Source organism: Drosophila ananassae, chromosome 2R (assembly GCF_017639315.1).
Source record: "Drosophila ananassae strain 14024-0371.13 chromosome 2R, ASM1763931v2, whole genome shotgun sequence".
NCBI lineage: Eukaryota > Metazoa > Arthropoda > Insecta > Diptera > Drosophilidae > Drosophila > Drosophila ananassae.
Window position 1 is genome coordinate 7,990,496 of NC_057928.1, and position 118,487 is coordinate 8,108,982.

General features: G+C 39.4%; 2 protein-coding genes and 2 long non-coding RNA genes across 4 annotated transcripts; all 4 read right to left on the reverse strand.

Annotated features, from left to right (window-relative positions):
• Window positions 1-24,626: 24,626 nt before the first annotated feature.
• Window positions 24,627-26,150, reverse strand: LOC116655831. Its single transcript, XR_004310906.2, has 3 exons — window positions 25,932-26,150; window positions 25,302-25,809; window positions 24,627-25,088 (listed from the first exon to the last, which is right to left on the reverse strand). It is a non-coding gene; the product is annotated as an uncharacterized LOC116655831 (long non-coding RNA).
• Window positions 26,151-26,228: 78 nt separating this feature from the next.
• LOC26515448 lies at window positions 26,229-60,769 on the reverse strand. Its single transcript, XR_006507003.1, has 9 exons — window positions 58,576-60,769; window positions 58,496-58,531; window positions 47,882-48,383; window positions 47,389-47,767; window positions 47,181-47,314; window positions 39,292-39,956; window positions 39,177-39,221; window positions 26,419-26,588; window positions 26,229-26,364 (listed from the first exon to the last, which is right to left on the reverse strand). It is a non-coding gene; the product is annotated as an uncharacterized LOC26515448 (long non-coding RNA).
• Window positions 60,770-70,805: 10,036 nt separating this feature from the next.
• Window positions 70,806-71,821, reverse strand: LOC6493688 (cell death protein rpr). Its single transcript, XM_001958205.4, has one exon. The coding sequence runs from the start codon at window positions 71,524-71,526 to the stop codon at window positions 71,329-71,331; it is 198 nt and encodes a 65-aa protein (XP_001958241.1). The 5' UTR covers window positions 71,527-71,821; the 3' UTR covers window positions 70,806-71,328.
• A 36,883-nt stretch (window positions 71,822-108,704) lies between these two features.
• On the reverse strand, window positions 108,705-109,820 carry LOC6493687. The gene has a single exon (XM_001958204.4). The coding sequence runs from the start codon at window positions 109,366-109,368 to the stop codon at window positions 109,021-109,023; it is 348 nt and encodes a 115-aa protein (XP_001958240.1). The 5' UTR covers window positions 109,369-109,820; the 3' UTR covers window positions 108,705-109,020.
• Window positions 109,821-118,487: the final 8,667 nt, after the last annotated feature.

Sequence of the window (118,487 nt, forward strand, 5' to 3'; positions counted from 1 at the left end):
AGTGGCCAGCCTAGCAGGGCCCAGGGATCTGGGCTGGACAAATATTTTGGCCAGCTGCGTGTGCCGACAAATTTGTTTGCGGAGGTAAATGCAACTAAAACCAGCGGCCGGGCTGGCAGTGCGTTAAGGCAAATTTGTAGAGCGCAAATTGTTTGGCCAGGACAAAGATTTAACTCCATTGAATGGGGTGTTTTGGTGGGAAAGGCGAGGGAGGGACCAAACAACACACAAGGACAGGCATACATTGTTTCAAATGCCGCCTGACAATTTCTAATTTATTGCAATTATGTGACGCACGTCACACTCAACTGACCAGGCCAAAATACAACTGACCGGCGGCCGACACGTGACCAGTGTCCTTTCGGGTTTCTGTGATTGGAAAACACTAAAACAGATAGCCAGACCAGGGGTCAGGGGCCGGGGGGAGGCCAAAGGCAATGCCTCCTTGACCATTCCATCGAGATTTATTTTGCGCTGATAACACGCTTAAGTAAATGCTGTCCATGGCACTCTGCCTCCATTACCATTCAGTGATTCATTCAGGTACACTGTAACTAAGGGGTTGTTGAAATTATTCATATAATTCTCAAACTTCAATCTTATAATCTATAATTTGAATATCTAAATTAAAAGCAAACTATCAATTATTCTGGCAATAATATTTCTATCTCCTCTTATTTTCCCTCCTATTTTTTGTCAGTGCACTCTCTTCGTACAATTTAAATGGCGATTAAATCTGCTGGCATTGATGGATGTGTCCAAGAGCTCGGCCAGTGTCCTGTGTCCTGTGGTCAGTCTGTTCAGGATGCGGCGCCATGTTAACACTTTTGTACAATTGCCAATTTTTCGCCAGCAATGCTTGATGAGCTGCCTCGGTTCCTCCTTTTCCTCCACCTCCACCGCCCTCTGTTTGGGTTGTGGGAGTGAGTCGGTGGTTTTTGTGGTGCTGTTGTGAGTGGGTGCTTCGGTGGTTGGATGGGCGGGAGACTGGGCCTGCCCGGCATGCGACTACACTTCAATATTCATTTGAACGCATAATTGATATTGACGAACAATGTTGCTGCCGTGTTGTTGCCTCTACAACAATGTTGATGGTAACAGAAGAGCCTCGGGTTTTCGAAAGCTAAGCACTGCGGGAAAAGGGATTGTTTAATATTCTTTTATTCAATACCTTTAATATTAGTATACATTTGATTAGAGTTTTGATTGATTCTTAATTATAGGGCACAGATTTAAGCATAGATTGCTTGATAGTATAGACTCCCATATACTCTACATTCCCTAAGTAATTTCTTTACTTATTTCTCCAAGTGCACATTACTTTGTTTTAATGCAGCCTGCGCCTACTCGGAACAGTTAATTTTTATAAATTTTCCTGTCGGGATGCAGTACGCTGTGTGGTATGCAACATGTTTGCCATTACCATTTTGGAGCCCTCACTCCTTCAACATCCTGTGTTCCTATCCCATATCCCATATGCTATATGTATAAATTCGCATCCGATAACTCGGGCTTAATTTTTGGGGGCTGTCGAGTCGAGGCGTGTTAAGTTCTTTCTCTTCGTTTTGCATCTGTCAGTGGCATGTCACGTTCGAGGAAAATGCATTCAATTGGAGTGGGTCCGAGGGCCCATTGTTGTTGTGTCGACATGGAAGCTGCAGGAGTGTAAATTTAATTTAGTTAATTGAAACAATTTGTTGCATGCGACAAGCAGCAACATCACCAGGAGGGCAGCAGAGACACACAACTCCAGGAGCAGATTTTCCTGCTTTCCACTGATTTTCCTTTACATTTTTTCTGTGTGTGGTGTGAGGTGTTGTTTTTTGGAGAGTGAGCTGAATTCCATATGAAATACAATATATACTCGCCCCGAAACATGTCAATTTGGGTGGCAGTCGGTTGTCGGTTTGCGTCTGGCAGCCTCCGCAGCGGGGAATCTCTTTTCAATTTGATTGAAATTGCACTCAATACACTTTGTATATTGATATATTAATTTGCTCTCCTTGTTTTTTTGTTCGCTTTTTTTATCCGCTTTTGTGTTTTTAAAAAAATACCTTGGTTAATTTGAGTACAAATTGAGACAAAGGCTGCGGAACAGTCAATGAATTTAATTAACACGAGTTTGGGGGACGCGACTCCATTGAAAGCTCTTTAAAACTGAAAACCGCCCACGAGACATAATCGGAAAATTACAGAAATGCAATCAGTACAGGTTCAGGTACAGGTGGTGGTCATTTGCATAATGTAAAGGCCATTAATTGTAAAATCGCATAAATCTATGAATATTGCCTTAGGTTATATTTATGAGTTACATTTATTTGATTCTTTTAAAGCGAATTGCATTTAATATTTAAGTAATTGAACAGTGTTATAGGCATTCTTATGTTAAGATTGTAAATGTTTTCAAAGACTAATATTAGGCACAGGGCAATGACCATTTCAGGAATGCAATTGAACAAAAAACGCATCTGAGCGTTAAAATGCAAATCACAATAAATACCATTTGCTCAAGTCCCCCGATTCCATTCTGAACTTGGACAAACACTTGATGAATTTGCGTAAAATATCTCGTATTTACCTTGCACTTGATGCCAGAGAAAACTATAAGATACATTCACTGACAGGACATGCCCCCTGCCCTCGTCCTGCGAATGGCTTCGTGCGTGGCTAAATAAACATGGAAATTGTGAAAATAGACTCGAGTGCGGCCAGGACTTGCTCGTTGCACATTTTGCGTCACAGGACGTTGAAGGGGAGGGCCTGTCACTTTGAATGACAGCCCAAGTCAAGTTTTGTGTTGTGTTGCGGGCATTGTTCTATGTTGGGCCCCCAGAATGTCGTTATGGAAAATGCATAAAACCAGAGACAATGTTTGCTTGAGGTTACTTGCCGGTGTCCTAGGTGCTAAAATTTTATAGCACCGTAGAAGGACGAGTTAGGGACACCCTGTATCGTTTAATTTAAATGCAAACTTTCGGGGCGGTGACTGCGAAATTGTCTTTGGCCTTAGCACCCACACCCACTCCCACCATTCCTCCTTGCAATTTGCTGCCCCTTCCATTAATGCACCAACTTGGTTGCAATTTCGAGACACATTACGCATGCATGGCTGCCTAAATAATGTTGATTTAACATTATCACGCGCCGTGCACCTCATATGCTCTTACACTGGAAACAACAGTTTAAGAGTCTCTTTTTTATGGCAAAAAAATTTTTTTTGGAAGCAATTACTTACAAGATAGTTAGATCTAAAATATGTCTCAATTTTAATAATAATTTCTTTATAAATATTTATTACTGTGTATGTACGTGTGTCCCATTATGGCGTCACTTAGGCGTAAGGTCAACATTGTTGTAATCTCCATCTGGAGCTGGGGATATCTCTTTGCCTTTCGGGTTTCAGGAGATTGGGAAAACAATCGATGATTGCTTTGCTGAAAAGCTGTGATGGGTCAGCTAATTGGAAGGAAATCGGAAAATTTTTCATGGAATAAGTTTTAAGATAACTAAGATTTTTCTATAACATTAGATTGCACTCCCGACTTAATTGAATCTTTTTTGAATAAGATCTACTCCCATTGATTTTCCCCTCGAGTATTCTATGGAAAACCTAATCAATTGCCACGCCCCCGCTTTTCATCAAACATCCACACACCTTAGCAATTTCAGAGTGTTTCAACTCGGACAATGGATCTGCAAATCCGGAGTTATTCGCCAGAGTGACAACAACAAATCGGAAGACACGCCGACAAACGCCAGGACACGTGACCGCAGAGGGTGAGGAGAATCCCCAATCCTGGCAGCAAAAGAAATGTCACTTCCGCTGGCTTAACACATTTAAGCCCGATGGCCACTGTACAGTGTACACCCCCTGAATTTCTCCCCGCCACTTTCTAATTTATGTTCTGTCAATTCTTTTGTCATTTTTGGCGACAAAAGGAACCGAAAGGGGGCGGAACAGGATCTGCGGAGGCGGTGGCGGTGGAGGATTGGTGTTGTGGTCCTCGAAGGCGTCGGCTGGTCGGCCGCACTTAATGAGTCTTAAGAAAAATTATTCGCAATTAATAATTACGTTCATATTGTTTCTCGGCCTATCGGCCATTGGTAACTCCACTAAATTAGAGGGTGGCCATGGGAGTTATTTCCGCGGGGGTGGCTACTTGTTATTGCAGTTTATTTGATGTTTGTCACTTAATCACTCTGAGAGATACTTATTTGTTGTCATTGAGAGCCAAACAAGACGACTCAAGGGATCGGGGGTAAAATGATTTGGAATGCAAAGGAAATCGCCGGTATTAATCAAAGAAGAGCCATGGAAAAAGTGGAGAGCAGGTTCTTCCATTAAATTATATTTTATAATCAAAAAGCTTGTAAAAGAAGTAACTTTATTATCGAAAATTATCGGCCAGCTACCAAAAAGTCATAAAAATATTAAAACCGCATAAATTCAACTCATATGTTTCGGCATCCTGTTAGTTTATTTCCAGTTTATTTCCACCCATTAAAGTTTATTATTTTATTAAAAAGTAATGCACAGTAATTCATTTCAAAAGATCAAAGAGAGTAAATCTTAATAAACACATTGGACAAACTATTTCCGCTCGTAAAAACAATTTTTATAATCCAATCATTCATTAACGTTAAATTCGTTACCCAAAATGAAAAGTATAAAGCAAAGTTTTATAGTTAATTCTGAAACAGTTGGTCCGGCTTATAGCTTTTAAATCGACTAATTAGAGAAACACCTTGGACTGCTGGTTTTTTTTTTGTTTAATCCACCCACCGTTCCTAGCATAAATCGTAAAAATCGCACCAAGGAGCCAACTATTAAAGAATCGTAAAAATTTTACAACTCACAAGTCGGAATATTTTTTTTTAACAAAATGAAAAGAGTCCGAAAATTGAAATGTAGAAAATGCAAATAGAGTTACGCCTATTTGAGCGCCTAAACACTTAATTATGGGACGGGGGTGCACCCTCTTCCCTTTTCTGACACCTGACTGACCATAAAATGTAGTCGTAAGGCGTTAAAAGGCAGTGGAAATTAGCATACTAACAGGCCAAGACGAGGGTGTCAAGGAAATTAAAAAACAGAAAATGTTCGTTATCACAGATCGGCGGAATAAATTTTCCTCTTTTTGGTTCTTCGGTAGGCGTTGAGCCGCAAAACTATTTTTGACCATACAGGAACATAAATAAATAAAACGGAGACATTAATGTCGGAAACTTTGACTAATTGCCCGACTCGGGGTTGCACTTCCCCCTCGTAAAACAAGAACCACAAAAAATGCACAAACCAGGAAAGGATGAGCTCTGACCGCGATAATATCAAAAAACCAGGGGGACCAGGTAACAAGTGCCGTTCCTTTGATAAATTGTGTGCTAATGGAATGTCATGTCAGCGTTGGTTTTGGCCAACTCCTAACCGAGGAAAATATACAACCGGCCGGCCACGAACAGAAACCCAGTAATGTCGATAACAAAGCCACAAATTGGCGGCGTCAGGTGTCCAAAAAACAAGGTGAATTATTTGTACCCACATGTGCCGGCCACAGAACCCTGAAAAAGGATTCATTTGTGTCACGATGATGTATTTGTTCGGCCCCGAACTAATGCACACTTCCGCCCTGGGCAATCCTTGCTTTTTAGATGATCCTTATCTAGTTTTTTTTTCAGGAAATATTAGCAGGAAATATGGCAAAGTTCAGTTTTTTCGTTGACCAGTATTAATTGCCCAACATTAGCGCCTATTGTTAGAACGAATAGGTTTTGTTTTGTGTCCTAAAAGGATGTGATAATGGAGTCTAGTTTTGATCGTTTGTTTACTGATAACTTGATGCGTTTTTGCTGGGAACTATTTTGTAATATTTTTGTGGAAAGCTTATTGTACCTATTTTTTTCACTCACTTTTGAGCTTTTTAATCATTCTTATCTTAGCTGCTAAGTTTGGGCTTTGTAAACACCCATTCATCCTATCATTACTTTACTCTTAAGTTTAGAAACCCTCATTTCAGATCATGTAGTCCAAAGACATAATCGCACTATTTATTGCCATGATACAACATTATTTTCCAAGCAAGATACCAAATTTGATGATTAGCATCCCTCATTGCACCATCTGTTACATTTAAATATACCTATGGGTCTACCAAACTAACCCCTCAAAAAATGAAGTTCGATGAAGTTCTCTCGTGTTGGCACGTTGATAAATATTAACCAAAAAATGTGAAAGCAAAAAAAGATAGTCAACGGGGGGTTAAACACAGAAACTACCCCCTCAGACGGGCATTATTTTTTAGACGAAATTAACTAAAAAGAAAAAAATGCCAAGTCAGAAAGCAAAATGCTGCACGTGCAATTTGTGCCCGCAGTAAGCGCATTAGACCGATCCCTGCGCCGAGGTCCTTGGGGTTGCTTATTGTTTGCATATGTGTAACAATTAAACATTTGCCTTAGCCAGACATTTTTTATGATCCCCTGACCCTCCTGCTCACACCCCTCCCCGCGTGTATATCATTAACACCGCCAAGCTAACCAGACCAACAAGTGCAAAATCTGCGAGTGTTATCGGCTTAATTATTATTACGAGTCCCAGGACGATGCCGACGGGTGTTTTCGATGGCCCGTCTGCACTTGACTTGGCTCGGATTCCTTTCGCTTGTTTTTTTTCTTCTCGGGCGGGTTCCTGGTTGCCCATAAACTTGGATTTGAATATGTTTGAGTTTTAAATACTCTCCATGCTGATATTTTTCGGGTGCGCCTTTTAATCCGCTTAGCCGCACATGTTAATAAATTTATTGGCCGGGTCGGGTCTCTTGACTCTCTGGCGACTGGAGTCGTTTATGCTGTCAAATGAAATAAATATGCATATATCCTGATCAAATTATACCAGGGGAAGTTTATTAAGATGTGCTTTAACATTCCGTAGTTTAGTAGGGTGACTAATTTTTCGCTCATATTAAATCATTGAAGCTTCACCCTGGCTTGCAATTAACCAAAATTGTGGTATGACAGCAGCAACGCCCAGAGAGCAATTGAAAAAGTTTTCCAACCGTCGCCTAATTGCGCCCAAAGGAGTTGGCCAAACTCTGCACACGAAATGCAGTAATAAAACACGCTAATTACACACTCGCCCAGAGAGTAGTTTTTTATTTGGAAAAACTAATCTAAAACTGACCCCGCCACTTGACTCTGATCAAACCGCAGCTGTAAATTAAACGCTGACAGTTGGGCGAGAGCTGCTCACCTCACAGGTGTTTCCCGGTGTCCTTTCGAGTCCTGGCAGCTGCTTTCATTAGGCGTTATTGACAGGCCCGACTAACGGAACTATTAGCCGAGGCGTTGACATTTGTTACCCGACTCAAAAGTCCCCCGGGCACTCGAGGCTAATCAAAGAGGTCATTAGATTTGACGCCGTTATGGCTTTGGAGTTTCGGGAGGGAGGAGGGCCATAAAGTCCTTAAATTCCCGTTGACTTGTGTGACAGGTGTCCTGTGAATTGCGTTTTTCAATAGGCCATTGCGTTTATCAATAGGCCAATTCGGGTTACGGTTAATTGGATTCGATAACCTTATTTGGGGTTGAACTGAGGCGCACCAAATTGAATGGTAGCTTTAAGACAAATATTGAAAATTATTTATCACTTTTTTATTCCTCGTATTTTGAAGTTTATGAATTAAAGTGAGGAAGACAAACCTATCGAATAAAACACAAACAGAAATTAAAGACAGGGCATTGCCTAGGGTGTGGGAAAAGTTTGTGAGAGACAGGAGGGCAGACTTGGATCAAATGCAGGTCCTGGCCGGCCGCTGGGCGTTACCGAAGCTGAGCTACAAATATGCAAATAGACACAATTTTTAATTAGCAACGAAGCGCAAATTTACCCAAAACGGACCGGAAACAAATGCAAAACTGAGAGAGTGGAAAAGCGATGTCAGCAACAAAAGAGTTTCGCGACAACCATGGAGAATGGGATAAAAATATGGGTATATATAACTCACATATTAAAAACAAATTCATTAAAATGCGCAATGGAAAAAAATACAGAAACTGAAACATGAAACAAAGAGCGAAGAAAAAAACAGAAGGACCACGTTACTGATTATTAAAAATCTAAAATAAATAAAAGATGAGAGCTTTTTGCCTTTGGCGAATGACACAGAACAGGACACGGTTCACAGCAGCTGTTTGCATATTGTAAGCTCCACCAGCGATGAGAGTCCCGAGATCCCTCACCCGAAGGGATCAAGATTTATTGCGTATACGCCGCGTTGTGCAACTCAAAAGGTAGCTCATGGAAAAAATATGCACAAAAAGAACGAAATTCATACAACATTTCTGTGCATAATCATTTGAACTACGCGCCGCCGTCTGCTGAAGGAAATTTGCTGCCGGCATGTTACCCATCAAAGGAAAAAAATATACAACTAGAGTTCGGAGGACCAATAGAGGACGTTGTAGATACTCTTATAGGAAAACAATCAGTACTTCCATAATACAAAATAAAAAAAAATTTCTTATATTCGAATTTTAATATTAAAATAGTATTGTACATTTTAGAAAACTGTTAATAGATCCTGTCGTTTAAATGTCCTTTTCATTTAAAGCCTTGCTTATAAAGTAATGCCTTATACAGTTTATAGAACCTCACGAAAGAGTATCACAAAATATACAGAGTATCCACAACACAAAATAAACCAGCCAGACAAAGAGAAGTTTCAGTTTGGTCGAGACCCAGGCCGTGACTCCTGCTCCTTTGAATTTGCTGTTTATTCGCGCATAATTCACTCATTAATCATAACGTTTTGCGCCAAAGCGTCAGACTTCTGACGTATGCCTCAGTCCCCGCTCCACATCCATTTCTATTCGGGGTCCCAATCCCCAGAAGCAGACCCATTCGATGCAATGTCGCTTTGTTGTTTGCTATTTGCTCTCTGGTCCCCAAAAAGGTGAATGGAACCTGGTAATTGGTAGTGGGCCATAATTGGTGGGAGGGCTTAAGCCAAGCTGCTTGTAGTCGGCGGGTAATTAGAAAGCAAAAATGGAATCGGGAAAACAAAAAACTCTGCCACGCAACATGCGAATATGTAAAATGTTTTTCCTTTGTTTAGCTCAAGGAAGTCCAACACACGATGGCTGACGTAAATTAGGTTTAATGGACTTGGATAATAAAAGGTTTAGGGAATTGTTTATATGTGATTTTCAGCAGAAATTCAACTTTAATAGGCTGTGAAATAAGAAGGATCAAATTATAAATAAATGAGTAATATAAAATATCCTTATTAAACCTATCCTATTATTCCACTATTCAATAGATCCTCTTTGCAAAAACCAAACTCAATTGAGCCGACTGGAACGCATATTTTGTCACAAATCCCTTCGAGAGCACAAAAAAAAATGAAAAAGGAAAAGCGGAAATGATTTTGCATATCATTGGCGTTGTGAGTTGATAAATTTCAAAGGACACGCCCTGTTTTTCGCCAACCAACCCTCGGGGCAAGCATGATTTTAATAATTTTAATGGTTTGGCAATTTACAATTTTTGATAAATTCCTTTTTTTCTGGTTCTGCTGTCTTTACCAGCGGCAGCAGCTTAAGCATCTAAAGAGTTAATTTGATTGCAAAATGTTTGCATTTTTGCGAATGGAGAAAGGGTCGCCGACGGCTGCGGGTAATCAATCATTTTATCAATGCGTTTGCGAAAATGACATCAATTCCTCATCCTGCCCAGACTGGCTTCCTGTCGCGTAATCAGCAAATTGTTGGCCCACGATCGTGACTCTGCCAAAAGCAAATTTGCATATTTTTGTTATTTTTCTCGCCGCGAACAGTTGGCGCTAATGAAAAGTCAGCCAAAATATTCAAATACGTAGTGAGGAAGGCCGAACTTTTGCGAAAAAGAAAAATTGCCAATACAAAACGAATGGTGCTGTGTTCCCTCTGTTGATAACATTTGTTGACGAAAAAGTTTCTTGTAAAAATTGTCAAACGCAAGGACTGTACCAAGTGCAGTCCTTAAAGTATATTTAACCTTTTAAAGCCTCTTTCTAATTAATCCCAGCTTACCAACAATGTTGCCGAAAGTCTTTAAAAAAATAATGATGTCAAAACTGAATTCTAAATAAATTTTAATTCTTCCATAAACGAAGAAACAACCCATTGTTGGAAACTTACAAAGTATGACAAATGAATTTTAATTACCCCACTAAAATCAATTTGAAACTGCTTGCAAGATGAAACTTTTTGTGGATTAGTCTTTTCGAGAATATCCTATAAAAAAGTATGAACTGGGGTTGACCATTCAGAACAATTGTCCGCAATCTTGAATTTCAAGGGGTTTATCTTTTGACAGTTTTTTCCCCTCATTGGAGGGGTCATAATTTTTTGGATCGCTTTTGGCTGATTTGATTTTTCATTGCCCGTTTCGGTCTTTTTATGGGGCATACTTGTGTCTCTAATAAAAGTTCGTAGCTCACTTCTTCGCTTCGACATTGTAGCTGCCTAATAAATTTGCTTTGATTGATTTTAATGGTTAAGCGCTTCATTGGGTTCTGGAGGATGTCTTTGCAATGCCCCTCCCCCATTAATTCCACCCACCCTATCACCTTTGACATTCATTTCGATTGTTAGCGAAATTAATTTCGAGCGTTAGGCGAAAAGGTCTTAAAAATTTTGTGTTCCGGATTATATTCTCGGTTGATATAAAAGCATTTCTTATGATTGTTTGCCTTGCAGTTAAATGGCTCAAATTTCTGGTGGGGTTTCTGAAAACCAAAGGGAATTGGAAGAGCATGGAGAGTAGAGGTACTGAAATGGGAAACTTTTCCAAATGAATTGAAAAGATGTCGTCGAGTTTTTGGCATTTTTAATAGCCATGGCTATGGTTTTGCAATGGACCAAAGTACAGTGGGTTAAGATGAAAATAATCAAGATTATTTTAAGCTTTCCACTTTATACATTAGAGCATAGGAATAAGAGTTATAAATTTTATAAATGAAAACAACAAATCCATCCCACTGTTTAGACATTAGAAGGGGATCATTGTAGAACAAGTTTCATCGCAGTTGTCATGTTCAATTTCCTTCGTGGAATTTGACTTGTCATCGGAGTCGCCTCGGACTTATCCAACCACCACCCAAAAAGTATAGAACTAAGAGCTTTTTTTATAACTTACGGAGAATAAAATTCATAAATACCCATTCATAAAATTCAATTTTGTTGCATGTCGCTCAGTCAGTCATAAAAGTGCTGCTGGGCGGCTTCTTTTGTTACTTTCCGAATGGAAATAAGAAATCTGTGCATTACTTTGCTGGTCACGAAGCAAACTTGGGCAGGTTTTTCATATGGCCTGGGGTAGGGAAGAAATCTGGGAGTGGGTATGGAAGTCGGCTTATGATTTAACTACAGTCGTTGTAAAAGTTATGGCCGGAGACATGAATTGATCTTTATTCAGATTCAATGCGTAATGAAATGCCCACAATGCAGCAAAATGTATTGCTGCAATTATTTTTAATGGATTTCAAGAGGCTACAATGTGGTTTTAACAAAAAGTGTTCTAGGCTTGTCATATCTGTAATGAATTCATCTTTTTGTAAATAATCTTTAAGCCTATGATATATTTTTGTCACAGACATCACTCTTTAAAATCTCAGAAAAATTACATCAGGTTCTTAATCGGAAACCACCACCATCTTATTTGGTGAAATTGACATTTTTCCAAAAAGGTGTTTGAATGCATTACCGTTCAGTTTACAATCGGTAACTTCTCGGCCCGCCATAAAAGTGGCTGTCTAAATGCCATAAGATAAGGCATTTTCCTTGGCCACATGAGCATTGGCCAGGCGACGATTATTCCACTCTTTTCGGCTTAGTCGAATTTGGCCCGCTCCCCGGCACTTCTCGTAAAAGTGCAGACAATTAAACGCAAGTTAATGGCGTCCATTCGAAGCTGTCTCGGTTCTGGCTTTCGGATCTGGTCCTGACGGGATTTCATCAGCAGTGCGCCCTGGCGGTCCAAAAGTCAGTTTAACGAGGCCATTACGTGTAAATGCTGCTGATGAGGTGACGTTGAATGCCTCGAATGGAGCAATTAAAACGCTCCTGGTTTCGTCCTGCCGTGCTTCAATCTAATCAGCACAGAACATCAATGCCAAAACGCCTTAAATAATGCTGCAGAAATCGAATTTATGACACTCGCCCCCAGACGGTCGCCAAATCCTCCAGAACCCCCGAAACGGATGAACTTCCAAGCCGAAAGTCCAAAACCGAAACCGAAAACAATAAAAGTTACATTTAGCCCACAGCAAATAAAATTAAACAAAATCCTGGCTGCAGGATTACCAAACACACAAACGGCTATACAGGGAGAAAAACTTTTCAATCATTTTTAAAGTTAAAGCCCTTTCAAATAAATACTAGAATAATATTGTTCTTAAGAAGGAGAGTGTCTATGATAGAAATAGTTTGCTCCTAGTTCCTCCTATTACTTAATTTTAAACTTTCTCTAAGTGTACACACCTCGTCACCGTGTCCTGGACCAACTTATAGAGGGGTGGAGTGGTTCTTGGTGGGGGAATACGAGTATTTTAGAACTCGGACTCCTGTAACCGTATCGCAACCGCTGTAGGTTTTAATGTCTATTTTGTGTGCCATTTAAGGGCAGCACACACGCGACCATCGCATCCAGATCTCTCTCTGGGGGGATCCAGGCGGAGATCCTGCAACTGGGAGACTCAGACTAAATGACGTCGTCTTTTAATTTTTATCTCAAACATTGCAAACGGTTTTTATTGTTGCTTTTAACTGCGTTGGCGTCTGTTTTTCGCCCGTGCGTCTGCAACTTTTGCAATTTGGACAACGCTCCTGCACGGCATCTGTTAGATAGCTCATTTGGAGTGGAAATGTCTACTCAGATACTTTTATTTAGCTGCCGGTTTTCTTTAATTTGAATTCTCATATATCAAAGGTAATTATTTTGGGCAATAGCATGAATAAGTGACATCTGTGAGTAATTTCAGCAATAGATTCGATTGATTTTCGAGAAAAGAATTCTTTGTGTCAATAAAAAAATGACTGTAGTAGTTTTGAGTGTTAAGGAACTTTGTGTATCTCCTCATCTAATAAATATGATTTATTTCCAGTCTCTTATATCTATCCATAAACTAATAGTTCAGTTATTAATCAATTTAATTGTAATCCTCTTAACCCACCAATATTGGATAACCTTTAAGACAATTACTATGTGCGTGAATTCCCTGACAAATTCCCATATATCCACTGGGCAAAATACTGTTACTTTATCCCATTATGCAGACGGCTGAAATCGACCCCTGTGCAAATTTTCAATGCCTTAATCACAGGGACACAAAAATGGAGTCCCCCACGAGGAGGACAGCAAAGGACAACCAACTGAGACACTGAAGAAGTCGCCGACGGAGACCACAAACAGTGAATGAAAATGCCAAAGACGGGCTAATAAATCAATGGCCAACTGTCAGCATTGTGTGAGTGTAATAATAATCCCAGCCAAACTGGTCAATAATAAACCGAAACAGGACCAAAGGAAAAGACTGCGGACTGGCAGGAGAGGAGCAACAAATGTCGCAGAACTGGAAACCCCAATGTGAACTGAAATAAACCGAGTTGAGCTCTGGTCAAGCGTGAGGACAGGACATTTGAATTGGTGATGACGCTCACGGAAGATTTATCTCCACAGTCCTGTCCCGTCTGCAATGAAATAAAACGTATTAAGTCATAAAAATATCCAAAGCAAAAGCGGATTACCAAAGTGTGAATGAAAGCAAAGACATTCGGGCAAAAGTGGCAGTTCGGAGGAGGAGGTGCAGGCCAAATGAACCGCGGGACATCAAATCTAATTATGCCATATAAAGGATACATATAAGGATATTTTACACTCGAATCAATTCAAGGAAAATTCATTCCCAGCTGCAGGAGTATTTAAATTCTTCAGAAAACCGCTTCATACAGAGGAGCATCTATTTACAATCCCTTAGTTTATGTTTATTTTTGTTAAATAATAAAATAGTTTTATTAAAATAACTTTCGAGTGTAAAAATGTGCACGTCCGGCAGCTGAACAAACGGCATTTGCGGGAATATATTTATACAGCTTTTGTCTTAATAAAAATTTTATCATTTCACCAGAGAAAAGTGGAAAACGAACCGAAATCTTGAGCGCATAAATCTTCGGGGGACCAGAGAGAATCCGGGGCCAAAGCAATTATATGCAATTTATGCAAGAGCCAGGGGGTCTGATGGTCCAAGGAAACTTTGGCTGGGAATTTGTTCAATTGAATGTCTTAAAACAAGGCATCCTTCGTTGCCTTTTTATCAAGTCCGAGAATACGGTAAGAATTTATCAGCTCAGCCAACATAAAGTTTTCGTTTCCTTTCCTCCTTCCCAAGCCAAAGAAATTTTTGTGGCATGCCACAAATTTATATAAATATATGTATGTACAAAAGATAAGTTTTCTTTTATTGCACTGGCTGGTGGCTTGTGGAGAAAAAAGGAATTGAAAGGAAAGTTTTATTGTCCCGAGTGGGAAGCAGAAATGCTTAAGAAGAAAATTAGAAAAGTGCAGCAGCAAAAGACGCCTTCTTGGTCATTCAATTGTGGATGTCCTGTATCTAATTTAAGATCCGTCTGCATCCTCCTTTCCGGGGAAAACTTTTCTAACCAAATTAAAATAAGAAACCCGTCTATTTTGTATGCAGCTGTTGCTCGATGGCGAAGACGGAGACAAATCAATCGAAGCTTGTGGTTTGAGGAGGATGCGTCAAGATTTTAAAGCAGTTAGTGAAGGGGTTTAAGTTGATTGAGTTTCTAGCAGACAGAAAATAAGGATTGGAGCATTTTCATCAACACTGGTTTGAGGTAATCCTGAGCTATTATCCACATTATAGTATCCAATTACTTATCCAGGTATCCCTTACTCCCCCACCCATCTACACAACCAACTGTCGGTTCAATTAAAACACTCTGCCAACGCTAATTAAATATTGGCACAAAAAGGACAGCCCGAGTAAAAGCTACAAAAACTAAATCAATATTCGCTGGACTAAGCCAAGTGTCAGTGGGAGTCCTTGAGGTCCTCACACATACTGAGTACGCTCTTTTTGCCTTGACTTTGACACCCACCCAGAGCCAGAGAGCATTATCGAGTTGTCCTTGGTGGCTGCACGCAAAATGCCAAGGACAAGGCAGGATTACACGTCAATTGAACTGAAACGGGGAGCAGTCCCAAGGACACTCCAAGTGGGTGTTTGCATGGACAGCTTTGATTCGGATTTAAAAAAATATATAAGGGAGTTAGATGGTACATTTACAAGGGGGGTCGAGCGCATCTTTCTTTCTCCCAACTACTTAAAATTTTTTATGCAAATTTCAAGCACAATTATTGCTGACGCTGCCAGGACTCGGGCCATAATTGCAGCCATAAATTTGAGCCTCGGTCTGAGCCGCGGCAACTTGAACTGGTCTGCGGTCGTGTCATTAGAACTGAAGTTGCCGCCTATTCGAGATTTCCTTATTACTTATGCTCTAACAAAGGATACATTACTTTGTTTGTTAAATAGGGAATATCTACAATGCGAAATGGCCTTGAAATGGAAAAATGCGGGATAAAATCATGAAATATCATACCATAAGCAACCACCCAAAAAAAGATAGAGAATCTCCGAGTTCTACTTGTTGAAAATGGTCCCTTTTCTTCCCTGTTACGGCCCAAACACTGTCCCACACCAGGCCTTTAATGTTTTTAATTTTTCCGTATCATTGCATTATTTTTTATTCAGATACTTCTCTGGCATCATCGCCGCCGCACTTGACACGAAGCAAAGGTGCAGGAAGCAGGACTCCGAGTGAGGGGAGCGCCCTTCAATTTCCATTACATTTGCAGCTGTGTTAGCTATCGATGTCCTTTTGTGTGCGGCTGTCATCTACTTCTGGTTCTGCCTGGGCTCCTTTGGTTTTTGCCCGGTGCTTCCATCTCCCAGATCCCTTCTGCCCGGCAAAGATTTGAAATTTATGCAAAGTACTCGATGTCGTCGCCGCCGCACTCAGCGCAAATAATGAGCAAGCCCGCATTTCCTGCCACGTTTTTTTCCTTTGCTCCTTCTCGATTATTTGTATCTGTATCTGCAACTGTAGCTGTATCTGTATCTCTACATCTGACGGGGTTGTAGTCGCTGTTGTTGTCTACTTGATGTATCTCCTTGCACTTTGGTAAATGGCAAACAGTCTGATTTGGGGTGGAGTCAGAAATGGATTTTTGTTAAAACTTTTCAGAATGGAATTGGGGAAAGGTGAGGCTATATTTTGATTTTTGTTTAAATTAATTTAATTTTTGAAGGCATAACTTGTATAAGATTTGTGGTATTCAACCCTTTTAATTTACCAACAAATCTTGGCCTTCTTAAAGACGCCATTTAACCTCCGAGGCCAGCCAACAAAGTTCAAAAGGAGACAAAAACATTTAGTCCCAGCCGACATCCATCTGGCGCAAGTGTTATGTCTTAAGGACGCCGCCAAATCGCGTACAATTTGTTACAATATAAATGACTTATGTCCGCGACGGCTAACGAACAGCATCTGCTGCCAAGGCAACAAACTGGGCCCCGGATCCGGAATCCGGATCTCCACCCAGTGTTATCCTGTCTACCCTTCCGATTATTTCATCCATAAGCATAATAAATTTTTACGCTCGAGTGCCAGAAACTCACACCCGATTGTGGACCGAAGTAAACTATAAATTTATAATGCGCGAAAGTAATTTTATGACTTTGTGGTTTTAGCTTTGGTTTTGGCAAACGCCACATATCCCCGTCTCCCTGGTGGGAGTGTGAAGATACAACTTTTAGATGAAAACAGTAGGGTTTAAAAGATAGTGTACTTCTTATAGATTCTACAGTATATAAATTCAAAGGCTTTTAAAAGAAAATAAAGCGTATTACCAAACTTTTTTTTATAATAAAATTATTTATTTTATTGTTTCCATAGTTTAAAAATAGTGGGATATATACTTTTGCAACTCACTGTTGTAGTAAATCAAAGTGCAAGTTGTTTTCGGGGGCCATGTTATCGCAGTCGAGGCAAAAATAATAAGCGCCCGCCGTCGCCATATTTATATGATTAACTGTTTCTCACACACACACACACACTTAGTGTCATGCCCAGACTCCTGCACACACACTATAGCACAATTATAGATACACAATGATTACAAACGATAAATTGCCGCTTTGACACTTGTAATGGCCTGTTTTCACTGCTGTTGCCGCGCTGCTACATTTTAACCACAATGTTGCCATTGCTGCTGGCCAGGAAATAATCTTTAAACTTCCATCCATGCAAGCCTCGAACACTGGACAATTGCCTTTGGCTTCGGCATACAAAATTGTTTTATTGTCGGCACAGTTCCAGCTCGAAAATAGAATTCACTTTTTTTTATTGCAAATTTATTCAAATCATTCGTAATCTCATCCCTGCCCTCGCCCCCGCCCCCGCCCCATCCCCGTCTTTAGGCCATAAAAGTGTGTGTGTTCCTGTTGTTATTACAGTTATTATGATTGCGATGGCTTCTGGTCGGCAAGCACCGTCTAAGTGGTCCACTGTGTGTACTAGAGGGTCAGGGGGCAGAGGTCACGGGGCGGGCAACGATTATTGTGCGGGCGGATCGCCGCTCCTATTCATCTTCGTTTTTTGTTAATGGTTTTATGACCAGGAAGTTGTGACAAAGAGAAACACATTTCGAACAAATCTTGTTGGTATGTAATTTTTACAAGGACCTCTGAGATACATTGAAGCTGACAGAACAATTTTTACATCATTAGACTTTAAGCTTAATATTTTTAGCTAGATCATTTAGTTGCACCACTCCTTTTCAGCCATTTAACCCACTACAACCGAAACCCACTAACATCAAGGACTAAATAACAGGTCTCCACCTTATATCATTCCTATCTAAACACGCAAGGTACTTCAAAAACAAAACTCCATTTGAAAGCAGCAACAATAAACAGCCAAAGATTTTTATATTTATTGCCAAGGACTCCATTTTTCCACCGAGTGCAGTGCATTAACCCCTTTGTGCCCCCGATCCCCACCACGCCACAAGCTGCACCGGGAAATGACTCATCAAGTGAAAGAGACGGCAGATGGGTGAAATAGTCGACTGAAAAGAGAGGGCGCAGGAGGGAGTGCAGCAAAATGTACAACTTGGCATTTTATTATTATGATTATTTGTAGTATTTGCTGTGTTCCGGCTGCTGTTTCTTCTTGAAAGGCAAACTGAAAGTGCATAAAAAATAAGAGGAAGCTAGAGGGAATTTTTTAAGGGCATGGACGTAGGGATAAGTGCAGCTAAGGCACGGGAAGGACTTCTTTACCTCAAATTAAATTAGATACAATTTTTTCTAATTCTACCATGTTTTAAAAAATCACTTTAAGAAGGAAACCCTTTAAGAAGGTGAATTTTTTTTCGCTAAAGTTTTTCCTCTAATGCTGAAATCGTATGCAAGGACCTTTGCCTGGACTTTTGTGCTGCTCCCTGGATGTCCAACCCTGTAACCTGCCTGTAACCCCTCGGTGCCATCCCACCGTCCTTAACCCCTCTGCGCTAGCGTTCTCTGTTTACCAACTGCCGCGAGCAGAAAATGCACTTTGTGATTAGTTGGAGGGTGCCCTGGCTGTGGGTCCGTGGCCCGTTCTGGGAAAGATTTCCATTGTTTGCATTTAGCATCTTGGCTTATGCATCGGGAGTATCGGGAAGGGGCTGCCATGGCTGTAGCTTATAAGCAAATCGAGCTGCCGGGCACTTCATCATGTTTGAAAAGTTCAATAGTCATCATCAAGAACATCAACGTGCCGATCCTCATTGTCCCTGGCTCAGCTCGATTTTTTCTTCGCCATTTTGGCCCAACCCCTAACTGCAGCAATCTCCGCTCCTTAATGTTTAATAAATGTGTAATGCATAGAAAACTTTTTTTCCTCAGCTTTGTAACTGCAGGCGGAGATGTTGTTCGTGCCCTTTTTTTTTTTGCTCCTTCACCCTGAAAGTTTTCGTCGTGACTCATACTTTTTTTCCAGATCATTGGAATGCAAACAGTGGTAGAAATTTTATAGAACTTCATAGAACTTACCAGGAACAATAGACTAAACTTCTTTTTAAAGTAAAAACTTTGCCTTAAAGTTTATGACTTAGACAACCTCTCATAATTATCTTAAGAACTAGCTTTATTTTTTCTTTAAATCCTTCAAATTCTCAACAATCCTAAACCACTGTTCCTGGCAACCCGCTGCTGCTGCTTATTCCCTCAAAATCACTCACTTTTCTTGTTTATTGTACTTGAATCCCTGCAGCAACTTGAAGGAATATTTGCATGGCCCGCTTCCCCTCATCGATGGCGATAAGTGTATTGGCATTTTGAGGAACCCGTGTTCTGGCTCAAGTACACACGAACAACAAACCGAATATGAAAATATATATATGTATATATGTACCTATAAGTATGCAACGGGGAACACCTGCAAACTTTTGAATGAACAGCGAACACACACCGAAAAAAACCAACACTTGAGGGCTTTACACGTTTTAGGGTGGCTACCCTCAACATTCTCAAGTGTGTTTAACGAAATTTCAAGTGCGACGCAGTAGCAGACGACCGAAAAAAGTGTACATAGGATATTGTAGAAGGACTCATCGTACATGTGAAGTGTGTCCCACAACTTTCCCATGACACACATGCAATTTGAAATTGTTTCCTTTTGTCAAAGAATTTTGTGTCACATTTAATTGAAATCGCTACCCCTCGATATCGAATCTCACCTGTTGGCAATGCATCAGGGAAAATCTGGCCTCCCTTTGTTGCTTTGTTATTGTAAATCATTAAAACTGCAGAGGAATTTCCACTATAGCCCATCGATTTGGGTCTGTGTGGGAACTTTTCAGCGCTTTTCAATTTTTGGGTTATGTAAACTTGTCGCAACGGTAGAGGATGAAGTGAGTTTCCCCCCTAAGTACTGTGAGAAAACTGAAACTAAATTGCGTCGCACTGCTTCTGAAGTGACTCATTTGTATACGGTCGATGGATGGATGGATGGCTGGATGGATGGCATGGCTTATTGATGACTTAACCTCGTTTCAATCGCTCGGAAAACACCTGGCCAACCTGCTCGATTCGGTCTCGATATTTAGGTGTGAAAATGGAGGAAGTGCACTGGAAGGCAGGGAGATGATCGATCGGTGGATCGTCGGAAAATATTTATCTTTTGGATAATGTAAATATTGTTGACTCATTCACAGTCAGTGTACAAGATCTAATTGATAAATAATGCCATATGACAGATCAATAATAGTTTTCGTGGCCTCTGTTTAGTTTACCTTGTTAATCCCTTGAAAAGGTTGCATTTTTGAAACGATTATGGAAAATGGGATTATCTGGAGCCAATTTACTCGTTTTGATTTACCGGAAATGGGAATACATATTAAATAATTTCTAAAAGCTAATTTAATATTGTTTTTTTTAGAAAATATTAAACAAGACTGAGAAAAAGCATCCCCAACCGCAATCATAAATTTATGAAATTTATCAGGACTGTAGACCCTTCACAACTTGATTCTCATTAATTTCAAAAACAGAGGCGCGAACTTGGGTGCGAGGGACACGCGACGGTTATTAATTATTTAAAACTCAAAATGTTATCAACCAGATAGGCAAAACGAGAAAATTATATGAAAATTTCACGCGATTAATTAGAAAAATATGCAAATTTCGGCAAGACACGACCCGGACACGGGGGACACGTGTAATTGTTGATAGCCAACGTTGGTTGACAATATGTCAACTGACAGCAACAAAGTCTCACACTGAGGGTGCTACCAGCACCCGGTACAGTCGGCTCACGTGTTGCACGGACCGAGAAAACGGGGACAGCCAGCCAGGACCTTCGGCCCAGATAAGCCAAACACGAGAAACCACTTGGGAAAGTGGCGTAAAATAGTTTCGCCAGCGATAAGTTCATTTGATGGTAATTTTGTGCCATCGGTGGTGGTTCGGTGGGTGTGAGTCCTTAGTCCTTAGACCTTAGACCTAAAACAGAACCCACACCCGGAAAAAAGGGATTCACACGCCTTCCCACAAAAAGGAAACAGACAAAAAGCCAAACCAAAACAACAACAAACAGAGGCAGTCAGAGATGAAGTTTAAATATTTCGGAAAAGGGGATTGTCGGGTGTGCGTGTTGAAACAATTAAACAAATTTTAGGCCCTCAAAAAATGGACAGTGGTTCGAGTTTGGTTTTTGGGTTGAATGTGGAAACAGAAAATGTGTAATACAAAAAATTTTGTGACTTGAATCACAAAAGCCATAAAAAAAAGTATTATAGTTTAATGAATATAAAATTATTAGAAAATATTCTCCACATTTAATAAAAAAATATAATGGAGATATAAATAATAAATTTTCTTAATATATTTACTAATTTTCTAGCCCTTTGCACCACTGTGACTCTCGTCATGTAAATTGAACGCACCCTTGCCTAATGGACTCGAGTACCTGGAAGGGACTTCCGCAAGGACTGGATCAGTAGGCACAGGCGGATACTCGGCTACAAGGATACAGATATAGAGACGCCGCAGCGAAGTCGCAACGACCCGCATATGTCACCGTCAATCGGCGTGACCAGGCGCAGGATGAATTGGTGGAAGGACCCTCGCGACAACGAAATTTCCAGGGAGGACGCATGCAGCGTTAATTACTCACTTCATTCGCATTCACTTCTTTTTTCCAGCCGACGTTCTCACGCCCCGCTGTATTTGTATCTGTAGCTGGTTGTGCGCCGCCCGTGTGGTATCTGTATCTGCATCTAAATCTACAGATGTATCTGCATCTCGATCCGTGATTGCTCTCATGTTTTGCCGCTTCAATGGTTAGTTTGCTGGTTGAATTTGGGCTGCCGTGTGAGTGCACTTGTAGAAAAAAATAGTTCTTTTAAAGGTTCAGTTTACAAATAAAGATAAAATACGTATTACCAATACTTTCATTAATAATTTTTTGAATTAAATTTTTTAAATTATACGAAAATTTTAACGTTCTTTGATTTTTCTCAGTGTAACCAATCGAAGAGTCCTTTTCAGTGGAAATTTGTCACACTCCTCTGCGAATTGCGAGTTTAATTGCGCGTGGCGACTCAATCTCGGTTGTCAGTGGTACTTGGAACCCCCTTCTGATTTGGTCGGACCTTGATGAAATGTCACACTGTGCTAATGCAAGTTAAACTGCATTTACTGCCTGCTAATTTTTGTGTGAAAGTCTCTGCTCACTGTCGATGTAATTCTTTTCGTACAGCATGCCGAATTGTATTTCGAGGTCATGAGAATATTTCAAGTGGTTACTTAGGGGGTCAATCTCTATTTGCCCTCCTAAATGAAGCAGCGTGGTGAAAGTTTCTGTCCCAAATGGGATATTTGTCACTTCTGATTCGGTTTGGATAATAACTTTGATGGTCTATGCCATCAATAGCTGTTTTCAAAAAGGGTAAAGTCTGGGATAAAAATTCTTAAAGCAAAGAATATATGTGTTCTTCAGCGAAGGTATAATAAATTCTTGAACCTCACACATTTGCACTTAAATGGGAATCCCTTGCCACGTGTTCCATTTAACGTCCGAGTCGAAGCCTCAAAACATCAATAACGACTGGCCAAGAACTTCAGAAATTACTTATAATTGCCATAAATAACATTCGGGAAACACTTGTTCCTCATCCATTCGAGGGATATCTATTCCAATCCCCGCAATGATCCACCCACCCGCATAGAATGAAATTGAAATGAACACGCAACGGCATAGGCATTGAATGAAAATATCCATCCGCATATGAGTATACAAATGTTACGATTGTCCGGCAATTACCAAATTATTGTTATGTATAACTGTTCAGCCAGCCAAGTATCTGAGGGCCATTATAAATGTATCTTTTATGGGCCACATGCGTGTACAGTTGCACCCTCGCAGGTTATGGCTTTCAGGTGTGTCCCAAAGTCCGAAAACCCACCCCTCGACCGTCCATAATTCACGGATGAGGCAACTGTACTATGTCAGCCATATATCTAATCAACACTCGCTGCGGGAGGAACACTGCCTTTTGATTTCTGGACTTGCATCAAAGTCATTAGCCACCCCCTCTGAACTTTTTTTGAGGGTCAACGGGGGCTGTTTGTTGTCGCCTTTAATTGTCGCCCCGCTCCTTGACGCAAAAACAATTTTTGGGTAGTTTTTTCATTTTTCTATTATGTAGATTTTGTTCCTGTTTTTTTGGCCGTAAATTACCGCTGATTGTTTTCACCAACAATTGTAATGAAGTAAATTATGAGCAGTCCTTGATCCTGCTCCCCTTAATTGTTAATTAGCGTTAATTTGATATAGAAAATGGTTAAGTGAGGTGGCGTAATTTACTTTCATTTGTTAGTATTTCATTGTGTTAGTTTAAAGGACATTAAAGTTGACAATTTTAAAGTTATAAACCAAACTCAAAAAGAACAATCCGTAAATTATTCTCCCATTGCCAAAATTAAACCACAAACGCCTTTAATTTTCCTAAAACTTTCATGCTTAACCAACAATATTAAAATTTATAGTCATTAAATTTTACTGAAGTATAAAATAAGTTTTAATGACGTTATTCTAGTCCAACCAGTTGCCACACAATTGAGATCAAGTATCGATAAATCCATTAATATTCCCAACACAACCTCACCCCGCCTATAAAGTGTCACAATTTAATGAGAAGAAATTAACTGATATTAGCAGGGTTTTAATTAAACACAAGTTTGCAATGACAAGAGAACATTTTGCATAAGTACCCACATGTTGCCACATGGGATACACCCCCAACGCGGCTAGACCAGCCCGAATTAACCCACTCCCCCATAAACTATGATATTTTAGCACAGTTTTAACATTTCCGGAGGGGCTGCCTGCCGTCCGCTGCGAATACCATTAAAATCTCTCGCAAACTTGCAATTATTTTTAAGCAGATGTTACCCAATATAAATACGAGAAATTTCAACAGTGCGTTACGGAATTATAAAATAAATTAAGTACAATAAGCTTCTAGTTTTTGGGGAATTCCTGCATTTTTCCCTTTGGAATGGAGACCATTACTGCTATGACGCACACTGTAATGGCAAACTCTATCCTAGGCAAGGAAAAAATAAAGTTTAATGCAGAAAAATGGAAACCAGAATGCAAATAGAAGACACGCAATGACATGACATGATAATATTCCCCTTTTGTGGGCGACTAGGACGTGAAGGTGAGCACCCAGGCAGGGAGTGGAAACTAAGGATAGGGGAGTCCATAGAAGGGGTACTGGGTACTGGTACTCCTTTTGTTTTTAACACTTACCCTAGTAGGGCACAAGAGGGTTGCTACGCACATTTTAGCAGCTGTTGAGGTTTTGCTGTGCAATTGGAAATGCAAAAAAAAAGGAGGCAGAATGAGGAGGAAAAAGGCGAGTCCTTACATCTTGTACTGCAAAAAATTTTAGCAAAGATTATAAATAGAGTTTCAGCCCATAAAAAATAGGGTTTGATGGGGATATAAATTTATGCTGAACTCTAAACAGATTCTTCAACTAAAACCTATAATTTTATAGAAATAGTACAATAAATTATTTCCCGTGCACTTGGTTAACTCTAACCTGCATTCTCACAGGACTTGCAGTTGACAGCAGGACTCTTGCAAAGTCAGTCAGAGCCTGTGCTTTTGTCTTGTATTTTTCCCAGTTCATTGACCGTATTATGCGTTACTGCGAAAAGTGCGTACACCACCCGGATGCCCCTTCACCTATTGGAAACCCCTCATTTGAGGTTCAGGATGCTTTTACTTTATTTGCATTCGGTGAAAGTTGATTTCCTTGATGCCGTCTTGCGATGCGTTAGCATGCTTTTTGAAGTTACCAGTTATCCTTTTACTTCAACTGCTGACGATGCCGAGACTCCTAGCCCTTTTGTTTTTAATCGGTAAAGTGCAGGGATTCCACTCGAAAGGTAAGCATCTTTGGTATTTGCCTGTGAAGATTTTGCGGTTCAACTTTGTGGTTATTTAAGAATTTTCCATTATGTGGGATGGGTATTGGAAAGAGTATTTGAATTATTATTTAAATATAATCCGTTAAGAGTAAAAAGCCTCCTTCTAGTCTCTCGACAGTTTCCGCCCTTTTAAATCCATTGACATTTCTCGGGCAGTATCTTGTTTTTGTTTCATCATCTGCATTTACTTACCACTTGATATGCATTCTTAATTATAAAAGTCGTGTACACTTTCTCTCCGCCTCCCCGAATTTCCACCAGACCCGTTCCTTTTTTTCAGTCCGTTTGATGTATATCTCCTTGGCACTTGAGGGTGGACAGAGAAACATTTCTAAATTAATTTGCATAAATTGAGGAAGCCTTAGACTTGCCAGATTTTTATTGTCCGGGGGTTTAGGTTAACTCCTCTGTCAATTGCGTTGTCAGAGACTTGCAGTCCTAAATAGAGGTAGAGGGTCCCGTTGAGCGAAGACACTTTTGTATTAATTGAAGCGTAAAAAGAAAGAAAATTTAACCAGCCCGAGATGGGGTTAGAACACTTTTTTGTTCTCTCCTGTTGTCCTGCACCTCTCCTTTTAATCCTCGTGCCTTCTGCTCCAGGGAGTCAATAACCTTTTAATGAGATTTACAACTGTCAGGTTCGGTGAGGAGTTCCCTCTGCTTCACAGGGTCTCTGCATCGGTGTGAGCGAGATGTGTCCCTGTAAGATTATTGAGGCATTATATTGTTGAATGTACGTACATAGCTATCTGGGAAAGGCCTTTCCCCTCAGCTTTTGTTTACCGAGCCGCTTAAAGAAATTCACGTTTAGTTGAGCCTTACATAAATTTGCATATCATTTCCACAGGCTTGATCTTGTTGATGATGAGGACCGATTGGATTAGTGTCGAAGGCATCTTTACCCACATCCATCCATCATCTCTGTCTCGAAGCAATCCAAACATTTAGCAGGTAGAGCTCAGGGGAAAGATCGATTGGTAACGATATTAAGAACAGGATTCCGAAGTACATTCTTTCTTTTTAAAATTGTATTTTAAAACACCACTATGTGATAGTTTTTTTATCAATAACTGTCATTAGAATAATTGTCACCTGAAGTTAGTTCTTGCCATAGACATGCCTTACCTAATGACGCATGACTGTGCTGCCGCATAATTCTGTCACTTGCATCCGGATATTACCAATATCACGAATGTCATTGACTTTTTCGACGTCAATCACCGTAATCATGGGGGTCCGTCTTCCTGTTCAATGGCTGTAATTGTCACTTTTGATTATGCCAAGATGACTTTATAATTACCACACATACCTAGTTGCACGTGTGGCAGTTTAAGTGGCGGTTGCAACCACACGTAGGCGGCCGATAAATTTGCAAACCCTTGGCCAAAAGCGAAAATTACTGTAATTTCGAACGGCAGCCAGATCCCCGGACGTGTATTCTCAATTTTCCAACGGAAATGGCTGACAGTATGGAGTTTCCTTGGGCGTAGAAATTTTCGAAAGGCTTTAATAAGGTGGGAAATTATTTTGCTGCCTATCTGCAGGATAACATTTACTTTGAAATACAGATACTCTTTCTTAAGCTGAAGATCATTTGATAATTCCAGTATGACGCTGTAGGAGGATCTCAATAACCTATACCTCACTAAGCTGATAATGAAACTATAAAAACTCATTCAACATTAGGGGTCATAAAATACTTGACCCTTCATAGATCAAAAAGCCATTTAGTGCTGGCTATAACACCCAATAAATGAAAAGGGAAAAAGAAACTATCCCCCCTTTCGATTGACACTTGTGATAATCCGATCCTATCGAACGACTAACCATTGATGAGGCGTTTTTAAAAACTCGTTACAAAGGGTTGTCAAAGGAAAATATCATTTTACAATTGTTTGACCAACACTAAGCCTCTGGAGGGGAAAAACCAATAAAAAATCATAATTAAAAGTCCAATATGTTTGACGGTATCCAGCTGTGAAAGGACACACACGCAACCCCGTCCAACCACCAAACTGACAAAACAATTTCAATTTCGGTTTCAAACAAAAAAAATCGAATTTTCCTTTTTTTTTTACAATTTGAAAAATGATACGAAAATGTCATTATGTTATCGATGAAGCGAGGGAGAGGGACCTGGCAGCACTGACATTTATTTACCGTGTTCAACAATTGTTGCCCAGGACGCGGCGCAATTTGGCTGAAAGGATGTGCCACGTTAATTGTGCCATTTTGTGGACAGTCACAGCAGGAGGAATGAAATCCCGGGCCCAAACCCGAACTCAGGGCCAAAAAACGGGCCACAGTAGCCGCCCATCGATCATATTTCATGTCCTTTGCGAGGACTTGCTTTGATTGCCAGCAGGAAGACCCACCATTCCATAAATTCTATTATTTTTTATCTGTGAATTTCTGCGTGGGTTGAGTGCAAGGGGTTAGCTTAGATTTTCGGGTTTTCCGGGGTAGAGGCACTCCACATATTGAGGGTGTTCCCGTATTGCCTGCTATCCCGATGATTATGATGTATGACTGTCTGGACTTGGCCACATTTTCCTCTTTAGTTTCGCCCCACAAAAATATATATAACATTTTTTTCTGACTTTTCGCCAAAAGGCAGAACTCTTGTCTCACATGTCCTTTTTTCGGCAGAATTTTTCTCCATGTCATTAGATACCATCAATCAAATGAAATATTTTTGTGTGTGCGATTTGACACCACATCATCAATTTCTATTGTTCAATAATTTTATGAATATTCATAGTTTTTAGCCGTATCCTGTCCGAACATTTTTTCTATTGTATTTGTTTATACGTGATATGTTATTTATGATTTTTTTTCGGAGCTGAGTCATGATTTTTTAGCCATTTTTTTAAGATGGATGGCGGGATGGTGGAAGGGGTTAAAGAAGTACAGTTGATATTTTCTAATACAAGTTTTTGAAACTTCCCTACTTCAAGCTGGGGAATTTAACCCTGTGCGAAGTCCAGGTTCCAGAGGAAAATTCCAAATTTTCAGAGCCCTAATGAAGCACCTGATTATACACCCAACCTAGACGGAATGCAGACCTAAATGGGACTAAGCCCCGGGGCTGGCAGCACTTCCCACCATAAATGTCAGTCGCAAAATATGAACTGGCAAGTGTGGAGCTCCCTATACGCATCATAAACTGCGGCAATAACAACAAACGATGGAATATATCAACTAATCCGCCTGACCACGGACGCAAACTGCACTTTGCTAACAAAACACAGGCCAACAATAACAAGGACACACCCAAAAATGCAATGAAAATATTTTGACAGAGACAGACGGACGGACGGACGGGAAACAGGATCAGGGTGACAACAGACTAAGGCCGAAAGAAGAGCTGAGCTGCCTTTGATGTCCGGGGGTTTTGGGCCCTCGATTTTCCGAGCCAATTAGCAGCACGCCTTGAGAAAGGCACAGGTGGTGGTCCTTTCCACTTTTCATCCAATCCACTAACCAAATTAGAGGCAATTAAAGTGAGAATTCACGATTGTTTCGATATGATAAGAGACCGACACATGCGTGACTGTGGAGAATTATTTGCATAATTTGACAGTTCATCTTTTGATTGGCCTGCGGCGGCAACCTGAAAACCAAACCACAAACAGCAGTCTGGAAAAGTATTCGTTTATTTGAAAACATAAAAATTAATGCAAAAATGTTGTACGCACTGCCGAGCGACAATAAAACTACATAAATTCAATTAAATGTGACAAACGAATGAAACTGAACGAAAAAAATGCACACACAAATGGGAAGGAAACCAAAATTTTAATATGGTAAAAAAAAACCAAACGAAAATAAATAAAAAGAAATGGTAACGGTTGCAGGTTGAATCACTAAAAATGTAATAAAATGCTGGTTGGTAAATAATTAAGTAGAACTCCCATTTTTGGTAGGAGTTTGACAAGGAAACACGGCGAGACGATGACAGGTCTGCATGTGTCAAATTAACACAAAAAACCCATGAGGAAGGGACAGGTTTTCCCAACTCTGTTTTTCAACATTTAATAAAATTAAATGTCTCATATAGCTTGAAAAATAAAATAATTTAATGTGTTTCCTCTTAAAGCTTGCAGTCAAATTACTCACCAAAATTTATCCCAAGCTTCCTTTGTAGTTTTTGTCATCCCACGGATGCCACGATACATTTTACAACTCCTCCAACACGCCCACAGGGAATCGCTCAACAGCTCAGACCATGGAAACGTTTACTTTGTAAAGGGCAAAAACGAGTCATAAATAGTTAATTACACAACATTTCATAAATCACACAAAGTGACAAAGCAGCAGTCAGCAGCCGAGACTCGTTGACTCCTCGCTGATGGAAAAGGACTCCCCACTTAACCCGGGCCATCCCATTCCTCTGACAAACTAAAATTCCAAAAGGCAAATCAAATTAAGCGGCAAATAACTTGCATGAGCACATACGACCCAAGTGAGTACACTAAAGGAAAACGTTATATTTTTACAATTTTATTATTATGTTAGTTTTGAAAGAAGATTTTTGTTTCAATGTTTTCATTCTTTCAAAAGCTGTTGCTATGTTTATTTTGTGTTTAGGAATAAGTTATTTTTAAGGGAACTAATTTTTTTCCAAGTGTAGCTTGACAGACAGACAACCATCGAACTATCAACTTGACTCGCTCATGAATAGTTGAAGATGACTGAGGGCTCACAGTTGATACCCAAAACAGAGCTGATCTTTGGTTCATTCGCATTCCGCCTGCGGTTGCACTTAATTTAATTGGTAAATTTTAAAACCACGTCACTTAAGTGAACACCAAAACAACAAGAAGGACAACAGAGCTGCTTGTAAATGGATTAATGTTTACTTTTAATTCTATACAAAAGTTACAGGAAATTGCAAATTTTTCTACCCAAAAAAACCCCCAAAAGAAAAATGAAAGGGAACGGCAGACAACAAGTCAACAGATTGGACTCGACAACCTCTTTTTCGCCTCGGGTTAATTGACTGTACGGAGAAAAAGGATACCAGCAGAGAGGGTTGGGATGTGCGAGTAAGATATAAAAGGATATGAATCCTTTTTAGGCCACAGTTAGGTATGCTTATCCAGGACTTGGTTAATGAATGAGAAAAAACAGGTTATGGATGGTCAACTCTTGGTACTTCGTAGTAATTCACGAATGCCTAGTTTACATTCCATATGTTTGTTAAAAAGGCTCTTAAAATTGTATTCAAACCATACTTTTAAACTTTCTGGTTTGAAGTTTCAATTGTCTCATCAAGCCCTTCGTCCTTTTAAATTCAATGAGTCAAACGTCCAGTTAGCAAATAGTAGGCAATGGAAGTCAAACAAATGTGTTTCTTCATATGGGGGATATGGATATGAAATCCTTTAGATTATCAGGAGGATGAGCAATATCCTCTGCTAAAAGAAATGAAGGACTGGGAGACTCCAGATAAATACATAATATTAATTAAGTGTTCTGGGGGAGATTGTCAGCCTCAGAAAAGTGTTGTAATCATCGGCTAACAACGCAGCCATTGATTTTATCAGCCTCAAGTGTGGATTCCACTCAACTCGATTCAATTCAATGAAGTGCTGAGCTCCGTGCCGAAACTTAAGGATCTCGACCGAAAAACAAAAGCTATCCAGCCCCCGACCCAAACCCATCTTATAAATAAACGTTTAAATCCTCATGAATGCTTACAGTTGGCTTTATGTCGACTTGGCCGGTGGAGGTGGAGGATGAAAGTTTTGCGCTTTTGTTTCTGGCCAAATTTCTTTTTCGCTTACGCTCCTTCACGGAGCTGGGTCGTAAGTTTTTAGTGTTATTGCCCCCATGGACAACTAGCGAGGCGGATTCAGATACTGAATCGGATCCAAGTGCGTTGTAATAGTTGTTGCCACTTCATCTGCTTTATCCCTCTGTTTCAGTTTCGGGTTCAGTTCGAGTTTTCCTCATCTTCAGCCGGGTTATTCCTTTTGTTTTGCGTAATTATCATTTGAACGCATTTGGCTTAAGTGTCCTTTTTGACATGTTTATAAGATGATGGCCTGGCCTCCCTGTATATGTTTATTTTCGATTGGCATCTTGCGGGAAGTACTACCACTTGATGATGACTCTATGCTGATGACGATGATGTGTTCTGATGACTCTTTGTATATTTTGGCAATACGTTTATGACCAAAGCACTTTTGGCAGATCTCCGATACGATTGAATGAAGCAGGAAAAGTTAATGAGTTGGGTAAAATAAGTGCAGGAATGAACCATATTCTAGGATTTTCAAGAAGCTTTAATCTCCAATTTTCCTAGAAATGCATCCTCTGACATAAATTTAAAATCCTGCAGCTCGAATTTGTTAAATAATTTGCTAAATCCCTTACTGCAATTTGCTTAAACTTTCCTTGAAAATGTCTGCAAAAATGCAAGAAAAATTCATTTTTTCCAAGCCATTTCTTCTGCAACAAACGTGCAAACTTCTTAGAGTCGCAAAAGGGAGACAAAACAAAAGAATTTCATTTCCACTGACCACTCGCAAAGTCCAGTTCGTCATTCGGCGAGTTAATCTCCTGGACAGTGAAAATGGTCAGGGATCTGGGCATAAAATATCCTTGTTTATGATCTGGTTTAGACGATTTTATTGAACAACTTCCCTGCATATAAATCTGCAGATTAGCGGCTGGCAAACAAAGAGACGAAAAGGACTCCTTCTTTTGTTTGGGGTGAGAAGTGCCATATAATTTTTAGCATAATTATTACGTTTGTTTTCTTTACGATGTGAGCCAGACATGGGAACTGGCCAGGGAATATGGAAGCTTTTTCCCATCAAAATATATACTATCCTGGCGCATTAGCGATAACATAAACCACAAATAGTGCGTAGACAGTGTCATCGTAACATTCCATCAATATAACAATCATATAAAAAAACCTCTTGACGAGGTAAAGTACCGGTGACGAACCTGCATGCGAAACCCAAAATATCTGATATCAATTTTAGTGACGATAATATGCTATATAGGTGTACAAAATTGCATATAAAAAATATTCTTGTTCGGCACGTGACTGATTTGTTTTTTGTTTTTCTTGCACGTGCCGAACAAGAATATTTTTTATATGCAATTTTGTACACCTATATAGCATATTATCGTCACTAAAATTGATATCAGATATTTTGGGTTTCGCATGCAGGTTCGTCACCGGTACTTTACCTCGTCAAGAGGTTTTTTTATATGATATCAGTTGTTTTTTTGTATATATTGATCTTCAATTATTTAAAACAGAACGCATAATATATAGAATATATATATATGGAAGTAACCTCTGGACAGGCGATTCACACAGTTAGCAATACTTTAATTGTAAGGATAAACATCAAAACTCTTTTTTTTTTAACTCTATAGATTTTGAAATTCAAGAAGGTGGAAAATTTAAAAACCTTTCCAAAGACGTAAAGAATTTTTCGATAGCTTCAGTGGCTCTGAAGTTATACGTATTTTTAATTTACAAAGGTTTTGGAATTTGGTTAGTTTAAAAATTTTAATTAAAAATTTGCCCAAAAATGTATTTAAGATCCAACATTTTTTCGTAGTTGTGGGAAACCAATTTTTTTTAACAAATTAACAGATGAGAGGCCTATCCTTATGAGAGTTCCACTATATAATAAATTATAAAAAAAAAACAAAAAAGGAAAGCTAACTTCAAGCGGAGCCGAAGTTGAAATACCCTTGCAGTTAAGCAGAAGCTTATATTATTATTATATATATCGGATCCTATATAGTTGTCCGATCCTTATGAGAATTTCACCATCAACAAAATTTCTAATAAAAATATTGGAAACACCCCAAGCATCTTTAAAAATAGAAAGGTTGTGCCATTTCCGATCGTTCAGTTATATGGCAGGTATAGGATATAGTTGGCCGATTCTTATGAACATAGGATTAGATTGCCCAAAACGGAAACCATAAAAAGTCCCATCATTCTAGCTTCAAAAACAACAAAGTTAAGCCAATTATCCTAATAAAATTTTGCAAATCGGATAAGATTGCCCAAAATGCAATCTGTACTAAGTTCCTTCCTTCTAACTTATAACAAAAAAAAAATTTATGGCATATCCGATCAATCATATAATAAACATGTATTATATCTAAAAAAAATGCGCAAAGATAAAAAATTAAAAAAAAATGGAAATTACGTTTTTCCAGTTTTTCTAGTTAAACCAATTGTTGAATGTAACAATTTATTTTGGGTGTGCGATATAAAATAATAAATATTAGAAAAGTATTGGCGGAGTTGGTTTGCCTGGTTTTTTTTTAGCTTTTAATCCATGATTTGGCCCAAAACGGTGGTGGCTGCATTTATTTATATGCATTAGGGGCAGTAGGGGCAGTAGGGGCATATGCAAGCGTTCTACTCATAAAATTTTGCATTCTTCTCATTAAGACATGAGACACTGAAACATACAGCAGAATTACATCAAAATTTCCCATCAAGCAAAAAAGTTCGAGATTAGCCGAGTGGAGAGTTTCTAATACGGGAGGGCCTGAGTTCTAATCCTAGTTGAGTCAATGTTTACGTTTTACTTTTTAAGCCCTTTTTTATTTGGATTTTATTTTTGAAATATTTGAAAATATCTTATGTACAAACTTTCATAAGGATGGGCCGACTATATCCTATAGCTATCATAGAACGATCCGAATTGGCATAACTTTGGTGTTTTTTAAGTTAGAAAGATGGGACTTGGCACAGATTCCATTTTGGGCAAAATAATCTTATTGGCCAAATTTCATAGGGATCGGCCAACTATATCCAATAGCCGCCATATAACTGAACGATCGGAAATGGCACAACTGCAAGGATATATCAACTTCGGCTTCGCCCGAAGTTAGCTTTCTTTTCTTGTTTTTCTTTGGGACCTCAAGATTGGACCTCAAGTTATTCAAGAAATTAGATTTTTACAGCTTTTTCAAAAAGTTGTAGAACAATAATTGCTCATATCATATGAGTCATATGACATTAACAAAAATCTCCAATTTTATTCAGTATTGCAAAGAAAAAAATATAGACAAACAAACCCACTGGCTTAATTTTAAAAAAACTGTAAAAATCGAATTTCTTGAATAACTTCTGAAAGAAATGTCGGACCGGGTCGGTTGAAGTACCAATCTTCTGAGTCTTCTCATTAAGACATGAGACACTGAAACACAAAGTAGAATTACATCAAAAGTTGCCATTAAGCAACAAAGTTCGAGGATAGCTGAGTGGAGAGCGTCGTGGTTCCTAACACGGAGGGCCTGGGTTCGAGTCCGACTTGAGTCAATGTTTACGTTTTACTTTTTTAAGCCCTTTTTTATTTGGATTTTATTTTTAAATAAATTATCTAAAATCTGAAAAGATATACTCCATATTTTTTAGGGTATAGACCAAATATATGCAGACTCCAAAAAGCAAAGTTGCCAATCAAATACACACACATGTATAAGTAAATGCAAGCTTCACAGGAGGCTGCACAAAATGGGTAGCTGCACTTACAGGACTATATCTTGAGTTAACGGATTTTGCCAGATATGAGCGATATGTCAAAAGTTGCGTCATCTCAAAAGCTATCTACACGTGCAAAAAAAAAAAGGGTCAGTCGACTAAATTTTGAAAAATAATTTTTTTTCTTAAAAAAAAAGTTTATTTTCAGTGTATTTTTTTTTGTGTACTATATAGACGTTTGGTCCCAAAGAAAGTGAAATAGATATTTAAAAACCCCTTTCAACGGTGTAAAGCTCTTTTTAATATCTTTCTTAATTATAAAGTTATGCATTTTTTCATTAACAAAGTTTTTTTAATTTTTTGACGTAAGCTTAAGGTATTTCAAAAAGTTGTAGAACAATAGTTGCTCATATGATAGTAACAAACATTTTCCAATTTTTTTCAGGATTTTTAAGATAAAAATAGTGCAAACAGACAAACCGACAAACAGACAACTGGCTTCATTTTGAAGAAGAAGAAAAAATCGAATTTTTCGAATAACTTCTGAAAGAAATGTCGGATCGGGTCGATTGAGGTACCAATCGACGCGTATTTAGCTCTAGAATGCGAATATATAAAAATATTCTATCTGCGGGCTAAAATGTGTCCACCAGCCTCATTTTAGTGATAAAAATTTTTTTTACTTTCACCCTAATTTCTCCCAAACCAAATAACTTTTGGAATATGTTTTGACAAAAATTATCTAATTGAAACAATACCTTTCGATTGGTATATCATTCATTTAGATCGGTTGCCTACAGAAAATTTTTAATTCTTCGGCTATATATAGAGTTTCCTCGCGCACGCCTAGGCCTGCAGGTCGTCACCTCGTGGACTTCCGTCCACAGTGATTATTGTTATGATTATTATGTTGTGTTAGTATTATTATTTTTTCATACAGGCAGTGGGGTAAATGTCTATGAAATCATCTTTTTATGGGGTCACAGGCATCCCAGAGTCCCCCAACAGGCCGTTTGCCATTATGGTTATGGCAATTTGTCTGTAGACATAACGTCTACTTGGGATCCTGGCACTCTTGGGGTTTGGGTGTAAAATACTCGGTAACAGTTGCCCAACACGCATCGATGAGTTATTTACCCAAGGACCCCCGAGTTACGCCACCCCCCTCATCCCACGCCTCTGCAAACAGCATTCCATGTAAAAGCTTAGCGTCAGTTGCTTAGCTGGCCCATAAAACATGATATACGGTGCAAGTTAGTTGGCCAAAAAGGATTAGCCCCTGCCGCAAGTGATAAATGGCCATTGCAATGTTATTTGCTTAGGTTGCGTTCAAGCTGCCCCGGTCATAAAATCAACCAAAAACATTTGCTTTTAATTAAATACTGTGTCTACACGGACGGCAGGGAAAACGTCTCAAGCGTGATGAATGTAATCATTGTAATCATCATAAATAAGCGTTTGTTTCTTGCTTTCGTTTATGATTGTGTAATACAATGTAATATATGAGTGGGGATTATTATTTATAATATTTTATCCTGTAGTAAATTATTAAAAAAAAATAAAATTCTTTATATGAATAGTTTCTTAAAAATATCCCAAAATTAAACTCCTGTCCCTCTTGTTTTCCAGATATTTTCCTTTCGATCTGCTTATAAAGTTAACAGACAATTTCATTCCTGAAACGGGATATCCGCAAACCATAGAAAATCCTTCGTACAGCCTCCTGAGAAAAACAAGGGATAACCATATCGAATCATTTTACAAAAATAACATTTTCGCCTTCCAAGACACGCATATTCCAGTAGATCTCCGAAATCTTCCCAAATTGACTTTGTTGCGAATTTTATAGGCCCAGGAGAAAACCTTTGGAAGGACAAAGGAAAACGCACAAAGCAAACTGTAGGCACATTGTCAAAATACGCAACACACTATACAAAAGATACAAAATGTATCTGAAGGATGAGGGTTGCACACATGCGTGTATTGGCAGAACCACCTTGAAAGTCGGCTGCCTGATTAGTGTAAATAATTGACCGTCCTTGGGTCCGCCTAATAAAAAGAGTCAACAGCATTCCTTTGTTCCCCTAAACTGCCAATAAAAACTAAAACAAAATTATTTCCATAATGGCCAAAAAAGAGCCAGAGGCAGGCACTCAAATTGTCACAGAGCGCGTCAAATTAACAACAAAGTTGCCATGAGCGATCATAAAACGAAACAAAAAGCCTCCGAAGATCCTCCGAAGAATGAGAATAGAATCCTTTTTGCGCAGCTGTCAAAATTGACATTATCGCATGACAAATGTAACAAGTTGTTGCCCATCGCCAGGTATTTGTACTTCTTTTCCCTTTTTTTGGGCAAACAAAGAAAAGGGCTTACGGAGAGCTAATAAAGAGCCTTTACTTGGATATTTTTATTACCACATCCGAAAAGGACGACGAAGGCAACTCTTTTGCAGGAGTTCGTCAATTGTCACTTTCGCGCGCATAAATTAGGGTTAAAGGATGCCAAATTTGGTTGACTTTTTAGGGGCGGGCATGAGAAAAAATTTTATTGATACGCTGTGACGCAGCAATAATGTCCTCTTGGGGGGAAATAAAAAAAAATGTAAGTTTCAACAAAAGGCAAGGATATATAATAACTGGCCAGTTTTGGCTTTAAACTGGAAGAAATTATATAAAATTCTTGTCGATCAAAAAACTCAAACATTGCATTACTTTCATTACACCCTGACCAATAAATAATAGTTACTTGCCTCAAAAAACCGAACCAAATATATAGATTAACCTTATCGGAATATCGATCAATCTTTATTAAAGGCTAGCCCATTAACTTGTAGCTGATAGAACAGCAAAAATCTATCAACGGATGAGAAAAAATGATGCATAAATAATCCCATGGATGATTTTTTTACTGACTGCCTGCTCTCATAGATTGATTTTCCACGCGGCTGTTTTTCGTCACTTATCACTCAAAATTATGGCAGCAATAAAACATTTTTCCGGCTGGCCATCCGCCGCTCGTCGTCCTCGTTTCCCTCGTTTTCGTCCTTTTTTCCCATCCTGTCATTTTCGGCACACTTTGCCATTTTTTCTTGTCACTTTTCCCCTCAATTCCTTTGTGTTTGTTTTTTGCGCCCTGAGTCTGTTTTTTGTGTTTATCAAATTTGATTTGCAGCAATTTCTTTGCCATTTTCCATGTGTGCGCCGCCCTCATTGTTGGCAATTCCCTCGGAAAACTTAACCTCCCCCCAACTCGTCCTCATCTGCTTAGTTTTGTCATGTAGACTCGGTTAATGTTTAACAATTTATTTAAATGTCAGCAAGTTTTCCGTCTATTGTTTACTGTTCGAGGTCCTTTTGTGGCCAGACTGGAGCAGATGGTGTGTAACTTATCGATAACGTGATGTGTTTTTCTATACAGTGGCTAAGATGTTAAATATTCAACAAACATATTTTATTAATCAAACAAAAAATTTAAGAAATAATAAGGTGAATCAAAAAAATTATCACAAGGATAAGGCGAAGGTAACGGCTCATCTTGGCGACTTCTTTGCAGAAAAGTTGATGAAAAATATAACAAATATTTTGTTCCCAGGTTAAAATGCAGATCGATGGAGATTCGATCTACGAATCGTTTAATGTATTCCGTTCCATACAGCTTTCTATATTTTGGCAAGGGGTCCTCCAGAAAAGTTGATGAAAAATCTAAAAAATATTTTGTTCCCAGGTTAAAATGCAGATCGATGGAGAATCGATCTACGAATCGAATTTAAGGTATTCCGCTCCACACAGCTTTCTATATTTTGGCAGTTTATCCAGAAAAGTTGATGAAAAATCTAAAAAATATTTTGTTCCCAGGTTAAAATGCAGATCGATGGAGAATCGATCTACGAATCGAATTTAAGGTATTCCGCTCCACACAGCTTTCTATATTTTGGCAGTTTATCCAGAAAAGTTTATGAAAAATCTAAAAAATATTTTGTTCCCAGGTTTTGATGCAAATCAATGGAGAATCGATCTACAATTCGTTTAAAGTATTACGCTCAAGAATCGGAAAGATATGTGCAAAGTTACACAATTTTTTTTTGAAAATACCCTCGTAAGTTACAAATTATTTATAACAACACTTTCAATTTGGACTGCAATTTAGCCACAAATATTCAAATTGCAGTGTCGCAGGACATGCAATTTCAATTGAAATTATGACCAATTGAATTTACCTGACCAAAATTGCTGGGCAAGCATATTAGCTATGCAATTTGCCAAAATAGATTAAAGAAATTTCACGTAATTGAAAAGAGGGTCTGAGGCAAAGGCGAACTACTATAAGCACTATAGTGCTAATCGGAGCTTATGTCAAATATTTTTGCCATTACCATTAGTCTTGATATTAAGAAATGCCAACAAGTCACGCTATTCGTTATACATTATCTAAGCTTAAGAAAGACATATTGTATGGAAAATTAAATATGTCGAATATGAGAATATCCTATCGTGCCTATAGTTTTGCGTGGTTAAATTGATAAAGTAATTAACATTTTAAATAATATCTAGCTATATCGATTTTTTTGTAAGCATATTTAACTTACTTGATCTTTAAATTTGTGGAAAAAACCAAGCTACCCGTTAGTAATCTAAAAGAAAGAACGATAGAAGAAAAAACACTTTAAGCAGACGATAAACAAGCACAATTAATAAACTTACCAGCACTGACCTCTCGCCTTTGAGTCAGAAGCCAGAAGTCAGAGGGCGAATTTCCAGCACTCGCAGCTATCCAGCACAGGATACAGTTAAAGGACACACATGGCCAGGACGCGTTTGAGAAATCGCACCAAAGGCAGCTAAACAATGGTCGAGCAGCTGCTAAATTTATGGCCAAGCACTTTGGCCAAAAAGCGAGTGCAGCGCATGACTAACGTACACTTATGAGATTAAGTCCTGGCGGAGTCCTGCAGTCCTGAGACGGTATCCATGGAGTTTAAGGCCACAAAAGAGTGCCGCGACATTTGTTCGGTGGCGGCGTTTGTTTCAATTAGCGGCGACTTTGGCTCTTCACAGCTATTTGCACAAAATATTCATCGAACAGGACGCGGAGCAAAATGGGAGCAGATTTCCCTAAGCCGTCAAAGTTGCCACCCAGACGCAGACAGCTCATTGAACCACAAAATAAAGCATATCATAATAATCACATCGTAATATGCAGTCGTGGCACTAATGCGTATTACCTAAGCCCACCCACTCGGAGCCGGTTTTGGTGGGAAGGGGATGAGGTCCTTGGTAAGACGTCCTGCCGCCTGTTCAGTTGAATTTTCCCAGCGGGTGGGCCGCATTTTTTCATTGTTGTTGGCGCTCTTTTCCCTTTGAAGCGTCTAGCAAAAAATGAGAAAAATATTGTACCAAAGTTTGATCAGGAAGTATCATTAAAGGGTACATGAACTAGATCTTTGAATTTGCTTCCGTCAATACCAAAAATAATCTATAGAGCATTTGGCCATCAGTGTGTGACTTGTTTGTCGCGCTTAAATCCGTCTAAGTATTTCCCGCAAAATAAAGGACTCGGAGTCCTTTGCCTGCCGCAACACAAGATGAACAGAGAATTTCCGTTTCAGCTGAGCTAAGCGGAAAAATGTTTCTACTTTTACTTACTTACTTACAGACCCAAGCAAATTTCTATTATTATTTAACAGAAAGGCAGAAAAAACTGCCAGCCAAAAAGCTTTGATGTGTGTGGGAGAAAAGGACCCGATACTGTGTGGGTGGAGTTGGAAAGGGAGACAGCTGTCCAGGAATATTCCTGGGAGTCTATCTACATCTCATTCCGTATTCCCTGCCATGCCTAAGCCAATTTAATTCGCAGCCTTAGCGGCGCCAAGGATCGTAAATTAATGAAATCACACACAGAGCCAACTTGAATCCTTTCTGTTATATAGAAGAACATATTTCTCTAGAGCTGACCAGGGCAAAATGCTTATAAATTGCGCTTATCGTCGATTTGTTGTTGCTGTTTTGGGGACAGTGGGGGGAAATATGACCGAAATGCATGCAACAATAGCAAGGAAACCCAAAACTACAAAACGACAAAACGCCGTACAATTTGTTGTTCGTAATTTGTCCTGCGCGTTATTCCTTTGCTATCCTTTCTCCGTAGGCAGCCACAGTCCAATTTATGCACTTTGCCCATTGTGTCTGCATTGGCGACATCGTCGTCCGGGGTAATAAACTTTTGCCGCGACAAATTTAACAAATTATAGAAAAGATTACGTGTCCCGGTTAGCCGTGGTTATTGCCGGTGTTTTGCCCAACGAGGAAAGAGGAATTTAAGGCAATTAAAGCCAATTAAGGTTGGTTAGAGCGGATTTATAAATTAAGGCTTAAAAAACTCTATATACAAGCCTTGAACGTTATGACTTTCCAGTTGATTTGCTATCATTTACCGCAGATTTATCAACTTTCGTCAATGACCATATTAAATTTAGCTCAGCTATAACAGTTTGAAGTGGCCAATTGCTTTGGTCATTAGTCCGATTTTCTTTTAAAGCCGTAACTCTTACCCCGTTTGCATCCATCTTTTCGCTTCACTCTTTCGGCTCATTTGCGGTAATTAAAATTTCATTTGGCTTTCTGCGTCTGTTCAAATTTAATTGACATTAGCGCAAGCATTTGGACAAATGCCCCATGGAAGCCGGGAAACACCGGGAACAGCAGAAGCTCCTGCAATCCGTCAAGCCATAAAAACAAAGGCAAAGCCAAGTCAGAGTGGGTGGGAGTGTGGGTGGATCAGAAATGTCGCCACAGCAGGGCATAAATAAACCTGCGCCCATATTTTATGACCAACTCCCCCACGGCTTGCCGTAAAAAACTATAAAAACTAAACGTAAATAATTCTATCGCGCGGTTGCAAGAAAGACAAACTGGATTTTCCTGCACTTTTCCTGCACTCTGCGAGCACTGTCCTCCGTTGTCTTTGCGCATTTTTTCCCCATTAATATTATTATTTTTGTTCCTTTTATATTTTTTGTTCGGTTCGCTGGAACTTTGTCTTTTGCATGTGTTGGCATTTTTGGTGCAGGCGGCGCGGCGGCGAAAAATTTCGCGTGACAAACGAGAATTTTATGGCTTCCGTTGACCTGAGCCATATCCTGCGGTTCACTTGCAGAGTGTCCTTCTCCATCCTTTGTCTGCTGTCTTCCTCTTTCTGCTTCCGAACTTGGCTAACAGTTGTCATTGCCATTAAAGCCATAATATGAGACGATGTGATTGCACTCGTTTCGGTTTCGAGCTGATGGAAATGTGGCAGAGGTCCTGTTTCGGGCCCTGCTCCTATTCGCTCCTTGCTCCATAAAATGAAGTGTAAATATTTAATGTGCGCTTTCGTGCATGGCGTGCAGAGTTTCCTGGCTTCCTTTTTATTATTTTCTTATTTTTTTCTGGCTTTGAATAATAGTGGGATGGCAGTTGGGTATCGGTAGTTGGGAGCTCGGGACAATAGCCAAATAGGTATCCATTTTAATGTGTGCCATTCAACCTTTGATTGAACTGTCCTAATAATAGAATAGAAGAATATAAATTTCAGTCTAAATTCTTCAAAAATTTCTAGTTTCAAATTAAAGGTAGCCCTCGCTTTCATTTCATTTTTATGTGCATTGTAACTAAACCAATATCACAATTTTGGCATATTTCTAAACAATAACGTTATATTCTCCTTTTGCCACATTAGGAAAACAGAGCTATAAAAAAGGAAGGATACTTGGAATATGAATTTTAATACTTGTTGGACCATAAACCAAACTATTCTGCCAACGAATAAAATAATATTTACGGTGAAATCCATTAAATAGAATGGAATAGAAAAATATCATTTTACTTGCTGTTTTTTCTATGATTTTTTATGAAAAAGAATACAACAATTTTTATGCAATAGGTGGTCTGGTGGAGGGCCTCCCCACCAAAGCAGAGCCTGCCAAATGTTTACTCAACTTTGTTGAAAAACAATTTCGGCAAATGGCCGTAGAGGGGGATGTAGCCAGCGAAAATACGGGCAAAAGTAAGTCAGCCTCGGCAAATGTCATGTGTCAGTGTCAAAAGAATTGCTCGGAGATGGAGGGGGAAATGTCAACACGGGTTCATCAGTCAAATGAGTTGTCTCTGGCGGGGTCCTGCGATCTCTGCGACAATCTGTCGCATGTGAGCCTGGTGCCGAGTTAAGTGAGACTTTTTGGCGGCAACCCTCTTCCTTAACTTGTGGCTGTGACCTATATTTTAGGTACACTATGAGAAAATAATACATTTTCTTCAAAAACAAAAGGCTGAAGGCGAAGGAAGTACTGGGTATAATATGGAAAGAAATCCTTTTTGCATTCCTAAAGGCTCTCAGTGTATTGAAACACATGTGGGTCCTGTTCTGCTTTGCTCCTTAATGTTTATTAATGCGTCTCACCCTTGGTTTCAATGATGGAAAACTTTGGCTACATGAAAACACTTTCCACTTGAAGGTGGCAAAAGACAACAAACACTTGGCCTCGTGATAAAGTCTCATCACCCCATAAATTGAATCGTTTAATTAGCCTGATGGCATAGAAAGTGGATTCTTTAGTTTGCATCCAACAATTGGTGGCTTTCGAGGCTTGAAGCTAATCGAAAAACCCTCAAAGTAGATTTAAGTTGGCAACTTTTCATAAAGTCAGATTGATGAAGTCTAACCGAGCTGAATTTTTTGCCCAACCCCTTCAGTGTTTTCCATTTGTCACACCTCAATGAACGGGTTCGGCGATTAATCGAAGAAGAACAATTTTTCCATTTTGCTGGTTTTCTAGTCCCGGGGATTCGTTTTAATTACAAACCAAATGCGCTGGCTGGCAAATGAGCGGAGCACTTGAAATCCTGCGCTTGATGGGCACGATGAAGTTGCAAAATATTTGATCAAGTGTTTCGTATTTTTTTCGCCTCTTATTTCCCTGTTACTCCTGCAAGTGAAAGCTGTGAACAAAAGATGGGAGGGGAGTCTGAGGACAAGTAACTTCTTTTGCGCGAATTCATTCAGTCGAGGCTTAATGAACGGTCTTGGCAGGGGCTCCGCCTTTGGTTCGCTACTTGCTGTTGATACAACTCATTAGACGCAAACGAATGCGTACTCAAGTGGGTTTGCCTGTACAGTCAGCCCTAGCGAGAGCCCGGCTCTCCCTCCTGGAGTCTCTCAAGCCTGGCAGTTAAAAGGACGTCACTAACTACGAAGGAAGGGCCCGATGTTGCTGTTCAATTCAAGAGTTTGAAGTCGAGAATTAAATTTTAAGATCTTTCTGATTAAAGTACGATAAAAAATCTTTCTAATAAATCATCCAAAGCCAAGGTGGGCTTCCCGTCATTTGGAATATTTAGCGGAAAAATATTTTTTAATTGAAATACGCATTATGGCCTAAGTAAACAAAAGGGGCAACTCCCACACTGCCCCGGACAAGTTCATTACTAATCCGCTGCCAAAGATAAACTCAAATATTGTCTGCGAAAAAAAAACAAATTTTTAATCAAAACAAGAAGTGAAAAAAAGCAGAAAAAAGCATTCAGACAAATGCGGCACTTTGGCAGCTTAGCAGGGCATTTGGCTAAAAGGAAAATAAACAAAAGAAAAAACGAGCAGCGAAATTATTAAGCCAAAATTAAAGAGAATGCAAGAACAGCCACGCCGAAAAAGGAAAGGATAACAAAAACGCGTCAAAGGATCAAAGGTACGAGAAAAAAGTGAGAAGTGAAAAAAAAGGTAAAGGGGTTTTCGAGGAACACCTCAACCTAAACAAACATGGCCAAAAGTGAGCTGCGGCCAAGACAACTTTTTCTGTTTGCCGGGGAATAGAAGTGCCAAAGCAAATTTAAGCGGAAAATTCTAATAAGCTCGGAACGGTCAAAAGGATGGAGTGGGATAAGCCAGTTGCCAAGGACTTGTGGGTGGCTGGGGGGTGGTAATTCAACCCTTATTTGGTGACTGACAGTAGACCGCGAAAATTTAATTCACGCGTAAAAAATAATTTTTTCAATCATCTGCCGATGAGCCACCAAATATTTCAGCAATTTAAGCCGCTTTCGTCGAACGGGGGTTCGTGTAAAATTCTTAATTAATAATCTGTAGCATAGCTGGCAACAGAGTAATCCCAACCCTCACCGCGATATCTAGTCAATTGAAAATTTTGCGTTTTGGCAATGAGCCGTTCGAAATCGCCTTTAAAGCCGTTGTAATTAAGCAGCCTTAACGGCAAGGCTCTGGGAGTTTGGGGTCTTTGGGGTCGCTACTTTATGACATGATTATGAATTGCTCTCCGGCCGCAATATCCACGAAGGGTTAACAAAAGCCGCAACGCAGGCCTGGCCCGGCCAAAGTCAAGAGTCAATAGTTCCCGGACAGGGGTTGGGCTCCCCACAAAGTTTGATGCGCGAAATTAAATTTGGAATTTTGCTTGAATTTAATATTAATTAGTTGAGCGTTTGTGTTTTGGTTATGCAAATTTCGAGTTCACTTCCAGAAAGCCATATTAATTAGCCTAAAACTTTGAAACTGGTTTTTGGAGATGGCTTGGAGATTGTTTGACATTCAGAATCCATAATTTATAATAGGCTTTCGGAAAGAGTTTCAGGCATACATATGCTGTGCTTGAATGCTTTTAAAAATAAAACTGCAATAAAAATCAAAACTTTTATTCGAAAAGTCAATATGCATTTATAATTTAAAATTTCAGCTCAGCACTTGTTACAATTTTTAAAGCTAATTTATCGAGAGAGAGGGGTTACGTATACAGATATTGATAATCCGATTATGGATGGCATTTTCCCGACAGGCTTTTAGAGCAGAATTTTTCCGCATTTTCCACATGAGCGCCGCTTCAATCCGGAACTAGTTGTACAGCCCCCGGCCCCGAGGGTGGTAATGATTCACAAATACCCGAAGACAAAGGACAGAAGTTAAGCTTGTTAATAGCCGGAGGTTAGAAGGGAGAAAAGAGCGAGTGGCTAATGTGACATAATTGAAAATCAAAACTAAAGCACTTAACTCCGAGTCTACACAGCGAAATGCACAAAAAGTGGGACATATGTGAGATACAATGGATGGGTTGGTTCGGTTAGGTTAGGTTTGTCATGAAATGATTCCGATTTCGGGGATGGACGAGCCCAAAATGACAATTTAACTGTCAACCAGTTTGCTGCAGTTTCCTGTTCCGCTGACAAGTGCAATCGGCCATAAGGTGGTTGAGCAAATAGAGTGTGATTCTGACGAGTTTCAATTAGGCAAATGTCACGGCGAAATTTCATTCTCCAGCTTTGATTGATTGGAGGTGTGTGCGGGTACCCTCGATTTGGCCATTCAACCAACTGTCAGAGTTCCTCGGGTTACCCAACCATTTCCAATGCTAATTGCTTATGATCTTTGCCCACATTTAGGTGTTGTATAACCAATTGAGGTGTCTCCCTCCCTTCAAGCCATACCCTCGAAAATCTACAATGACAATTGGCACAATAAATAGTCTCAACTTTCAAATTTCTTCCGAACCCTGCCGCTTTCTCCCTCCTATCACCTTCCCATTAAATAGTGATATAAACACCCCAATTGTTGTCCTTTTTTTCGTCCTTGTTCCTTTTCTTGTTTTGAGTAATGCGAATTGACTTAATTAGCATTGGGATCAAATATCAACAGGGGTTACAGGACGGTTTTTGGGGCGGTAACTGAGGTAGGAACAGTTCAATTCGATTTGGGTTGGGCTTGTGGGCAAGTCCTTTTAAAATTTAAAGAACATTTTGATGTAAAATCCTTGTACCTAGTAACCTTTAAGACCCAACCTGCTTACTGAGTTTATTCCATTTCATTTAACCTTTCAAGCCGCCTGGGGCTGCAAGAAATGCCAGAAACATCCCGAAAATGGAGGTGGAAAAATCCTCAAAACTGAAAACTCCCACATATGCCCATTTATCATGTCAAACCTGACATTTGTAATTGTAAACTGATACGCCTCGAAGGCAAAATGCAGAATCGGGGATGGGGCAGTTGTCATATCTATTTCTATAGCTTTCACCAAAAACCTGCAACATATGCGAACATTTTGAAAGGAAAACTCCATCGTCTGTACACATATGAGATAATCCCCCAGAAGAAAAGTACAATTCTTTAAATATAATTTCAAGCTATTTTAAAATTCAATTAAAAGCCATTAAATCATTTTGGCAACTTTCTTTTATGGATGGCCGCGTGCATGGCGAAAAGTGCAAAAACCACTTAAATGCCATAAGTGTCGCTATAAATAAAAAATCTTTCCTAACTTTAAAATATTTCCATAAGCAACCCCCATATGGAAAATGGGAAAGTGGCAGGAACACGCGACTGATGATGATGGGAAAGTGCCGGAGGCGGTTTCGCCAATCTTGTACTTAGAAATTATGCAGAAATCAAAGAAAGCGGACCCGCATTGGGCCAATTTTACATGAGAGTGGGTTGAAGAGAGCTTGATTGTGGGTGGGGTTGTGTGGAAAATATGATTTATGATTGCCTAAATTGGCGGCAGAATAATCCATATTGTCTGTTAATTTTAAACTACCATGTTCCACCGCTTACTGACCAATGACCAATGGACTGTGGCGCCTTTTGTGGTCTGACTTTTTGATGGTCCAATGAGATGCTCGACTGCTCCAATGATGCCTTCGGCTCCTTCTCCGTCTTTTCAGCCATATAATCCTGCATTTTTCCATGCGCCTGTCAACATTTTAATTAAAAAAGGTTACGGACCCATGACTACGGGTTGTCCAGTTCAGACAAACGTTCCTCACCCGAAAGGCATATGGAAAACTCGCGATTTCTTTTAATGTCCGGGGGGACAGTGGTCAGACTTGCTGGGGATGGGGCTGTGACCATTGCGAAAGGGTGCCAAAATAATAAACTCGTTTCGCAGTTACAAACAATTTCCTTTTTCAATTTTGCTCGCTCCTGTTGTTGGTCATAGCCTTGTTTTTTGCAGCTATTTTCTGTTTTGTGTTTCGTAGGTCATTACGCCGGAGTGTACAGATGTGTGTGGGTGTGTAACATTACGGATAGTCAAATAAGTCCGTTCCTGGTCTCCGGTTCCACTTTGCCGTGGTCCAGTCCATTGTTTGCCATCATTTTAATTTTATTTATTGTGCGACTGCCGGCCAACCCCAAGCAGGTGCACTTAGAAATATATAAAATATTAAAACACTTTTATTAAACATTAATTATGTTAAATACTCACATTTAAAAAATTGTATAGAACAATATGATGAGGCTTAATACCTTAAGTTTTACCTTTGTTTTTCTGGAGCTTTTTTCTAAGTGCACATATGGGAACCCCATCAAGGCTCATGCAAATTAGATGAATTGCTTTGCAGTCCAGGTTTCGCCGACTTCCTCTTCTATAATGACTTGGCCACTCTGCTCGCTGCCTCCTTCCACCCTCTGCTGGCCACCCCCACATTTCAGCTAGCCATGTCAATGGTTTTGCGGACATTTATTGTTTGAAAGCTATTACCCCTGCCCCAGGAATGTAAAGCGAAGACTCGACACCGTTTTTGATTGTTTTCTGTTTGACTGCGGGGATGAAGGACGTTTTCGGAGGACGTAGACCGATCTGGCCATCCAGGATTGCCGTAATATTTAATTGCTTTGTCATTATATTTGCAAGTTATGGCTACTTGTACATTGGGCTTGAGGACTGACAGATGAGTGCAGTGGAAATGCACTTGAGACTAGAGTACAGTTGCTTCTCAAAGAAGTAGTTAGGATTTGGGGGAGTTAAGAGGAGTTGCCTCTAGAAATTGAAGTTAGAGGGAAGAAAATAAAGCTTTTAATGTTACAGGAACTAAACACTAAACCAGCTGTAAGATTAATTAATATATTTAAAGCCTTGGCCTTAAGGGAAAATGGGTTTTGTGGCCCCATCACCATTTTCAATTCAAGCCCCTCTAACCATGGTTTCCCCAGACCATCGAACCCTAACCTGCTTCACTTCAGTTTGACATTTTCATTCATTTGTCTACGCAATGCCACGTGAAAAGGCCAGTGGGAAAAAAATGTAAGCAAAACCCCGAAACACATACATTTCCAAATGTCCATCGGAGCGTTTCGCCATTTATTCATTCGCCATTGTTCGATGGCCGAGTGCAGACAGCTGCCTGCTGTGAAACTGGCCAAAACTTCTACGGCTGTCAATATGGCCAACACGAGGTAAAAGAAGGCGGGCATGGGAGGGCGGGGCGCAAAAAAAATAGCCAGAAAATAGCTGGAGCTTGGCTGGCATTTTTTCACGCCACAAAATGAAACTGCGCGCTGGCATTTTAATCAACATTAAGCAGAAATGCTTTTTGCAAACATTTCTTCCCTTTTCGGTCTGTCCATCAGACTGACAGAAAGTCCTGGGCATTGTCATTAATTTTACGTATGTGTTTTGGTCATTTATAACGCCGAGACTTGCAAATTAAAAAGTAGAAACAACAGTCAACCAGGACGAGAAGGGGAATCAACGTGAAAACCAGTGGCAAAGTTTCGAAAAAATTTCAATTATAAACAACGGCGAAATGTCAAACCAAAAGCGCTGAAGAAGATCCAGGAATTAGCATCCCTCGGGGACCGAAAAACCTCAACACTTCAAAGACGCTTCGCTGCTGTCCTGGGAATTATCCCAAGCAATTTTACTTGGGTGCTAATAATTACACCCCCGAACTGGCGACGAAAAAAAATGCCGAACTGCAGCCAAGTTTATGATTATGAAACGGCTTTGACAAGATTTTCCAAAATGGTTTTACGACTTGACCCGGCCAAGTTCCTTGGCTCCTGTAAAATATTTCATTAATTTTAATTGGAAATTGCTCTGAGACGTCCAGCGGTGGTCGAGTAGATAATTACAGGGAGGACTTATCCCGCCAGACGGCCGCTCTTCCAGTTTCCTATTCAAAAATTCACAACAAGCGGAAACAATGCAGCGAAAATTGGTAAGGGAGTGCGGGGCGCCAAGCGTCTTTGGGGAAAGCAGTTTCCCAGCTTAATTTGAAACAAATGTCGTAAAAATGTTAAAGCATAATTTGATGCTTGACTGATGCCAGGGATTTGGAGATAAAATTCTCAAATATTTCAGGAAAAAATTATAAGGGAGACTAAAAAAAATTATAATTTGAAAAACCAAAAATGGTCACTGGTCGGACTAAAATGATGTTCGCGAAAACCAAATTCTGTACCAACAAGTTCCATTAGATTCTATTTGCTGCCAATGTGCCCCTCGGAAAAACCAACTCTCGTAAAACAATTCAATCAAATGGCAGCTACAAGTTCCTAAAACTAATTAAAATGCCATCAACGCGGCTCGTATGTGACAGAGGGTGTTGTTTGAGGGACTAAGGGAGATTTTAAACTGAGTCGCCGCGGGCCCCACAACCGCAGAGATTTCCGTTCCGGAATGGTTTTGGGTTTCGGGAGGCTGAGCCAGTTGGAACTGCCATTTACGCGTAATTTGGCGGTCCTAAAAGGCTACCAAAAAAACCAGTACACAGAAAACAGAGCTTTGACTTTGGATTATTTTAAGATATAATAATAATATGTTATTCACTCCACTGACATAATCTTTTCAAAATTTAAGATCTAAGAATATTACATAGGATATAATCTATAGTATTTTGTCCTTTCCTATTTTTTCCGTGTAGAAAAATCGAGTTTGGGGACCTTCATGAGCCTGTAAGCCTGGGCAAGTTTGTCAACGCGGTTTTCGCCAAAAGTGCCAAACAACCGCGTGATTTATGCGCTTTTAAAGCACTTAGCTGCGAACAGGTCTATGAAGTCCTAACCCCAAGTCCGATTTCCTCACGGACACGGTCAGGATCTGCAATAAATTTTTCGCGAATAAATCTTTCAACTACATAAATCTCACGCGCCAAATTTGAGCTTCTGTTCGAGGTCCTGGTTTTTTATTTTTTTCGCACAAATCAAAGCGTAAATTGCTTTGATTTGAAAGCTTTTTATGCGAAGGCCTCCAGGGCTGACTGTACCCGCCAGCCAAATGTGTACCACCAATTAAAAATAATTCCACATAAGGCATATGCTCGCATTTTTTCACTAGAAAGCCCCTGGAGGAGTTATGGCCAAATATCGTAAAATTTTATCATAGGAAAGATTAAAATAAAGCTGAAAATTGCGCAAATATCTTTGGCCATAACTTAAAGCCGTCGAGGGCTCCACATGTGTGATATTCGCGGGCTGCCAAACCCACAATTAACGCTGGGCGGTGGGTGATAAGTCGGGGTTAGAGGCGTGGCATCCGGCAGCCGACTGAAGGCCAAGTCAAATAAACATAAGTTTTTATGAGTTTGGTAATTTTAGAAAAGCGGGTGGTGGTTGAGGCTTTTGAGTTGCTTGGTAGAGATGGGATTTTATGGAAAATTTTAATATTTTAAGCAAAATAGATTAATAATAAAGATAGTTCAATAAATATAGCAAACTAAAATTGGTTCTTTTGGAAATTTATATTGTAGGAAAGAAACTCCTTTTAACACTCACTAACTTTTCAGAAAAGAAAGCTTTATTATGCCATAAATGAATGTATATATTTTCTTAATTTTGAAATAAATATTTAGATATTTAATTTCATTAATTCTTAATTAGAATTCCATCTCTAGATTCTCTGGTATCATATGCAAAATGCAGCACATGTGTAAAGTAAATCTTCCGCCGCCTAAACCATAATCATAAACATTTATAGCCGACGCGCGCTCGTCCTGGCACAAATGACAACCCCCCTCAGGACATCTCCACCCTTGCCACCCCGTCCTCCTGTCTCGTCACTTTGACGAGTGCAATCCTTTCGCCCACCCCAGACATCTACTCTGCCTTTTTATTTCATCCTTTTTTTTTTTGGTAATATGACGCACATGCAAAGCCGCAGGATTAGGCACAACTGTGATCCTGCGCTCCTGTACGCGTTTTGTTGGATTCAATTTGATTATGACTTGACAAATAATTGTCATTTTGATGTGACGCGGCGACTTAAAATGCTAAGTAATTGTAAATATTGAAAATTTACAGAATGAAATGGAATGGATGAGTTTAACCCTTTAAAGTACGATATCAGGGGAACGATAGGATTTTCTTGCCCAAGGCTAAGCTGATGAGATTGTGGGGATATAGAAGTGAAAGGAATTTTGCAATATCATGATTGTGGGATGGGATATTATGAATTCCCAACCGAAGATAACTGCATCTGCTTGTATAAAAGTTACAATTGAAAGATATTCCATAATTATATCCTTAAAGAAGTCTAAAGAAGCTATACCTTCAAAAAATCAAGAGAAAAGTCACTTCTATGAATGCCTTCCCCACAAAATTCAATTTATGATCTCAAAACTTGTTTAGAAACCCGCTGATTTATTACCAAATACTGAAAACTATGTCAAAAAGCATTTCCTGCTGCGCAGCATGAACTAATTTAAATTCCTTATGGCGGGGACTCAACAAAAAACTGTCGACTCTGCTTTCTTTACCGAAAAGCGAATAGCGAACAAATGAGATTTGGGGTAAGCAATGTTAACAAGGCGTTTTACACAATGTGTCCTGTATGTGCCACCCACTGCTACCCCGCCCCTGGAAAATCATTTCGGTAAAGGACACGGCAGTCGCCTCTTGGCTTCCCGGCGCTGACAGCTTGCAAACCATAAATCAACAAGTTAAGTCAAACGTGTGTTGCAGACTCTAAAAGCCTGGCGAAAAAATGTTTTTAAAAAATTTCATCCGCCCCAACCCCATCCCCATGCACACATGCAGGAGCGACAGAACTGAACAGGACAAAGTGGAATTGATTTCAATGTTTAATAAAAAATTCATGAAAATTTGTCAGCTCAAGCTTTTGTATATTTCGGTTGAAGTTTCCAGGGGGTTCTCCGGTTTTCGGGGTCCGAGATGGGGGGTTTCGTTTCGCTATTAATCACAGTTTGTTGCACTCGCTGCGCCATCAAGTGATTCATGTGTGGAGAGGAGCATCATCAGGACCCAAGCGCATCCTGTCATGCCTCAGTCTATTATTTATGTTGCGTTTTAGACCACTGACAACTGTAAAAAGGCCGGAAGGAGGTGGGGTTGGCAGGATAAATTGTATGGAGGTGGAAACTTGCCACAATCTGCCTTAATTTTTGCTTAAAGGTATAGAGTAATGAGGTTCATTCTATACTTTTTCCGCAATTTATTTTATAGAAAAGTCTGCCAACCCTTCTCTGCCAAATTGAATTATCCATGGTTGCTAAATATATTAAAAATACGTTTCGGATTATATGTTCGCCTGTCGAATAAGTCAAACACAATAATGCAATTGATTTTGGTGATAAAAATCGAATGTTTTCGCAGGAAAAAGGGATAAATAAATAAAATAAAGGGTTCATGTGTCGGGACCAGCCCAGAAAAAGAGGGTGAAGGTGTCATTCCCAACCCCCATTTTTTGTGCTCGGGTTTTTCCAAGCCGGGGGGTAACCCGAAAAAAATGTTTGCACACATGCGGTTGTTTCATATTTCATATAGGAAAATTTAGGGGAAAAACAACTAACTGGAAAGGCAAAAAATCAAAGCATAGAGTTGTCAAGGCGTAGCGAACTCCTAACCCTAGCCCTGGCCTACCCTTTTAACCCCCGCACTTTTTTGTTGCGTGCTTTGTGGCGCTTTTTTCTTGACATTTCTTCCTCTTATTTATGAAAATTGAGTTATAATTGGTAGTGCATTAAGTCGTCCTGGCTGCTCCTTCAGCAACTTCCTGGTGCTGCCGTTGACGCATTTCTGCCTCAATAAATGCGCAAATTGAATTTATAGGCTGGTGAGTGCTTTCCAGCCTTAAAAGTGCCACTAAATCAAAATCATGTGTGGAGGAAGTGCATGCGGCAGCAAGGGTTAAGGCATGTGAGTGTGCTGAGTATGTTTTGCATACGGTTTCCGTACTATGACTTTTTTTGTTATACTCCTGCCATTTTGCGTATCCTTCCGTTTTAGTTTGTGCTTTTTTGCATTCCCTTTGCCGTTTCGCTAGGATGATTTTAACAGAGGAAGCGTGCGTTTCAGGTTCGCATATGGCGGTGTTTGAGGGGAAAGGATATCCTCTGTTCATGTGTAGAAATATTTTGACAGTTTCGCGGTTCGTTAGCGTTTTTTTATTAGGAATATTTCGGATGGGTGGGGCAGAACTTTTCAAAAGCAAAGACTAACGAATGAAATAACACAAATAGTTCAATATTTTTTGAATAAAATATGAAGAAATATTCAATTTTAACTCTCAGTTGCTTGTAACAATATTTTTTAAATTCGGAATGTTTTTTTTTTGTCTTTGAGATAATCCCAGTTTTTCAGAATTTCAAACTTCAAACACCACATTTTTTTGCTTCTGTCGACGCCACTAATTTTCCTGTTTAACCGGCTATTATCTAAGCTTAGCCCTTAAATGGCTCATCCCAGCTGTGAAAAAACTTTTCCTTTGACTGCCCACCCGACACTTTTACTCTTTTCCTCCCGAATTTTCTCCCCAAGCCCGCCACTTTCTTTTGTCCAGCCCTCAAGTACTTCTCCACTGTTGCTGACCACATGCTCAAATTCATGGGCACAAAAGGCCAACCCATTCAACCCCCCAGCTACCACCCACTTCCTTTGCCCAGCAGCACGCCTCTAAACCCTTTTTTTGGCTGTGGCCACTTTTATATTGTCCCGTTAGTGGTCATTCCTTGTTTTTTCGCTTTGGCGTTGACCCTTTTGGGAAGAAACCCTTTCTGGGCACATAATTTATATGATTTTTGCATTATTTTGGCATAATGTTCACATTAATGACACTCGAAATTATGTTGTTAATCGAAAGGGGGTTGGGAATCGGGGCCTGGAATATATTGGCAGACACATCGAGCACGACATTACTTTGGGTGCATTTGTTTTCAGCATCAAATTTATTGCCCCTTATTTTTCCTATTTTTGGTGGCTTTTTTATGTTGTTTTTGCGTTGCATTTTTATGGGACTTTTTTTTGGCAACATTAATTTTACCTCGAACATTGACAGACGTTTGACATTTTTATGGGTTCCACCGTCCCATTGGACGGGAGCGGGTTAAGCATTAGTAAAATTACTTGTAACCGGTGCACGATGTGTGTGGAATTAACGTCGCATGAAATTAAATGATATATGGGCAATCGGGGAGGTTTATCGCATTGGAATAAGGTTGAAATAAAAAAATATACATAGATGGCAGCAACCTATTTAGAATTATTATTCGCCCCAAGTCTTATCAATTAAATTTTGGAAGAAGGAATTCACTTAAATTGTGTCTCCACAAATCAAATGAAATCCCCAACCCACAGAATCGAAAAAAAGGTCCTTTCGCTTTTATAACTTTATTTACCCAAACGATAAGCGAAATAAATCTCCAAATGTCGGAGCTAGTCACACAAACATGTGTACATCTGTGACAGCTTGTCAGCCAACTGGAAATTGGCAGAAAGGAATATTCAAACAATAACAAACTGTACCTCAATTTAGGACATGAAAGTGGGCGGGGTGGCCGTCGAGGAGCAACAGTAAAAACTCGGCAAGATTTACCAAATATTGCACAATGATGGATCATAAATAACTTATGCTTGCCATGAAAAAAATCACTTACACAGGGAGAAACTAGGGTATTTAATCTTACATCCTTACAGAATTTATTTTTTGGTTTCAGCTATTTCTTTCTGTACGAAAATCTGGCCGGAGAGGAGGAGATATTTCGTCGCCGTAAGTGACGTAACACATAAGCCGGAGTCCCCACACCATCCAACACTTGGTCCTGGTCCCATTTCAGCCCTCCTGAACTGCCCCTGCCGTTAAGGACAAAAGGATGACCCTTGATGCCGTAAAAAAGCGAACTGGACAGCAAAGAGCGGACAATGGTCACTTGATGATGCGGGCGCGTTGTCCACTGTCCGTTTTATTTGCTGCCTTTTTACGGCAAATGAACGGAAGCGACTCGTAAAACTAGCGAATTGTGAATTATGTGTGCTGACATCTAGACCAAAATACACAGCGGCGACACAGTCGATAGTTGGCAATAAAAAAGCGACCGAGGAGGCGAAACGTGTGCCGATGGTCAGCTCAAATAGGAACTCGGTTCTGGGGACACCATGGGGGTCGCCTGTCATCGTCTATTGAACCCGTGTTCCAACCAATAAAAGAGGCATTAAAACACTGAAATACGGGGTGGGAAATGGGTTGGGCAGGGGAGGCTAAGGAGGCACTTCAGGGATCCCCTAAGTAGTTCGAAAACATTGTCGTAAATAAATTTTATTGTAAATTGTGTAATAAAATATCCTGCCCAAAAAGGTGTGGAGCTACTAAAAAAATAAGGTCAGAGCTTAAGCATGTAATAAGTGATTTTTGAAAAGGTTCCAAAAACTCTTGTTTTAAGTAAAAATTTTCCATTAAAGACAGAATAACCACAAAACCAGGAAAACTGAACTCGAGAAAGAAAATTTCCCAAAATTGTGCTTTTAAAAAGTTAGAGCCCGAAGGAAAAATTCAGTTAGGGAAACTACAGGAAGCAGACTCAAGGATAACCGACCAAAGGCATTCAATATGCACACGCCATAATCACATTAAACCGTAAACGATATGCAAATGGAATGAACTGACAAGGAAGCAGGCGAACTTCTTTTTCACAGGCTCAGGATCAAGGCAGGAGTTAATCAAAAATGCACACACACGACAAGAAAAAAACTGGGGAAAATAAGGGACAAGGTAAAAGCTAAAGAAAACTACAAGGAAAACTTTTAAAACCTGCGGCAGGAAGTGGCTTGTTGCTGAAGTTCTTTCTTTATTTTCCCTTTTTCAGGTAATCACGTCGTCACTTACAGTAGCAATTAAGCCAAAGGGACTAAGTGAACGCGGAAATTTTAATTCAATAACAGCCAAACGAGGCATTTCCTGGAAGTTTTCGCCGCTCTCCGCCCGTTTGTGGTCTGTTTTACTTAAAGTCAATTAAAATTGAAGTGGAAGCGAGTAAAGTCTCGTCCTTATCTGTCGAAACTTTGAGCTGGTTGGCGGCTCATGTGGAATCGCCACTTTCCTCCTTCGGTCAAAACTAATGCAATCAATGGCCATGTGAGTGTGTCTAGGGTGTCAAAAGTTTGGCTTTCCATTCACCCAGACTTTCAAGCTCTTGGCCATTTGGAGGCAGTGTAACTGAAAACTTGTCAAAGGGGCTTTCCAAGTGTCGGCTTAAGACATTAATGGTAAGGTGCAGGCCTTACGAGGGCAGATTAAAAGGTCTTCCTATAAAGAATTATATTTTCAAAAAATGTTAAGTATTGGATATAAAAAGTGGAAGCTCATTTATAATTATATGAAAATAATAAACCTATGAAATATTATTTCATGTCAACCTTGCAATCACCTCTCTCACTTGTAATCTATTTGAATTTCAAACCCGAAATAAACATTGCACTTCCATTTGCAATTTGCATTTGCCAAAGTTTGCCTCTTCTGGTTGCCATTTCAATTAAATTATCAAAACAAGAAACCATCCATAAAAGAACAATGGCGAAAGCCAAAGCCCAAACACCTAGCTCCGTTCCGCATCCAGTTTCGGGATCCAGAATCCTGGCACCCCGAAAAGCCACGCCAAGCCAAACACCTAAGTCATTTCATTGTCATTGGACCGGCATTGTTTCTCGAAGACTTAAGACTCGGCAACTTCATTATTCTTGTGGCCAGAATCCTCCAGCCCGATCCACAAAAATGACTTTTCAATGCGCCGGGAGTAATGAAACTGAACCAAACCCAAATCCTCCCAGACAATTTCATATGCAAATGACTAAAATGAATTTAATCAACAATTGTTTGTCTATCCACCTGACTTTCTCGCCGCACACTTGCCGATGCGATGCATTATTCTAATGAGATTCTGCTGGCGGCAGTTTTTTATGGGCCACAGATTGGGGAAGAGAGCCCTGGGTTGAAAGTAAACTGGACCCTTGGAAAACCTCAACGTTGTTGCAATCGCTGCAATTATTTTGATAACAACTTTTCGTATTAAATGGCGAGACATGAGACAGATAAAATAGGAAGAACGATTGTCCTTAACGGGATTATTACGCATACGACATGTCTAACAAGGAAAATGTTTTGGTTATAAAATAAAGTCTAAAACAAGAGATACTCTGTATAAAATAAAGGCAGTTAGGAGTATTTTGCTATTTTTGTGATACTCTGTATAAAATAAAGGCAGTTAGGAATATTTTGCTATACGGATTCAATACGAAACAAATCATAGCTATTTTGAGATTAACTATGTGTTTAAGGTTTAGCATTTTGCCATACTCATCTAAGACTCTGAAATACCCTGAGATACCCTCTAGGTTACATTCTAACCGGTCATTTGGCATATAACTTGAGTGTGTTGCATTTTTGACCGCAGTAAACGTAATTGTCTGTCCGTCGGTGGGCAGTCAATAAAAGCCAACGATTCTCGGGTCCCTTACAAGTGGCTAAATGTACTTCATCTACTTGAAAAGCCAGTGGCTTCTACTGTGTTTTTTTGGGGTTCAAATATAGTGTCTTCTCCTTGCATCTCTCATCGCCGTAGAACATTTTCCCAGCCACATGTTGCAGCAACAATGTAGCTTGCTGAAACCCCAACAAAGCTTTTTGTTTGATTTGCATATTTATAAAAAAAATGGCAATGGAGAAGGGGAGTTTGGATTTCATTTGGGAGTGGGAGTAGAAGAGCTGCTCATTTTGCTGTTCCTGCAAATGACCGGCAATTATATTGTTCTCGTTACTGCTTTTATACTCTGCCAAGAGAAATGTCAACTTTCCCATAAACCTAGTTCCAACTAGAGGAAATTTTATAGAATTTTACATAAGTATATATTTAATGAATAACTCACTAAATCAATCTTAGATCCATCTTTATAACATTTTACCTGCAAAATAAAATATTTAGTTTTTGAACAACGCTTATACTCACAAATAACAGAAAGAGTATTCAATTACTGACTGTGGAATTCTAAATTCAAATTGTGAGTGTGTGCTTGCCGCTGATAACAGTTGGATCCCCAGCCCACTTCCAGAGCCACTCCACTCCTCGGCTCAGTTCATTTCAGGTCCTGTCTCATGTCCATGTGCAATGTGTCGTGTCCAGCTTGTTATGCCCCTGACAGCTATCGTCATCCACATCGCATTCTTATTGACTCCCAGTGCCACTTTAGCTGCAGTTTCCAACCAGAATCGCCACCCACCCATTTGGAACACCTCTTTATATCTGGGGACTTTCAAAACGGAATGTGTTCCGGAGGGTGGAGTGCAACATTGTTCGGTGCTGGCTTTTTATTTCGAGTATTCGGCCATTTGTGTTGTGTTCGGTGCGGTTGGGCATGCAAAATTAAATTAAAACGCATTAACAGAGAGAGCAGTCGATGGGTACTTTGTAAGCTTAGGGAAATGTACTAGTTTCGAAGGAGGAGAGATATCCATTTAGATTTTTTCAAAGGATGAGTCAAGGAAGTTCATGGGAAACTTCAAATAAGATTCTATACCAGTTCTTTCAGCTTTAAAAAATGATTTCAATTCCTAAAGTGACATCATCAACAAAGCGACAAATTGATTTTCCACTACAAAAAAATGGACCACGAATCACACAAAAAATTCGGATAAAAATTTGAATAAAAAGAGCCCCGTGGCGGAATAAATGCAGTGAAGCCGAATCCGGCTACTAAATTACAAGGACAAACAAGAATTACACACTTCAGTCCACAAAAGGCAGCTGATACCGCCTGCAGTGGTCACCCAACTCCCAAATGGCAGGACCTCCAGAAAAGGAAACTAATATAAATAAAATTTCAATTACTCAACAATTAATTTTGTCTTGTGTGCAATCGGCGAAGCGTTAAAAGGCCACGCAGACAACAAGGCGGGTGGCAAGGAGCTGGATTAAAGAAAGGACATCCCGGCTTACTTCCTTGGGAACTACTCAGGCGTAAGTTGGAGCATTTGGAAAACATTTGAAAAAGTTTCCAAAGCACTGGGAAAATTTAATCCTAAAATAAGTAAAATATACAATTAAACATGACTTTTTTAGCTTATTTTTTGTGTAGTGTACTCCTTTGGAGAAGTGGCAGACTCAGACTTTTAATGGAGGTTAAAGAAAAGAATGGTAACCGTAGTTGGTTTTCAAGTTTTTAGTTGACTTAAGTCCTTTCGGCTTTTAATTGTTGGGGCACACAATTAGATGGAAACGTATTTGTTTCTTGCTGATTATGAAGCGTTAAGCAAAACTGTCAACGTGCCACCCGAAGAACGCAATTTATTGAGAAAGTTTCGTGAGCACCTCCTCTCCTTCTCCAAAAGGTCTCCCCATTTTTGCAAGGAGCTTATCTCATGGAGCTTCGTCACTCAAGTGAAACGAGCTGCCAAGAAGTTGATCTAAAGAGGAAGATAGTGTCTGGCTTATAAGGACGAGAGGACAACCCCAACTTCGAGATGTCACGCACAAAGGAGTCTGCCTGCAAATTAGCAGAAAAATCTGTTATCCTTTCGTTTGGCTTGCGCTTGCGGGCGTGTTAATGATTTTTTCTCTCCGTCGTCTCCAGGAGAAGTTTCCTTCCTCAAGGCAAAAGTTTTTCGTGTTCGTTTCTGTTGCCGGTTATATCCTTACAAATGAAGTGACAGAGCATATTTAAAATTAAACAATTTAATCCACCGAGACGGAGCCCAGGCTTCTCCGTCTTCACGTGAAGTGAAATGTTGACACTGCCGCCGGAGTTTTGTCTCCAGGAATACATGTGCTAATTAGCAAACACACAGTCGCAGAGCGCCCGCCAGGATTCCTTATCCTCGTCCTGCCGCCTGCGTGTTGCTAAACAAATAAGTTTGTCCTGTCTCCGTCTTATCGTCTCGGGCCCATTGTCATTTTCCGAGTGGTTGATTGGCACGTAATTTAGCCGAGATCTCTCTGCGGCTTGTTTGTTGTCCTTCCTTGGGCAATTGAGCTTACTGGGGAGCTGGAGTGTGGCACTATCTTGGGTCTATAATTGGGAAATTCCAAATAGGATTATTCTTTTTCAAATGAGAACTTTGGATTTGGTTAAATTAAATATGTTTTCGGCTAATTTAAACTTGTCAAGAATAGGAGTTTCTTACCAATGACACAAAAAAGTTATAAAAAAAAACACGTTTTTATTTTAATCGTCAATTTTAAAAAATTTAAGCTTATCGATAAGCACAAAGTTACCATCTCAAGATACGGTATATACAGTAGCTTGTATAAATTAGTATGGTGCATTTGTGGTATTTGATTTCACCGTCAAAATAACCTAAAAATATTTATAAAGAAGTTAGTTGTTTATTTTGAACATTTTTGAAAGAGTTAGTTATATAGGATGATTTAAATCTTTCAGTAAATACTTGAACTAAAATATATATGAAATGCAAAAACTGATTGCCCTCATAAAACTGTTTACTAAACGCTGCCTTAAATTCTTGCCTTTTCAATAAAACAAAAAAACAAACATATGCAGGCAAATAGAAAATATGTAATCGAATCTGGTTCAAATCGTTTCATTTCCGGTTCGTTTCGAATCAAAGATAAATCGTATATGTTTAGTTCAGTGGTGGGCAAAACGCACACATTTATAACATTTGATTGTGTGCGTAAGCAGCGAAAAACAAAGAGAGCAACCCATTCACTGAGCGAAAAACTTTGTGTACTAATTCGTTCATCGGTAATTTTGTAAATATTGCACAAAATAAGGTACTTTTTGTATTTTTCAGACTTGTATAATGAATTTACACAATTATAATAATAAAATATGAAAATATAATACAAAAATAAAAGAAAAAATACGAACTATAATAAAATTAATAAAGATAATAAAAAAAAATAATAATAGGAATATAAAAGAAAATATAAAACGAATAATAAAAAATTAAAATAAAAAAAAAAAAAATAATAAAAATTATTTTATTATTTCATCAATATTAATTTTACCAGAAAACTCTTTTATACGCAAAAGGTCCCCGATATGGAGCATTGCGCTTCCCCATCCATATTTTCTATAAAGAAAAATTTTTCTTCCCAAATTTCAAGAAACATTTTTCTCAGTGATTTTTTTGTCGCAATGGTCGTGCTCCAGTGAGGTCCGATCATCGAATAAATTCATTTTCATTGGTAGAACAGAATATTTTTGGCGCTCAAATGAAATGAAATGAGAGAAAAATGCCAACTTTGGCCCTCTCACGAAAGCTAATGAGAGTGCTTCGGAGAGGAGCGAGCTCGCTCATACTGTGCGTGTGCCGGCAGCGCTGCAGCAGAATTTTTGGCCCTATGCTCGCGAGTTATGGGAAATGAGAGTTTGCCCACCACTGGTTTAGTTTAATGAGGGTCCGAACGTCAAAGCTCTATAATTTCGATAACTAAATCGTTTTCCTATTACCATCACGAGGACGACATTTTCTTTTTCGTTGGAACTTTTCCCAGAACGAACGTCTGTAAATTCGTAAAGCTTTTCTACATACATTTTTGGAAATTTAATTCACACAAATTCAAGATTAAACAAAAGAAAAAGCATTGATCACATCGCTTTTCCGCTGGACTGAACGTGGCAAAAAATCATAAGATAAGTATTGTCGAAAATTAGTAAAGCTAACCGTATTGTTTTTGATATTCTGACACCACTTTGATGCCAGCGGTTCTGGTTAATTCTAATAAACACATGTCAACGAACAGAACATTTCCAAAAATTTAGCCGAGTATCTGTCAAATAGCACAAAAGACGAATTTTAATTATATTGGCATTACAATAATCATGTCTAATGGGCTGCTGATAAATTCCTTTTTGATAATTGCAAGCCCACCCGCCGCAAATAAATCTATAAAATATTTCAAAAATAATCAAGCAAAAAGCAATGAAAAGCCGCAGCCATGTTGATTACAAACCTTCGACACGAGGCGAGCACAAAACCCCAATGGCAGCCCCAATATCAATGACCAGAACAAATAACCGCAATGTAACACATTTTCCCCGCACATTTTGTTCCCGTTGGTGGGGGCCATCGCCAGCCCGGCCAGTTTTCCGCTTTGGCAGCAATTGTTTGCCAAAAACATTTAAACCTTTATTTGAAAATTACACATAAACATATTGCAACATATTGGACTGATGTGGCCAGGCCATATTTTCGGGGGTAAGGCTTGGGAGGCTTCGGTTCCCTACTGAGAACCGCAACTGGCCAGTGAAAAGTTATGACCTACCTCAAAGTATCCATGGGTATAGCTACTTTACTATGAAATTTGATACTATATATTACGTTTTTACTGATCTTTAAGTATAATTTTATATTTAGGTTATAATTTAAAACCTTTTTAAACTAATTTATTTAACTTTAATTTATTAATTTTAAGTTTAATCAACCCATTCATACTTACACTTCACTAATTATGAAATAGAAAAGGTATTAAACAAGTTCAATTTCAACCCAGAAAAGCTCATTCAGTTCCTGTCGATTTTATTTTTGCTGGAATTGCGGAGCACATATTTGCCGATGCATTTTGGAAACATCATTAAGTCGAAAATTGTTGTGTGGAGTGCAACGGCCTATGAAGAGATGGCCTTTCTTCTTTCTGCCCCCCATCGCGGATTGTACGATGAATGGACGATGCCAATGAATTTTCATGAATGCAGTCAAGTCTATAAAAATTAATGCATTGCAGTTGGTTGCAGTCGCTGTTTGTCCGCACTTCAGGCGGCGCCTGCATTTTAAATATGAGTTAAAAAGCCTGGAAAATGCTTTCCACATCCCGTCAACACAAAAAAAGGGCCAGGACGAATGAGAAAGAGTTCGACCTTATCAAATGGTCATTTCTGTTTGCATTTAATTAAAAATCAACCCAAAAGTAAAGCACAGAGCCACGTGTCCTGGTCGGCAGGCGCGATAAATCACGCTAAAACAGAACACAAAGTGCCCGAGTAATTTATCATTGTCATCAGGATGTTGCAGGACCCAAAGGGGTGACAGAATCTGTAGCTGGACAGAAATCGAAAGGATTAACACTTTAAATTGCCTAGTTAAACAAAAAAGGATAATGTACAGGATGTTTAATTGGGAATTTCTCACCAAATGTTTGCCTTATAGCCCAAAGACTTTCCCCACGTTTTCCATTTAATTGCCGAAATCCAAACTGGACACAGACGGAGCACAAAGCTTTGTATTTACATAGCTCCGTGGGAATGGTATGTTCTTGGGAACACTGAGCAAAATTGTACTAGTATCTTCATAGAATCTTTAAAGTAATTAAGAAATTATTTAAAGAACCTTATTGTGGATTGTTTCAACATAATCAGGAGTTTTTATAGCTTTAGGTTTTAAAATGATATCTGTATTATTACCAGTATTTGTAATAAGGCTTGTGGTTGGGGCAAAGTTCACTAAATTGCATTTCGTCACGCAATTAGTGGTTCATTTACTGCCTGACTGAGCCTCCTTGCAAGATCCTTCGGTGCTGTTTGCTCAAAGCTCCTCCGCCCTTCTATTTGCTTTGAGTTCGTACGTGTGTACGGGAATGTGTGATGTTGGCCAAAACTTAATTTCATCTTATTACGATGCAGAAATTTTGCAATTTCCGCAAAGGTCCATTCCTAAGCCTGGTCAATTGCGTCTTGGTCCTGGCGTTGTCTTGCAACGGAAATGGAAAATGTTTGTGGCCATGACTTTGGTTTATTAGTTTATCGGCCAGTCCATCCATTTGGTTACATCAATTACGTTTGTTGGACCACAAAATTCAGCTGGAATTGGGGAAAAAGTTTAAAATGTCAGTCGGGAAGGATTAAAATGAAAGAAGACGATTTTTCTATGTTGACGTGTGTGTTCTGGAAAGAAGATTTAGGAAATAAATTTTGTGATTCTTTAAAAACTGCCAATGAATTTATTTGACAATTTAATGCCTTAGAAATTTGTCCTTCCGTTTTTTATAGGCAGTTTTTGCCATTTTATGTGCCATAAATTATTTTCTTTAAAATCTTTATTTTAAATTCTTTAAAAATTTTCTTTAAAAGACCTTCTGCCAACAAATTCCCCTTAATTTCTTAGCTTCTGACCAGTAAGGAAATATTTTACGACTAACATGCAATTTTCCATTGAGTAATGCCTAATTTTGTTTTTTTTTTTTTATATTTTATTGCAAAAATGTTGATGCGGCCATTGAGGAAGACCATCCTAAGCAGCCTCTCCCTCTTCCCAACTACTTCTTTGGTCCTTTAAATTTTTTATGACCACAAACCAGAGTCAAAACAGAGCAAAACAACGGGGACGGAAACATTAAAAAAGCTAATTTAATTAAAAGAAAATGCAATGAAAAATGCCATTGGGACAGGACTGGTGAAAAAGGACTGCATTGTCCTGTGCGTGCTGCCTGGCAATTTAGCCGATTTTTTACGACACAACCGAACTGAACCGAGTTGAACTGCAGGAAAAAGTGCAACGGAGACGATGACGAGAAGCAGAATTCTCCTTGGCGCGATTTTATGCACATTTATCATAATTTCACACGCAGCCAGGATCCTGAGGACGAGAATGGGATGGGTTCGGCTTTGGTTTCGGTTGCACACATAAAAAATAATCGCTGGGCTGACGGGGGGTTTTTAGGGCAGCTCTGAAGGGGCGTGGAAATTGCATTTTGCCTTTTACGAGCAATGACATTTATGACAGTTTCCTAAGAATGTTGCCGAGGAAAATGAAACGAAGAAATGGGAAAACAGTAACAATGATAACCCATTAGAACTATTCGTAAACACACCTTTTCCTCGACACTCCAACCCCTTTCCCTCCTTTAGTCGAGGTGTGCAGTAAACTCCTGCTGAGACGTATGCAGATCCTTTATCCTTTCCTCCACACGTCAACATCACAAAGTTTCAGTCGCGTTATTAATATTAATACTGCAAAAAAAGGTAACAATTTAATAGGGAAACTATTTGCACATATCCTTCTTTTCTTTGCATGGGACCGGTCGATTATATCCTATACTGGTTATGGTACGATGGTTATATCTTCGGCATTAATTATCAGATTCTTAAGCGGAATACCTTAAACGATTCGTTGATCGATTCCCCATCAATCTGGAAACAAAATATTTTTTAAATTTTTTGTAAAATTTTCTGGGGGATCCCCTTTTAAAATTGACAATAAGGCCACCATCGATGGCTTTATTGCCAATAGTCATCTGAATCGTGAGCGGAATACCTTAAAATAATTGTAGATTGATTCTCCATCATTCAGCATCGAAATATAGGAACACAATATTATATTTGAAAATGTTGGAAAAAAATCATTGCCCAAAGGTTGGCTGGATGTCCTTGCAAAAATGTAAACAGCCACATAACTGCAAGGGTATATCAACTTTGGCTCTGCCTGTAGTCGGTTTTCCTTTCTTTATTTTGGGATAGGTACTATCTGAGAAACGATTTCCGGGATTTGGAGTGTTTGCTGTTGTTCCTGTTCCTGTTGTTGCTGTAGCCTGTGGCAGCTGTTTTTCCTGGATTTCCTTTTTTCTGGGCTCATAATTCTACTTGTGACAAATCAACGCCCTCTTGTAGTTGACTTCCTGCTGCTTATGTGTAGTTCTTTGCCGCTGCTCTTGGAGAGTCCTTGACGCTCTGTAGTCCTTGCTATTACTGTTATCAAAAGTAATTTCGCTTTTTTATTTCCTTCGACTATTGCCTGCGATTTCCGCTCGTCAATAATTTCGTCTCATTTCATTCTTTGTCATAAAAATGGTCAACGTTCCCCAGAAACAGAAATGTGGCAAGTTGTTGTTGCTGAAGCATTTGATGCATGCAATATGCAGAAAGTTTCCTATTTCAATAAAAAGCAAGGAACGACGTCGAATTGTGGATATAAATCTATAAAAATCTCAGCATTTAATATCGTAAAAAAATGCCATCCCTTAGGTTTTTCTAGGATTGGGAAAATAAAGTTTCTTCATCTTCCTTGGTTTGGTTTTAGTTGCTTTATTCCGGCGGCAACATCTGGCGGCATTGCAACATTGTCACAGGTCTTCAAGTTCACCAAACAGGAAAGAGATCTTAAAGAAAATCTAGCATCCTTTTTACAATCTAGAAAGTTTAAACAATGTGTTTAATTAGCGCCAACATAAAACACAATACTGGCTACCTTGAATATCTCCCGATTTAAAGATAGTTTTCGTAACAAAGAGGACTCTCAAGAAAATGAAGGTGAAATGAGGAAAATGCCACATCCTTTTGGGGTTGGTGGTTCAGGGGATACCGGAGACAGGCAAATAAAGGTGACAATCAAACCGCAGATTTTATTAGCTGACATATTTATGAATATTATTAACATTTCGTTTGGCAAACATTAATGCGAACAAAAAGCGGCGGTCGTGAATGCGAACAGGAAAATGCGCAAAAATGGAAATGCTTTTGCAATGGCCAGGATCCTGTATTCCGGATCCCGATCCTGAATGCGAATTTCCAAGGGTGCGCGCCTCTGTGGCTCATTAATTTTTATACGCGGTGCGTGTGTGTTGCATTGCAATAAAAACATATTTTATTAGTCGACGAAAAAGGCTGCCCCAGAGACAGGACAGAGCAGAGCCTGCTGGATTCTCGGAGCCACCACCGGCCGACCAACTCTGACGACTGCCTGTCAGCATAAATTCATTATTTATGATGCAATCAATGAAGCTGCCGAGCGTATGTCAAACCCATCAAACTCATCAGTTCGCAAAGGAATCATCATCTCAGCCATTTGCGGAGCTGATCTGCGTCTGCCACAGAACGGAAGTTTGTTTATTTTATAGTTTCTGACGCCCGTCGTTAGCCTTTTGAAGGCGCGAAAATTTTTCCACACTTCCCATGTCCTGGGATAAGGGTATTTTGATTCTATTTAGGACTTTGTCGCAGAAATCTTAGGCCATACTTACGTGCGTAAGTTGTGGCGAAAATTTGGAGCAATATCTCACTTTAGAAGCAATGTTTAAAAATACCTTCAGTAAGGATGTTTTTAAATATTTCATATATATACTTTACCATTTTGAAAATATCCTGTATTTTCTTTCATTTCAAAAAGGGTACTCTTATATTCGTATATCCAAATCCATGAACAATTTGCGACACGACGGGTTGTCCTTTTTGACAGTTATGTGTCTCCGATTCTTTTGGCAAATTTGAATGCATTTATGCATCCATTTCGGGGGGATGGGTGGGATTTGTTTGGATAGAGGGTGGGCCCGGCATTACCATAACTCATTCTGACTTTCGGATAATTTGCCTTTTGAGAACTATTAGCTCGTAATCTCGGGTTCAAGCTGCACACAGAAAAACTAATTAAAATGTTCGCTTAGCTTGATGAATAGTCTGGGACTTCCTATATACGAATGGATATCCTGATAGGGAATCCACCCCGTAATTAATGGCAATCGGTCGATTCAAGTGTGTTCCATCATCATCAACATCATCTTGCGTGATTTGCTCCACCGCCGTGAAGGGAAAGTTTCCTTGAACGCACATCCTGACGGTGAAAAGCGGTCACGCATCGCCTTCTTGTCATAATTTTCTTATTTCGTTTTTCGGATAAATTTCCTATTAAATATTCATGCGAATCTGGAGGACGTCAGTTCGGGTCTTCCTCTTAATGACATTTCAATAATTAATGTATTTTCCTTGCTTTTTTTGCCTCCCGTTTCGTTTCCTGGCTCGTGTGCGTGTCCTTTCGTCTGGACTTTTTGACTCTGACTAGATATCATCAATCAAAGTATATTTTTAAATGTTTCGGTTTTTTCTGGAGCTGCTCCTGTCGCGGCTTATAAATGATGTTTTTGTTAAGGACTTTTCCCTATTTTGATTACGTTTTTGGTGGAGTTTCTTTTTTGTTACTTTTGATACTTTTTCCAGAGGTTACATTTTGATAATTTCGGGCATCTAATCCAATTTCCTCTTATAAAATTTTCCTCCATTTGCACAACTGTCATAATAGCCAAGGTGGAGTTTTCCAATTGATTGCACGACGTCCACACGCACACGCCTTTGGCTAATCCTTGGTCCTTCGTAATTCCATAATCAGAACATTTCTACTTTGCTGCACATTCAGTCTCTGGCTTAATGAAATTTGGCCGCCATTAGTTGTTGACTGATTCGATTTGGTTGCGTTTTTTTCCTCAGATCGACCTGCCAAAAAAAAAGGCAAACCCAAAGAACCCCGAACAAGAACCCCAAAAATAAAATATTTTGGGATTCTAGAGGCAGAAACACTTTCAAAAGTAAGGCATGTTGGCAAATGTGAAGAGTTGGCTTCAAAGAAAATTTTTTCATAATAAAACTGCCAACAAATAAAATAAAATAAAACATTTTTCGCGGTATGTATGTGGATACCTTTATTTAAAAATTAATCTCATGGAATCAATTTTAAAGAACCCTCGAAAAGGGCAAATCAAATTCTACTCAATCCAGAATTTCATTTCTTTTGTCTGCAGATTGCCTTTCGATCCTTCTTTGTCTTCATTTAATTCTGAAGGAGCATCCGGAGATCGTCCCCACTTTATTGTTTTTATTTGTACCTTTCTGCCTGAAGCCAGTGCCAGTCTAGGCATTTTAAAATAATTCGCTTAAAAAGAACAGACAAAAAATTTTGCCAAAATGTCCGACAATTATGTGGAAGGTTAGCCAACAAACCCAGCAGATAAAGATCAGCCAAGGTTAGGGTCCAAACAAAAAAAAAAAGGGATACCTCTGCTGACCGAAAATAGTTCTTGGAAATTTATGGATAAAGTTTTGTTTTGATTTGAGTTCACTTAACTCTTAACCCTCCCGACGCTCTCCAATATTAGAAACACTTTCCGAACTAATTAACAACTGGGAGTGAAGGAGTTCTGGAAGAATTTCCTGCCAGGGATTAAATGTTTTCTGTCTGTGCTTTTTATTACAACTGCTTTCGCTTACAAATCGCTCGACATTTGGCGCAGCTTCAACATAATCATAAACTTGTGTTAATTATTTTTCATATGCCAATTCCGCTCCTCCTGGCCAAAACTTTTATCTGTTTAGCGTTAATTAGTTTTGTTTGCCAAAGTGAAATTTCTGATTTCTTTTTGCGCGGGCAATGCAAACTTTTATGAACTTTTTTTGGGCAATCAAAATGAATTGAACTGCAGGATGTACAGGGATATGGCAGCTGCATAAGTGCAAAAGTTTAATTAAAACGCTTGCTTGCCTTCGCGAGCTCAGGCATATCCTTCGAGCTGATGACGAGAACCCCAAGGACTGCACATTGATTTTTTGTCGTGCAATTCTCCGCTGCAAAAATTAACTTAAAAATGCAAATTGTTTTGTTAGCACCTAATTTTTTTACATTATCGGGGGGAATGTTCAAAATGCTGTAGGGAGGAAGTCCTTCCTTGGTGTTTTTCAAAGTTTCTGCATCGAAGAATCTTGGAGAACATTTTTGTAACTTGTATTTTCTTTTTTTTTTTTTTGCATAATTGAATTTTCTTTGTGTTTGACTGGAGCCGCTTGTTGAACAATGTTGTTAAAGTGGCTGAAAAGTTTTTCAAGAGTGTAAAAGTTCGGCCAAAAGCGTTCTTTCTCTTCAAGTTCAAAAATTTCTAGAAATTGAATAAATTTGATTGGGAAATGTCTCCGTTCGTTTTTTGTATGACAGTTCTTTTCAATTAGCATAACCGGTTTGTGAGGATTTTCTATATCTGTTTTAGTACATTTTTTTGTACAATAATCCAAGCAGCATAAAAAACTATTATGTCGGATATTATTTATTAAAAAATTCGTAGTAGAATCTATTTAACAGATAATCAAAACCATCCGACGGCAAACGATTTTGGTAACAAAAAGCCGTCGGGGCTTTCATTTTATGAATCCTGCAATAATTGGAATGCTTTTAGAAATATATTATGAATTAAAAATTATTCATTTTTTTGACTATACAAAAGACAAAAACGGAATGTCTTTTGTCCACTTCCGTCGGCAACAGGAAGAGATGTGTCGAAACCATTGATCTGTCAATTGACATTTGAGTATCTAGAAAGTTCTTTGCCGCCGGTGAAAGAAGATTTTTCAAAATATTTTGAATGGGATTACTCGACTTCTCAGCTTTTTACGTCATCTTCTTCCGCTTACGCATTTGCCCAGTGGACAATCTGAAAAATTACCCGCCATCAATAAATGAAAAATCAGAATATATTTTTTATTTTCGTATTGCTTTATTGACTTTTTGTTTGACAAAAAATTGATGCAATTTTTAGCCAACTTCGATTATTTTTTTCTTTCCTGGGTTTTGCTCTTAAGAAAAACATAGAAAAAATCGCTTACAAAAGAACTTACAAACTAGTACAGTAGTAATTCATTTAAATATGATTAAGTGTAAATTATTTCTAAAGAAACTATTTTTTTGTTGTCTTAAAAAATTTCCGTACAAAATTGTGGGGATTTTTCAAAAGTATTTTCTGAGATTTTTGAATGATTTTTTTTTGTAAAATTTTCTTTCAATTTTTTTTAGAAACAAAACCATTATCACAATCGCTTTGATGAGTAAACTAAAAATTTTGGGGGGATCCTTGACTGATGTGGAGTGAACATTAGAAGGCTATTTTGTTGTGGGTTGGCTGCGTTGATGTTGTGGTGTCGTTTGTACTCTGGATTCTGGACTGGTCTATAGGCGGCTAGTAGTAGTTGTCCTCTTTAGTTGCTGTTTACTCAACTGCTCACTGCGACGGCTTGCGGTATTTGCCGCACTTCCTTCCGGTTTTCGGAAGGCACTGGCTGTACTGGCGCAAGGTTTCCAGGACGACGGTGGCCAAGAACCGCCACTGGGACTCCCGCAGGCGGAGGAGCTGCTGCTCCCGCTGGTCGGCCTCCCGCAGCAACGACGCCTGGTCGGGAATGTAGAATGCCACTGCCATTGTTTTGGACTTGGGGGATCCCTTTGTCTTTAGTTTCCTTTTTGGAATCGGAATTGCACAATTGCCGACGATATGGTGACTCAATAACTTTCTCCTCGGCTCGGAGGCACAATGAATATTTATTTAGTTAGTTCTTTGTTGTTGTCTTGTCGCACACACAATATACACGTTTCTTTCGTATTTTCGAGTTCGTTCACTTTGTTGTTCTGCTGGCTTTCTCCTGCTATCTCGACGTCTGCTGGCTTCTGAGTTGTATCTGTATCTGAGAGATTGAGTACGTCCGCCAGCTATTTATACCCGGAGTGCTCCGCTGCCTCGATTCGCTCTCAGTCCGGTGGTTGGTGGTTCTCGTTTCTCTCAGTATCGGGCCTCTGGTGCTCTTCTCCGCTCCCCAAGATTTTTTGTTTTGGTATTTTTGTTGACATCGGCTCATTCGCAGCTCCCAAAAAACCTAAAAAAAATTCTTGCTGTGGGCGTGGGTGGAGGCGGGGCCACCTTGCGCCTGTTGCCAAGTGTGTGTTTTTTTATACTACGGGGAATTGTTGTTGTCAGGTTGTTGGCTGGGTTGCTGCTGCTGCCTTTGTTGTAACTGTATGTGGTGAGAAGTACAGTTAGCATATTAATTGTATTTAATCGTCAGGGCATGACAAACGGTTTCAGCCCAAGTGTTGGACAGAGAAGGCAGAGAAGGTGGGCTCACGAAGGAGAGCGGGAGATTGTAACCTTTTAGGTTAATCCTTCAGGTTAAATAAGATATATCTATTAAAATTATTGGGTAAATTAGTTGGGAGGGTATATTAACTATTTCTACACCTTAATTTTCTTCGAAACTGAAGAAACAGTTTCATTTGACAAGCTCAGATCCCTCTATATTATACCATAATTAATTATTTATTTTATATTATTTTTTAAAAACTTAATAAGTGCAATGAAAGTACCCCTAGAAAGTGTATTAAAAGAGAGCGTTTTGTGCGTGGGCGGCAACAACACTTGAAATATGGGCAAGTGGGCAAAGCTGAGTTCCCATTTCTTTTCTGTTACTGCCTCCCGCCTTGACGAGCCCACCTGTATATAGCTCTTTATCCACAGATCGCGTTCTACAAATGTTTACACAATCATCTGAAACTTCCGACTAAGAATTATGACAATACCTCATAAATTAACGGTATATATTCCACAAGGAGCAGAGTATATTGACAACAATGGGCTCCCATCTCATATTATTGTATTCTTCGGGTGCAATTTTTATTCCCATTAGAGCGGAACAAGTCGGATATGATATGATGGGGTATGAATTATTTCGCTGGAAATCGTTTTTATATAATGTACAAAAATTTCACTCAGGATTAAGTATTATTAATTACTCTTCTGTTGGTAATGATATCCCAACAATGACTTACTGTTTCATATTTTTATTCATTTTGAATCTTTTTTTAATTTCCCAAAAGGGACTTTTAATGCGTATACTTAATATGCCTACGTATACTTAATCTCACTGCGTATACTTAATGTAAAGCTTTTAATTTCTATTATAGATTTTATTTCTATTGTATACCTTTTAGTTTTTCTAGACTCCACCCACAAAGCCGTATTACTGTACCCACGCACACAGAGACACACAATCTTGCGGCGTGCGTCTCAAGTGTTTCTACTGTGGCAGAGCAACCTGCCACTTCGGGGGTTGGTCTGCGTCGTCTTATACAAATTCCACTTCTCCGGCTACTCTAGGTCTAGGTCTATTGTTGCACGAACTACTCTACTTTGCTCCGTCTGGCCTCCAGCTCTTTCACTCATCGGGCCTCCCTGTCGCTCAGCAGCGTAGCACTTCCCTTTTTAGTTATTTTTTCCGTCTGTCTTTTCTTTCCGGGTTCGCGCCAACATAAATCCCTGAAGGCTGGGCGTGGCTTATGCTTCCTAACAGCGTTACATGCTCCGGCGGGCCAACAGAGGAAGCCAAAAAGTGTGCTTCCCTCTCTGTCTGGGCTTGTTGGGGAGCCAATGTGCTTCGAGTTGAGCATTTTTTTTTTGGGTCTGCTTTATTTTTGTGGGGCGGAGCTCAGGTTGAGACCTTTTTTTCTGGCATTGCCAAAAAGGGTGGAGTTTCAACCGTCTTCGCTAATTCTATCCCTCACATAATGTCCTTAATACGCCTTTTTTCAAATGCCAATTAGTTCGATGATTAACCTCTTGAATACAATTTTCTTTTCCATCCGAATGTTTTTCTTTTTCGAAGATAACCATCTAAATCTCTAATTGCCCAATGAGGCGAAGGCCTTAAACTCTAAGATAGGATCTAGGTTTTCCATTTAGCTGATGTTTTCTTAAAGGATTACACGATTTTCGGGCCTTTCTTGCCATGCGGGTAATTATGGCAATTTTTATTTAAATTAGTCGTGATTTTGAAGAACAAGTCATCCGACTTTGGGGTTGACTTGTTGAGAACCCATATATCATTTGCATAGCTAATTGTATGACTTCCCAGATATCATAAAGTTTCAATTTGGGTGGTGTCTTGCGGCTTATTGAATTTGTCAAATAGGATTTTATTTCATTCGATTGAGTTTTTAATCTGCATGTCAAATGACCCACATGATACGGCGGGATTCATTCCAGAAAAGTGTGTCAATCGAGTTTCTGATCAACCCGGAAGTTTTTCCCAATTGGGATTCCAGAAATTCACTTTACGTTTCCCAAATGAAAGCAAATTTTTTAGCGATAATTTCATCATGTTTTTTTTTGTGAAGCCCGTCTTCTGATGTGTCAGTGCCTTTGTTTGGGCCTTGGGACTGCCTCAAAACGTTATATCTTACACAGCCCAATCAAATCGCAAATGCGTGGATGCCCGTACCATTTACATATAAATGTTAATGAGTAATCTCAACAATGAGACGACTTGCGCAACTCACTGGGAACTTTTGTTGATCTCATTTTAAAGAAAGGATTAATTCTTTACATATATTTGTTAAGGTACAATTAGTGTTACAGTTCTATGCTCTATTTCATAATTATTAATGATATTTCTCCATACTATTGGATGCTATGCCGCTTTCTCCTTATTTATAGAACTATGATCAATTCCAATCTCTTGGTATAAAAATCGTAACTAATTGTAAACATCATGTGATACAAAATTGTATCAAATTATGAATTAGTTACCCTATTTTTATTATTTTGTATACTAAAGTATAGTACTACTTGTTCCCTTGATTCTTTATTGGGCTATAACTTCATTAATTTGTCATGAAACCCCATCGCTCATTCATTTGACTCCCTCTCGGTTTCATTTTATTAATCAGGTTGATTCGTTTTTGTCTCTTTGCAGCTTCAATATATTCCCAGAATTGCGCAATGTTCTCCAGCCTTCCCCGAAATAAATGTCATCTCATTTAAGTACCCCCACTCACTTAACTTCCAATCCCCAATCTCGAAAACTCTCAATTTCTCACACTTTTGTATTTGGGTATCTTTTTTCTGCCTCGGATTCGTTTCGTTAATTTGTGTTAATTTTTTATGATCCCAACTGGTGGTCCGGGAGCGTCGCGTCCGCTTTTCGATCTTGTCAGAAATGAATATTTTGTTTTATTTGATTTCCCATTTAGAAAGCCCAGACTGGGAAAGAAACAAAGACAATTGCCAAGTGATCCGTAGCACTCGGGGTCATTAACTCACTCTCCTACCTTTTATTTTGTTTTTCCCATTTTGTAACGCCTGTCATTGAGGGCTGCTTAGGCAGACGATCCGAAACCGAACCGATCCGAGGCGATGGTCTGGGTCGGAAGCTTAAAGCGCACCGCCAGGCGCAGCGATGATTCCCAGACCCCAGGCCACAGGCCCCAGACCCGATTCCCCGGATGAGTCATACGCTCGCAGCCCTCGGTAGCTGGGGAAGGAGATTCGGGAAGGGGTTCCTCTGCGCACGCTCCCATTCCACAGCCCAAAACGAGACCCATTTAATGTTGTTTAACGAGTGTTTGTTGCTGTGTGTTCTCTGCCCGTTCGAATACTCATTTCAGGTATCAGATAATGGGTATATCATATTCATAATTTCATTTTTAAGATATCGATAGTATAATTGACTTTTACTTATTAATAAAATATTTATTTCGACGCAATATAAGTTAGTATAAACTAGACGCAGAGTATAACGAAAAACTTGATTTATCTCGGGGTGAGTTCTCTTTTGAAGATTCTTCTGAACAGATTCTTCATTTTTGAAACTGAAATGAAGAGGTATTTAAGGGTCGTATCGTATCTCTCCGTATCACAAATCTCACTTGCTTTTCGCTGGTGAATTCCGAATGGTTGGGGCTTCGCTTCGCGGCTTGGTTGGGGGGCTTTGATGATCGTCTCGCCGTCTGGCGGCATGGGTAGAACATGTGCATAACTGTGTTCGGGATTCGGACAACTGGGTCCTCGGACCTCTTATTTTTCCTACTTTCGTACACCCGGAGCAAAAAAGCGATACAAGAAGTGGAGATGGGAAATACACCCGATATGGCGATAAGATTGCCTTTGGACGTGCGATCCACTTGGAGGAGACCCTTCTTCTGGCTCGTCGCTGTTGGCCTTTGTTTAATTTATTTGATTGTTCTTTTTGTTTGCCTACCGAAGATTTTTCTGTCGGTCCCTCTTGTACAAACATGTCAGTAGATTCTCTTTTTATTTGAGTAATTTTCGCCCCCTTTTTCCATAGATTTTATGGTTAGATAAGGTTTTTCAGATTTCTTTCGAATGCCAGAATCGACATGTCCGGAACCCAGGTCTAGGGTTTCTCTATGTGTGTTCTATTTGCCTTATGTCATTATTTGTCTTTAGTCTTAGATGGACTAATATTTTCCCCATGGGCAGTAGTCAAGTGTTCGAGTGTGGAGTGGGCCTCGAGGTCTGTCCCTCTGTTTTTCAGTTTTTACATCGCCTATGAGTCATGCTGCGAGTTTTCATTTGGGTCGTGTGTGTAAATGTGTGGAAATTAGAGTTGGGTAATAAAAACGGTGGTTAGGCACCTACTTGATTGTCTGGCGGAGGTGCAGAAATTGAGAAGTGTCCGGGACAACTGATGGATGTGCCTGGCACTCCAGTGAGATTACTCACTGCTGGCACGATTATGAGGAAAAATTCTCGGCATAATTAATAAGCAAAAAGTCTGACAATAATTAACCACAGCACGCTATTTAGATCCTCACGCTTAAGTGCATTTGCATGAAGCTAGTGCTAGTGCGTTTTAATGTAAAAAAGGCATCGAATAAGCCACCTCCTTCCTCGATCAAATTTATTAACCAGACGTGAGGTCAAGCATTCTTAATAAGCGCGACCATCATCAATAACCCGAGCAATTAAATTTAATTTCGTTTGGCTGAGCAACAAATTATGATATTGATTTAAATAAAAGTAGAAAAGCACACACGAGCAAAGAAAATTACGATAATTGCTTCCGTGGGCCCGTTGAAATTGTTGAATTACAATAAATTATATAATTTAATTTATATTTATGGTTTGGAGCGGCCATCCCTCTCCATCGCACATGGCAATAAAACATTTTCGAGTAGTATCGTTAACCATTTCCTGCATGGATTATTCGGGGATATGTCAGACAGTCCGGCGTCCCCCCAGCTATCCTCCCATGCAGCAGGTCCTCCTCCTTTCGATCCTATTCAAATTTCTTCTTTTATCTATTTTATGGCCAAGTGTGTGATGAAATAGTCAAAAATTCTGGCAGCACGGGGGTATCCAGTTTTTATATACTTTGATTTTGACGCTTTCCTCCTTTAGTTTTACGACTATCTTTTACGACCTGCCACCGAAGATGTCCGTAGACAGACTGAGGCCATTGATAACAACGGTTCGCATACGTGACATTTGCAAATTTTTTAATGCGCCATTTGCATTGGCACAGAAGCTCAAAGCATAAAACTCGACTGGAAAATGCTGGAGATAAGCTTGGGAGGGCGTGGCAAACCATATAAAAGACAATTTCAGGCGCCATGTGTTGCATATTTCATGGCGCTTTGACGCAATGCATTAATGGCAAGAAAAAAAAGCTAACTAAACCATGGCCATAACCAGCTGAGTGAATCAAGATGGAATACGTTTTAAATGCTTAAGTGGCCATAAAAGAATTATTTTCTGCATAGCCGAGTAAGCGATATGCATATGACATAGAATCAATACTTTCGAAGGATAGTACTTCCCTTACACTAAAAATAAGTAATTTTATGTTAATATATGTGCGTTGGAGAACAATAAAATTAATTTTAATTATGATGAACAATTTGGTGATTGCTTAAAGTCCTTATTTGCATAGAAAGGGGCGCGACATCGCCTATTTCGGCCTATAGAGTGCTTGCGGTAATTAAGACCCCGCCCAGGCGATAAAAGTCCACGCCGTCCAGACCAACAAAGCGCCAAGAGTCGAGCCTTTTCCTACGACGGAGGTCCCTTGAGATGCGCCTGGACAATAACTCATACGGGCATTTTAACTGCCCGCCAGGGCTAATGACCAGATATTCTGGCGTATCCGCACAAATTGCGCGCAATTAGTGTGCAATTTTTGAGCGCTAGGTGGCGCACATCTGTGCCAGCTACTTTGCCTTCAACCTCCGGCCCCCCAGACCCAACCTCCTACTGCCTACACCACACATTCCACTCCACTCACATGATTAGTACCGAGTGTGTGTGTTTTTGGCGTTGTAATTGCTTTTTGTAATTTATGCCCGCTATGCTGATGTCGATGCCATCGCCGGAGTTCTGTGCTTTTCGGCGGGCTTTCTGCCAATGGACTCGCGAGAGTTGTCAGCTTTGGTCACCATGTGCAGGGTATGAGATTTTTGCAGCATACCCAGTGGTTCAAGAGTTATTGGGACTTTATTGAAAAGTTTATTTTAAGATAGTATTTATTTAAGAATAATTATGTAATTTATTAGATCTATCAGAGATGCATACTCGTCAGAGGTTCTACTTTTTAAGTTGATGTTTTAAAGGGTATAATATAGTCCAAACACCTTAAGTGAAACCCTTGATTTTTTGTGCCATTTCCACCCACATCCCAACGCCCCTGCCTGTGCCGCAATCGGCGCTGATGATGCACTTTGGTCCATCATTATGACAGCTGCTTGACGACCGAAAAGGGTCGACTTCGCCATCGTTGGTCCTTTTCCCGGTATTGTTTAGGTTGTTTTGGTGGGGATGGGTTCAAGGTTCGTTCACTGATTGGGTACATTTTTCTTACTTGGCTGCGGCTAATTTTTTCGCGTTATGAATGCGCTTTGTGACATTTGACATGTGCAAGTACCGCCTGTGCTGTACCCATTTTCTTGAGCAGTATGAGAGGAGCAATGGGGTTGGATGCCATGGTAATTAGTCTAAACCACGGATTTTTTTATCAACCTATGACTCAACAATTAATTCAGATGGGATCAGGAGATGTATGTTTTCTAGATCTCATTCCATTTTTAGAAATGTTTCTTTTTAGGAAGAATGTTTAAGAATGTTCTCTATCTAAAGCCTGTTTCAGGTAGGCATCCTTTCAGATGACATTTCTCGCAGGATGCTTCAATAACCGGAAACATGTGCAAAGAATTCTAGTCCTTCGTCCTCATCCTGACTCAAAATTTTCGAAATTGCCTGGGTCATGTTGCCGGGCAGGTTCATTCATGCAAAAATTGTTCAAAGTGAAATTCGTTCCCGACTGCATTTGTCAGATTGTCCTTTGCCTGTTCCTATGAGTTGTTCCTTTTTGAAACACACTTTCAAAGAGGTCCATGCGTTTTCATGAGACTTCATTTTATTATTTACATTTTAAACATGAAATTCAATATTGATTACTGATTAACTAATATTTTTTCAAAGCCTGGAAATTATTTAAGAATATTCTTCGTAAATAGATTAGCACTTATAGAGTATTAAAAAGGCGAATTAATTTGAAACCTATACCATTTGGAACCATGTTGCAAATGCGCTTTTCCGCTTCTGACTTCAATTTGTCCAGACCCGAAGCTTTTTTGATATTTCACTTTTCAAAATATATGTTCAGTATAAATACACCATTTGTGACCGCTGTAGAGCGGTGTAGGTTTTTTTTGTAATCGCATTAAGTGCGCTTATTTAACGAAAATCTGCCCGAGTTGAGCGAGGTGGAATCCTCGAGCCTTGATCCTGGCCAAACGCTAATGATGACTAATTTGTTTGTTTTGCCAGAGAACTGCCACCGCCTCCTCATCCTCCTGCCGTCGTCTGTTCAAGTACAGTGGGGCACATGTGTGTGGTTCTGGCCACAAGTGTTTGCCAGGGACTTCATCCTGGTGCTCATGCACATCCTCCCCCCGGTTTTTTCCTTTTTGGGTTGTTATTTTTGCAACATTTAACGCTTATTTGGGTCTGGCTTGCTAAGCTTTCATGGGCCCGGCTTTTCACTCTGTTTGTTTTCCTTTCCATTTTTTGTTTTTGTTATTTATTTTCAGATGCTGAGCGCGTTTTAGAAAAGCCCTTTCAATTGGATTCCCTCATGTTTGTTGTTTTTAGATGCAGCGCCCAATTAATTTGCAATTAGCATTTTGTTTGCCTGCCTTAATTTATTGGAGTGTAATTCGGAATTTTGAGGCGATGGGGAATTCGGAAACTTATGAAACTACGTTGTGAGCTGATATACATTTGTATATGGACAGAAAAAGTGTCCAATCCGATTATCCATTTTACTCACCATGGAAAATACAACCCTCGTCCAAATTTTATTAATAGGACATCCCAAAAGAAGGCGAATCAAAAAACTAACAAACGGAAAACTAACTTGGCGGCGTCGACCTGCAGTTACTCTTACATCAGGTTACAAGACTTACATACAGAAAAGTTGATGGTAAATCTAAAAAATATGTTGTTCCTATATTTTGATGCAGATTGATGGAGAATCGATCTACGAATCGTTTAAGGCATTCCGCTCAAGAATCTGATGACAATTGGAAAAGATATAGCCATACAGTGGCTCCATACAGTTTTCTAGATTTTGGCAGGGGGTCGTCCAAAAAAGTTGATGATAAATCTAAAAAATATTTTGTTCCTAGATTTTGATGCAGATTGATGAAGAATCGATCCATATTTCGTTTAAGGTATTCCGCTCAGGGATTTGATAAGTATTGTCAAAGATATAGCCTTCGCTAGGTGCCATATAGTGGCTCCATACAGTTTTCTAGATTTTGGCAGGGTTCCCAGATTTTGTGTCAGATTGACGGGGAATCGATCCACATTTTGTTTAAGGTATTCCGCTCAAGAATCTGATAATTATTGCCAAAGATATGGCCTTCGCTGGGGGCCATATTGTCCGGTTTTATTTTAGTTATTCCTCATTTTTGAAGGAAATCCCCTTTCGGAAGGTCGGAGATGTCTTTTGCGTTGCTAGGGTATAAAAGAAGACAACCAATTGGTAAATTAACAAATTATGCACTACCCAACCGGGACGAGGAAAATAGGGGAAGTCTATGTGTGGAGGTTGGGATGTGTCCCCAGGAAAAGAAAAAAAACGAGCACTTAATTTAGTTAATGTAAACGCAGGACAATTCAAAGTTTGGACGGATGCTTGACATTTGACAGATTAACTTGTAGGAAGCAGAAAGGAATCCAGGGGGAGAAAATCGCCGCGCTTTAAATCCTGATGCGACTCAATTTGTTAGTCGCTACAAAGACAAAAAGGACGAACATCTTTGGATATAAGTTGCTCTGTAATTGTTACAAATAGTCGTAGCTGAAGGACAATCCACCTTTTACAAAAAATCCTCCTACTTCTGGGCATTTTATGGACATTCATTTGTTTGTCTCAATTCGACGTTAAGCGCATTAAATAAAATTGATAAATAAATAAAAGATATAATTTATATAAATAAGCAACAGCATAAAAAAAGTTGTTAAGAAGGCTCAACAATATTTACAACTTTATTTTTATTTCATAAGCATTATTTTTAATGATTCTCAGTTCCAATAAAATTTAATGAACGCCCTCCTTAAAAACAGGAAAAACAACAGGTCTTGGCCATAGACTCGAAGGGTTGCCTGCATGTCTCAGGATGAAGTTAAGCCGCTTTTCAGACTTTTTTCTTGGTACTTACAGAGAATCCCCACTGTGCCCTCTGATAATAACAATAAAAAAGCGAAAACTTAATGATTTTATTGCTTATGAAGATGTAATTCATTTTCGCCAACCCCTTCGACAATTATCCTCTTAGACAAACAATTGCAGACGGAGGTCCTCGGCAAAAAATGTCGTAAAAAATTTGTCTTTTCTGTTTGTTGGTTTTTTCTTTTTCGCGCTTTTGCCAAACTTTTTTTGGTTGATTTTCCTTTTTATTTTCATTTGTTTTGTTCTAGTCGTAAAACGTTTATTTCATTTATGCGGCATATTCCCTTTGGAAAAGATGTCGTAAAAAAATACTCTAATAAAATTATGCAAAAAAGCGCAGAAAAGGATTAAAAACATCCACAGGCGGTGGACTGCTCGGCAGCTGTGTTTGCTCGTCCTTTAATTACTCTCTGATAGTAGAAAACTATACGGAATGCTTCGGTTTTAATAGCGCCGATCGTAAATGGTAATGTCTGGGGATTTCGATGAGGAAAATTTTCGTTTTGAAGGATGCGTAGACATCGTAAAAGGAGCAGGAATAACCCTTGGCTTATAAATCAGAAAATTCTTCACTACCCTCATATGATTTTGGAGCTTATCGTAAATCGAAATCAAAACAATTTCTCACATAACTAAAACTACAAAAGGTCACGCTCACTCTTGGCAAAAAATGGTTGGGATGCAATTAGGATTGAACTAAGTTCCTGAGTGGAAAAGGGTTTCAGGAACCAATCAAATCGAAAATCACGAACTGAGTTGACCAAAGAAATTCTTATAAAAGAAAATCCTTAAGCTGCTCACCTCGCTTTCGTCCCCATATCGCTGTCAAAAATGTCATCTACACAATTATTTCTAATGACAGGACATGTGACGGCGAAAAAGGACCTTACACTCGCTCACTCCATTCCGTTTTTATCCAGTAATCCAAAACGTATGTCAATTTGTCAATTTCGCATATATTTTGCCGCGATTCCTTTTCTTTTTTGCCAGGCAACGGCGAGGACGACTTCTTTTTATTGATATCGTCCGGGAAACACGTGTGTGGTGAAGGATGGGGGACAGCTTTCCACCACAACAATGTAATCTGATGCCTGGTGGTCCCAGTGTCCATATGCGGACGATTGCCATTGGCTTTTGGCCATAGCTTTGCCAAATCATGGTGCCCACAAAAATATGCTTTTATTTTTGTGCTGAATATTCTGCTATTTGCCATGGTTTTGGCAGTTATCCTTGATGGTTATTTGATATTTTACAGTTGATAATAGCCGAGCACGCACAAAAGTTTTCAGCACACATCCTCATATCGGACTTTGCACATGCCAGATCATTATAGTTGATTGATGTGTGTGCGGGTTTCATTTGTGTTTCTGTTTGTGATTGTGCTTCCGCTGCGGTTTTAGATTACCTTTATGTTAATGTACGTGACTGTACTTTCTCTTTTTCAAAATACTATTCTAAAATAACACAATGGGGAAAATTATTTTATCTTTGTTATCCAAATACTAAATATTTGTTTATTTAAAGGTTAGGTTTAGGTTAAAAGTTTCGATTTATCACTGTCCCATTTTCAAACCTCATTAGTCACAGCATTTAATATGCAATCGCTGCACCTAAAGAAACACAACTGTACCCGAAGCACTTGGCAATTAGACCCTTCACTTACCGCCCCTCTTTGAGGGTTGAGATTTAATTATGGGAAAATAAAACAGAGCACAAAAAAGTCAACAAACTTTGGCCGCTACACGTAATTAAGCACATGGCCATGGTCCACTCTGGGCCCGAGTCCACCCCCTGCCCAATATTTTACTTCCGACTTGCAGTTTCGAGTTTTCAGAATTTTTTGTAGCAGAAACAAGAGCAACGGAGCGACAATCGCCTGCATTGAATGCATTTAACTCTTTCAGTCCGCTTTTATGGTCATTAATATGCTTGATTATTTCCCTTGACTGGGCTGTCCTTCGGCTTGTCCTGCTCCTTCCGATCCTTGGCTTGCGAGCAAGTTTGTCGACTGACACGTGGCCGCCGCCGCCCAGCGCCCGCATAAACATTTTCATCCTCAAGTATCAACTTCCTGTGTGTGCCGGGCATTATTAATAACCAAAGCTGAACAGCATTGTGATGGAAATATTTTTGTAAAAATTGAAAAAGCAAAGTAAAAACTGTGGCCTCACCTCAACCGAGAGCACTTCCACCCCTGGACCCGGTCTGGATAAAGGGTTAAGTAGCAGGCGGAGATGCTCGCGTCGGGGGTTGGGCCACGCCCCATTATTATTAAGGCTGATTGACGCCTGTTTTTGTAATTTTGTAATTGAAACTGAAGTTGCCTCGTTGATTTTCGTTTCGCTTTTTTTCCACAAATTCCCGCTCCTTTTTCAGGATTTTTTTCCGCTGCGTCCGCAATCATTTGTTTGCCATCCTTTTGATCTTTTCGCTGCTTGTCGGCTCACGGCGACTAATGCGCTTGCCGTCGGCCAGGATCCTTCCTTTTTTAATTTTTGTAATGCAAGTTGACAAATTATGATATTGTCACACTTTTGTGTGAATCAGTGAATGTAATAGGGGTTGAGGTCTGAGATGCAATTCAGCTTATTGTGTTTGTATTCGTGGTTTTTCGGTAAACCATAGGAAATGTTGAAAGGAACAGATCCCCCCTCAAAGTTTCATTTTCGTAATTGTTTCATAAATCCAAAAGTATGTGTATTCACACCCGAGAAGAGAGACTACCCCGTCATTAACCTCTCAACAAGCGACCGATAACTCAAATCGAAAAATATGGAAAATATCACCAGCATCCTTCCTGGCTGGGCCATCAATTTCGCTGGCCGAAACATCGCCTTGCCCTAATCTCGATATATCAAAGTGTGTCCCAGGACGAATGCATAGCTCTTCGTCCTGGCGCTGGGTCGTTTGGTCGCTCGGTATACCACTTAAACCAAGTCTCAACCAAACGACAAGCCCTCAATTATCAGATTTGCATGAATGATACTCGCCTCGCTACTGATGCGACGCTTTCCACTGGCCAGGCTGGCCTGGATTTCAGGATACAGCGGATACTCCATCTCCGGGTTGTTCCGGACTGGTCTCACTGCCGCAGCATAATATTTCAAATCAGGCGAACCAAGGCGAACTGCTCTCATTATCAAAGCACAGCATGTGGTTAGCAAGGCAAAACTTCCTGAAAGGAAACAAAGGGACTGGAAAGAGGGGCTCGGGATGGCTGGGCGATAGAGAAGACTGTAAGGGAGCCATGTGGCCAGTTCACTGAAAGAAACTGAGGCTTGAAACTATTTTTTAGGGAACTGGGCAGGATATCTAACAACTATATGTCTTAATTTTTTACACATTGCCATACTTTTCCAGATACATTTTTCAAATATAAATACTTTAATATATCTTAACTCTAATCTTTTCTTCAAGTGCTGAAATGATGAAGCAACACTGCAAAATTTCAGTCAATTTCCTTCGAAATTGTTTTTTGTTTGCTTGCCAGCCAGACTCAGCTCGACTCCGCTCGCTTAGGCTTCCTGTCTGCCAATCCTGCCCATGTCCTGAAAACCCTCAGCCCGACTATAGATGGCTGCATTGTTCCCTTACGAGCGACAGTGTTAAATGGTTGCAATATGTCATCAGGTTCGCCTTGCGCCCGTTACTAGATGGCAGCCATGATAGACCAATCATGCCCAGCAGTTGCCCACAGAGAGCAACCAGCGATGCGGAGTTCGAGTCGTCCCTTCTGTACCCAGGTCGACTGTGGAGTCCTTGTGCTTGGGTGCGACGGCGCCATTTGTATGAAAAATCGCCAGGATGCTAATACGTTTGACTTCCGTTGACGGATTACCGACTATTTTGGGGCTCCCCTCGCACTCTGTCTTTTCGAGTTTTGCGAAATTGCTGCGTTTCACATTTCATTTGAATATTTTACTTGAATGTGTTTTTTTCTGGTTGTCTATTTGGTTGGATGGCTGGCTGGCAGGTGGTGTGGGTGTTGGGTAGGACTTCCAGTCCTGGGCAATGCTATCTGATAATTTGCTGTGGTGCTACTGAATGGCAGCAAAACAAAACCTGATAAGTAATAGGGCCTAGACGCGGGCGGGTTGAGTATAGATACACTGGAATAAACACGAAGAATGGAAGGTTTGACGATCAAATTCTGTGTAAATTCTATACGAAGTAATAAAGAATATCCTCTCAGTGCATGCCTTTGTTGAACGCATTGATATGCAAATTTTCAAATACGTTTCTGCATAGCGCTGTCTCCCTGCCTTTAACAAATTTTTTTGCAGCCTCCTGGCTTGTGCTCCCTTTTTGGCTGGACTTTTTTCTATTTTGGCACCAGTTTGATTGCCATGAATGAGTAACGACCGGAAAGCTGTTTTTATGACCAGTGATAGCACAGGAACAGTGGCGTCCATTCAAATTGAAGGTAAACCAGACGGGAACGGACATAAAGTTGGGACACCCACTCCCTCACACCCTTCATCTTTTCCTCAAACACTGAGCTCTCTATCAGTTTGGTGATAAGCGTGGAGCAAATTGAAAACGGCGTCAACATTTTGCGAAGGCGCTGAAATGGCGTTGATTCCACTGGCAATTTCGTTGATGGATTTCTGCTAATGGACCTGGCAAAAATGGCAAAATTACTTCCAAAAGAGGTGGAGTGTTTGGTGCAAAAGAAAAATTTAAATAAATTGCTGTCATTTGTTGTAGGTTGGTGTTGGGAGTGCCTCTCCTTCAAAGTAATCATTGGGCTACGCTTTATTTTGTTTCTAAATTGAAATTGCAATGCAAACAATTTAAATGGGATTTGCATAAATTTAGGACAATTCAGACATTGGTCAAGCCGGGTTCCAGGGCCCAAGGACCAAAGGGCTCAGGCCCGAAACTAAATCGGTTTTGTGTGGCAGGACAAATCACTTGTAAATTGAATTAGTTTGCCTGCAAGTTGCAACCCTTTCACCCACAACCCCTCCAGATTTTCTCACACTCTGCTGAATCGAATTTCACGCATATGTGCGTTTATACAATTTGGCCAATTTTCAATAATAACCGAACAGAACTCGCAGGATATTCGGCAGGATGGGTGTGAAACCAAATCAACATAAAGCTTGTCGATATATAAAATATGATAAAACAAGGAGAAAAACATATTTTGTTGTATTCGAAAAGAGGGAATACTCTACCTTAAATTTAACTTTATAAAAATTAATATCAAGCTTTATGCTTACTATTTTATTTCAGACACATTATCCTGAGATCTGTTGAATTATACCACCTATATGTCCTTTGTGTTATAGCCAATGGACTCTATTTTTTTCAAAAAATCCTATAACCACAAGAGAAGGGTTAGAGGAAAGACACAGAGATTTTTTAAGATTTTTTCTCGCCAGCTACAACTCAATTATGGCCAGGACGGAAACCACCCACTCTCCCACACCACCCACACACATGACTCGTCAGAGTCAACCAAACGAGGTTGTGTGCATTATGTCCGTGTTATTTTTTCTTTTTCTGGGGTTTTCTTTTTTATGATAAGTAGCCGCTGGCTATGAAAAATCCTTTGAAACCCAGCCAGAACCCAATCAACACCCCCGAGAGTCTGTCCGAGTCACGAAAATTTCCATCATCAATTTTCGTACATGATTTGCGGGAAAAAAATCGAACCGAGAATCGAAGCCGCTTAAAGTCAATGTCCCAGCCATGTGTCGTTTCGTGTTGGCTATTTCAATTTTTGTTTTTCAATACCCGTCACATGTTTTGACGTGGTCAGAAGATAAAAAACATGCTCGCTCTGTTCTTTTTTTTACAATTTTATGGTAATGCTGTAAAAAATGTATTTTGTAACAGTGCGCCAAATGCGAGGGAGGGAAATAAAGGATAATAATAATGCGAAAATAGCAACCAGAATTCAGGCTTATGTCCCCGAACAGGTTGGGTTCCCGTTTATGCCGAAAATTGTTATTGAAAAAAATTCACTTTGATGTTGCCTTTTTGGGCATTCTGCTGGCCCGTGTCTGGTGGACTTTAACCCATTAATAAATGCAAATAAAATATGTTTAAATTGCATTATTAAAAAAAGGCGCATTTTTGGGATCGTTAATTTATATGCAAATACACTTTTGATAGCTAAAATGTCGCTGCAGTTGCCGGCAATTTGTTCACACTTGTTTTTTTCCTCCATGGGTTTTATTTTTTCAGGTATTTAAATTTTATTTCCTTCGCATGCATATGTTTTTTTGTTGTGCGGTCGGGATATGAGACGAGCCCCATTAATTTTGATAGTTCCCGTATGCCAGGCAGATATCCTTTTGATGGACACAATGCGGTTAAAGAAGGGAGCCTGGGCGGGTTAAATTTACTTTGGGACATGGAGGCTGCCATGGCGATGGCTGTATTCCAATTTTTTGCGCTTTTGATTAAACATAATTTTATTAGTCGAATTTCATTAATTTGCAGCTTGCGGACAATTTAATATTTATAGTTGGCTGACCTCGATTCTAATTAAATGCAAATATTTCTATAATTAAACCTGCGGAAATTAGGTTGATTGGCGGGGAAGTGGGCGGCTATCCCATAGGTGATAATAATATTATAATAAATTGTGTAGGGTGCGCAGCTTAAAGGCATAATTTAGTTTTCAAGAGCTTATTTATTGGTTTGACATTTTAGCATCCATTTGTAACTATTTTCAGAATATTTTCCACCTTTATCAGCAATGTTGCAGCAGTCTAAGCCTTTTATTCGGTTACAGGCTTTTCGGCTAAAATCTAGCAGTGAGTGATTTTTGTTGCTGCCGCACAAAAGCTCTTTCTGCTGCCTAATTCACTTTTAATTAACAAATCCCAGTCAGTCAGCTCGGTTAGGAGCGGCAGAAACTTTGTTAGCAAATGAAAAGAAATTCAATTAAGCTTATTTGAGCGTTAAAAGCCAATCATGTCATGGCCCAGGCCAGTCAAAAGCACAATGCACCAGACAAAAGCCCTAAACACCGACGAGAGTGTGGTGTTTTCGACGGCAGCAGCAGGATGGACAACGACAGGATCAAGGACGACACAGAGGTGGGGGTGAAGGCGTTGCAGGCGAAAGGGTTGCAAGTTGCAGCTGAAGGTGTCGTGACGTCAACACATTGCATTCGGATTTCGGAGATGGTAGATGGAGTTGGAAATCCTTGCAATCCGTGACTTGGAATCGCTGTAAGCCGGTCGGATTTGGGCTGATTTCTCCCTGGGCCTTTTAAATGCCTCGCCTTCTTTAATTGCACACTGGCTCTGGTCAGCCCTGTCACAGCCCGCAATCGTGTTCCAAGGGGGTGTATAAATTGCATTCGGTGTGGCCTGATGATGATTTGCAATTTGCATTTTGCATTTCTCCAACTAGTCCTCGCCATCGCCGCTGCAGCTCCATCACTCTCACTCCTTTGGGCTCTGGTTTTTGCATACCAATTAATTAGATGCGAATGCAATTTTAATTACAATCAACGCTGATGCCAATGCATTTGCCAAATTGAAGTGCTCAAATTTATGGCCAACACTGTTTAACTGTCACGAGGATAAATGAAGGGTTTGCTCGTGGAAGGGGGTCTTTAGAAGTATTAATGGAAAGACTGTACAGTTTTAAGGGAAAATATTTCAATCAATCCACTGGTCAGCGTTGCAGACTGTACCTGCAACTCTAATATCAATTTTTCCAACTCTGTTTTGCATTGTCAATGGGACCTTGATTGATCGCCGCAGTCGGCAACCTCATCATCGTCGGCACAGCCCTCCTCCCATAGAGTCCTTCTTCATCATCGTCGTTTACCCATACGTCAGTCAAGTCAGTCGAGAATGTAAGCAAACATGATGGTGGTCACGTGTCCGGGTTGTAAGCTCCCAGAAACAGACACGTGTTCCACGCCGCCGTCGTTGTCTTGAACATTTGATTTTTTTCCGCTCGCTCTTCGCTTTTTTGAAGTGCTCCTGGGTCGAAGGGGGTGGTTGGATTTCATTCGGATTGTCGTAGTTTGTATTTTTTACAGATTTCGTTTTTTGTTGCCACCTCTAAGCTCAAAAGTATGATTTGATTTTAGCTTTTCCTAGACCGTCAGCCCATTAATGCTTGTTTTCACTCATCAACGCGTCGGTAAGTGCTGCAATAAGAGTGGGACTTTGGTTGTGCTTTAATAACTTTGTGAGTTTGGCTAATTTACTTAGGATCATAGGATAGAATGATTGTATGTGGTGTAGGGTACAAGCTTCTATGCCTCAAAATCCCTATAACTTACAAATATAGCCATAAACACCTAACTTGCCGTATTGGAAAAAGTTCTACAAGAAACCATTAAAATAACCTTATTAATCCATCACCTATTATATAATTTTCCCCTTTGGTATTCTATAAATGGCCACTTCTAATGACTCCTCTCGATTCTGTCAAATTAAACCTATTATTATGGAACATATAAAATGCTTTTAAAAATACCAAGCCAAGCCCCGCCCATCGTTTAAACCACTCGAGATCTACTGATCTCGTTTCACAATGATATAGAGCAACCCGAACCCTTCTATAAAACCATTGAAAACATTTTCAAATGACTTCATTTTCTAATTTCCAATTGTGGAATTGCATCAACTTAAATGGAAAACGTGTCTACCCCATCCTGTTGTAATTTTTTCACGCACTTCTATGGTTGTTGGTAGAAGGTCCTTGAAAGTCCCAAGTCCAAAATGAAAAGAGAGTGCGTGGTGAGGCGCACGCACAAATGCCAACAAACAATTGCAAAACATTTACACAGACACACGCCAGGCAGAAACACAAAAAAATAATACAAATTCGTCAAAAATCAAAATCGAATCACACAAAAATAATAGAACCCATTGAGAAACACAACAGTATCTCGACGGTGGGCTGACTTTAACACCCCCAGGCGCATTAGCAGGACACGCGTCCCAGTCCAAACAAATCCTGAAGTGAACTGAAAGTGGAAGTAGAAACAATCACAGCTAGTCTAAAAAATAGTGGCGACAAACATTAGCAGGAATAACAACAAATTGCCCGAATCCATGCCGATGAATAAACGTGCCTACAGGACCAAATCCTGTGACGGCCGCCGGTGTTTGAACAGAAGTTTGCTAGAACAATTATTACATTTGTTTAACTTTGCCGAAGAACGTGAAATGATTGTTGGTAAAATAGAAGTTTGGACAAATTTTATACCCATTAGACTTTCAGGTTCATTGTAGGGAAGACAAGTAAGATAGATCCTGAGTGAGAGACTGATGTACTAAAGATGTTTCTACTATTTTCTGATATTAAAAATATACTAAAATTAAAGCTAAACCCCGAACCCTAGGGTATCAATTACTTCTTTACCAAACTGGATTGAAAGTTATCCTGTTTATTGTTCTTGTCGCTGGCACTTTCCCGAACAGACGCCGTTGGCTGCCGAGTTAATTTAAGAAAACCTCTGGCATGGCATGGACCAGTGGGTGAAAAAGTTGAGAAGCTGTTGCTGATTCCGCTTGTGAGAAAAAAGGATTCCCAGCTGCAAATCCTTTACGTGTGCCGCGGAGTCTTTGTTTTAATTGCCACGTAAAATTGCTCATACGCTTGATTGCCCCGTGAAGAAGTCGCGGGTTCCGCTCGCGGATTTATTCCGGATATATCCCGTAGCTGTTGGCGTTTGTTTGGTTAGTTGTTTTTTTTTTATTCCGGTAAACTTTTTAGCTTCAGACTCTGGAGTTTTGTTTTTGCTATTGTTGAAATTTGGTTTCTCTGGGTTTTCGGGCGACCGAGCTCAGTGGCGATTGTGTAAACATTTCAGTTGCAGAAACCACAGTAGGTGGTTAGCTAAGGGTGGCAGTGGTTTAAGGGGTTTGGGACTAGCTATGAGGAACATGGATTTTGAACCCTTCCTATATTATTGTAAGTAAGAGAAACTCTTTCTCTAGATTTTTAATATGTTTCTTAAGAAATAGTTTCAATGACTCTTCAATCTTTAAAATCTATTTAAATTCTAAAGATGCCTTACTACTACCATGCCGTACTTTACTAGATATACAAATGAAATATCCTTGAAATGTAACCCTGGAAAACACTTAATCCAACGCCATCCAACCCAAACTGCTCTCCGTCCATTACACTAATTGCCTGGCCAACACGTTGGTCCATCTTCATAACCCCTCGATAAAGTAATGAGTTGCAACTGGCTTAGACCGAGGGCACTTCATAAATCAGCCTCAAATGCGCAATTAATCATAGCAAAAAAGTGGCATACGAATATGCATCATGTGGTGGGGAAGCAACACCTGAGCCGAGCCAAAACCTAAACCAAAACCGAAACCCAAATTCTGCACCGCAAAATGTCAAAACAAATTTCACAGAGGAGTGGAAAAAAATTATGCAAAGCAAATAAGCCGCAAAACCAAAAATTGGCTGCCAAAATCTGGCAAAGAGTGTCCTAATTGATTTATGAGGGTTTCCCCGGGTAAACCCGCTAAAAAACTCAAACCCAAGTCCAAAACCCCAAACAGGAATCTTTACGCCTGAAATTAAGCTGAAAATTACGCAAAATAAATGATTTACGCAAATAAATTGAAATTTATATAGTCCAAATGTATGTTTGTTTCGTTGCTTATTTGTTTCTATCCAATATGTTGCATATATACTCTCTCGTATATGCATATTCGAATCGGTGGGATAGGGTTTTTGTGTTTGGCATCAGCTTGTGATATGCAAATGCCATTTTTTTATGTTGCCTACTTTTCCGGGAGTTGCGAAATGGCCGCAGGGGAGAACACATTGCTCTGCGGATTTTAATTAAGCCCAAAAAAAAGTTACAACAAATGAAATGAGAAAATTTAACGAATTTCATTGTATCCTATTAGGATATCACTTTTTTGGGATCTAAAAGAATAAAAAAAATCATTTTTTAATTTATGTAAAATTTGATTCTTTGGGAATGATATATGTATCAATATTTTAAACAAATCATAGTTTTATTAAAAAATATTCCTCTATAAACTTAATTAATAACTTTAAATTAGTTGGTATAATTTCGTAAGCCTACTATGACCCTTTTATGAGGGAATCTGATAGTCTAACCAACAGTAGCTCTCATGTTTTCGATACCATTTTATAAAGCCGCCACGGAACATGAGCGCGTGTAACAGGATTAATGCAGTGTTGCCCCTTTCACCCACCCCTTCTTTTTAACCACCCGCACCTCCCTCAACTCAACCCTTGACATATGCCACAGATTGGCTTTCCATTTGATTTGCATTGCATTTAATGAAAAATTATTTTCGAATTTGTCTGTTTAATCGTGTGACAATTGGTCAAATGGTCCGATCCCTTACCCCTATCGGAAATAAATCAAAGGAATTTCATGGATTTTTTTTATGATGATGTTCGTTTCGGGTTTCCCCGTTTTGGTGTTTAATGATTGGTGAGCTTTGCAATTAGGAAATTAGTTTGATTTTTAATTAACATGCGGTTTCAGACCGCTATTTATTTTTTGCTATTTGGCTTCGGTTTCCCCTTACTTTTCATTTCGGGTTGATTTGCCCAATTTGTTTTTGTTTTGTGTAAATTACGCAAATCATTTAATACGTTTTTGCGGTTAGAATTGTTTTCTTTTTTCCCCGATTCGGTTCGGTTTTTTCTACGTTGAGTTGAACCATTGAGATTTGCATTTAATGAGCTTCTAAGTGGATTTTAATTTAATTAATGAAACCCGGGTTTTTTTCTCGGTATGGTTAGATGTGTTGAATTAATTGGTTTGTTTTAATATTAGAGTTTATTTTTGATTTCTTTGTAGAGGGCAATTATGATTTAAATAAGCTGTATTACTTTGAATTCATTTAAATAGTAAAAAAATTTTGAAAATAATACTACTCAACCTTAAGTTTCTATCTCTAATTCCTGAAATCCTTTTTGGCTTTATAACTTAAGCCTTTTTCGCCTTTTTTCCTCCTTGGAAAGAATTCATTTGCCGCATGCATTTAATGAAATCTTTTTGCCTCGGCCAAAATCTAATTAGCTTTCGGAGTTTCGCAAAAGGAACTAATTACCAGGATGCAGCAGCAGGAAGCGGCGAAAACGAGACAGAACAGGCGAGGACGACTTTCATGTTTGATCCTCTACAAATTAACAAATTGTATACGTTTATTAAGCCAGAAAAGCAAACGGAAACAGCATACAAAGGACGTCCAAAGGAGCGAAAACAAGGACGAAAGCAAAAAAATTGCCAACGTCATCGAAAATGTGTTCGAGGCATTCCCCCATGCTGCACTCAAGTGGCTTTATCAGTGGTGTGTAACCGCAGGATCCTGGCCAGAAATATCCTTTACAATATTTTTAGAAAATAAAAGGTTGCGAAAACGGCGAATGAAAATTGCATTCAATTGAGCACATTTATTGTTTGAATTAAGTCATGAGGAAAATTCCATTAGAATGGCAGAGAAAACTGCACGCCAGTGGTTGAGTGAGTGGGTGGATGGGTGGTGCAGCAGCGGCAGACACATGTGGCTGCTTGGCATTAAATGGGATTTTATGCAATGTTTGACTGGCAAGGACTTGGCTGCTTTTTGCGCCTTTTGTCTCGCAAATCAGACCCATTTAGCCAAATGCCATGAGTTCGGGTGGATCTTCCTCCCCATTTTAATATTTGCTGCACCACCTGCAACACACGCTGATTGACAGCTTTGGGCGGTTGCAATTCAAGTTGCACATGAAATGGAAGGGAACAACAAAATGCTGCACTTGATTGAGCTCGTTTTTAAGGAGCTTACATTCTTATATTTATAACGAATTTTAAGTACACTTCTTAAAAGGGATAAAGTATTATGAATTGTTTCACCTAATTAAAGAAGTTAATATAAGATTAATAAAGTAATGATTAAATATAAAAATTTGTATCTTAGTTTTGTTTTTTAAACTGATGCACTTCACCAATAAGCTTCCAAAACAGTAAGGAACGTATAGAGTATCCACAAAAAATTGTCAATCCTCTTTTATGATTGGCTCTTGTTGACTTTTTAATTAGTTAGGCCCAGATAAACACACCAACGGATACCACAAAGGAGTCCAAAAGTAACTTGGCCCTGGGGGTTCCAATATTCAAAGTTAATTAATTTTTGGAAAAGTGCTATGCAGTAGAAAAGACCAAAACGGGATGCATTTATGCCAGAGGATGCCAAAAACCACAAAGACGACAAAAAAAGAGATTGGTAGAAGACAACGAAAAATACCAAACACACACCAACTGTGTTGCCTTGGTGAAGGACGATAAAGTTTGTCCAGCAGATTTGAGGAGCTCTTATCCCTGAACTGGACCACATTGTTTGCCATACACTTCATTTATTTGGAATTAGACCAGGCACTCCACTCGGATCCGCTTGATGCACTCGAATTTGAATCCTTTATGAAGCGTGGCACCAGCAGAGGACTCACAAAACAGGACACGGCACACATGCCCATGCATACACATCCTTGCAGGACTCCAGAAGTAGCCTCATCGCAATGGAGCTTGAGGTTGGGTCCAGTCCAGTGTGTGCAGCAGACCAAAAACCATTGATTGTCATCGAATAGCCCCCCCATGAGGGTCGAAAAAGCCACGGAGGTTCTGTAAGGAAATGGACAAGGAAAGGCAAATTTTGATACCTATTAATTCAAAAAAGTATGAATCAATGTAAACAATAGAAATCATAAGTATATTCTTTTAATAAATGCCAATAAAATAACATAAATTATCCACTTAGTTAATCCCTTTAAAACCCACATAGAGATCAATATTATGAAACGATCACACTTAAAAATTTAATCAATAATTCTAGGGTATCGATTACTCCGTCAGCCCCGATAATTTCTACTGCTTTTGTGTCCTGTGTCTCTGCTACTTAATAGTCAAAGTGTCCCGACTCTGTTTCCACTTCTGCCTGCAGTTGGCAGGACTTGAATCCTTCCTTTCCAAGTTCAATCCTTCCATAGAGTTACGTGTTTTTGTACATTTGTTACGCTACACGTAATGCAATGTGTCCGTCCACAGGAGGTAGAGGCGTGTGTGTAGTGGGCAGGGTGAGAAGAGATGAGTGGGATGGCGAATTGCGCATCCTGTGACTTAGTCCATGCCACGTCACGCTACACTTGATAAATCTCTAATGCCACTTTGGGAGTGCCAACCACACAAACTCGCCCCTCAAACCTCTTTACTTCACCTCTGGACACCACCCACCTCGCATTATTTTACAGAACTTCAAACTACACTTAAAAAATTTAGCATACATATATTACAAAAGTCTAATATGGAACTATGAATATATTGCCACACATCCTTAATTTAACTAACCATTAATTTAAATGTGACTAATTTTAATGCAAATATTAAATATTAATTTATTGTGTAGCTCACAACTCCCAGCGGCTGAGTGGCTCTCAACCCTTTCGCCTTTCAAAAATTTTCAGCATTGGTGTAATTTCTGTTGCTGTCGTTGTCCTGGGACCCTTTCTATACTTCCTCTTACCATTTCCCCCAGTACGATTATTAAACGTTGGATATTTTCAACAAATGTTTGCGGCCACTTGTGGAGCCCTTGGTATGTTGGGGCTTATGCACTCTCAGGAGTTTTGGCTGAACACGATGCTATTGATGATCCATTTGGCCAATGTTTAATCAAAGGTAATTTGAGGTATTGTTGGGCAATTTTGGGGTTGTCGGCTTTGATTTGTTTGGGTTAAGTTTAGTCACTAGTGTTCGGACTTAAAACAGGTTAATTTCGTGTCATTTAGGAAACAACTTTTTTTGATAATACCTTTCTATTAAAGTATCTTTAAAATGTCCCTTTCTACTTTTTAATATCTTCACCCTTAACTAAATGCTATGCACTCAATCCCTGCCATAGTCCCTTCCCACTTCCGGCCAATTCCAATCCAATTCTTCGTCCTGCACAGCGAGCTGCACCCTAATGAGCTTTTCGAGAGTGTCGTCTGTTCATTTCACGTTCGTTGCGACTCTGCCTAATTCCTTAATTAAAATCGAAGCCTACTCACCGGAGGAGGACGACGACGAATCGGTAAAATCCATTGACTGATTGCAATATTTCACTTTTAAGTCACACGATGCCGCAGTCCATTTTCCATCCGTGGTGTTGGACTCCGGCAGGCAAACAAACAAACAAACCGAACAGAGCCGAACACGGGGGCTTAATTTGTATGATCAAGTGAAGCAGGAGGTGGTTGTTCCAGCGCCACTGCAATATTCTGGCGACAGCCTTTTATTAAAAAGGACACTCTGACCACACGGACCCAAAACTGTAATCTGTGCAACAAAGTTGCAGCTGCCCATAGCATACTCTATTGGGAGTTGGCCCTTTTACTTTTTAGAAGGATAGGCAACAATTCTTAGCATAAAAAATAATTTAAAAGTATGTACGTTAAAAAAAATTTAAAAAGTTAGTAGGTGATGTGGTTATAGTTTTTGATAGTTTCTTTATAGTTTTTATTTGAACTTTTTTTCAAAATATTAATTTTTAATTTAGCTAATATATTAATTATGATTATTTTTTATAATTTCAATAATTTTATTTATGATTTTATAACGATGTATTGTAAAATCATATGTTTTACAAGAAAACCCAATACAAGCCCAAAAAAGTATGCTCTAAAAATTAAAAAAGTAATGGCAGCCATTAAACATCATAAAAATGTAGTTATTTCTTGAAGAGTGCTTAATAATTCGTTGTAACCCTCAACACCCATAACTTTCTTGTTTCGAAATGAGATTTGCGTTAGTCGGAACCACTTGACATGCAGCTAACCAAATGAGCTGGATAGAAAGTCCCCAACCACAACCCAAAGACCATCTTTGGCATACTTGTGTGGGGGTATCGGTGTGTCAATTTGCATTTGTGTGGGTGTGCTAAATGACGTTGAGGGAGTCGGGTCAAAATCGTTGCCTTTTCGTCGCCGTCGCCATCGAGTCGCTGTGGCATAATAAATTAACAAATTTGTCGGCGTCTCTTTTCGTAAAATTCGAGGGCCGATGACAGGACGTTGGCTTGTATCCACCTGTGTCCTTTTTGGTTGGGCCGTTGTCCATTTCGTTGCTGCCAATCATGTCGGATTAATAACAAACGCACTCTCCACAACACACAGGAGCCCCAAAATGCTTTATTCATGCCAGCCGAAGCATTCGAGCAAAATGGCAGCTGCGGCTCCTCTTCTTTGTCCGCTTTTGTTCACAATCATGGCCGGCCAAATGACGCGTCACAGGTTGTCGAGTCCTGCTGCCAGGATGCTGGCCACTGCATTACATAAGAGGGTATAGATCCAGGACTCAGTGCCCATCCTCCGTTGTTGTTCGGGCCTTGCTCCTCACTTCCTTTGTAGGCAAAATACGAGGTGTGCTCCATAAATTGTAAAAAACACTCGAAATAGAATCAAAATTAAGTTTTTTTAAACCGTATTTTTTTTTTGTAGATACTGTATTAATATTTATTCCTTTATTAACTTCCTAGTAAGGCCTACCTCTTGAGGATCAAAAGTATTGAATCAGAACATGATTTTTGTTCGACTTTAATTGTAAAGCTACTGCCGTGGATCTACTGGCACACCCTTTTATTTTTGAAAACCTGCTTTCACCACTGCCATTTCATTTTATTTTCCCCCATCCCAGACCATTGGGTCTGTCAATATTTTGCGTATTTCATTGTTGCACTGCCACAGTCATTGCAATTGTTGTTTTTCCCCTTTTTTTGAACGAGTGGGTGTGTGAGATTTATAAGCTCCACTTCACTTTGCCACTCTCCAAGTAACCGCAGCATGTTGCGACGCCCACTCCAAGTAGCCACCCACTTATCCAGTCACCAAAGCTACATGTGGATATTGTGCCCCACCCATTGGCAAAAACAAGGTCTGACCAACCTGTAGCCAAGCCGACGGTTTGCCGCAAATTCGTCAAATGTTCGACTTCAGGGTCCAGTTCATTTCATTTCTATTTGGCTTTGGTTTAGCTATTTCTTTTATTTTTTAAATACTCAGTAGTAGAGGTGTATTGTATCCATAGTATGAAATTCATAGATTAAGACTTAAAAAACGAAATATATATTTCTTTTACTGGCTTCAAATTCTAAAAGTTTATTTCGTTAGAAAATCTTTGGCTCAGTCATTACAATTTAAAGTACAAAGTAAAACATAGTCGAAGCAAGAATCTAAACATCCTTTTTGCTTTGGTATCCTGTTGATATTCTACCTGGCCCGGTGTGAGTGCTTTGTCCGACAATTTGGCCAGGCGTCAGTTTTGGCACCTGCTGCTGGTCGCCTGTTCCTCAACTTCCGTTGTCTAAACCGAAAACTGACCAACAAAACTGGACAATTTTTTTTCGCCCCATGTGTCGGCATGCATTTTTGGCATTTTCTTTCTTCCTTTCACTCTGGCGGGGAATTTAATTTCGGCTTCCGAGCGCGTGACGTTCTATTTGTGTTTGCCTTGCTGTGTGTCCGGGGCATGACATGAATTTGTTTTGAAAATTGAATTAGATTGGCCTGCGGACCGGCAGCTGATTTGATTGCAATTTCCCCCAAATATCGTCTACTGCATAGATGCATGCGGCCAAAGGAATTTTTCCAGCACTCTTCAATTTGATTAACTGGCCGAGCGTTGCATAAATTATGTCAAATTATATCAGCAGGAGTGGGGGAGCCATGGTTTTGAGAATTTGAAAAGGCAACCAAAACACAAAATCAATCAAGGGGATACACTCTGAAAACTTTCATGAAAGTTTCAATTACTCATAATACGGAAGTTGTTAGGGATACACCTTCGAAAACTATATGAAGCATTTTCATTGATATTTTTCAATCCATTAAATAGGCTATGAAACCAAAAAACCTTACCCTTGCTACCGAAAAAGAGCTCTTCCTCCCGACCCCTTTCAACCCATTTACATCAATTTTTCCAGACCGTCAACAACTCGTCAACCCTGTAAAATCAAAGTGAATTCTTTTTATTGTTAGCCGCGTATTTTATTGCATTTTTATCGCGCCTGCAGGCAAATGAGAGATGCAAATATTTCGCACTCAGCCGTCACTAATCGTTTCATTTAACTTTAAAAATTATATTTATGAACTTTTCTGGCGTTCGACATTTATGACGTGGGCCTGTTCCAAAGGGACAGATGGTGTCGAAATTCTTTAGCCCAGCACGTGCCTACAATTTTACGATTTTTTCGCGTGTCCCCAGTCTATATGGAAGCTAATTAGGGTAAAGTTGCAAATTTGCCTATTGGAAAGTCGTAAAAATGTTTTGCGAATTCGTTTTCTTCCTTGCTCCAGTCGTAAAATTTTTAAATTTACATAATTTTGGCGAGGGACAGGATCAGTTTTTTATAATTTTACAACTTGATATCGTAAACTGAGAATGGGCTGACTAATTTTTCTACAAATTTGCATAATTAGGTGATAGGTAGAAAAATGCGTTTTTGTTTTTATTGCTTTTAAATTGGAAAATCGGTAAAGCTTCTTAGCCATTTGAACTTTAAACTTTATTTACGTAATTCAAGGTCTAAAGGTTATCCTAGGAATCCGCCTTTTTAACTTTTAAAGTGATTCTTAAAAAAGAACTCTTACACTCTCTGAAAATCATTTTGCGAATGTAGCCCCCAGGCGGAGAAAATCAAATTGCAACTATATGCTGGCTGATAGAAGGGAAATTTGCTTACCCTCGAGTGGAGTCCCCTAAATGACTTTTCCAATCTGTCCCGTTTGTGTTGAATTTTCCAGTTTATTAATTCGCCAATTGACAGACTTATTGCAAATTGAAAACAAAAGCGCGAACAACACACCCAACGTACAAAACAGCAGCCGAGCGGGAAAAAAAGGATCTGCAATTCAAAATTCGTTATGCATGCCGCTGTTAGTCCTGCAGAGGGAATGGCAAGGATATAGGTGAAGGAAGAGAGAGCGTACAAAGGATGCAATAATAAAAATCAAGCCCGCAACGAATTTGCGCAATCAGCTGGAAATTATTTACATGTTTATACGAAATTGAAACAACAAACAAACGCACACGAGCCGGGTTGACGCTTTCGCCTCCGCAAGAAAAAGCGATATATGTACACTCAAAAAAATTCAATTTAGCTTTGATAAATATTTGTAATGCAATACAAAGGTGTTACCAATTTAAAGATATGATTTTCAGTCTCTTTTAAATTCTGTTTATTTAAGTAACTAATTGTATTATAAATCAAATGTTACTATAATTTTTTATCAGTGCACTTATCGAGCTGACACCTCCAGCACGTACATACAATACAGCTCAATAAAAGGCTCGCAAATTTACATAGAAAATAGCGCACAGATCCCCCGTCCACATCATCTCTCGCATGCCAGGAATTTCTGGGTTCGACCCATAAATATCACAATTAATGATGCAAAAAGTGCGAAAAGAATTTTATGTGTAAAATTTTGCATTGTTCAGGACTCGTGGCTGTAAAGGAGTGCGATTGTGAGAGTGCATGCATATATTATGTGGGTTTTCCTGAACATGAAATGTGAGCAGCCATGTGGTTGCCAAGTTTGAGAGGAAATTGGGATTAAGGTTTGTGTGTTTAGGTGCCAGTGATGGGATAATAATAAAAATAAATTTATAACTTTAGATGGTTCTAAAATTATTATTATAAAATCTTTGACGGCCTTGTTTGTAGAATTATTGAGGAGAGAAGAGTCTTAAATTTTCAGGATCTCTAAACCACAATTGCTGACTTTCCACAAGTCCCTGTTTAACAAAAATTTATTTGCCAAAGGCCCCACCTCCTCTGCTGATTTATACCAAGACATATGCGGAACTTTTAAATAAAAATAAAAAGGTCCTGCCAAGAGAGCTGGCAAAGAGAAGGACCATAACAGGAAAGAGAACATCAATTCAGGCAATTTACTGCCTCCTTGGCTTTGGCTGCTCTTTCTCGACAGTGGACCTCGAAAATAATTTGAATGAAAACTCCATTAAGGCTTCCTGGGAAAAAGAAAATCTGTGGGTGGTGACAGGGGAGACTGAGCGTCGCCAGTGATTCACACAAAATGACCGCAAGAGGAAAGAAATTCGGTGGACTGCAGATTGGAGAACGCAGGAAGCAATCCTTTCGACTGCTTAAGTGCACTTTACACATTCCTCTTTTATTCCTTGCCCAACTCAGGACCCCATAAATTTCATTTGGACCAAATTGTTTTTCATATCGTTTCGCTCGTGTATTTATTTTACAATTTGCATATTTAATGACACTTACATGCATGTTCCTCGTCCATATGCAAATTTATTCAACTTACCTTTTAACCCACAAGTGTCTGAAAGGAGTTGTAAGGTCCTTAACACTTTTTATTACATATTTTATTAATTATTTAATAGTATGTTTTGTCAAATCACGGTTAATTTAGGATATACTCAATAGTAAGAATAATATTTATGTTAAATCCTCTTTCAATAGTTGTACAGTTGTTAGAAACTTACGAAGCATGGGTTAAAGTGATCCCTGCAGTCCAATGAAAGCCGCATTAACTTGGCTTAATTGTATTCAATTATGCCATGCACTTTTCGCAGGCACTGTGCATGAATTCCCAGCTCCTGCTGACGTTCCTATGATAAGACCTCTTGCGAAAACTTTAGCGCTTCGCTTAATTGCTGTCATTAAATTTATGCAGCTTTGCCAATCTTATCATAATCAGGACGAAGCTCACGACCCACACACATGTTCACCTATGCGGTGGCATGCTGCGTAACTTAGACACCCACAAACAAACTAACACCCATGAGCTGACCCACCCACCTTTCCACGCCCCTATACCATTCACAGTGCACACTTGAATAATTTCAACGCGGATTATACTAATTAAGCGCGCCAATAGGCAGTGTGGAGAGGGGCGTCAATAGAGGTAATGGTAGCCCATACCTTACAAGATCTCCCACCCACTTAAGTCACTTTGCCACGACGTCTTTGGTTGGTCACTTCGATGCCTCTGCACCAAAATTCAAATTCATTATCCGCTTATCGCAGCGCACAGAAGCTTTATCTTTCAGACAGTGGCGCCAACCTTTAAGGTTGGTTAAAGGATCTAACACTCATTTTTCTTAAACATAAACCTTTTTTTAAACCATCCATAATAAATATTCAACATTGCCTTAACTGAATAATAATAGATTCCCAACCTTAACCACTGTGGAACATCTTATTCCATAGTACCCAAAATGAAGATGCTGGGTGATTTATTCCGTTTCCCATTTCACGGCCTGAAATCCGCAGTGTGTGTCTGTCATGTTAGCTTAAACAAATCATTTATATGCAGCGCTTGCAATTATTTGCACTTAATTGTGTGTTAAGTGCCCCAGACTGGGATGCAAGCAGTATACACATACGATATGGATGTGTGTGCGCGGCATGTCCTGGTGATGTTGTTAGTGTCCTCGCTGGTTATTGCAGCGGAAGCGATGTCCGTTGATTGATATCGCATTCAGGCGTGTTGAAAATTATTTGCATTGATAATTCGCTGATTAATGTTTGCCGCCGAATCATCAACACAGCGTCGAGTCCTCATCCCATCCAAATGACGCTCCACATCCAGGATATTTCCTGTCGCCGCGATTTTGGCCTGACTGCGTGTTATGTGATGCCATGTTGTGATGTAATATTGATGGCCTGTCCTCTTGGCTGCTAGACCCCCTGATTCCGACTGCCTGGCTGGGGATACTGTTTATTGGATTTGCTGAGGTTTTTGCATTAATGCTGTAAACAATTAAGCGAAGCGTATTAAGTCGGATTTGGGTCGTAGTCATTGCCCTCGCCCAGCACTAACTAATTTATGTCGGTTTGGCCGAGAGTTGGAGTTTCGCACATGCTCGCTTCAGTGGAGTCAAGTGCATTATTAAATTTTAAGTAATTATTTAAATGGTTGTTTTATAAATCACTGTTTAAATACTGAACGTATACAAGACTTAAAACTGTTTTTTTAAAGCTTAAACAAAACAATTTTTTTAAATTGTATATCAGTTTACCTTTATAAGAACATTTGAAAATCATTAGAAAAACATCATAAATAACAAATCAGCTTATTAAAAGCTTCTGCTGATTCCTTTTCCGCTTTGAATTAATCCACGACAAACGTCGAGACTTTGAAGCATTAGCAAAACAAACAAAAGCATTCAATGTGCCATTATGTCCTTCCCCCTCCGGAGAAGGACAAACAGTTCAATTGGCAAAAACGCTCTTTGCTAATTTATTGCGTTTTAATTCATATGCAAAATTTTTTTTTTCAGCGTGCTTTTAATGTTGGATAAATAATCATATATGTACATAATTATGAAGATATTGGGACATGAAAGGCAGAAGACAAATCCAGGGAGAGATAAGTAACCTGTGTGGGGGTTTTTTGGGGATTTGTCTTGGGTCTGGGCTTTGGGGTTGCCACAGCCAAGTGCACATACGAGGTTTATTTTGGCCAGAAATCTAATAAAACTCCGCAGCAGGATGTCTCGCAAGGAAATTATTTTTTATTCATGCATTAAATTGTTTTGACTTTGGTCCGATAGAGATCAGCATGTCGTTTCTGGATTTTCTTTATGATTATTATTTTTCCAACCTCTCCCCATAAGTTCTTGCATTTTTCCCCTTCACCCCGGTGATGCCACATGCTAATCAAATTACAAGATGTGTGTGTGCTCCGAGGAGTCTCCTTGGTTACCCTCAACGGCTGAATCATTTCCCAGACACAATCACCTGACAGAAGGTGGGGCGAAAGCGGCAGCTCTGCCTGCAGCAAAAATATCAAAAATAATTTGTTTGACAATAAAAGACGATAAACATTAAAATTATGTGCCAGAGATTTTCTTTTTCTCTGAAAAAAAAAAAATAAAAACTGAAAAATGAATAACAATAAAAATGTTAAAATGAAATGGTGTATAAGACATATTTGAATACTCTTTAATAGTTCAAAAATATAATGGATATGTATAAAAACATGGACATAAAAAGTGTAATGACCAAAATATACATACATGAATAAAAACAAAATGTATAAAAATATTTAAAAAATGATAGTTATGCATGAAACAAAATAGAAAACAAAAAAAAAATATGGTAAAGATATATGATAAAAAAAAGTTATTTAAAGAGTAGAAAACAGAATAATATAAAATATAAAAAAAAAAAACTTTAGATGCATGTAAAAAAAACGAAATATTAAAAATGTGGCATCATAAAAAATTGTTGAATAAGTGTGTTATAAAAAAGAAAAGAGAAAAACAATTGCATGAGAACTAATATTTAAAAACTAACAAAAAAGAAAACAATATTAAAGAATTATAAAACAACTTGGGCTCAAAACCTTACTGACTTGCTAACTAAACAGAATGAATAAAATCTCTCCCTGAAAGAGCATTTCCCAGATGGGAATACATAAAATTTCGCCGAGGGCATTTCGCTGGCAAGAGAGATATCAGCGGCGGTGTTGTCAACGCTATAGAAAGTTTTTTCGCTGGAAAATGTCCTGTTTATCCTCCCCCTCGCCAACCCCGGCTACTCAGCAGTTGAATCTGGCCCGGGGTTACTTTTAAGGAGGGCTAAAAAGCGATCTCTAATGATTAGTCCGCTAAACTCACTCGTAAATTTGTCAAACCGCTCAAGTTATGGGAATCGCATTTTTTTCCTTTATCTGCGGAATTTGCATAGAGCTTTTCTGGTTTTCCCCATTTTCCTTAGTTTTCCCTGGAGACCGCTCCCCCTTGACCAGCTTTTTATTTGATTATTAAATTAGATTTTTTGTGGTTCTTGTTTCGTTTAGCTTTTATACTCTCTTTTTGCACTTTGGCCTCATTAAATATTTCTACGCAATTTTTCCTTGTTATTTTTGTACTTTCGCCAAAGGAGAAACATCAAAAAGCGCGTGAAAAGTTTTGCCCAGCAGAGGAAAATATATTGCTTGAAAATTGCTTGCCAAGTTTTTTTTTTTTAGCTTTGACAATTGTTTGCCATATTTCTGTGATTTTTTTATGCATTAAATTTTTTGCGCTGTTGCTGTAGAGCTAACGAAGTCGCATTGTTTTTCCACCTCACCCAGACTGCTGTCTGCTGTTTGTTACAACTTTTCAATTGTTTGGCTTCTGTCATTACCTTTGACATGGCCATGGCAGCTTGTGGTTGTTGTTTTTGCCTTTTGACTGTCGCCGCCTTTTGTCTTTCGCGCCTTTTGTCCGGGCTCTTTCCATTTCCCCCAGCCATATCCTCCCACTTTGCATTCGCACTTTGATCTGCGCCTCTCCTACATTTTGTCTCTTAATTGTAATGATGAAGTGCAACCAATGTCGGTCCTTTCAACTCAGCCCGCGGTGGGTTGAACTTGCCATTAAATTTAATTGTATTTTTTACCGAAGTTATTAACCAAAACATTTTATGACTTATATTACTAAAAGAATCCTTTACTAACAATTGACACACATACGAAAATTCCCATGTTGCCATATGCAAGCTGCCATCTCCCCTAAAAAACGAACTGCATTCTTACTTTCAACTTGAATGCACTTGGATGGAGTGCACTTCGGAATGCTTCTTTACCTTGACCCAGATTCCCTAATTCACCCCTTTTGCACAAATAAAAAATATAAAAAAAACATGTAAACAAATCTATTCCGATTCTGGGCTGCCAAGTCGAGTTTTTCTCGTTCAACATGTGCAATTGCAGGCAGAACGTGCTCAAAGATGCAACATATGCAGTTTTTACTCAAAGGACGACCTTGAATAAAGGGGATTAAAGACTTTGGGCTTAAAGCTTTCCAGCTAGAGCTGCTACTTCTATTTCCACTTAATAAAGCACACTAATGATGACCACAAATCCAGTCCAAAGAACAACAAATTGAAATGAATCCGCACTTGAGCACGTTCCAACGTTGCCAACTCACGGAAAGAATCTCAACCACCGGTAGCCACTTCTATTAGGGCTAAGCCAACTCTAATTTATTTTTAATAATCCTGTTTTATATACTTTTCAAGTTCTCTTTGAGTTTTGCAAACATTCTTTACCCCTGGGGACAGAGCCAAAAATGTATAAAAAAAACGATTGATTTGCTTACTAAATTTGTGTACTTTCAATTAAGTTAAAAATGCCTCGAAAGGCACTCAAATAGTCGGAGATACCAGTATGTGCTAGAGGATTCCAGTTCTTAGTAAGAGGGTTGTGTTTTCTACAAAAGTAGTAAACTAACTAATACTGTGGAATATTCCAAAAATAAACTACAATACTTTGCAAAATAAAATATTGAAAAGGAAAGATTAAATGTGAATTGAAAAATAACAAAATTCTAAAGTGAATTATACTTTCCAGCAGGTTCCGATTTAATAAACCCTGGAGTACCCTATAAATACATCCCAAAAACTGTTGCTTGCTCTGAAAAAAATCAAAAACTGTTTGTTTACGGGTCAACTTTCCTCTCCAACTCCACTACTTTCGAAAACCCAGCTGGACGTACGCAAAACACACACATGCACTTGAGGCTTTCACCACTTTCACCCGCAGAAAGGGTTGCTGAAGGATGAAGGATAATACTATATGATGCTTTCGGGATATCATGTGTGGACGCTAAAGCAAACAAAAGTGCAAATTCCCGGGGGGACATTTGATTGAATTCTGGCAGTTAACCGTCCTCATAGTGCGCACTTCTCTAACGAAGGAAAAAAAATTGGAAAATCCTTTGGCTTCTGCTTATCTGCCTGGAAGAAAAATATCAAAAAATTTTAAATCATCTCCAAGGGTTCGGGGAGCAGTTTATTTGGCAAATGTTATTTGTTCTTTGCCAGTTGTGGCTCTGATTGATATTATTATGGATATGTCCATCCATTGATTGATGGATTCGGTGGACGGCGCTTAAAAACGGAATCTCTATTTGGATTTTAGAAAATTAAAAAAGCAGCTTAGCATCAGCTTCCATTTCTAGGTATTATTTGCTTTATACAAAGCGTATTAAAAATTCGGAAGTTGAAAGATTTCTACCGTCTGCCTCTGGATTTTTTTTCAAAAAGCCCAAGGCAGATTTTTGAGTTGGATGGGTGGCGCCACGCGACATTTTTCCGCATCAAATGAATGGGGTACAGGGTTTGGAATGGGGGATATGGGGTATTATCGAGTGTCCTTTGTCTGGTGAACGACTTTGATCTTCGCCGCTATTAAGAATGATAGATGGGGTGTGGGGAGAATTGGAATACCTTTTTAGGTGGCAGAGCATAATCAATGATTGCTTCGGTAAATAAGTGTTCCGAAGAGAGGAAGTTAATAAGCAGGAGTGACGAACTTCAAATATTTTTAGTTACTTATTACTAATCCAGTTACCAAGTTGATTTACTAACTCATAACACATAACCTTTCTTAGTTCAGCAACTAAAACCTCCTCCACCGCTTTTAAAATAGAAGCCATTGATTTTACGTAATATTTTTATTTAAATTGTATTCATACTGGTTTGTTTGCTTATCTTACATTTAAATAACTTAATCAATATTTTAGTTTATTTCTTGGGTTAATTACGGATGTAAATATTTCTACTTTTGAACTTGTACTATGTTTATGCTCGTGATGCGAAAATGCATCTTTACTTCATTTAATCTTGAACTTCTAGACATTTATTGCTTATGTAATAATTTATCAAATAAATTGACACACACACGACTTACGATTCTATAGCAAAGTAAATATAAAAATATATATTTTATTCCCGTAATTATTAGCTAATGTCGAAGAAGCACTCTACCTAAGAAGTTGAAAATTTCAAAACTTTTCCCCATAAATAGACACCAAGAGAGTTGTTTGTAAAAAGTCATCGTAACTACTTGTAGATATTAATAGTATTTAGAAAAGATTGGCTTATTAACTACGTTGGTTTCGTTTTGAAAACTAGCTGCTGCTTTCAAAATTTAGCTTGTATATATAGTTCCAGAATTTGTGGGCTTTCTCTGTTCCATACTCTTGCACTGGGCCGACCTTCTTAGAGAATCTTAAAGAACCTAACTGAATTAGTTAAATAAGTTCGATTAACTTAAATAATTTTAGTAGAAAAATATTCTGGGCAGGAAATATTTTTAGCAAAATCATTTATCACATTTGCGCTTATCCAAAGTGTTTTAAGTTAAAGTCGCGACGGCAATAAAGATACAATGGGCGGGTAAAATCTCCATCAAAGAAAGTACGAGTATAAAAAATATTAATTTTTATGGGGTTTTCCTTGGGAAATTGATTCACATTTCTCTGTCACTGTCTCGCCTCTCTCTCGTTCTCCGCTTTCTCCTCCAGGGCTCTTGGGGGGCTGCGCTAGTTCTCACCAACGTAAAGTAATCACAAGTTGCGCTTTTAGGAGCTTTAGTTGGCGCCTCGTCCTCTTCGATTTGCATTTTTACTGCGCCTGCGGCTGGATCTGAACGGTGGCACTTAGTTTACTGGATTTTCCCGCCTGCTGCTTGTGCTGTTGGTAGAACTGCTTCAGGACCTTGCACATGGTGAGTGCCAGGATTTTCCAGGCCAGTAGTTGTTCCTCGGCACTCGGCGCTGCAGCAGGCGCCTCCGGCTCACTTGTTGCTCCTGTTCCGGCGGCTGTCTCCGCCTGTGCAGGAGGTGGAGGAGGTCCTTCGAAGTCCACTTGATCGTGACCAGGATCGATGGAGTAAGCCATGGGGCTATCCACCTGGTCACCACTCGGTTCAGACTTCGAGACGTGCTCATCTTCGTAGAACGGGACTGCCATGTTTTCGGGTGGAGGTGTCTGGCCAAAAATTACGTCGAAATTGTTACTTCACAGTTCGGTCGGCTTTCCGGAGTTTTTCTGCTTTTCCAGGATGTGAACTCCAGGAGGGCTGTCGTTCGACTGAGGAACCCAGCCAGCAGGAAGCCCGTATTTATACCCGGGAAGCAGCGGGAGAATTAGCCACCCTCATCCCCTAGCACCAATCGGGGTTTCTCTCTCGTGCGCCCCCTGTCTCCCTATCTCTCTCTACCGCCTTTCCTCTCTCTCTCTGCCTCTGTGCCGCTATGCCGAGCTACTTTCAACACGTGCAGTAATGCTTCCTCGAACGAAAATAGAGTGACAACACGAGAGAGTCACACTTGTGGCATGTTACGTATACGCAACTCTGGCTTACGTTTTTCTGCTTACGTTCTATTCCCCGCTTTGTTAGGGATTACGTAGTTAAGGGGTTGTTTGGCAGAGATGTTCGAAAATTGGTATTTTTGTTTCCTTTTCGAAGTTCGAATTGAAGAGGGGAATTGTTCGAAATTTTTTGTGTGGTTGCTAGATTTTGCCTTTGTATGAGCATTAGATTAATCTTGTCTTTGGCTCTTTGCTTTTACTTTTGGCGGCTTACACGTGTCCTTGACCAAATTTTCTAATGATTTTTGATGTTTTAGTCCTTTTCTCCTTGTTTGTGATGTTTTTTAAGTTTCAGCTTTACACTTTAATATTTCCTACATATGTAAGTGCAAAAATATTTAAGGAATAAACTGCTTCCATTTTCCAAGTCACATGCCACAAAAATGTTATAACACAGAAATTTTCTGCAAGGGTTCTTTGCTCTTTCGCCCCCTTTATTGCACACTCCCTCACCGGCGAATCAATTCCACAAATCAACATAATCAACTTCCCGCCGTAAGTCCAAAATATAATGCACTCGCCGGCGAAAAACTTCTTTTGTTACCCGCAAAATAAAATGGCTAAGAAGCCAGAATAAGAAAGCAGAAATAAGTGCCGTAAAAAAATGTAAAAACTTTTTTATAGTGGCTGCATAAAAAATGTAAAATAAAATCCGACCGAAGGACTTTAAAGGAAAATATACGAAAGAATGCACAACAAAAGGAAATTACCTCCGAGGGCGTCCAGGTGAGTGGGCGGGGCTCGATAATGACATCCACGCGATGATAACCCCCAGAAATCAGAGGGAAAAATCCATGATCTAATTTGCTAAACACTCGACCGAATCCCGAGGGCTGGGCATATCACTTGCACTGGCAAATACCTGGCGAACATCCTGGCAGGATGGGTGAAAGGGATTCTCGAAAGCAAAATAAAGAAAGGAATTGTTTTCGCTTAAAAGAACATTCAAATGGAAATGTTCTGCTTGGCTCAACACAAACAACGAATGCAGGCGCGCACACAAACTGCATTTATTTAGTTAGCAAACAAAAAGGGAGCAAAAAAAGGATAAAAAGGAGCAAAAACTGGTAACCGAAGGAAGAAACGCATTTGAGTACCTCTAGACAGACAGACAATGCATATAAAAGTGAAGTGCACCGGGGCATGTGCAGCACACGAGCAACACAACAAGACGGTGGAAAAAAGTACAAGGGAGCAGCTCCCAGAAATGTCATATTTTGGCAGGATACCAACAAAAGGATACCCTTTAAGAAGGATTTTTTATACAACAGTTAGGATTTAAAATTAATTCATTCCAATTAGCTTCAAATTCGAGCGTTTTATGGGCAGATATTGACTTAGAAACTTTATTAAGGGAGCTAGAAAAGTCTCTTTAAATGTCTTAAAAATTTTTCTAATTGTTTCATGTTTTAGGTCCTTTTAACTTTTATACAATCCTACCTTGTAAGGGTATTTACCTGATACAACTAAAAAAGCATAGCAAAAAAGCAGCGTCGATTCGTCGACCTGCACTTTGTTGCCTTCTGGCTGTCAGATTGATATTAAATTATATACCTTATTATCATTGCAGTGTTTGCCTTCGCTCTTGTTTCCTTTTTCTTGTTTGTTGTTGTCAGTGGGAGTAGCTGGTGGGGGCGGGGCAAGTCGTGTTTATTTACAGCTGGCAACAATTGTTGCTGAAATGCATTTCACTTTGCCGCACTTTGGAGGATGCACCTCAAGTCAAAGTCAAAGCCAGAGCCAGAACACTTCACATGTGGTTCCTCATTCCCCGGATATTTCGTTTTGTTTTGTTTTCTTGCGCAAACTGTTATTATTCAAGGATGGTGCAGGATACAAGGGCTTTATGCTTGATGGCTGCACCCAAGTGACATTAAATGGCTGCCACATCTTCGGGTTTTCCGTCTTTTTCGTTCCCGTTGCCATAAAGTGGCTCAAGTGCCCAGATTAAAGTTGCCTTCCAATTTAAAGCTCTTCCCTTCAAATGTCGTATAAAATATTTATATTTCCAGCTATTCACACAGTTTTTCCTTTATATTGGCCATCAAAATAAATTGACGAAACTTCAGTTCGATACTCAAACTAAATGGGATTAAAGATTCTATCGCCGATGATTGCTTCGCTACTATTTGATTTGTCTTCACGAGGAGGAAAAGTAAATAAGCTCCACTTTAATGTTTTGTTTCCTTGACTCCTATTTTTTTCTTTTGTTCTAGACCTGTCTGCAAACTAATTACCCCAACCCTTTGAAAAGTATAACTTCCAATCCATTCCTATTTTATTTTTAGAAGAAAACCAAGAGCTAATCGCCTCCATTGTCTGTTTCGGGTAACCAAAAGTGCCGCACTAATTAACAAATTGATTTATGAAAATGAAAATGACGAATCTCTAGAGACAAGAATCCAATCACCAGGGTAGAGCCGAAAATCTCTCATATGCAAAATATTTTTCGCCAAAAAACAAAACGGCAACAAGGCAACAGTGGGGAAGAACAACCCTTGGTTTCGTCGAAAAACTTTGACTTTGTGGTTAAATCTGGAACTCATCCACCGCAGACAGACATTTAATTAAGGTGTCTTCATGGTTACAATCTCATTTTGAACTCGAGTGGCAAATGAGTCTAATTAATAACGAGGCATTTGCCGTATAATTCATTTGCCAGATCTAAATATTTCTTTACCAAGCTGCTAAAAAATAATTGTAGAGTGTGAGTAATTAGGAAAGGCATTTAGGGAACTTTTCAAATCTCCTATGAAAAGGATATCTCATATACAAATTATTTAACTTATGCTTTACTAAAAATATGTATTTTTTTCTGGATGTTAGCAGGTGTACAAATTTTAAATCTCAATGACCAGACTTTTATTTACATAGGCCTCACATTTGGTGCAAAATAAAAATCTTCCATCGCATTTCATTTGTCCGGCAATTTTTCTCTCCTGTTTTAACATTTTGATGACTTAAGCCTGGCGTCTGACTTGAATTTATTGCCAGGGTGATAGGTTTTTTGGCCAAAACCCAGTAATTTATGCAAATTGTTTAGCACTTTCCCTTGGAGCTCCAGCCCCAGAGCGGCACAATTAATTTCACAGTTCAATCATATAAACTTGGCCAACCCCAAAGTGGTCTTTACTTTCTGCGCTGGTTGCATTATAATCGAATTTCAAGGATAAACTTTGCATTGTCCTGAAAACTATAGTAGGTAAACATTCTGGCCGGGGCAAGACATCAAAAGCGTGTTTAATTTATGGTTCGTTAGGTCAGCCATTTGCTGTCAGCAAGTGGAAGAACAGTGTCTGGACCTGAACCTTCATCCAAGCCGTATGCAAATCAAATGGAGTATTCATCTTCGTCAGTTCTTGGACCTTTTTACGGGTCCTTTGAGGTGTTGGCTTAAACTCCAAATGGGAATTATATTCAAAAGGGAACACGGAAAACACTCCCAAATTCTTCCAAATTCCACCCCTCCAACGGGTCAAGAATAATTCCTTTTTGATTTCCCTCCCCCGCATTTGAAAAAGACTGTGGGAAAATGGTCTCGGAACATGTGTGAGGACGGAAATTTATGTGTGTCCAGTTTGGCCATAAAAAAGGGACATCCAACTTAACAGGACTTCCTCCAAGGGGAGTCGAGAGACCATACAAAAGAAAACATTCTCAGTGATTCGGCAAGGATCTTTGTGCGGTCAGTTCGAGTAAGCATAAAAGGCGACAAAGTGCCACTTTGGGCTTTAAAGTTTCGTCCCCACTTCCACTTGTTTGTTACTTTTAAATGATTAAATGCATTCTATTGCCGAGTATTTTTATTTATTTTAAACTCCCAATCCTGGGGTTGTTGGCCAAATGTCTGTTGGGCATATCAAAAAGGCGATTCGGCTGTTATTAAATGTTTTACAGCCCGACCAGACCAATAGAAATTTTGAATTGTTGAGCTCAGAGGAGAGATAATGTTTATTGTGTACTTTTTATTGTCAGCTCAGCTTTTAATTTAAATGATATAACAGAAAATGTTTGACTTTATAAGCAACCCCTGGAATGGTACTTGGATATGTGAATTGCTTGACAGATTGTCGTATTGTTTGGAATACTCTATAATCCAGAAAGTGGCTAGAACAGGGTCTTTGTTAAAAAGAGGCCGGCCTCATGTCCTTACTCCCCTCTGATACATTTTCTGCAGACATTGTAAGTAAAAATGGCGCATTAAAAATAATTTTTTATAGTCATTTTTATTTGCCATTTTCTTTAAAATTTTTTAACCTGGGGTTGTTTTTTAGCTTTGCTGCATTACCTTGTTTTTATTGGATTATATTTATTAGTTCTTAAAAAATTCAGGCTTGACTCGCTTAATTTGGAAAGCGAAATCCTACAAAACGTTTTTTAACAGGCCACATAAATTTCCTTTTGAAGGATTTAAGCGCAATCGGAATTTATGAGAGTCCCTCGATTGGGGGCGTGGTTCGTGTCAGGCATCAAATAAATTCAGTGATCATAAAATTGTCTGCCGGCAAATCCTTCCAATATATCAAACATATTTGGCTACCAATTACAGACACCTTCTCGTCCGCTACCGGGAGGTGGGAAAAAAGTCAATCTCTCTCAACACACATGATAATTTATCGCACATGCCTACACGAAAATGTCATCCCCTCAGTACTCGAGGTTTGGCGGGGTGTGAGGGTGGCTCAATATATATTCATATTTTCCCCATATGACCGTTGTCTTTATCCCTTTTCGGGCTGAGACTCTGGCGATGATTTGCAGCCGCTGCCAGTAAATCAAGCATGCAGCATTAGATCAGATCAGCAGTCTGCAAGGATAATAAATGAATTGTTTATGGACCGACAAAGTGGGCGAACTCTGGCGCACACCTATCCGTATTTATTCTCCACCTTTTATTTTTGATATATTGCGTCTTGCTTTGAGTGGTCTGAGCTGTGTAATAAACATATATGAATTTAATCAAGATGATTGAGAAAGTCAAGAAGTCCTTCCTAAAAAAGGGAGTAATAGGTATAACTAGTTAGTCTCAATCATCAAATTATAAAATCTAGTAACTTAGGAGAATAATTTAAACTTCCAACTAACCTGGCACTGTACCCCTCAATCTTAAATCATTTCCTTTATGTCTCCCTGATTTTACGCTTGTCCCCACCATCTCCAATATTTATTGTCCTTCCAGCTCTCTCGAAAGGACAATCGTCAGGCGTCTGACTGTCACTCGTTTGTTTTTGTTTATTTCTGGTCGGTGGCCACACGCCGCAGCCAAGTTCCTCAATTAAAAAGGGTCCTGCGACTCGGAGGAAGTGGCATGTCCAGGCAAATACGCCCATTGAGGGCTCTGAAAAGAGTTCAATTGATGCCTGCCATATTCCTTTGTGCCGGGGCCGGGCCCTGGGTGGGTCATGCATTGAAATTGAAATATTTTCGACTGACCAACAATTGCGGGGGTAGTGGAGGCAGGCCACGGTTTCCCACCTTTTCGTCCTGTTGTGATTGGTTTTTGTCTAATGGAACTCGAGCGTGGCAACAATTTCATTGAATTGGATTTCAATATGGCATATATATTCGTGTCGGTGTGTCCTGAACAAAAGGATCCGCGTTACTTTTGATGCCCTGTAAGAGAAAAAGGCAAAAAGGGTATGCCTCGTTTATTGTATGTGTAGGAAGTCGAACGAACTATTAGTAGAAATGAGCTACAAGTATCATTTCAATTAGATTCTTCCCATTAAGTTTTAACCATATTGCTCTATAAATAGTTGTGACATTGTACAGAGTATTTTTATGTCCAAACACTTTATTGTAAAATTTATACTTTTTGATTTTCTTTTTTGGGTATGTGTGTGTACTTTCCTTTCACAATTCGCTGGTCATTAAAAGGGACACGTGCAGGGAGGCACGTGGCCCGTGCCAGGTTTCTCTTGTTCTCCTGAAAATGAAACTCCGAAACTGGACTCTGGATCCTCTTGCATTGTTTTCGAGACCTTCCTTCCGCTTCCTTCCGTTTCGGTTTACGGGGCTCTTGAGGAATATGTTTTACAATGATTAGTGTAAATATTTGAGGGCCAAACTGCTCACACAAGAACCCACAATGCCCAATAACCGAAAATAAATTGGGACTTGAGCCGAGAGCCATTTGTCGCTTAATTTTTGTACAAATACATTCATTATGTCGATGTTTGGCCAGTAACGCGGTTTTGGTTTCACTTCCGGTCGCACGTCCACCGGAGAGCCCATCATGTTAATTTGTTATTAATTGTGGCATATTGATTTTTGTTTTGATTTCTATTGTTGTGGTATTGATGGTTTCGAGTGGGAGAAAGTGGGGTGCGAAAAGGATACTCTGGGAAAGTTTTATTTTCCATGTTGAACAGTCAAGTAGATAGTAGTGAGAGCCAAAGGAATACCATTACCTTTTTCTTAAGTTTCTGGCACTGAAACTGACTATCTACCATTACCAACTTTAAAGTGAATTGAGACCATGCGGGCGCATCGAATTACCAGCAACTTGCATAAATTAAAAAGCGGAAGGAGCAGCAGGAACATTTTAGATGGCAGCGTTTTAATCAACATCAGACACACGACCCACGCTCGTAATCCCTTTACGACGAGCAACAGATCGAGCCGAAGGGAAAGGGTTAACAAAAAATAGGATTGTCTGAAAGGAGCGGGCGTGAAAAAAGAGCAACTCAATGTGGGAATCCCTTGCCGCAATGGTGTTGCGTGTTTTGAAGTGTCTGGAGTATCTGGGACGAGACCATCAATGTCAGTCATAAATTCATCACGCAAATCTGCTTTGCATTCGTGCGGTCACGTGGCATCATCCTTAACATTAGATAATGTTTGGTATTCGGGGATATTAATTGTACAAATTAAATAGATCGCACATCTGGCTGCTGGCCCTGCGGAGTGTGAACAATGTTGTTGCCGCAGCAACTCCCAAAAAAGTGTAGATGGGGCAACAGAAGTGGGCTTGCAACTATTGGCAATTAAGTTAATTGTGGAAGTTTCAGTAAGCACCGCAGGACATCAGACTGCTAAGGCCCACCTCCCAGTAAAATCAACTTCCAAAAAACAAGCATCACCCCAATTTCCTGGCTTCCTTTTTTGGCGAATTACATAAATACGAACAAATTCAGGGACGACAGCATCAGGGGCATCATCGTCATTGTCAGGACAATGTCAGGCGCAGCTTAGGCAAATAAATTTGTACATATAAATAAATCCTGGGACAAAGGACATGGCACAAAGTCTACGGGTGTGTGTTTGTGAGTCAGACATAGAAAAACAAATAATTACAAGTAAAAATCGCAGCTAGCATAATGGGGCAGATAATGAGGTGAGGTCGGAGTTCGAGACCAGACGATGCCAAGTCCCCGGCAATTAAACATTTTCAATAAAATTTACACCTGAGCTCATTTTAATTGAGTTGCAGGCAGGGCAGGGCAGAGGCAGAGTCTGCACTTGAAAAAGGATCGCCAGGAGCAGATAAACTTGTGCTCTCCGGGAGTGAAACGATGCGAATCGGAGTGAAGTGGAGTGGAGCAGCACTCGAATCCTTCAGATATAATTGCCCGGCCCAGCCAGAGATATTCAACTTTGGACTCCCTGACTCTTGTCTGTCTGGCTCTTCACAGTCCCCCCGGCTCCTTATTCCAATTGATTTTTGCTTCAATGTAGTGGAATTGATTTGTGTACGAGTGGCCACGCCCACTCCACCAAATTAGTTGCCATAAATAAAAAAATAAAAGAAAACCAAAACTGAAAACTGAAGCCAGAGTACAACACGAAAAAATTAAATAAGAAATTGGCAAGGAAAGTACGCAGCGGACAAGTGAAATATTTTTCCTATTTGGCTCGGAAATTTGCATAAATAAGGTTGCCATGACATCGGCGGGATATTGATATGATATGGAGAAGGTAGCCGCTGCTGGGATATTTGCATACAATTGTTAAATACTCTTAAAGTGAAGAGTCTCTTCAATATTACATGAGTCTTGATTGAATTACTTTAAAGGATATGAGCATGTAAGTTGTGGCTTATATTAAAATACATTTTAAGGGTTTATCTTCCTTCCTGCTTGATAATTGGTTTATTTTTAATATATGTAGTATGCAGAGCATTTCCAATTCGTTGGGTGCCTTTTCTGTGCCCTCTTTTGTCATCAACCAACTCTTATGACATCGTGAAATTCTTGCCTCAATAAACATAAATTTGCACTGGCATTCTGGCCAAAGAACCCAGTGGCCCACCACCCAGACCGCCCCGAAAGTGTGTGCCACCCTCAGTGAACTATAAAAATTGCCAATAAGTTGATCCCCTTGCAGAGGAACGAAAAAAATAAAAGATTGAGCGGAATGAGGTCTCGGAAAAATGTTGTCGCATGCAAATTTGCTGCCTGATTTGTTCATTTTGTTTCAATTTGCGCTCTCCTCGACTTCCTCTTTTTTTTGCGCCTCAATAAAGTTCGCTACGAGTGCATTCCACAAATAATTGCAATGATTCGCTTTCCCCGAAAGTAATTGGGGGATGTGTGTCCTGTATCCTAGTATCTATTTCGTTTTTTTGAATTTTGATATGGTAATTTTTCTGATTTTTTCCTTTCCTGCCTTTGGCACTAAAATTGATACTCGATGATGGTAAATTGGACTTCTCCGATTGTTATTTGAAGGTTTATTTTTAGCCTTTGACTTCTGATTGAGACTTTAAATATTTGGCA

Coding starts and splice junctions, on each gene's coding strand:
- LOC6493688 (XM_001958205.4), bottom strand. CDS start 71,526: ATGGCAGTGGCATTCTACATTCCCGACCAGGCGTCGTTGCTGCGGGAG.
- LOC6493687 (XM_001958204.4), bottom strand. CDS start 109,368: ATGGCAGTCCCGTTCTACGAAGATGAGCACGTCTCGAAGTCTGAACCG.